This window comes from Brachyistius frenatus, unplaced genomic scaffold, assembly GCF_029030835.1.
Source record: "Brachyistius frenatus isolate BFR_SWC_R1_liver_20210118 unplaced genomic scaffold, ASM2903083v1 Contig_3, whole genome shotgun sequence".
In the NCBI taxonomy this organism is placed as follows: Eukaryota; Metazoa; Chordata; class Actinopteri; family Embiotocidae; genus Brachyistius; species Brachyistius frenatus.
Window position 1 is genome coordinate 2108246 of NW_027210602.1, and position 137681 is coordinate 2245926.

The 137681-nt window shown below is 41.3% G+C and overlaps 15 protein-coding genes across 24 annotated transcripts in view; 9 read left to right on the forward strand and 6 right to left on the reverse strand.

The window, feature by feature from the left end:
* Positions 1-1746: 1746 nt before the first annotated feature.
* On the forward strand, positions 1747-11052 carry mat2aa (methionine adenosyltransferase 2Aa). Of its 2 annotated transcripts, none has more exons than XM_069702622.1 (9): positions 1747-2115; positions 5120-5197; positions 5766-5888; positions 6344-6456; positions 6586-6724; positions 7229-7452; positions 7724-7906; positions 8378-8511; positions 8601-11052. In XM_069702622.1, exons 1-9 carry the CDS (start codon positions 2022-2024, stop codon positions 8701-8703), a joined length of 1191 nt encoding a protein of 396 aa, XP_069558723.1. In that variant the 5' UTR covers positions 1747-2021; the 3' UTR covers positions 8704-11052. The 2 variants fall into 2 exon arrangements, with proteins under 2 accessions (XP_069558723.1, XP_069558733.1); XM_069702632.1 differs by having other exon boundaries at positions 8378-8506; positions 8601-8692.
* Positions 11053-11731: 679 nt separating this feature from the next.
* LOC138623242 (prosaposin-like) lies at positions 11732-16667 on the reverse strand. Its single transcript, XM_069702644.1, has 10 exons — positions 16557-16667; positions 16392-16447; positions 15611-15685; positions 13690-13818; positions 13483-13596; positions 13299-13379; positions 12968-13151; positions 12434-12492; positions 12286-12351; positions 11732-12188 (listed from the first exon to the last, which is right to left on the reverse strand). The coding sequence occupies exons 1-9, from the start codon at positions 16606-16608 to the stop codon at positions 12295-12297; spliced, it is 807 nt and encodes a 268-aa protein (XP_069558745.1). The 5' UTR covers positions 16609-16667; the 3' UTR covers positions 11732-12188; positions 12286-12294.
* An 8847-nt stretch (positions 16668-25514) lies between these two features.
* Positions 25515-31242, forward strand: mpx (myeloid-specific peroxidase). Of its 2 annotated transcripts, none has more exons than XM_069702658.1 (16): positions 25515-25561; positions 25688-25753; positions 25859-25949; positions 26127-26302; positions 26474-26606; positions 27040-27169; positions 27265-27471; positions 27563-27926; positions 28660-28820; positions 28907-29165; positions 29255-29425; positions 29524-29761; positions 29965-30173; positions 30327-30364; positions 30567-30626; positions 31153-31242. In XM_069702658.1, exons 2-16 carry the CDS (start codon positions 25690-25692, stop codon positions 31159-31161), a joined length of 2310 nt encoding a protein of 769 aa, XP_069558759.1. In that variant the 5' UTR covers positions 25515-25561; positions 25688-25689; the 3' UTR covers positions 31162-31242. The 2 variants fall into 2 exon arrangements, with proteins under 2 accessions (XP_069558759.1, XP_069558767.1); XM_069702666.1 differs by having other exon boundaries at positions 25862-25949.
* LOC138625557 (protein HP-25 homolog 1-like) lies at positions 31215-31598 on the forward strand. The gene has a single exon (XM_069706558.1). It carries the CDS (start codon positions 31215-31217, stop codon positions 31596-31598), a length of 384 nt encoding a protein of 127 aa, XP_069562659.1.
* An 8889-nt stretch (positions 31599-40487) lies between these two features.
* loxa (lysyl oxidase a) lies at positions 40488-46595 on the forward strand. The gene is made up of 7 exons (XM_069702681.1): positions 40488-41302; positions 41594-41702; positions 42163-42300; positions 43908-44064; positions 45550-45645; positions 45874-45989; positions 46081-46595. The coding sequence occupies exons 1-7, from the start codon at positions 40642-40644 to the stop codon at positions 46085-46087; spliced, it is 1284 nt and encodes a 427-aa protein (XP_069558782.1). The 5' UTR covers positions 40488-40641; the 3' UTR covers positions 46088-46595.
* A 729-nt stretch (positions 46596-47324) lies between these two features.
* On the forward strand, positions 47325-52720 carry snx24 (sorting nexin 24). The gene is made up of 7 exons (XM_069702707.1): positions 47325-47497; positions 48763-48846; positions 49705-49809; positions 50055-50149; positions 50284-50313; positions 50491-50555; positions 50736-52720. Exons 1-7 carry the CDS (start codon positions 47429-47431, stop codon positions 50804-50806), a joined length of 519 nt encoding a protein of 172 aa, XP_069558808.1. The 5' UTR covers positions 47325-47428; the 3' UTR covers positions 50807-52720.
* An 86-nt stretch (positions 52721-52806) lies between these two features.
* ggcx (gamma-glutamyl carboxylase) lies at positions 52807-60087 on the reverse strand. The gene is made up of 15 exons (XM_069702694.1): positions 59919-60087; positions 59432-59632; positions 59168-59326; positions 57776-57941; positions 57614-57692; positions 57390-57496; positions 57140-57303; positions 56745-57040; positions 56218-56349; positions 55343-55494; positions 55060-55229; positions 54820-54950; positions 54583-54730; positions 53778-53982; positions 52807-53681 (listed from the first exon to the last, which is right to left on the reverse strand). The coding sequence occupies exons 1-15, from the start codon at positions 59941-59943 to the stop codon at positions 53522-53524; spliced, it is 2295 nt and encodes a 764-aa protein (XP_069558795.1). The 5' UTR covers positions 59944-60087; the 3' UTR covers positions 52807-53521.
* A 2017-nt stretch (positions 60088-62104) lies between these two features.
* gmcl1 (germ cell-less, spermatogenesis associated) lies at positions 62105-69831 on the forward strand. Of its 3 annotated transcripts, XM_069702733.1 has the most exons (15): positions 62105-62419; positions 63453-63635; positions 63752-63875; positions 64013-64109; positions 64200-64297; positions 64403-64515; positions 64597-64662; positions 65351-65435; positions 65531-65621; positions 65703-65843; positions 65993-66062; positions 66165-66240; positions 66351-66496; positions 67124-67211; positions 67309-69831. In XM_069702733.1, the coding sequence occupies exons 2-15, from the start codon at positions 63460-63462 to the stop codon at positions 67447-67449; spliced, it is 1512 nt and encodes a 503-aa protein (XP_069558834.1). In that variant the 5' UTR covers positions 62105-62419; positions 63453-63459; the 3' UTR covers positions 67450-69831. The 3 variants fall into 3 exon arrangements, with proteins under 3 accessions (XP_069558834.1, XP_069558819.1, XP_069558826.1); XM_069702718.1 differs by having other exon boundaries at positions 65531-65843; XM_069702725.1 differs by having other exon boundaries at positions 63458-63635; positions 65531-65843.
* Positions 69832-69935: 104 nt separating this feature from the next.
* Positions 69936-72101, reverse strand: fam136a (family with sequence similarity 136 member A). Its single transcript, XM_069702743.1, has 3 exons — positions 71816-72101; positions 71559-71699; positions 69936-70598 (listed from the first exon to the last, which is right to left on the reverse strand). The coding sequence occupies exons 1-3, from the start codon at positions 71900-71902 to the stop codon at positions 70410-70412; spliced, it is 417 nt and encodes a 138-aa protein (XP_069558844.1). The 5' UTR covers positions 71903-72101; the 3' UTR covers positions 69936-70409.
* A 782-nt stretch (positions 72102-72883) lies between these two features.
* On the forward strand, positions 72884-77208 carry pcyox1 (prenylcysteine oxidase 1). 2 transcript variants are annotated; one of them, XM_069702766.1, is made up of 7 exons: positions 72884-72991; positions 73114-73258; positions 74658-74864; positions 75020-75194; positions 75298-75509; positions 75595-75747; positions 75893-77208. In XM_069702766.1, the coding sequence occupies exons 2-7, from the start codon at positions 73138-73140 to the stop codon at positions 76561-76563; spliced, it is 1539 nt and encodes a 512-aa protein (XP_069558867.1). In that variant the 5' UTR covers positions 72884-72991; positions 73114-73137; the 3' UTR covers positions 76564-77208. The 2 variants fall into 2 exon arrangements, with proteins under 2 accessions (XP_069558867.1, XP_069558857.1); XM_069702756.1 differs by having other exon boundaries at positions 72884-73258.
* Positions 77209-79690: 2482 nt separating this feature from the next.
* LOC138623340 (uncharacterized) lies at positions 79691-82915 on the forward strand. 3 transcript variants are annotated; one of them, XM_069702823.1, is made up of 13 exons: positions 79691-79815; positions 80038-80091; positions 80198-80224; positions 80445-80495; positions 80647-80682; positions 80780-80800; positions 80885-80923; positions 81055-81084; positions 81217-81249; positions 81366-81380; positions 81591-81629; positions 81718-81750; positions 82797-82915. In XM_069702823.1, exons 1-13 carry the CDS (start codon positions 79761-79763, stop codon positions 82808-82810), a joined length of 447 nt encoding a protein of 148 aa, XP_069558924.1. In that variant the 5' UTR covers positions 79691-79760; the 3' UTR covers positions 82811-82915. The 3 variants fall into 3 exon arrangements, with proteins under 3 accessions (XP_069558924.1, XP_069558932.1, XP_069558915.1); XM_069702814.1 differs by having other exon boundaries at positions 79692-79815; positions 81052-81084; XM_069702831.1 differs by lacking the exon at positions 81055-81084.
* Positions 82916-83007: 92 nt separating this feature from the next.
* On the reverse strand, positions 83008-95647 carry slc20a1b (solute carrier family 20 member 1b). Of its 2 annotated transcripts, none has more exons than XM_069702777.1 (11): positions 95263-95647; positions 93357-94081; positions 92845-92985; positions 91801-91886; positions 91414-91510; positions 87662-87781; positions 86137-86418; positions 85320-85953; positions 85016-85201; positions 84786-84870; positions 83008-84607 (listed from the first exon to the last, which is right to left on the reverse strand). In XM_069702777.1, exons 2-11 carry the CDS (start codon positions 93697-93699, stop codon positions 84452-84454), a joined length of 2130 nt encoding a protein of 709 aa, XP_069558878.1. In that variant the 5' UTR covers positions 93700-94081; positions 95263-95647; the 3' UTR covers positions 83008-84451. The 2 variants fall into 2 exon arrangements, with proteins under 2 accessions (XP_069558878.1, XP_069558887.1); XM_069702786.1 differs by having other exon boundaries at positions 94567-95647.
* A 4450-nt stretch (positions 95648-100097) lies between these two features.
* Positions 100098-105175, forward strand: stard7 (StAR related lipid transfer domain containing 7). The gene is made up of 8 exons (XM_069702801.1): positions 100098-100759; positions 101061-101224; positions 101344-101393; positions 101747-101857; positions 102072-102154; positions 102259-102358; positions 102456-102540; positions 102837-105175. Exons 1-8 carry the CDS (start codon positions 100311-100313, stop codon positions 103013-103015), a joined length of 1221 nt encoding a protein of 406 aa, XP_069558902.1. The 5' UTR covers positions 100098-100310; the 3' UTR covers positions 103016-105175.
* Positions 105176-110491: 5316 nt separating this feature from the next.
* drg1 (developmentally regulated GTP binding protein 1) lies at positions 110492-115855 on the reverse strand. Its single transcript, XM_069702842.1, has 9 exons — positions 115719-115855; positions 114381-114504; positions 114056-114231; positions 113888-113957; positions 113161-113330; positions 112883-113013; positions 111897-112064; positions 111690-111812; positions 110492-110848 (listed from the first exon to the last, which is right to left on the reverse strand). The coding sequence occupies exons 1-9, from the start codon at positions 115755-115757 to the stop codon at positions 110749-110751; spliced, it is 1101 nt and encodes a 366-aa protein (XP_069558943.1). The 5' UTR covers positions 115758-115855; the 3' UTR covers positions 110492-110748.
* A 3825-nt stretch (positions 115856-119680) lies between these two features.
* The window catches only part of kcnn2 (potassium calcium-activated channel subfamily N member 2), a 21930-nt gene continuing 3929 nt past the window's right edge, over positions 119681-137681 (reverse strand). The window contains exons 3-7 of one of the 2 annotated variants that reach the window (XM_069702851.1): positions 128746-129164; positions 128298-128439; positions 127982-128092; positions 127745-127872; positions 119681-119813 (exon numbers count right to left, since the gene is read on the reverse strand). In XM_069702851.1, coding sequence (XP_069558952.1) covers positions 119777-119813; positions 127745-127872; positions 127982-128092; positions 128298-128439; positions 128746-129164 — 837 coding nt within the window. In that variant the 3' untranslated portion in view covers positions 119681-119776. Of the gene's footprint in view, positions 119814-122812; positions 125850-127744; positions 127873-127981; positions 128093-128297; positions 128440-128745; positions 129165-137681 lie in introns of those variants that run through there. The other variant, XM_069702860.1, reaches the window with a different exon arrangement.

The following is a 137681-nucleotide window of genomic DNA, read 5'->3' on the forward strand; positions in this document are numbered from 1 at the left end:
TGGAGGAAGTATTCAGATTCTTTTTTTTTTTAAGCAAAAGGGTCAACACAGCACCGTAAACATACAACAGTCCTACATGAAAAGTCCTACTGAAGTAAAATCAGAAACATAAGCAACAAAATTTTGTTTCAGTATTAAAGTAAAAGTCATGGTTTGGTCCCTCTGACTTATGTTATTACACACCTATGACACCTTTAGATTATTAATACTGAAGCATCAGTGTTTGGCAGCGTGTTACTGTTGTAGCTTCTGCAGGTGGAGCTAGTTTGTATGACTTTTTATCCAATTTTATGCCAGCAGATAAACCTGTGGGGACGACAGATGATTACTGGGAGAGGAAAGAAGAAAAAACTAAGTTCTGATCAACAAATCTGTTTTCAGTTTTTGCACTTTTTCTTCTTATCTTTGATTTTTGATGAGATATTGGACTATTTAAATATTTATTGAGATGAAATCACTGATTTAATCTTCAACAATGAGTTGTATTTGACAAGGTTGTTATATTATCTGAAAAGAACGCTGTTAGATAAATGTAGTGGAGTAGAAACTACAATATTTCCCTCTGAGATGTAGTAAAGTGGAAGTATAAAGTAGCATCAAATTAAATTCTCAAGTACATGTAGTCTGCATTAAAGTTGTTCTGAAGTACAGTATTTTAGTAAATGTACTGTGTTACTTTCTACTTGATCGTAGATTTGTAGTTTTGAGGATGAATTCAGTAAAATGTGAATAATGCTTCAAACAGACATCATAGATATCTAACAAATGAAAACAACAAAATACATGGAAATCTCTTCAAACATTCATTGTTAGTTTAAACAAAGAAGATCTTGAGGTCTCTACAGAGGCATGGATAAGTGTACACAGCTTATGGCTTGTCCCGATGTTTATAATCAAGATAATGACTCTTTGGATTACAAACAGATCTAAAACCAGAGACAGGCGAGACAGAGACGCGAGGCAAAACAAGCTGAGAGGAGTCATCCCCTGAGTGATACATTTCATCTGACGCACAAGTAGCTGGTTGCAGAAAGTTAAGGGGTCAACCTCCAATCATCATCAAAATAAATGAAATACTTTGACCTTTTTTTTTTTTCTAAAAACACTTAAAATTTGTGAAATAGGCCTACTTGACCTCTTTTTCTGTTTAGGTCTTTTTAAAATCTATCAGAGGAACCTTGAATACCTTCACTTCTTTGGCACTTGACAAGCCCTTAATAAAGTACAGACACTTTATAATTATTCTGGAATTCCATCAGTAAATGATACTCGAACCCTTTCAGCCCTCTAAAATAATAATAATAATAATAAAAATATGACATACTTAATATTTTCACCTCTTTGGGCCTCTAAAAATTAATAAATTCCTTAATAAATGACTAAAATACTCTTTTGCAAGCACAAAGCCTCTAAAAAAAAAAAAAAAAAAAAATCTCTCAAGTAAGTGAAATACTTTCATAACAAGCCTTTAATTTGATGAAATACTGAATGCTTCACCTCAAGGAAGGAAATATTTCTGCCCTCTCGGGCCATAACAAGCACGTGCTTCATTTTAAGATGAAAGATGCCAAAGATGCAGCGCCTGTCGAAGTAAGTCCCCTGAGGTGGTTTTAATCTTTTTACACGCTAATAAATCCCCTTCAGGAGGGAGAGAGGGAGAGGGGGGAAGAGAGTTTGTGTTTTTTCCTGCACGCCCACCAAGCACCACGTGGTCTGAGCTCCAACAACAACATTGGCTGTCGAGAAAAGACTTGAAGGAGTCTGGGAGTAAGTTGTCGAGACAAATAAATACAGCCGTCTGGTCCTCAGAGGGACTTTCTCCCCAAGCTGAAAAACGGTGCGGTCGCTTTCGTGTCTAGAGTGAGCCGGAGTCCCAGGTGAAGGCTGTAAAGACCCTGCACACACACACACACACACACACACACACACACACACACCTGTCTGAGCTGAAGAGAGCAGCTAACCGCCTTGTTGTCGGCTAACAGCGCGCGCGTGTGCTGGTTTAAAAATTAAAAAAAAAAATGAACGGCCATCTGAATGGTTTCCATAACAACTCGCTCCATGATGAAGACTGCTTCCTCTTCACTTCGGAGTCGGTCGGAGAAGGACATCCCGGTAAGTTTGACTTTGTCATCGCCTGTTTGTTAATTAGACCCTCTCTCTCTCTCTCTCTCTCTCTCTCTCTCTCTCTCCACTGACCAAAGTAATTAGCCTAGCATCTTGTTAGCCTCTCAAAACAAGGTCATGTGACTTTGTTACTGCTTCACTCCGCGGTCACGTTCATTCATCTGTAACTCAGAGAAGTTATTGCGTCATTTCGCTTGATAAAACAGGGACATTAATTATCAAGCAAAACGGACATAGTCGAAGCATACGAGTCACGATGCGTGAATAAAGTTTTTAACATTAAAAACAGGTAAAAAAACAACAACAACAAATAACTAAAAGTCAGACTTTGACCAGTGCTGAACTGTTTTCACTCAAGATGTCTGATGGGAGCAGCCTGCTCTGGATAACCAGATCATGTGCAATGTTGCATCATGTCAGGAGTTCATGTTTACAAAGGAGTTAATGTTAGTGACGTTGTACTTAACCATAAGACCACAAACACCTCTCTGAAGCAGCTGAAACTAAAACGGAAGATTATCATCCAGACTAAGAGTTAGACTTGTTAGGTTAGGTAGTTACTTTATTAATCCCCGAGGGGACTTTTTTTTTTTTTTTCCGCCACAGCAGCATACAGGAAGCAATAAGATAATAATAGAATAATAAAAAGCAATAAAATAGCAGTAAAAAAAAAATATTAAATGTAAAATGCACTATATACAGTACAGTATATATCTATATATATTATATACAAACAACCAAGAAACACAGACAACAGTGAAATTGTTGTGTGATGGGTTTTGCCAGAGGTGAGTTATTGTACAGTCTTATTGCGGTCGGCAGGAATGATCTCCTGTATCAGGAACGATCTCCTGTATCAGGAACGATCTCCTGTATCTGGAACGATCTCCTGTATCAGGAACGATCTCCTGTATCAGGAACGATCTCCTGTATCAGGAACGATCTCCTGTATCTGGAACGATCTCCTGTATCAGGAACGATCTCCTGTATCTGGAACGATCTCCTGTATCTGGAACGATCTCCTGTATCAGGAACGATCTCCTGTATCTGGAACGATCTCCTGTATCTGGAACGATCTCCTGTATCAGGAACGATCTCCTGTATCAGGAACGATCTCCTGTATCTGGAACGATCTCCTGTATCTGGAACGATCTCCTGTATCTGGAACGATCTCCTGTATCAGGAACGATCTCCTGTATCTGGAACGATCTCCTGTATCAGGAACGATCTCCTGTATCTGGAACGATCTCCTGTATCTGGAACGATCTCCTGTATCAGGAACGATCTCCTGTATCAGGAACGATCTCCTGTATCTGGAACGATCTCCTGTATCTGGAACGATCTCCTGTATCTGGAACGATCTCCTGTATCTGGAACGATCTCCTGTATCTGGAACGATCTCCTGTATCTGGAACGATCTCCTGTATCTGGAACGATCTCCTGTATCAGGAACGATCTCCTGTATCAGGAACGATCTCCTGTATCTGGAACCATCTCCTGTATCAGGAACGATCTCCTGTATCAGGAACGATCTCCTGTATCAGGAACGATCTCCTGTATCTGGAACGATCTCCTGTATCAGGAACGATCTCCTGTATCTGGAACGATCTCCTGTATCTGGAACGATCTCCTGTATCTGGAACGATCTCCTGTATCTGGAACGATCTCCTGTATCAGGAACGATCTCCTGTATCTGGAACGATCTCCTGTATCAGGAACGATCTCCTGTATCTGGAACGATCTCCTGTATCTGGAACGATCTCCTGTATCAGGAACGATCTCCTGTATCTGGAACGATCTCCTGTATCTGGAACGATCTCCTGTATCTGGAACGATCTCCTGTATCAGGAACGATCTCCTGTATCAGGAACGATCTCCTGTATCTGGAACGATCTCCTGTATCAGGAACGATCTCCTGTATCTGGAACGATCTCCTGCATCTGTCCTTGTGACAGCGGAGCTGGACGAGTCTTTTGGAGAAAGTGCTCCGCTGTCCCTGCAGCAGGTGGTGGAGAGGCTGGTCAGGATTATCCAATATGGATGCTAGTTTGGTGAATCTACTTGAGCTGCCGACTCAGGGTATACCATGTTCAGCTCAATTCAGTTTTATTTATTTATGTCAGTTTTCTGAAGGCACTTAACACAATAAAGTCCTAACAAAGGAACATTTCAGTCATTATATAGAGGAACTCAACAATTCAATAATTCCTACGTGAGGGACAGCTGGAAGGAAAACCGGTCTTTTAATAGGTTCGAAACCTTAGACAGAACCGGACTCGCAGCCGTCTGCCTCAATTGGTTGCGGTGAAAGGAGAGCGGAGATAGAAAAGACCAGCATAGAGATACGAGAGGCAATCGACTTTTGCTGAGGCCAGTAATTGCGGACCAGAAACTTGCCGCTCCAGGTCCGGGCGTACCTGCCAATAATAATGATAAAGTATGGCTCTTAAAGCCGAAGGTTCTGCCTCCCATTTTACTTTTGGAAACTCTCGAAACCACAAGCAGGCCAGCACTCCCGAGATAGGCACTCTAGTACCATGATATGGTAATATACGATCATAAATATATGTAACATACAACCTTTTACCTGCAGAACTATTCAGCAGCTTTTCATTGCAATATAGTTCAGTTTTAAACATTAGCGGGTCCATTTAGTAAAACAAGTATTTTCCCCAAAAAAATTCTTGAAACAAATGTCACTTGTAATAATTGTTTTATCTGTCTCTTCACCAACCTAACACCCCAATAACCCAGACAAAAAAAGTGCCAACCAATTCTAAATGCCTTTATTATAGTTTTCAGTGTGGTGAAGCTTCGTTTGGTTGATCGTGTATTTATTTTAATAAATAATTAATAAATGCACATTTCATTTTATTCTTTCACATCACGCAAGTCTTCCAACAGTGTGTGTATATTTGACCATGTAGCAAAGCAAAGGGAGTTGCAATGCATTGTTCTGACGTGTTCTGAAACTGTTCATGTTGCCTCACAGATAAAATTTGTGACCAAATCAGTGACGCGGTGTTGGACGCACATGTCGTACAAGACCCTGATGCCAAAGTAGCATGTGGTAAGTCTCTGTGCAGCAAATCAAGGCTTCTACTGCCTGAACCTCTGAGGTTTAGTTGTGAATGAAATATTAAAATGTAAACTGAGCTATGATGTACAGTAGGGGTGATGTCCAACCCTGTGTCACTCATGTTACTTATTGCATCTTTGGTTCTTCTTTTGAGAGATAATAATTCTGTCAAATATAACCCCAGAAACTAAGGAGCGACTGTAACTAAACTTTAACAAGAGCCAAAAAGTCCGCTTTATATGTTTTTAATTTTCTCTGGTTCCATTAAATGACCATACTGTTTATACCTGAAAACAGATGCTGTTGTCGCAAAGCTTTAAAAAAAAAAAAAAAAAAAAACTGTCAGGTTTTAGAAAGTTATTCTTCAATGCACTCGATGTGTATGTTGCAAATTATATATATCATTTGCATATTGTAAGTACTTGTAACTAAACATGAATTATATTTTCTTCATGTTCTCCAAGTAAAATGACTTAAAACATAAATTTAGGGAGGATCAGCTGGATATTACTCTGGGTCTTACTCCTGTCGCTGACACTGCACATTATTTTGTCCACAGAGACCGTCGCTAAGACGGGGATGATCCTGCTGGCGGGTGAGATCACCTCCAGGGCCAACGTCGACTACCAGAAGATTGTCCGAGACACAATCAAGCACATCGGCTATGACGATTCCTCCAAAGGTACAGTGATGACAGCAGGTGGTTGCGAGTTCAGTTCAGGTCCAATTTCATGCAGTTAAAGCCTCTCTTTCTGTCTATTAATTGTGGAAAGTCCATCACAATTTCTAAAAGTAATAGCAGTACTTTCCGAATGTCTGCTGAAGATTATACCACATATTGGATTTCAATTATTCCACCATGGATCGCAAAATGTAGTGAGTGATAATGGGACTGAGGCACGTTGGAGGTGCTGAAAGTTATGCTCCTTTACTACTTGAATCAGGCCGACTGTCGCTGCTATAATGAAGCCACCGTGGCTGACTGAGGAAACGTCTTAAACTCTTCACCAGTCAAGTTGATGATTTTAAAATTTTCCCTCCAAATTTAGTTGAGCTGCAAAGCAAATAGTTTGTCGATCAAAGTGCCCCGTTAAGTTGTGAACCGTGTGTCTGAGGCTCCGTTGACGTGTTTCACAGGCTTTGACTATAAGACCTGCAATGTGCTGGTGGCGTTGGAGCAGCAGTCCCCCGACATCGCTCAGGGTGTTCACCTGGATCGCAAAGAAGAGGACGTGGGAGCTGGTGACCAGGTCAGACGGGTCATAGATGTCTTTATCGTTTAGGTTTGGTGTCCAGCTGAGTGGCTGGAGCCCGACACGTGGTAGTAACGTGGTTCCTGGTGTTATTTTGACATTTATTCATGCTGTGATGCGTGACAGGGCCTGATGTTTGGATACGCCACCGATGAGACCGAGGAGTGTATGCCCCTCACCATCGTCCTGGCTCACAAGCTCAATGCCAAGTTGGCTGAATTACGCCGAAATGGGACGCTGCCGTGGCTCCGACCCGATTCCAAAACTCAGGTTAGGAAACAGCTTCTCCACTTCGACACAATCCAATCCATGAAAACGATGTACTGCAGGTTGTTGTTGTTGTTTTCTTTACCTCCTGGAATATGTGGTTTGAATGTTTCTTTCCACATGTACATTTTTAAAGACCAAGACATATTGCTGCTGCTGCAGATGAGCGCTACACTAGCGGTTATAATCACTATCAATTGATCTGTTGGTATTTTTTTGTGACATAAAATAAGTGACACGGCAGAGAAGGCAATATATGAAATTACATATGAAATAAATTACGAATTCCGGGCAGGTTAAAATGCCTTTATGATGAATGTCATTCACGATGACATATTTACATGACTTAAGGCAAGGAAATGTTTCTACAAGCTGTTTTGCATGTATTAGAAAGAAACATGTACATACTACCTGGAGGGAAAACAAATCTAAAGAGGGATAAATAGATTTAGTACTGTTTACTTTGTCAATATTTAGGCCTCTTTGCTTGTTTGTTTCCCACCTCAGGTGACGGTTCAATACAGGCAGGATCGAGGCGCCATGGTGCCGCTGCGTGTCCACACAATTGTCATCTCGGTGCAGCACGACGAGGGTGTGAGTTTGGATGCGATGCGTCATTGTCTGAAGGAGCAGGTGGCAAAAGCTGTGGTTCCCAGCGGGTACCTTGATGATGACACCATCTACCACCTGCAGCCCAGTGGCCGCTTTGTCATCGGAGGCCCGCAGGTGAGACAAGAACGTCTTTAAAACCCACACTGGTCACACCAAGGTCACTGAAATGTCGAGTCGCATGTAAACTGATCAGTTTGAAGTATTTCTATTTCAGTCAGCACGTTGTTACGCGCCGTATTTCCACTCTTCAAATATTTTGATGTGGTACATTTCTTTCAGAAAATACTGAAATATCTGCTTTCGTTGAAAAGAACAAAATACATGTATATTTGTCCCAAAAGTACATGAACCTCAGTTGTGTGTGTGTGTGTGTTCCTTCCCACAGGGTGACGCTGGTCTGACTGGGCGTAAGATCATCGTCGATACTTACGGGGGCTGGGGAGCCCACGGAGGCGGAGCTTTTTCTGGCAAGGACTACACGAAGGTGGACCGCTCCGCAGCCTACGCTGCCCGCTGGGTGGCCAAATCTCTCGTGAAAGCTCAGCTCTGCAAGCGTGTCTTGGTTCAGGTGAGCATGCGGTGTGTCACTGTTCCTCCATCCAGAATCCGCACGCGAGACTCGTCCCGTAGGCCTAAAGGCGGTCGTTACCAGTCGGTAGTTTCGTTGTTCAGCAGAAGCAGAGACTTGTGGTCGACTCGTGCACCAGCCCCGGCACCTGTCACATTGTGCTGGTTGGCTTGAGAGGTTTCTTTTTTAGATGTTTTGATTCGTTTTCCTGTGAGAACTTGTTCCCGTTGAATGCATTTTAACACCCGTCTGCAGGCGACTCGTCGGATTCTACAAAGACATTCATCAGTGTCAGTATCATGTTGTTTGATTGGTTCCTTATGTCTTATTAACAATGAGACAAATATTCTTTGTAGTCCTGTCTGTCCTACAAGTGACAGCTTGTGAATGCAGTACATGTTGAGTACTTGTTTGAAATTGTGTCTGCTTTGCAAGTTTTGAGCGTGTTTATGGTCTTTGATCATTGTTTAGGTGGCCTACGCTATTGGAGTTGCCCATCCGCTCTCTGTCTCCATCTTCCACTATGGGACCTCCCCGAAGAGTGAAAAGGAGCTGCTGGACATTGTGAAGAAGAACTTTGACCTCCGTCCAGGAGTTATTGTGAGGTATCCTGTCACGCGTATTTTCATGTAGTTAAAATCTCCGTCACACACATTTCAGGTTTTATTAAATAACATTTGTATTTGTGTCTCAGGGATCTTGACCTGAAGAAGCCCATCTACCAGCGCACGGCAGCTTATGGTCACTTTGGTCGTGAAATCTTTTCATGGGAGGTCCCCAAGAAGCTGAAATACTGAATCCCTCTTCTCTCTTAGCAGGCCTTAGGTGTACTGCAGCTAACTCTGTGTGTTTGTTGACCTTCCTCCTCCTCCTCCTCCCTCCTCCTCCGTGTCCTTCTCGTCCTCCTCCCTCTTTCGCTTCACACACACACACACACACACACACACACACACACACACACACACACACACACACACACACACACACACACACACACACACACACACACACACACACACACACACACACACACACACACAGCCACATCAAGACAGCCTCTGCCACATTAAATGATGCTGCTTGTCCACCTGTTGCTACTGATCCTTAAAGAGATGACAACTGCTTTTTCAGTTGCCAACATGCACAGATTTGAGCTGCCAGCTGTTCTTCTATTTTCTGATGGCTCTCTGCACGGTTGATGATCATCTAGTTTTCCTGACACTGCCAGTAAAGAGTGGACCAAATTGTATGCCAGCAAATCTGATTAGTATTATTGACAGTTTATATTAAAACTACATATATGACAGGATAATGTGCATGTTAACCAGTCATGAAAACATTTCTAGAAGTTAACAGCCTTTAAATTCAGAGTCTCACTGCAGTTTAGTTGTAGAGCTGATCAGTGGTTGGCATCCTCTGTTCCATTGTCTTTCAATGGCTACACTTTATTTCCCATTTTACCCAACTTTGTTGTGTTATTGGCATTTTAACATGGCAAAAACATCTTCTCTGTTCCCGTCACACTCCTCTCCTTCTCTGTTTAAGGAATTTTGAAGGCACAAATAGGGTCAAACTCGACATTGTTTTATTTGTGCTGTCCCTTCAGGCCATTATTTTTTCTGACGTTTTACAAAGAAGTCAGAAGCTGCTAATGACCTTACGGTTATGTTGGGCTGCACCATGAAATCACTCCATTTTTGTAATTTTTTTGTTTTGTTTTTTTTTTTTTGTAGGTTTAAATGTCTTATGAATGTTTTATGTGTCAATGTTCTGCTGACCAAGATAAAGGCACCCTCGCCCTCTCTGAGACTGACTCTGGGTGTAGAAACAGAGAAATCCAGGCTCCGTCACACCCTCAGAGCAGAGGCTGCCTTTATCCCATGGCAACACTGTACTTGAAATACTTGTATAAATGCGGTTGACCGATTGTGGGACCTAACAGTTTGACCAGCAAGGAAGTAAATAACACGTGACACAAGTTTTTGTATCTAAGAACTGTTTTTCACTCATTTGCACACGTTGAGTGTCGTGACACCTTCAGTCTCACCTGGACACAATGTCAAAGTGGACTGGAAGGAACATGGAGAGCAGAGAGATAAGAAGCAGCGCACAGTCAGCATAGTGATTGTAAGACATGGTATTACTGCACGCCTCTTCTCAACAGAGTTGGTCCGATCCAAAAAGGAAAGCGGCTTCTGTTTTGAATGTTTCATGTACAGTAGTTACCAAATGGATGTTGAGCTTACGCCTGAAGCTTTCCTTTTTAAACTATTTATTTATTTGTTTAAAGAAAAACTCTTGACCTCATAACCCGTGGGTTATGTATGGCACAAGTTAAATGTTTCCTGACAATTTACACATGGAACAGCCCAGGTCTGCCAATATTGCCCCTCTTCTTTTTCTTTTTCATAGTGATGTTTACTTGCAGGAAAGTGTGGAGAGATCTGCACCAGAGACGCTGGCTAGATTTAAACCCAAGACATTTATGAATAGACAATATATGCCTTTGAATGCTTCCCCAGTTGCCCCTCTCCTTTGCTTTAGACAGGACAGCTGTAAGCCTGAGTGAGATTAGAATTTACCTTTTTAAAGCCAGCAAAGTTGGTCCCTGGTCAGAACTGTGTGTAATAAGTGAGCTTGAATATATCTGCATCCTGTATCTAGATGGCACTGTGTCCCCGTGAATAACACTGAAAGAGTTTGACTTTTTTTTTTCTGCCTGAACACGTTTTTATTTGGGCTCCTCTGGTGCCACCTGGTGGTTTCTGGCGTGTCCTACAGAATCACCTCAAGAGTGTTTTCGACTAATCTGTGTGATTATCTGGTTAAATTTCTTAACCTCACAGAGACCTTTCCACAGTATGTTTGCATCTTCTATCTCTCCTGCAGACAGGATCAATGATTGGTTGGTGTTGTACAGAGAAACCAGCCTGTTTACATGGTCTCCTGTGGGACGGGTTGAAGAGAAGAGCGGTTTGTTTCTGTTGAATTATTGTTGTTGTTGTTTTTTTTAAATCATCGAGAGCGAGTCTGTCAGTGTGGTTACTAAATGTGTAAAAGTGCCTTTTCTCATTCCCTGCAAATGCCCCCATCTCCTTCCCGCTCAAATACATGACTTCTTGCATATTGCACACACACACGCACGCACGCACGCACGCACGCACGCACACACACACACACACACACACACACACACACCACCACTTCTTCTACCCTTAGGTCACAAAGATCCCTTTTCTCTCACGGATGAGTTTGTTGTTGAATTTCTCTTTTAAACCGTTGAAATAAACTGCAAACCTGCTTTGTGCTTATAGGTGGTACTTTTGGTTGTCTTTAATGTGAAGGACATACTGTGGATTGAATATAACCTTAATTATTTAATACTATTTATGTGGAGGATCTTGCAAAACATATAACGCACGAAAGCAGAAGTAGGCCTCAGTCGAATGAGCACTTCCTCAGGCAGAATGTGAAGTTGTTGTCACAAACCGAAACGGTTTCTACTCTGGTTTTCACAATTACTTCTGCTATGTATCTTGTAAAAAAAAGTGATGGTTGACAGCAGTCACAGTTTAATGTTCACTGTCACACCCAGTAACTTTTTTTTTTTCACTTTATTTTTACATTTGGGTTCAGAAGCCATAACCTTTCAATTTGGGGTTGAACTATCATCAGAATTAGGATTTAGATCGATTAGAGCCGACAAAACAAAGAGCTGATATGAAACGGTAAATGACATGTGCTAGCGTCCAACACATTTTCACTGAAAAGAGTTAGAAATTGTTGGAAATGCTTCCATCATGAAAAAAAGAGGAGTCATTTCACCGCCGTATCACATTTTTATTTCAAATCATTATGTGAAAGATGACAAGAACACACTTTATTAAGCCAGGAAACGTGATATAATAGAGGTTTGGGTAGTACAAAAATCTAAAAAAAAAAACACAACAACACCATGTATATAGAATCATTGTAAAACATTAATCATGTAACATTTTGATCCAGTACAGCTTTCATATCTTTGCAACATTCTTTACAACTGAAGTCCAGATAAGCCTTTTGTGACCAATATTTTGTCAAGCTGAGTTCTGGATTTCTTCACTCAGTGCAAACAGTGTATGTAATGCAAAATCACAAAAACGCAGGAAGATATCAAACCGGGATCTGAAAGATATACAATCGGGCATAATACAACAACTGTTGAGCAGGTGCAGAAATATTTGAAGCCTGATGTTAAAGGTTCAGGGGCAGCTGCGAGGTCGACTCCTATTATCGGTCCCACCTTGAAGGAAAAGAGGAATTTGCAGATAATCGTGTGATACTTTTTCTTTTTTTCCTTTTTTTAATACAGATTCAAGTTCTGATGAAGTTTCACCAACCATAACGTTTTAGATTGTGTTGTAGCTCAGAGGCTTCCAGGCAAACTTCTGGCAGTAGAACACCGTCTGCACAGAGTAGACACGCATCAAATGTAACCAGCATCCACAAGGTAAACGGGTAGTTTCATTTTGACAGCTGTTAACTTACTCCACATTTGAGGGCAGTCTGCATGTCTCTGCACCTGTACGCTGCCAAAGTGCATGGATCTGAAAGAAGATACCGGAATTAAAATTGATATGGTTAAAACGCCCCGCCCCCCCCCCCAAACAGTATTCATTTAAATGGACCCTTTAACGAGAAAAAATGTGCAGGTTCCATCATTTAAAACGTGACAAAATGCGTTCAGTTTAATATTATTGTAAAGATCTTGCTCACAGTGGCCACTTCAACTTGCCAAGCCAATGACCTTGACAATAGCTGCATTCAGTTTAGGTGTAAAAGCTCCAGAGCTTTGCTGGGATAAGTAAGTGGAACAGAGGAATTGTAGATATTGAGTTACACCTCTGCTATTCCTAGTATGACATGTTAAAATCTACTAAGTACTTAAGCCCGCAGTGGTAATGTATGGAAAAAAAAAACAAGACGATGACACTCGTCATCTCAGACATTGTGTTCGTCAAAGCTGCAGGTAAGTCATCACTTAGAAATCTCTGTTATGAAAACGAGGAGCGGCAGACTGACCTAGAAGAGGCGCTTCCTGTCCTTTGCACAAGTGGATGAGGCCACAGATGCTCTGAGGGGTGGCGAAGGCGAGGAATGCCTCCAGCACCGTCTTGCTAAACTTGCTGATGATGGCCTCACACTGGTTACGGTAGGAGGAGGGAAGAATATGGCAAATCTCCTCCAGCAGGTTGATCACAGCCGTCTGTAGAAGGGAAGCAGGATGTAAAAAAAACAAAAACAAACACTGTCAGCAACTTGTCTGGTGGCATTTAGGTGTCTACGGCCAGTACAAAGACATATTGTTTTTTTTCACAAGAGTGTCTCTCGTTACTGTACAAACATGACTCACCTCAGTCCTTTCTTTAGGCAGCATATTTTCCAAAGTCTTGATGAGAAAAATGCAGAAGGTGCATTGTGGTGTGGGCTGCACCTGATTGACACACAAAAGGGAGTAAAGTACCAGGAGATTACACTGTGACCTTTTCATGTGTTATATTTTCAATTGTGTCTCTCCAGGTTTGTACATCACTGACATTTTCACTTGTCGCAGCAGCCTGCAGGGCCTCCTTGGCAAAATAGCTCAGCATTTTCTCCTGTTTCTCACAGGAGCTGCAGAGCCCAAGGATTTTGCAGACCTCCGCGGGTTGCTACAGAGAAGGGGAGAACAATATGTTTTGAGAGTAGACCGCTCGGTATCCTCGGAAACTTAACATCTGTCAAATTTTAACTGTACAACTTACTACAATTCCAGTAATAAAGTTGATGGCCAGTGGGAGCATCTTCTCCACCTCTTCTTTGCAGAGTTTGGCGGTAGAAGCTGGCCCAGGGATGTGGTCACACAGGGTCTCAATGCCATTCATGATCTTTTTCTATAATACAGTGGTGACTACAATTATCAACTCAAGGACAGGTGTAACATTTCCTCCTCTGCTAAACACAATGAAAGGTCAAACTAAAAGAATTATTGCATTGTTTCCTTAATTAAACCTGTCGTGCAGACCTTCTGTCTCCACTGTTTTGTCAGTGACAATGATTACATAACGCTGTGCGCATGGTTACGTAAGAGGAGTACTCTCCATCATTGTGGCTGTTAAATGGTGCATTAATTGTGTTTCTAAGAGCGACATGATTGAATTCTTTTATCTCCATTCAAATTAGCATTGGTGCTAAATGAGAAGTTTCTGGTGAGGATGCCCCGGGTGTTTTCATCCGGCTTGCGTGTGAATGTCTCACCAGACACCATATTTTAAGAAAAGATTTACCTGGAAATGATTGGCCTAATTAGCAGTGTGTGAACTTGTTTATGAAAGGCTTGAACGCACGCTCTAAATCCTTGTTCTCTTTTTCTTTAATCTTTTGATTTGGATCCTGTATTTACCGTAAATTCAGAGTGAGCGAACAATACCATGTTATCTTAACGCAACAGGTAGGTTATCTGCAGACGAAAACAGAAAGGCTAAAAAAAAACTAAACATAGGCTACATCAATGAAATTGATCAGTCATTAGATATTTTACCGAAATTAAAACATTTTCCTGTGTGTTTAAGAGTTTTATCGTTTGTAAAATTTCACGTCACTTAATCTTTGTGTTCACAACAACAGGGCAACCTGTAGTTCTCGCTGCTGTCGCCTTTCAGCCAATCACAAGCCTCCTAACAGGGACATCAGCTGACTGTTAGTTAGCCCGGCAAGCTACTGAGAAACCGCGCATAATTATTTATGTCATAATAAGTTATCTGTTTATTTATTTATGTGTTAATGTTGGAGGACCATTATTGTGTGAGAGATCCAGTTTTATGTGTCCAGGACTCAAGATATCTGATTCTTGCTGCCAGCCATGAACACTATTTACAGATTAATCTGCACAGTGTTGGCACCGTTTCATTTGTCAATGGTTTCGAGCTGTTAATCTTGAATATAATTCATGCAAGAATACTGATGTATTCATGAAATTACAACAAACCTTTATCCACACGAGATAACAGGTCTCATGTCATACCCTTTTTGTAATTTTTGAAAGTAATTGCTTTCTTCACAGCAAGATATCCAGTCGCAGCACACACTTTTCGCTAAAATAAAGGTGAGTGGTAAATTGTTATTCTGTACAGATGTGTGGCTCACAATAGTTAATGAAGGAAATGAAAATGAACTGGTTTATGCTTTCCGTCTTTGGACTCGGATGGGACTCACCACAAAGCAGATAAGGATCAGAAAATGAGGATTTTCAAGACTGGGTGAGAATTTCATTTCAACTTTTGTTAAACAGAAAACAGGTAGTGAGTGACTTTGCACAAATAAGAAAAAGAGCCCTTTCCTTTATTGTGTGTGTGTGTGTGTGTGTGTGTGTGTGTGTGTGTGTGTGTGTGTGTGTGTGTGTGTGTGTGTGTGTGTGTGTGTGTGTGTGTGTGTGCGTGCGTGCGTGTGTGTGTGTCACTGCAAGCATAACTGATTACAGATTATTTGCATCTCTGGATTTGAAGAATGCTTCAATTGATAAGGAAGTCTTTTTTTTTATTATTATTATTTTGACTTCAGTTCTTAGCAGACACTTGAGGATGTTGACTTATGAATACAGATATTACACAGTATTCACAATATTATCAGTGAGCAAATATGAATACTCAGGAATGTGTCCGCTGTTCAGTCGACTATTGTACTCACCTGGAGGTCTGCATTGGAAAGCATGTCAGCGAGAAGTTCAAATATTTGGGTGCAGTCCTTGCAGACATCCCCAGTCTAAATATGAAGTCAAAACCACATAATGAAAGTACATCAACACCCATGCACACCAGGTGTCTACTTCTTAGTTGTTACATGCATGAGAGAACTTGGACTTCAACGCTGCTTCTCGTGGTAAAAAAAATTGTTTATTGTTCACCTAAAGTGTATCTCAGCAGTAAGAATCTCATTTGAAGCTGCATCAGTTTCACTTTTCATGACAGAAACATGATAAAAACTTGTGAAAGTTTTCTACTTGAAATCTTCTTGAAGTGGAAGTATGCCAAGAGACTTCCTGCTTTTGAAGAAAATGCAAATCACAGTTCTGTCTCAAAGAAGTTTTCACTATCTCCTGTCATTTGTCACATTACTTTCTATTTTCATTGCGAATGGAACAATAATGTGAAAGTACCATCCTATCCTGAAGTGTCACCTTCAGGCCTTCAAAATAAGGTGATAAATGCTTTATAACATACAATTTGATCACACAATTCACAGAATCTATTCATAAATCCTGAGTTCCTTCATAATTACATCTCTTGAATTAACATTTGTTGTTAGTTGGTGCTACTTCAGTTCAAGTTAATACTAATATTATATATACAGGATGTATAATAGACACATATTATAAAACCATCGCATCATAATCAAAATGTTTTTTTTTTATTATTTATGTTTGCATGCAAAACATATTTCTTTTGTAATAAATGAAAAAGCATCTTACCTTCAGGACATCAGGAACACCTTGTACGCCATAGACGTTATTGGTTGAAGTCAGAGCTGAAGGGGCAAAAGTTCATCACTAACAATCCCCAGAGTAGTTTATACTTTACACGTCAGAAATAAATTCATTATCTTATTACTATTGCTGATATTTGAATTGTCTTACCATAACCTTGGAGGCCAGCGGAAATAAGCAAAGCAAATGTAAGCAAGGCCATCTTCTGTTAATTTCAGGCTTGTAGCTGAAAGTCCTCTCCTCACATGTGTGATGGATCTGCAACTACAGCTTATATCTGACATGGCCCATCTGCCAGCTGCAGCCCCCACCGACCAGGTTTTTGCAAAAAAACAACCTCGTGCTAGTTTGATAAGATGTATGCAGAACCGTTTTTTTTTTCTCTTCCTCTCAGTACACTAACATTAGCCAAGTTTCATATTCAGTTCCTCACACAGATTTAAAAAATGTCCCCTCGGGGATTAATAAAGTAACTACCTAACCTAACCTAAAAAACACATCTCATTTGAAGAAGATGTGTTCACAGTTGTGCTGTAGTTATTTAAAACACCATCATATCCGGCCTGCAGGTCTCAGTGGAAGAGGTCCTAAAAATGATCACATTTTTGGCCTGAAAACCATGAGAATTGTTCCTATTGTGGCTTTCACTTGTACTTTCAATGTGTTTGTATTATAAAGAGTGACAGACCATAGCTGTTCCTGTACACACGTTTACATAGTTGGTAATGAATATTTTTGGTTTTTATGATTTTCACCTGAATTTTTACCCTAATGATAAAATAACGGTCTGAGACACACTTATTTTACACACAATGCAGAGTAATTGATTAAAAAAAAAAAAAAAAAAAAATTATTCCTGTCAGTGCTGATTCCAGTATATTCTTTTTTTTGTCATTCGTTTAATTTTAAGTGTAGGTACTAATTTGATCCTTTTTATATTATTTTTAAGTGCAGGCTAATGCACACTATGTCATCGATGCTAAATTGTAAATTGCGTCAAGATACCAAATCTGTATTAGAATCACATTTGAGAAATATTTGTAGTTTGATCTTGAGAGACCAGGACGCGGTCATCAAGGTTGACAAAGATTCTTTAGTCCATACATACCATACTAAGAAATCTGGAGATATTTAACATAGTGTTTCATAAATGATCTTGTTTTCTTAAGTTGCCATAAAATTCAACAAACAACTGAATGAAAGATATTTTTACAAAACATATGGGGTACAAGTCATGTTGATAGACGATGAATCAGGAAACTCATTCAAAGAAAAAAAAAAGAACAAATTTTGAACACACATTTCAAAAAATGCAACTCTTTTACATCGTCGTACTGGACATTAAATACTTCTTGGGTTTTGGACTGTTATGGACACAGTCGGATAGCAAAGCATTTGACAGGAGGTGCAGCGTTGTCCAGGAGAATGTCCACCAACTGCTTAAAAGTGCTTTTCAATTATTTGCTGACACCTTTGTTCAGTGCCGGGGCGAAAAGACGGCAAACCGTCTCCGGGGACTTCGTTACCACATCCTACAGAAGAAGACAGAATAGAGGTTAAAGCTTATTGGGGCGACCTAACAGCCGAGTGGTTGGGGGGGAATATTTTAAGAGCGCAAATGCCGACAGCAGTGAGTCCGCAGGTCGTTTCATGGCCTGTCGGACCTACACTGCTAACCACTGTAGAAACCATTATGGGCTTTTCTTTGTTTGTCTGGATATGTTTAAATATTATTTCAGAGACTTTATTTCCCGAGAGTGAATGTTTATAATTAAGAAAATGTTTTATGAGTATTTGTCATGTCTTTATTAAATCAGCACACTTTTTTTCAGAGTGGAGGAAAGAGGATCTTTGAGGTCAGGTGTGAAACAGAAACTGCTTGTTAACTTTAATTTCTACCTGTGCTCACAGGCTTTGCATGAACAAGAGGAAGGGACTTTGCTGTGATTGTGTGTATGTGTGCGCACATGTACCTTCAGGCGTGTCCACAGTTAGAGCTACATTATGCATTTACCTATAAACGTGATGGGAACAGGTGTAAAGAGTTTCCAAATAATGAAAACCTTCCAAGCACAGAGCTTAGCAAGTGCTTTGTCCTTCAATTGCGACTTATTAAAAAAAAAATAACGTACACTGGTTAAATACAATATTTTTTAAAAGATAATTGTAAATAAATAGTGATCCTCTGAAATAGTAAGCGATGGCACTCACATGGATGTCTCTGTTCAAAAGCAGGTCAGCAAGGTGTTCCAAGGCGGTGCAGTCTTTTTATCCAAGTTAATGGCTTGCCCATACACATGCCTAATTATCAGTTAGTTCCTGGTTTATTATTAATATTACAGCAATCAATCATTTTTCTCTTGTATTGACAGTTGATTTATATCATGTGTCAAAAGGTCCTAATCAGGTTATTTGAAATAATACATATCACACTCATAATTTCTTATATTTCAAAATTTGGTTTCCAATTAAAAACACAGTTTTGTTGGAGAAGAAAAATTCACGTACTTTTTTTCAGAGCGTCCTGATACTTTTTGAAGTCACCTGTTTTAACAGCTGAAGTCACAGCTGCAGGGAAAAACATCAGCGTTAGTAATCAGAATTATCCACGGAAGGTTTTCTCATCAAATATATTTTTTGGAGACCAATAACGTGAAGCAACAAAACTTTGAATGAGGCCATTATCTCCTGTTATGAGGATTTGAGTTCATTACTCTCCTTCCTCAGATCTGTGGATGTAACATTGGGTGCAGCTCATATTTCAGAGCGTCCATTCCCCACCTAACGTTCCCAAACAAGCAAGATTTTGAAGGGGAAAAAAAATCTGTGGCCAGTAAGTTACAGTAAGTATTTGTTTACTCGTCTTTTATCTCTCCATCTCGGGGTTTCATTCAAACGGGATGTTAATATGTGCTGTTCTAAATTGGCCTCGTTACAGAGTAGAAATATTTATGTGTAACAATATAGGTATAATATTTTGCAGTGTGCCTTCTCTGGTGCCCCTGACAGGCTGAACCTGACAGGCTGAACCTCAGCTTTACATGGTAAAAAAAAAATATATAAAAACCATCTTCGCACAACTGTTTTCTTGTTTGTTTAGCCTCGGGAGGTCGCAGCCTGGACATTTGCTAATCATGTTGTAAATCATGATTTATAATATTTTTTGGTTAGATATTTCTTTCTGGAACTGTCTGTAACACCAGCTGAGAAAGATACCGTTCAACTTCTTTTTATTGTGCTGTCCGTTCATATCATACAGATTATTATTATGGTTTCCATATCTAACATTTCATCTCGTGACCTAGAATATCAGTATAAGATCACGATAAGCCCTTTTCTTCACAGTCAAGTCCAGTAGTCCTGCCGTGAGTTCTGGCAGGATTGATGAGAATATCTGTTGTGCAATGCTCAATCACTTGATCAAAAAGATTAACTCTTGATTTGAAAAGTCAACGTGCAGGAAGAGAAATGTTTGCCCTAAATTAGCACTGTAGACTAATCGGTACCTCCGGACTTATCTTTCTGAGAAGTAGTTTATGGCAGAGGATGTGGGTCATTCTACTAAAATAAAAACTGGCAGCAGGTTTCAGATGAGTGTCGGCCTGTTGGATTTGTGTATTATAAACTTATATTGAGGTTGAAAGTTGTTCATATGACATAAAATGATGCTTCTTGTGGAGCGACTAGTAAAGCAAGTAGGCTGTAACATGTAACGGGAAGTAAAAACAGGCTGGAGTTGCTGGTAGACAATAGTAAAATAGTAAAAAAAAAAAAAAATCCCCTTGGGGATTAATAAAGTAAATACCTACCTACCTACCAAGTAAAACGTTTTAGCATTGTCTTCACATACTTCACTGCTGAGTGATTTGAGGTATTTCGTGTCACAAAGTAGGCGGGATACTCTGACATTACAACACTTTTCTTTTGCTGTCTTTGTCTCTTCCTTCTAACTATCTAAATTGGGGCTTTTTCTTTGTATTTGCTCGGCATATGAAATCACCTTGACATTTTGCACATCTGCTGCCCTTTGTGACATAATCTGTTTATCTTGTCATGCTGAATTCAAAGGTGGGTATCTCTTTGCTAGATGTAGCTCACCCTCAACAGGGGATACTGAAGACTTCTTGTCTGCTGATGCCTTTAGACTGAGCTGAGGACCGTAATCACCACAAAATTAAAGCTGCCAAGAAATTACTGTTTATGCTCAACATAATCGTACACTGCATGTTTACCCACATAATCCCCACGTGTTTCTGAGATACGACCAAACTCCTTCTCCGAGTGTCTGAATGGATGTTTTAAGGCAACATCCACATGTTAAAACAATTAGGACATAGGGTTTAGTTTCAGTTGTTGAATGTGTGGACAAGCTTAATGAAGCTTCTGCTCTGTCACTAAGTTTAATATAGCATAGAGGCCTTGGATGAACCGCGCCGCATCTTAAAAACCAAACCAAAAAAATGTGGTGTGACAACACACACTTGCAAACTGTTTTTGTATTACATAAAAAGTCAAACGGATAGACTGCTTCACTATGCTTTAAATGGCCAAGTGCAATACATAATAATCCACATTTCTTAACATCATTAAATGCATATAAAACAGCTTTACTACTATTGTAAACTAATACTGATTACAAAGTAGCTTTAAACGTGTTTGGGTCGGCCATTACCAGAAGCATAACCAGGATCTGGTATAGAAGGGTGAAAAAGGGACACAATGGTAAAGTGAGGCTGAAATGTGTTCTTTTCTTCTGTAATTGTCAGATTTATAGTGTTTTTAATTAAGTATTTCAAAGTGTAAGTGCTCTACATATACTATGTCTTTACATGAAGCATTTTCCACTCTGAACTACATTTTCTCTGTTAAAAAAAAAAAAGAGGAAATAAATATGAAAGAAACTTGAGTTTGTTCCTCAAAATGTTTTTTAGTTTAGCACAATGGAGCAACACTTAAATTTCTATAAACATGACAGGAGGATGGTTGCACAAAGACCTGCCATGTCTTTGATTTTACACACTTTATTAATCCCCGAGGGGAAATTTCTTCACTACAGCAAGGGGGCTCTCAGGGGGGAGCTGCTGCAGCAGGCTGCCACTAGCGCGGCGCCAGGTAACCTGACCTGAGGTGCATGTTTTTGGATGATGGGAGGAAGCCGGAGAACCCGGAGAGAACCCACGCAAGCACAGGGAGAACATGCAAACTCCGCACAGAAAGGCCCAGGACCGGATTTGAACCCGGAACTTTTTTGCTGTGAGGTGACAGTGCTAACCACTGCACCACCGTGCCAAGAACACCAAACAGAAGCGTGTTTATGGTGAAACTGACACAACTACATGTCTGGCAGCTTGTACTCATATTTTCCAACTTCAATCATTGTTGCTGTACAAACTCAGAAAGGATGTCCATCAAATGAGAAACCTGCCTTTTCCCCTCTCAAGTCTGTCGAGTTGTTGTTGGTTTTTTATCCATGGAAGTTTTCTGCAGAACTGATGTTATTTTAGACACGTTTCATATTTTCTTCATTTGCTTTATGTAAATTTCATGACGTTCATATAGCCCTCACTTTTCTTTATAGATAGACACAAACTCCTGTGCTTGTTTTCCAGTTTTTATTTGCTTTTATAAATGGAGTTAATGTGGTTTAAACATTTGCATGAAACTGATAAAGGCCACTTTAATGATGGGTAAGACGTCGTGCGTGATTTGAATTTATTGTCTCAAGTAGTGCTCTGCTTCCTTATTGTGTTCACAGAAAAGGTGAGGACTGACTTTGTGCAGTAAATTATTCAACTAAATGACTCATCACTTTCCAGAATATCTATACTTCCTGGACCAGGGGATTTACACAAATGAGCAAAAAAAACTACAGTGCATTGTTGAATCTCATGCAATGATTCCACTGAACAATGAATCACACCGTAACTCCTTTTTTGTCGCACAAACTAAAATAGGTGGCCCTTTATTGTAGACAGAGTTTACATTACTTATTCATAAATGTATGCTGTTTTTAGTCAAATATGTACAAACTTACTTCTAAAATGTACACATGTATGATTTTCCTCCTTAGTGTCCAGCAACAGGCACAACTGAGAAGCTTCACTTCCCTTATTTCAGCTTTTCTGTGTCCATGTAAATTTATTGGAACAAAAAAAACGAACCTGAAACTGGAAAACATATTGACCAGGACATGGTCAAACCTTACATCCCAGCCCGCTCCCTCCGCTCTGCTTCTACCAATCGGCTTGTCGCTCCCTCGCTGCGAGCTAAACATTCTACTAAATCACGACTGTTTGCTGTCCTGGCTCCTAAATGGTGGAATGAGCTCCCCAACGACATCAGGACAGCGGAAACTCTGTACATCTTCGGCCGCAAACTAAAAACACACCTCTTCCGACTTTACCTTGAATAGTAGAACTTTAGTAGCATTTAAAATGGCACTTACTGATAGCACTTTGTAGTTTGGCTTTCTTGAAGAAATTCTATTTTCTTGATTGCTGTTGTTCTGGGTTTTGTACCCTCATGGTTGAAATGCACTTATTGTAAGTCGCTTTGGATAAAAGCGTCAGCTAAATGAAATGTAATGTAATATGGATTCAAAAACACATACCAAACAGGTATTCTTCTGCACAGGACAAAATCTTTGTGAACTAGTTTTATGTAAAAAATTTGCTATTTTTCCAATTGAGTCTAGTTTTAATTCTGCACGTTCTTCTGATTGTGCAGTCTTGATGCCTGATTGTAAAAACAGTCCAGCTTCGTGCTCACTAGCTGACCCAGTGGTGAAATGGGATTTCTTGCTAAACACTAAGGTTGACTAACGATACTTCAGTTATTGCTGATAAATTCACGATTTAAAAAAAAAAGAGAGATTTGGACACGACAAGTGCAACTCTTTGGTAAATGTTGTGAAACCATGACCTTAAAGAAAAGAGAACTCAGACAAACGGAACTCTCATTAAATTGGTTAATTTCAGGTTGTTGTACATGTGAAGGGCCCAGAGAATCCCACACAGCGTCAATCACCTCTACGAAATTAACATTTTCATGGCGCCTGTTAATAAAATGTGAAAAAAAATGTCCTACTTTTGCTTTCCATTTTTTACACAGAAGTTAATGCAGAATTCTATGTGCAACCTATACACAACATTTTCAAGTGACCCCTGCTGGGGGAAAAGCCATACCGGTTAGAGGTGTGACTTTTTGTGACAGAACAGGTGGTTAGTTTGTAGGTCCAACCTCACTCGGGTAAAGGTGCAGGACACAAACAGCAAGGTTGTTGTCTACACTGTAAAATTTTAAATGTTTACCTGATGAAGACCATGTTGGGTAAAATGTTGCATGGGTCTGAAAACATAATGCCTGCGGCTGCAGTTGAAGCCATTGCAGAGGCATTATGCTTTTGGGTTGTTCATGCGTATGTCCCATTATCGTCAACGCAATATCTCAGGAATTCTTCAAATTCAGCAAAAGCTTGAATACAACTTTGCATTCTGTCAGAATCAGCTTTATTGTCCAAAATCCTCAAAAGTCTTCACTAAATATGTTCATACATCCACATCGAATTGTGGACGTGAACTGCAACTTGACTGTTTGGCGAAGGGCGACAACAGCAATATGGAAATACTTTTTTTTTACCCCACTCCTCACTTTCTTAAAATGACCTTCAAGGTATTTTTTTTGATTGGTTGTTGGGATGAGTAATGGATCTGCAGGGAGTTTAGGAGTAAAATTTCTCGCCACTAGATTCAAAACATGCAGTCAGAGGAGTCATAACTGGACCACCTTGTAAATATATCTTGGAGTCAGAGCTGGTTAACAACCGAAATATGAACTCCGTGTGTTAGTCCATAGCTACAATCTCCCATTAAATAATAATGTTTTCATAGACAGTCTTCAGTTGTGTTTTGAGTATGATGATGTCACGACATGTTGAGCTTGTTACTCATATCATTGGTGGCAATCAGCTTGTTATTGTTTTCAAGGCTTTCAACCTGTCTCACTTGTTGTGTCAAAAGGTTTCAACCGTTTCAAAGTGAAATGATTGTTTGACCACGTGTCCATTCGTTTCCTCATGATGCAGCCATGTCTCTCAACCTCAGCCTACTGTTGCTTTCTGGAAGCACCATTAGTTAATACAGCACTTGTTTTAACTTCATACATCAACCTGTCAAAATAGAAAACAGGTGATATAATGAATTATTGTTCATTTTAATGATGAATAAGCTCTACTTTTAATTTTAGTGTTGATTAATATTTTGATTTCTTCCTATTAGTAATTGCTTACTCTTTTCAAAGCCTTTCTCAAGTTCATCAGTTGTAGTGTTGTAGTGTCATCAGTGCTGTAACACTGTAGACCATCAGCCACAGCATGGCAATATAGTGAAATGGTAAAACACTTGAAAATGGTCCCAATCTGCTTTATAAATACTGAATTAATGAGGCAACACTAGAATCTCTTCCAATGCTATCTCCTCTGGCGAAGTACCAGAACCTGCTGTGCCAATTCAAATGAAAAAATATATATATATATATATATATGTATTCATGAAAACAAACCAAAAACAATGCAAAATTTCTGAAACTGAGAGGTTCCCTTGTGGCTGAGGTGACAGCCATTAACCACAAGGTCCAGGTGGGGGTCCTTTGTCATCCTCCCATTTACTGTCAACAAACTATACAATATCAAAATAGTGTGTATGATTTACACACTCCATGTGTTGAAGAACATAAAAAATTTTTGGACAAAATGCTCCCTAAACACGTTGACATTGAAGTTATAATAAATAAGGAAATGTAGTTTTTATACTAAAACACCTAAAAGAAACTACTGACAATGTTGGCTGTGACCATGATGACCGCCTCCACAAGAAGCATGTGTAAAGGTATTCATTATATCATTTACTAAATAAAGTCATTTGTGTTATCGGTTGTCCAGAAGTGGTTACTGATTAGGAAAAAACATTTCTTTCAACACGGAGACAAGGAAGAAGGAAGTGTTCTTTACTGACAGTAACTTCACCTGCTTAACCCCGGGGGCGAGGCTGCGGTCCCTCAACCTCAATATAAACAGGCTGATGAGGCTGAACACCACATCGTTAACTCCAGGTCGCAAAGAGCATCTGAAACCTTCACAAGCCTCTTCACAGACGCAGGTAACAAGAATATTTTTTTGTTTTCATATATAGATATATTTCATGTTAAACAGAGCTTGAGAAATCATTTTTGTGCATGCCTTTTGACAAATGAAAAACTGACTTTGGTTTAATTATTTGTTTCAGAAATGCTTTTGTCTGTCCTTGTTGTGCTGGGCGTTTGCCTGGTGCCCGCTCACTCCAATCCACCAGGTAAACTACATCCTTCTGGGGACATTTTTCCGCAGTAAATCCCATTTTCGGGCCCCATTTCTTTTCTGCTACATCACTAGATTATCAAAACTCTTTATTTCTTAGCAGGTGAACCTCTTGGCAGTCCTCTCCTTCAACAATGTTTTGAGGAGGCAAAGAAAATCGTGGATGATGCGTACAAGTACTCCCGAGAAGAGTGAGTTCTTCTTTCAAATTAATCCTGCATTCATGTGCAGTGAAAAGCTATTTCTTTGCTATTCAAGCCATTCATCACCGTAACTTCATAGCTCGGTATTTGTTGAAAGAAGTCATCAAATGTAGAAATTAATCTTATCAAATTTGTTATTCAACTGTGTGGCTTTGTGTCCTCCAGGAGTCTGAGGCGGGTTCGCAAGGACGTGGTGAGGCCTCACGATGCTCTTCGTCTCCTGAAGCAGCCTCGTGGTGACACCCGCTCAGCCGTGAGATCCGCAGACTACATGGCACAAACCCTGCGTCTGCTGCACGACAGGATGCATCATGTGCACAAACGCTCACTTAACGCAACAGGTCAAACATGCACCACCCGCACAAAGACGACACAAACACTGCTCATATTGTCTTTTTGTGAAGGTTTGGGGTTTCATGATATGGCACAGCGGAGCACTTCAAAGCTGTAATTAACTACTAGACAGACATGCACACACTGAATCCATGAAATGTGTCTGTCATATTTTGCAGATTTGCTCTCTAGAGAAGACCTTTTGAAACTTTCTGAAATAACTGGATGTTCAGCTCGAGTCAGTCTTCCAGAATGCCGCACCACACCAAACCTTGAACAGTATCGCACAATCACCAGCGTCTGCAACAACCTGTAAGAAAGACTTTAAAGTGTGATTAAACGCAGTCTAAAATGCTCATTTAAAAAAATTTCTTGACACATTTTTCACTATATTAAACCTAAAGTTTACTTGTCCTTTTCTTACAAATAGGGGCAACCGAGCTCATGCATTATTAGCCTATTTTGATTTCTTGCCCTCCAATTACTTTACAAACAAATATGTAGGACAAAAACAACTGTATGGTTACTTTGCAAAAAAGGATTTTGTATTGAATTGAAAGAAACTTGTCCGAAATTTGTTGATTTTGTGACAGAGTGCCTTTGAGTCTGAGTAGCGGTTGAAAACAGAGGAAATACTTGTGAAATGCACCTAAATCTTAAGCAACTTACCACACAAGATGTGAACACTTCTGTGGGATTTCTCAAGGCGTGTGTCCCAACATTGACACCTCTCGCCTGCTTTTAGGAACAACCCTCGTCTCGGAGGTAGCAACACTCCCTTCGCCCGCTGGCTGCCTGCCGAGTATGACGACGGCATCTCCCTGCCGAAAGGATGGGACAGAAACCGAACATTCAACAACTTCTTGCTCCCACTGGTACGACCTCGATATCCCAGATAGTCGTCTTGAATAATAAACATACATAAGTGCATGTTTAACATTTTATTCATCCAATTCTCCTCCGTGCTCAGGTGCGACAAGTGTCCAACAACATCCTAAGCACGACGGATGCAGGCGTGGTCAGCGACAGAGAGCTCACTCACATGGTGACCTTGTTCGGCCAGTGGAATGACCACGATCTCACCTTCACACCCTTCTCACCCAGCATCCGCTCCTTCAGCAACGGGATCAACTGTGAAGAGAGCTGTGAGCAAACTGAGCCGTGCATCCCCATCCCGGTGGGTATCACACACCCGAACACTCACATGTTGTTGCGAGTCTCTCCGTAACCGTCGGCGCTCTCATTCACATCCTCTTTTCTACCTACAGATTCCTCGTGGTGACCCCCGCCTGCCCTCCGGCCCCGACAGCTGCATCCCTTCGTTCAGATCCGCCCCCGTTTGTGGAACAGGATTCTCGGCCTACAATTTCGGCGGAGAGCCCAACAAAAGGGAGCAGATCAACGCGTTGACGGCCTTCCTGGATCTCAGCCAGGTGTACGGCTCTGAGGAGAAGCTCGCCCTGTATCTTCGCAACCTCACCAATGACAATGGCCTGCTGCGTGTGAACACAGAGTTCAGAGACAACGGGCGGGAGTTGCTGCCTTTCCACCCTCTCAAGGTGCAAATGTGCGCAACACGCAGTAGAACCACCAACGTTACAAACGCCAAGGAGGTCCCGTGTTTCATTGCAGGTTGGTCATCTTTGAACTTAATTTTTAAATAATAGCTTTATAAATGTTATAACACTTATAAGCAGCATACAAACTTCATTATTGTTTAATAAGACAGTATGATGAAGGAGGAAGCAGCCATTTAAGGACCATTTCTCAACATCTATAACTCCTATTAAGCAGCTATAACGGGTTTCTGTTGCATATATAATGAATAATACAAAAATAATAATAATGTCAAATATGTCTTAATACACAAAACCACATTTTGGTTTGTTTAAAGTAAACATTTTCATTGTTTTTCTAGTTATAAATGGTACTTCTGACTCCCACTTACTTATAGATAGTAAAAAGAGGGGAAGAGTGAGGCGTTACCAATAACTTGATTTGCATTTATAACTGTGAGCTAAGCTGTGAAACAGAGGGTGATATTTCTTTCTCTTTATTATAAAGTATATTCATATATATGAGAAAATTTTAAAAATCATAAAAATGGTTTTCATTCTCTTTATTTCAGGGCATTGCAATATATTAAGTAATTTAAAAGAGAAAGCAAGTTACACTAGAATAAATATAGCAATTCAAATGTTCTTGTTAACGGCTTATTACTGATCTATAAAGCGTTGATAAATATTATTGAAGGTCCTATTTGCAGCAGCCCCAAATAGAAAGTGGTTCCAATCATATGAATCCAAACAGGAAAATGAGCGCTTTGGTCCGTCTGCTTGATGGCTGCTTCATTTCTCCCCGTAAGGTGATGTCCGCGTGGACGAGAACATCGCTCTGACATCCCTCCACACACTCTTCATGCGTGAGCATAACCGCCTGGCTCGTCAGCTGAAGAGACTGAACCCGCAGTGGGACAGTGAGAGGCTCTACCAGGAGGCCCGCAAGATCATGGGTGCCTACACACAGGTAGATAAACCTGACAGTCGGTCATCTTTCATATTTCTACAAAGCAAGCGTCATTCACTCACATTACCTGCCCCTGTCTCTCTCAGATGTTTGTGTTCAGAGACTATCTGCCACACATTGTGGGCAACGCCGCAATGCGCAGGCAACTCGGCCGTTACCCCGGCTACGATCCCAACGTCGACCCCAGCATCTCCAACGTCTTTGCGACAGCAGCTTACCGCTTCGCCCACTTGGCGATCCAGCCGTTTTTATCCCGTCTGAATGCAAACTACAGGGAGCAAAGTCAGTTCCCCAATGTGCCCTTGCACAAGGCCTTCTTCACCCCCTGGAGAGTCGTCTTCGAGGGTGAGTTGCTCAAAGAAAACCGCTGCAATCTTTCTATTTCTATTTTTTTCTTCAACTATTGCCCTAACTTTTCTTTTCTCCCTCATCAGGCGGCATTGACCCTCTGCTGCGTGGTTTGATCGGCCGCCCTGCTAAGCTCAACACCCAGGACCACATGATGGTGGATTCTTTGAGGGAGAGGCTGTTCCAGTTTGTGCAGGATCTGGCCTTGGACCTGGGCGCTCTCAACATGCAGAGGGGACGTGAACATGCCCTTCCTGGTACACCCCTCTCTCACTTTCAGCTTTTTCCTTCCAATGCTTCATCCCTTTCCTGATTGTCCTCACCTTTCTTGTCTTCATGTCGTTTGCTTGTCCAGGCTACAACGCCTGGCGCCGGTTCTGTGGCCTGTCTCAGCCCAGGAACCAGGCAGAGCTGGGCCGAGTTATGAACAATCCTAACCTGGCCCGCCGGCTGCTGCAGCTCTACGGTACACCCGACAACATTGATGTGTGGCTTGGTGGCGTGGCAGAGCCGTTTGTCCAGGGCGGCCGCGTGGGGGCTCTGTTTTCTTGCCTCATCGCAAACCAGTTCCAGAAGATCCGCCAAGGTGACAGGTCAGTATATGAGTGGATATAAACACTAATGTATGTAGAATTCATAATGTAAATGTGGGATTCTTTTAGAAAAAAATTATAATCATAGTGAAAACAGTTGCAATCTGTGCTCTTCAAAGGTCTTTCTGACATATCAAACGGCAGCTGCAGACTCGACTGACTACCATAAATACAAATGTGTGTTTCTTTCCCTTCTTTCTCAGACTGTGGTACGAGAAACCGGGTGTCTTCACCCGGAGGCAGAGGAATGCTCTGTCCTCTGTTACGCTGTCCAGCATCATCTGTGACAACACCGGCATCATGTCTATCCCCACCAATACATTCGACGTAATCTCAAACAGGAACCGGCTCGTCCGGTGCGCCAGCATCCAAAAACTCAACCTGTCGGCCTGGCGGGAAAGACCCTGCTCAGGTGAGACAACACCGGAACAAACTTATTAACCACAGGGAATAATCTCAATCATCTCATTTAATCCGCTGAATTTTTCTTCCTCAGTAGTTTTAAATCCTTCTCCTAACCACTGGTGTGAAAATACTTCTTCATATGAGGTGTTTAATCTTGCAGGTGGTGGTGATATCTGTGTGGATTTCAGTGAAGATGAGGTTGGTTTTAAGCACAAACAAGTGAAGATCAATTTGTAAATTAAAATCATGCAAGTCTTGGTGATCCTAACATTTATCATTTTGGTGATGGTGTTCCTTGGTCTAATAGAAAATCATCCATTATTAACTGATATCAGCACATTTTGAAAAATTATGTAAATTATGAGGCTTAATTTAACACACACATTCTCTTGATATACAGAATGTGAACCAACTGGACCAGCAGGACCAGCAGGACCTCCCGGACCTCCAGGGGAACGAGGTAGTCTATTCACCTAATTTATTACCACACTGTCTGTTCATCGTTTTCTACATTATTTATAGTTCTGAGTGTTTCCTAAATTGTTGAAAATGTTTGATATGACCTCCAAACATGTACAACATGATAATAGTGCTGAATTCAATAATTATTTATTGTAAAGGCCTAATTACATGGTAGTTATTAACAGCAGCAGGATTCTGTAAGTGAGTTATTCAGCTTAGGTAGTTTTAGTCAGTGTAGTGAGAGAAATAGATAAATAGTGCCATATTTAATTGAATGAAATGTAGTGTCAGTAATTAAATTAGATTTGTGGCCTCATTGAAAACAACTGTAAGCTGAAGCAGAAGTGAAGTTCTTTTCTAACTGAGATGTTAAGAAACTGAATATATACAATTCAGTGTTGAGTTTTGACCCTGAAGAGGGTCAGAAAACTAATCTGAGAGCTCATAAATGTATTTTATGTGAATAAATACAAGCCTCCAATAGCTTTTCTCAGCCCTTTGAAGTAACTGTTGTTTGTCTGCAGGTCCAGTAGGATCCCCCGGCCCCATAGGCCCTCCTGGACCACCAGCATTCAACATCAGCATCATGCAGCCTCAGTCTGCTTTCTCAGTCCGCCTGGGAAAGTACAACCCATCTTCAGATAAAATCATTCATTTCCGTCACATTGTTTACAACGAGCAGAACCATTACAGCCCTCAGACAGGCCTGTTCACATGCGTCATCCCCGGTGTCTATCAGTTCAGCTTCCTCTGCAGCGCCTTCGTTGACGTAGGAAGTGCAGAGCTGTTGCATAACAACGAGCTGGTACAGCACAGTTTCAAGGTCTCTGAGGGAGGTCGCTACTTGTCATCAGGGGACGCGGTGCTCCGGCTGCAGACGGGGGACAAAGTGTGGCTGGAGGCCACTGACGGAATCACCGGGCTGACCACCACAAGCTTCTTCTCAGGATACCTGCTCTTCGCTGTGTGACATGAACACTTCCTTTCCTGACTGAGCTGCCACCTTTTACACCAGTAATCTGTTGGCTTCAGGATCTGTTTTCATTTCTCAGCCTCTGTACTGAACTTCACTTTACTGTAATCAGGTCATATCCATTGTTAGTAAATTCCTTTGTTTCCTTTTGTCTAATGTTTTATGTTTTACTGAAAAATTATCAAATTTAAATTTCACCTAAAAAAACATGAAGTGCGATTGCTGCGACTTTATTGAGTTTTGTTACAACATGCAATCTATTGGACTGAAAATTGGTCATTTGTCAACTTTGATTGTAGGATTTTCCAGTATTATTATGAATATTTTATGCACAGATGAATTGTGAGTGCGCCTTGAAAATGTTGTGTGGTGCTTTTTGTGCAGGCCTCGTTTCACTGCAACTGTCTTATCTTGTGTTGCATTTTGAATTCAATAAATAAAGTGAGTCACACCAAACCTTGTGTTCAACTCTTTTATTGGTGAGCCATAGCGAGTAATTTATTGTGTGAATTGCAAGAAAAGAGAAATATAGCCAAAAATGAAATTGTTTGTGTCAGTGTCTTCTTGGCTCCATTTGTGCCAAGAAGAAACTGAAAGAAGTTGGAAACTATTTAAAATAGGAAAGTTGTGTTTGTTAAAATTATCCTCGGCTACAGGATTCCTTTAAAGAAACTTTGCTTTAACTGCAGGAAGAAATTTACCACAAACCCGGTGGTCTTTTTTTCTTACCTGCCGTTCCTCTCTTTTTCTCCTAATGGTTTTCTCTTTGTACTTCATGTTCAGTCCTCATAAGTGGCGATACAGTATTCATTTTACTATTGAAGGAACATCGAGCTTTGCTTCATAATTCTTCTTTCAAGCAGTGGCATTAAACTACAGATCATCATAAGAAAAGAGCTCAGGTCAGTGATCAGTGAGAATGATTTAACTGTATGTCTCCTGTAGATGGAGCCATTTTAAACAGAATAAATGTACGATAGGTGAAGTGAAATAAGTGGTTCATATAAAAGCACTGCATCTAATATTTCTATCAAAGTCATTGTTTCACTGTTTTTAACTCTTTCATTCTTAAAGGAGCAGTTCACAGATTTCAAGGTCAAGACTCAAGGTCAATTTACTCATTAAGCAGAGTAATAATAAGCCTTTGAAAACTTGTAAAATGTCTTTAATTTTTTAGGGGTTTTCTCAGAGCTTGACTCTAAAGTCCTTGTGCTGCATCAAATTTACGATTTCTGTCTCTGCAATTCGTTCCCCTCTCTGAAAGTAAATTGTTGTTGTTCTGTACATTTTGAAGCATTTCCTACAAGCAAAAACCCAACATTGAAAATTTCAAACTACATCAAGCAACTTTTTGGAAAAACATAAAAGTTCTCTCTCAGTCTGTTTCTGTCGCTGGGGTGAAAATCTGACCTACATCTTCTAAAGTTCAATTTCTAAGATGAAGCTCAGTTTACTTTCTGATGCACTTGAACATTCATCAGTGTCTTAACTGTTTTCAGCATTTTCATAATGATGAAGGTATGAAGGAGCTTTGAACCTGCCCACAATGAGCTGGATGTGGGGGGTGACCAATAGACAAACTAACACACTAACATCTACACCTGTGGTTATCTGCTGTATGTTCTCCAGCCCACCTGGGCTCCATGTGTTCACACTGTGGAAGGACCATAGAGTGAAACCGTGTCCAGTTCAAATTTTTCAACAGTGTTTTTCAAGCACATGACAAGCATACCAAATATAGTCTACTCACTCGTGTTATTCTGACATTTCCCAGAGAAACAGTACGTGGTGTGATGGATGGCAAATGAATGCCGGTTGTCTCTTCTCTGATTACAAAGTTGAAGCTGCTTTCCATATTCTGTATTTATATGTTAACGATGGATTACATGACTACTTGTCACTTGTCATAGAGACCCAACACTGCCCTGCTCTTCGCTTTACAGATTTTAACAGCGTCTTTGAGCTTTTTGTTTTTGTTTTCCTGCCCACAAATTTACTGTCTTGGTTCACTCACACTGCTTTCATAGTTTTGTTTTTAGCCACAGTGGGCAGCTGTTTCAAGGAAAAAGCTATAAAAACTCACCGTACACCACCTGTTTAGCCCCCAAACCAGCAGCCAGACGTAGTTAGTGATCAGCTGGTGGATACGGTAGAGCATTTAGCAGCTAAAGAGACAGATATTTTCCTCATTAACTGGTGGACACCAAAAACAGAGCGACAAGAACATTTATTTTGGACTTAGATTTGCCAGGTCACCAGAGAAAAGGTGGTAATATGTCACTGCCTCCAAAAGGGCAAACAAAAACAAAAAATTGTCTTAAACTCACAATTTTGCATGGTTATGTCTACAATGCAACAGGCAAATCACAATCTGAGTTCCAGACAGAACATTGAAATCATCTGAAGTGGAGTTTCAATGTTGCTTATTTTGTTACTGTCTTGGTGAATAAAGAGATTATTGGAGTAACTGGAATCTCTCCCTGTATCTCTTCGGTTGTGGGATAAGAAGGGAGACAGGGAGTGTGAGAAAATGTGGTAAATCCTCATGATTCACTGCACAATGTAAAGTTTACTGGGCTCTGTCGTGATAAAGTGCTCCTCCTCCTGGTTGCAGAAACTACAGTGCATGTGCAGATTGCCACGTAGTCCACCAGACTGTATGTGTGTGTGTGTGTGTGTGTGTGTGTGTGTGTGTGTGTGTGTGTGTGTGTGTGTGTGTGTGTGTGTGTGTGTGTGTGTGTGTGTGTGTGTGTGTGTGTGTGTGTGTGTGTGTGTGTGTGTGTGTGTGTGTGGTGCAAGCTTCAGCTTGGGTGCTTCAAGAGTAATGGAAACCCAGTATTTATGAAAGAGGAGAAAATATTTGAATTGTCTGTTTCTGTTATAGAGGTTTGAGCTGAGCTGAACCTTGTTGGAATAGGCGGCGTTATGAAAGCGAGTTGAGGGAAAATGTGCTACTAAAAGGAAACGTCAGCGTGTAAATCTGATCTATTCAGATCTATAAAGGATTGGGGTTAAGGTTTGGGGATGCAATGTGAAAGTCCTGGGAATAGATCAGAGGAAGAAGGTTTCGCCACAGATGTTTTCAAAGATGTGTGTGGTCCTGTTTTAATGTGATGAGATCATAATGTTGACATTGAAATAATAATCGACTGCAAATGGAAAAAACTGGAAAAAAATAATACTAATTGTTCTCACAGTAAAGCTGGATTTCGAACAGGAGCCATTCAAACCACCAAATTTGTGGCAGTGTGGGTTTTATATCATAGCAATACTCACCTATAAAAGTATATTTATTAAAATGTTTATAGCTGCCTTCAATCAAGACATAGGGCGTTGTAAATGCTTAATTATACGCTTAACGTCCCCAGCAAAGTGGCAAATGTTTGCCAGATGTTGACTCGATAATGGCACAAAAAATTGGTGTTGGTTTTATGGTAAATTTAGCACTATGAAAGGATGGCTATCTTTTTTTTTTTTTTTTTTACTCTTTACTCAATGACGTGTCTCATGCAGGAGACCTTGTCACTGTTTTCTCTCCTTTTCTGCATCTCAGACGTTGATTTATTCAAATTCTTTTTGCTCAATCGAGTGCCCAAAAACTCAGGAACTGGGGTGAATTCCAGCAACGTGGACAAAAGAACTCGGCTAATTCATTGCAGATGTGTCTCCGAGCTGTGTGAAGGAACACTGTGCTGCCCTCGCTGGAGACAGAGGGCTCCGCATGGCAAAGGTTCAATGAATTACGAGCAAAATACATCAGTGACCCAGTACAGCTGGTTCTGACTGTCTGTCTGGTGTTCCAGTGAAGAGAGAGGAGGCAAACCAAGATACACATGCACATAGTTTTCACTCTCTGGAGGAACCGTTGGTATGCAGAATCCCAGTCGCCTGCATTAGTCAGCCTCAAAGCAAAAACAGAATCATGCTGTGGCCAAAAAAGAGGCGTCCATAGCTGTTTTATACTGGTAAAAGTAGTTCAAAATAAAAGTGCTCTACGGCATCACTGAAGACAAAACAGGAAACACTTGCAAAAGAGTCGTGGTTTTCATTGCTGATGATTGCCGTAACTCGGTTTGGAAAGAGTTTTGAATTTTTATTCATTTATTTTCATCTTGTTTGATCCTCAGGAAATGATTATTGCCAAACCAAGTCTCGGTTTTACAAATGCATCATTTAAGTCTGTCTGGATTAACAGGCTTTTGGCATCCAGTGTTTGTATGAAACATCATATCTTTGCCTCTCGTGTAAATCTACAGGGAGGATCTGCTGTATTTTCTGGAGCTGAAAAAAGTCCACTTGGCTCTGATTCGCCCTCACAGTTTACACAAGCATCAATGTGACCTCACGTGACTGTGAGATGATGTGTGCCCTCCGCTGTCCAAGAACAATACAACTGGCTCAACTGTAACTTACAGTATGGTTTAATCAGTTTACTCTACCATTAAAAAGAACTCATTCTCACGTTATAAAATATGCTTTCTTTTTCTTGATGTCTTTTTCAGCTACTGTTGAGGCAGACTCGATTTTCACTGGAACAATATGTAAATGTTTCTTTCACAGGGTCCACAGGGCAAAACTTACAAGTTTCACAGTAATAAGTGTAAAATTGTGAGATCCCTGAGTTTGAAACAATTTTTTTTTTTTAATGATGGATGTTACCTGATAGAGCAATGAGAACGGTCGGACAGTCATGTGACGTGGACACACGCCGACAAAAAAGATTAGACCAAGACAAACATGGGCTTCTCAAAATTTCAGCACCATTATTGTGAATTGTTTGTTTTTTGTGCTGTGGACCAAAGTAACTATTACATATTTTTGTAAGAGTTGATTGCCTGGTGTTTCCAGACCAATACCAATTCACTACGTGAGTATGTGGGTCTGAGTACTCTCGATGGTAAATTGTTTCCAGTTGCGTCCTGATGGTTGTAGATCTCAGTTTAATTTTGAAACTATTGCAGCAGGAGAATGTACATTGTACATGTAAACCGAAACTTTGCGTACAGTAAACCTCGAGAGTGCACCCAAGGGGCAACCTACAGTGACATCACCCATTGGTTTGTGTGCTGCTGTGATGAAGCCTCAAGTTCAGGTTTTGTCCGTCACCATGTTGTTGTTCTGGAGCCAGACGTGACCATATTTGGACGATCTGGGGAAGAGCGAGCGGTGGCTCTGACTTGATCTGACTGGGAACCTGAGGACACTATGCCCTGTCCACGTACACCGGAAACCTGACTGCACTATAGGCCTGTCATTCAAACAGGACTCTCAGCCAAAAACACACGTTTTTTAAGGCTTAATTTCTAATGGGATTACTTGCAGATGATCCGCCAGAAAAACAAATAAGAAGAAGGGACTTTAGCTCACAACACCAATATAACTCATGGAAAAAATGATCGGCACTGTATTTCATAAAAGAAGTTTGGGAGTCTATGGAGCCAGAGGCTCTTTGGATCCAACCTCCAGCAGCCCTCGGTGGTATTGCAGTTTTTGGCACTTCCACATCGGCCTAATTTTTCAGACCCAGAAGCTACGTCCACGTTTATATACAGTCTACGAGTGCAATCTTTTAAAGTTTGGGGGTTGGTTGATGTTGGTTGTTATGGAGAATGGGGGCACACGATAATCATTAAAATGGGGATGGCACTATAGGACAATCTTTCTCTGAAAAATGTTTGACTCCTTTTCATGTGACAAGTGACATGAATGATTGTGGGACGAAAGAATACAAATCTTCAGAGAGAGAGAGATTTAAATACACTTTCTCACACAGCAGTGTTAGAAGGAGGTTTAAGATCAAGTTTGATTATCTGAAAAGGTCAAGTATGAAGCATACTAACGCCTAAACCACAGCACTAATTGGGTAAAATTTTGAGTAGTGAAAGTAAAAGAGCAGCGCTTGCCCCTCCCTCATTATCATTGAGCTCAGTTGCAAATAGATCAGACCACTGCAGTTTATAAATGTGGCTAAATATATGTCTCTGATCACAGCCTTCCTGAAGTAAAAAATAAAATAATGCTTTAAATGGGGCTATTACCATTGTTTCATATTTCTAGATAATGAGAGCCACTTAACTTCATACGGTTGAAGTCAATTTTGGCTTCAGGATGAATGTTGGTTTCTCAGGATCTTATTCTGGACTCATTCATTCACAGAAAAATCCAAAGAAATAAATAAGAGCATGGAGTTTGTCTGAGGTGAGGCCATAATCACCTGCTTTCTAAATGACTCAACTGTTGAGGAAATGTCACACAGCACTCCAGTATTATTTGCAGTCATCTGCCTCCTAGTGTCAGAAGATAGGACACTGTCATAGATCTGGGATTATCACACAGGCGACCTCTATTTCATTAGGGCCCGAGCGAAAGCCCTATTGTTATTCAAGGAATTATTTTTCTCGTTCATTATTATTCTGACGTAAAGTGATTTGCCTTTTTGGAGGCTTTATCGTATTCAAAAATTCATGAAAGTTGACAGACACATGTCTCCCGGCGAAAGATTTCGTATTCTAGTGGAGTCGCGAGTGGGCGTGGCCAAATGGCTCGAGAGCGCCCCCTAAAGAGATGCCCCGACGGCCACATTTACCTAAATTCACGAAATCCGGTGGACGTGTATCACACCTAGAAGCACAAAAAAGTTACATTGCACCATTACGTCAACTCCACAGGAAGTCCGCCATTTTGAATTTAGTCGCCATTTTGGGCGATTTTCACATGTTGTACTTTGTCGAACTTGTCCGAGGGATTTTTTCAAAACGACTTGAAATTTGTTCTATGGATAGTTAACATGTTTGGGATTAAAATTTATCCAAATTATTCGTTTTCGTAGATATGTGTGCCCATTAAGTGGCGGCCATTTTGAGGGCCTCGCCATGAAATTACAAGTTACTTTAAATCTTATGTACATGGACCGACCTTCTCCAAACATTACAGGTATGATAACAGCTCCGCCCTGAAAACCCCTGTGGGGTAATATTCGCTCATAGTCATAGCGCCCCCTGGTGGACACTGGAAATGACACTTTCACATTCTGCGTCAAGCTGGTTGATCACGTGAACGTAAAGTCGGGTCACAATAACCTGAACATGTAGTTGATGATATATTGAGATATTCGTTCGACTTTGTCAATGGGCGTCGCCGTGACGATGCGGCAAAGTTTGATGTCTCGCCGTGACACAGGAAGTTGATGTTTAAGGTCAAAGGATGCTTGAAACCTCATGAAACGTGTGACATATGTCCGGCGTGGTGAGACCATCCATCTGATGTGTTTTGCGAGTGGGCGTGGCCAAACGGCTCGCCAGCGCCCCCTAAACTGCAGCTCCGGCACCTAGTTTCACCTACATGCACCAAATTCGTTGGACACGCGTATCACACTTAGATGTACCGAAAAGTGTCTCGGCATCATGAATTTGTTTTCGTCGATCAGTGTGACCGTGTCGTGGCGGCCATTTTGAGCATCTCGCCATGAACATGCAACTGACTGTAACTTTTATATACATATTCCGATCTTCCTCAAACATTAAATCTTTGATTGCAGTCCCGCCCTGAAGACACCTGATAGTAATATTCCGTCATAGTCATAGCGTCCCCTGCTGGAGACAGGAAATGAGACAAAAATAGCAACTTTAAGCGGGGACATGCGGTCCCTCGTGCGCTGCACGTTGGGGAGCCGGCTTCGGGGAGGCGGTGCAAAGAGTGCGAGGGCCCGTATATCCCTGCTTGCAGTTTTAATTTTCTCTTGTATTTATTATCCTACATCTGCCACGAGGTCATTTATCTGTCAGTAAATGCCTCGTTTAGATTTTTCTTTTCTCTTCAGTTCCATCTAAATTAATCAAGATGTGTTTTATAACCAATGAAGCTTACTATTTATTGTTCTATTTATTGATTTTGGTGCTTCCTATAAAATCCAATTTCTTTGCTTTGAAGTCGGTAGTTCTCACAAATCTTTGTGATTTGAGAATCAGTAAAAATCCTTGCTGCGGTTTAGCAGCCGTGCTGTGGTCAATTGTGTACATGCTAGAAAGAATTTCCTGGTTTGCCAGACAGATGAAAATGAAAACCTTGGATTAAGTTTCCCAAGCTATGTATTATACATGTGGTGGGAGCAGAAGAGCAGTGATTTGACTGGGCTGCAGCAAATGACTTTGATTTATCAGCAGAAGTTCTTGGGGTTGACCGTCTGCACCAGACGCAGCAAAGTAGATATCAAGTATCACCACAGCCTCATGTTGTTTTTTACTCAGAGTAATTATGACCTTATAGGAGAATACTGTGATGCATGTGATGAGCCTTTCACGTTTTCAGCAAAGCTCCAGTGCAGACGGCGCTTAGGTGGAGGTGGAAGGGGGGTTGTGGGAGAACGTTTCCCAGAAAAATCTGAAAATGTTGCAGTACCATCGGGGAGTTATGTTTAAGTTCTTGAGATCTTCCTCTGAAAAAGTTGATGAGTGCTGAGATTTCTGGCGAAGGGTGTTGCAATTTGGTTGGGAGTTCATCCAACAGTCAAGGGGAAAGCTATTTATCATGACATGTTGTTGATCTGGTAGAAAACGAAAAAATTAGGAAAGTATACAGACATTTATAAGAAATGGGCCATATTTGTAAACTTTGACAAAGTAAAGTAGGTTTCATAAGAAGTTTGCATCTGTTACTGTCTGTTTTGTTACTGATGAAGAAAAGAAGTTTCACTGTCTGTGTTACTAAAGCACATTTTAAAGGGCCAGACTGAGCAGTTATCAAACACAGTTGGCTGGACATCCCGTATCCACTGGTTATATGAACAACAGCAGCAGACTTGTATAACAGAATCAGAAACTACAAATGCTGAACTCCTCCTACTCCTCCTCATCATCTCACAGGGCGCATCTGCAGGCTGCAGGAGCACAGCCATATGAGTTTACAAGGATACACTCAAACTTAGCTTTTCTTCATTGTTCACTGGATATCCTTCAAACAGAGATGAAGGATATTTAAGTGGCACCCCTGCTTATTTTTGTATTCGTTCTGTCACATTCAGTCTTCTTTAATTGCGCTCATAATGGGATTACGCGTGTTTGGCACACCACGTTACGCATACGCGTGCGTCTATTTATTTATTTTTATCCTGCAAGGTGCCCACTCTCAGAGGACTCCGGGGACACAACAAGGAAACGAGCAAAGAGCGGCTCTCCGGCAGACGCTCCAGTGGTCACACAACGGCAAGATTTTTAGCATTTTAAGTCACGGCTCGGAGTATCAGCCGCCGAGGCGGAGGGGTGCTCAGCAGGAGCAAGTGCAGACGCGACCTGTCACCATCATTCGTGATGCGGACGTGAGGCATCCGGACACCCAGAGCCAGCCGGCGGCCGAGCAGCACCAACAGCAGCAGCAGCAGCAGCCTCCCCAACCCGCGTCCAACTCTCACGGCCTCCCGCCGCCACTCCAAAGGCTCGTGAGAGTGCACGAGAACCGCCAGCATCACAATGACCGTCCCGGTGAGCGCATGGGGATGCAGGCGACCCGCAGGGTCAATGAGACCGAGGAGAAGGTCACTGTCAGTCCACCTCTGCCCAGCAGGGAGGACATGATGGTCGGGGATGATCCATACGACCCCTACAAATCCAGCGACAGTGATAATCCATATTACAATTACCATGACGCTTACGAGAGACCGAGACCGAGATCGAGACCCGGATATGGCACAAGGTATCATCAGTACGGTAAGAGTGGAAAAAGTACTCAAGACAACATCTCATTCAGAATAAATAAATAGATATTCAGATAAAAGTTGTCTTTATGATGGTGGGAAAATGCTTCAAGTCAAACAAACAATAAATAAGTTGATCATTTAGTGTGTTTACTTAATCTATCTGTTAAATTAAGCTATGGGAAACATTAAGCCTTATATTTATTGATTTATTTATCAGTATTCATTTATTTTGTTTGTTTTATTTACCAGCTTCATGTATTGTCTTATTGATCTTTTTATTACTTTTATTATGTTGTTGTAGGTCTCCCTGATCTGGTCCCTGATCCATACTACATTCAGGCCTCTGCCTATGTCCAGAGAGTCCCGATGTATAACCTGAGATGTGCAGCTGAGGAAAACTGTTTGTCAAGGTAGACTTCTGTCAAGGCTAGAAAGAAAAAAAAAGTGGGTTTGCAGCCATGTCTGAGTGTGATTCAGAAAGCTTTGAATCATAACAACCATCCAAAGTGTTTGTGGGTGAGAGCTGTGCAGTGGAAGCCTAAGATGAGGTCAAATTAACCAGATCCTGCCACTGATGGTGGAGTGGGGTGGAGTGGTGGATTTCTGTAAAAGTTTAATCATAGTTTGCCCGGGGAGAGAAAGCCTGAATGGTAAACACATTATTGAAAACCAACCCAAACAACCACGTGTCTCCAGAGGATTTTTCCACCCACCATTTACACAGACTGGCCTCACTCAGACACTGACAGTCTGCTCCACTAAGAGGAGGGGATGTAGGAAGCAAAACAGCCTTAGTGGTGTCATTGTGTCCACATATGACCGTGTGGTTTTTCTGCAAACATGTCTTTTGTCTTTGCATCCTGCCTGCAGCTCAGCTTATAGATCAAACGTTAGGGACTACGACACTCGAATGCTGCTGAGGTTTCCTCAGAGAGTCAAGAACCAAGGGGCGGCCGACTTCCTCCCCAGCAGGCCACGTTACTCCTGGGAGTGGCACAGCTGTCACCAGTGAGTATAATAATGTCATGTCAGTGCTGTCCACCTCACCATCACACACAGAAAGAGGCTGTTGGACTTTTCGTGGCCTTAACCCTCCAGTGTCAGCTTTGATTTTGGTTCATTTTGGTAGACTGTATTCCCTCCTTCTCGTCTTTGTTAGTCACCTTTTGAACTGTCTTTACCCCACATGTGTGGTTTCCTTTGTGCGGCCTAAGTCTGACTTATCATTTACCAGTTAAATAAAATGTAAGGGAGCCCCAAATACAAGAAAAGGACATGAGGCCTCATAAAAATGTACAAATCTTGAGCGACAATCCCTCAAAATAATCATTATAGAACACTTCACTGTTATAAAAAGTTCTTTATTCTGCAGAAAAGTCAAACAACAATACTACATATTTAGATTTTAAGTGGTTTTCATCTTAACTCATTTTTGTGCCTTTCTAAAGCAGCAGTGTGAAATATTTAGTGGCATCCAGTGGTGAGGTTGCAAAATGCAACGAACTGAACACCCCTCAGCTTCCAGTCACAAAAAAGAAAATATGGTGGTCACAAAACTTGAAGAAAACTTAAAGTCTTTCCTTTGATCCAGTGTTTGGTTTGTCCCTTCTGGGCTACTGTAGAAACATGGTGGTGCAAGATGTTGTACTCCATAGAAGACAACCCTTCGCTATTATAGATGTGAAGGGCGCTTTCTAAGATGACAACAACACAATGATAAGATTATGAATTTATTCAGACTATAAACTTGAGACAGAGGTGTTTGTAATTCAGTTACAGTATGTACCAATAATTAATGAACAAATTTCCCAGACATTGCAATCATTATTTGCCATTTGCAGTCTGCTGTTGTGGTCTGGCACCAACTGGTGAACCAGAGATGTGTTAAGAGTTTACTTTGAATCTTTAGGCTTTTAAAGATGTAATTTTCTATTTTGACAATCTCATCGTTGATACTATAAAACTGTCTTCAGCCCTTCAAAAGATGTGAAGAAAATGACTGTACTTGAGTTTGAATGTAGTTCATTTACACCTGAAAATCCAGACATGCTGAAGTAAAGCTCTGTGATGATGATAATGAGCCCTAACCAAAACCTGCTGGTATTTTTGTCCCTCTTGAGCAAATGGAAAAGTGCCTACTCTTTTTTCTCAACTCCAAAGAAACTACCTCAGTCCATAGTTATGTCGTGAAACAGGCGGCCGCTGAACGATACTGCCCAAGATGGAGCACCTTTGGCAGAGATCCAGTGAACGGTTGATGTAGACTATAGATTGTTTGTCAGTGTGTTTTGAAAGTCAACTGATGGTAAAATCCAGACTGTTTTTGTCTCATTAAACAAACGCTTTCTTGTAGGAAGTGGAGCTAAACCAGAGATAGATTCACAGTAGGTCCACACAGCCATGACAAATTTAAAAAAACCTCCTGGGATGTTTTCAGTCAGTGACCTGCAGGGATTTGAATAAGATATTCTTAGGCTACATGTTAGTCAGTATTTATGTAATTGTATCTAGTGAACAAAAAAACTGTCTTTAAACTGTCTTTAAATTGATGTGGAGTTCTTTGAGCTTATTGAAATGTCTCCTGAGTCGTTAAACGCTGTGCTGCTGATCTGCAGGCACTACCACAGCATGGATGAGTTCAGCCACTACGACCTGCTGGATGCCACCTACCAGCACTCGGTAGCAGAGGGCCACAAGGCAAGCTTCTGCTTGGAGGACACTTCCTGTGACTACGGATACTACAGGCGGTTTGCCTGCACCGCACATACTCAGGTCTCAAAGCTGAAAACGACAGTGCATCACCATTACTGACTATTTTTACACTAACAGTGGGTCACAAACATCGCTAGTTGTATGTGGAAGGTGTCATTTGCAGTGATGAATCCACAGAGGAAAGGGAAAGGGGACTCTCCCCTCTGCACCACGGAGCGTTTTAGCTTCCTTCAGGTCATTGTTTTGGCTTTTGGCAAAGTGGAGCAGAAGCAGAGCTAAAAAATAGAGTGAATATTGGACTTTTGTTTGTCAGGTGGACAGGAACACAACGAATGCTAATTATTTTGCTAATTTTCTGGATGTGCAACTTCTTCCTGACAAATTCATCGTATCAACTTTATGAGGCAATAAAATGTGTTCTGTTTACAGCTTGTTTTGGCTGCCGCCAAGAGGCTAAATGCTTCTATAGCCAGTTAGCTCCTGTTAGCTAGAACAACAACAGTATCAGAGTATTTCTGAGTCCAACTATCTGCTGTTCTAAGTGACTACACAGACTCGATTTCTAACAAGCCAGAAAATAATTTACTGCACATTTAAAGCCTAAAAACATCACCGCTATCTGAAGAAACAGCAGTTATATCCTCTGATTTGTATTATACCTGGATTATTTTTTTACAACAAGACATCATTTTTGATAAATTACCAGCACGAGGCTAATCTGTTGACACATATTCATTGTTCTTCATATTTGTATTACTGGGCCCTTTTTACAGAACACATTTTGACTTTTTATAGTAGAAAAAGCACAGCCAGAAATGACATCTCCAGTAAATTCAAGTGTCCCCAGTCAGTGTGACCATGAGCCAGCATTTACAACACCAGGGCCTCAAATCAATTTAATCAATTTAACATTAATTTACTTTAATTAATGGTGCTTTTAGCACAGGAACATGTCAAGTCAGGTCACCTCGAGGAATCTAACTATAAAGATAGCCATAAACTCTTCAGACCATAGTGCGGGGAATAATTCTTACCAGATTTGTCAGATCAGATATTGGTTTCTAAATTTCTAAAAAGGAGAGTGGAGCTAACATAAACAAGTGTTCTTTTACTGAGGAAGCTGCATTTGAGTTTCAGTATTTCCTTTCTGCGTGAGCCAGTGGTGATGATAGTTTTATGATTTCCGTTTTCTCCTGAGATGATTTCACCTGCCCGAACTTTTCCACTCAGTTGTTTTGTACATGAATTCATTTTCCATCCATTTTTTTTTTCCAATATTTTGACCTGATGTTTTGTTGTTGTTTTCATTTTTTTCTCTTTTTGTTGACATTGAATCAAAAATAACCTCCAGGATTAAACCAAAAACATAGTTATTGCTCTGAATTTTATTTTTTTTATTATTCCTATCATCAGATGTCAGACTGTAATAACATTAAAATCTTTGTCAAGGTTACGGTTAGCTGCTGTTTTTACCTTAAAGAACCTTTTATAGTTTAATAAGAAGTTTAGTAGATTTTTTTTTAAAGGATGTTGTCCAATGTGCAGGGCCTGAGCCCGGGATGTTATGATACCTACAACGCAGACATCGACTGCCAGTGGATTGACATCACAGATGTGAAACCTGGCAACTATGTCCTGAAGGTTTGTTTGAAATACCAGATGTTGTCCCCACTTTAATCCCTTTAAAAGGAGTAACACTTAGTGGAATCACAATGTGTACAAAAACAAAACGTTTTGAGTCCATGCTCTTTACTTTGTAGACTGTAGACAAATGTGTACAAAAACAAAATGTTTTGAGTCCATGCTCTTTACTTTGTAGACTGTATTTTCCTAAATTCTTATTTTGTATTATACTTTTTTCCTCCACAGGTCAGTGTAAATCCATCCTATCAAGTCCCAGAATCAGACTACAGCAACAACATTGTGCGCTGTGATGTTCGGTACACGGGCAACTATGCCTACGTGTCAGGTTGTCACATGTCATCGTAAGTATCACGTTAGAGGTGACACATATATCTTTGGGATTTCTCATGTCCTCCAATAATTATTTAATGCTTTTCCATTTTCATTTTTCAGATATTAAGAAACGATGGTCACTTACAGCGACTCTACAGACATGCTGTGTAAATAACAATGAAGAGGACTGCATATGAAACTATATAGAAAAATATAAAATAAGATTTTGTAAGACATACATTAATTTTATAATTGAAATACTTCCTGATTTGAAAAACAAGTAGGAACCATCTGACATCATGGTGCGAATAATGTCGAATCCTTCTTTGCTTGCGTGGGAGAGCAGGTTTTTTTTCTCCTTATCTCAACTTTTCTTTAGAAAATGTCTTACTTCTGGTAGATTTCAGGCCACATGTAAAAAATGAAATCCATGACATGTAGGATCCTAGAAAAGTTAAGTAAAATCATAAACCAGCCTGCCCTTCTTGTTAAGTCAATATCAAATATATTACAATTTTAAAAAGAACCTGTTGTTTAAAGGAAAATGTCTTGTTATATTTATATGCAACCGATGAAATCTCTCTTTACTCAAAAGCTTTTGAAGAAACTTACTTGAATAAAACTTTGTGATATTGTATGGTTGCTTTAAGCTGATTATTTGGTGACGACTCTCTCCTTGTCTTGTCTTTGTTTCAAACATCTTATTGTCTTTACTCAACACAAACACCCACAAAAATACACATCATTTTAAAAAGGCCAATATCAAGTTGGGCTGCAAACGAATGATTGTTCTTTTCACTGGGGAATTAGCTGATTATTTTGGATGAATCCATTGATTGTTTAGTGGATAAAATATCTAAAAACAGTTCAAAATGCCCAGCACTTCATTTGTGATAGTGATATAAAACAAACAACAACAAAAAACAAAGTTCTCCAGCACTTTCACTGACAAATATTTTACATTGACAAACACTCTCAAATGTCTGTAGCTGCCAGTAACTACATTATAGTGTGTTTTAAACCATTTATCAAATGTGCATAAATCGCCTAGTATGTCTTTTAAATGTTAAATCTGTTTATCATCTCAGTCAATCTAAATCAATAGTTTAATAAAGAAGAGAAAGAAGATTTGCAATGTCTATAAAGTCAGATTTATAATAAATTATTGTATAATTTACCTGTCCATTAAAATAAACCATTAGTTCTGTTCATGGACTGGATAAAAAAAAAGTCCTACATTAAGGTCCTGTCCTTTCATAAAGTCTATAATCCTGTCCTGCGCGTGTGTCCTCCGCTCCCCCAGGTGGCGCCACTTACACTTTGTTCATCTAATTTAAACTGATTTTTATCATGCAGCTGTCAGACAGACAAACTGGAGTAAACTACCACCAGCAGTGAGTGTGAGTGTGTGTGTGTGTGTTTGTGTGTGTGAGCGCCACAGGATCGAGTAAAAACATTAAACGTGAAAATGCATCCTGTCCGAGTGTCGATCCCGTCGTTTCGTTCAGAAAATAATTCGGTGGAGAAAGGATACACGGTAAGCTGCTCACTAATAACCTTTGCCTGCATGCCTGCGTGCGTGTGTGTGTGTGTGTGTGTGTGTGTGTGTGTGTGTGTGTGTGTGTGTGTTTGCCTGCTCTATTGCTGTCATCAGTTTGTATCGTGAACTCACTGAGTTCACAGATCTGCCCTGAATTCACCTTGTTGTTTCACACTGACAACATTTCAGCCTTCAAATTCAAATCAAAGAAGCTAAAGAGCCGAAACTCACACTGACATTTGAATTTGTGTCTAAGTAAAGAGCCACCGGGCGTGTAAACAACCCAGCCAGCCCTGCAAGGCCCCCCAGCTGTCTGTCTGACACAATAGAAAAGAAAGTCTGACCTAAATATGACACAAATCCTTTTTTTTTTTTTCTTGGAAGGCTACACTGTGGCTTTCAGTTTGATTGAACTTCTATGTAACTGGGAGACTCGTGAGAGACAAATAAAATAAAATAAAGTCAAAATCAAAGGCTGTAATGTCCTGACTTTTAGTCCGTACAGTGCTTCAGGGAGGCAGAGAGTCCTGGGCGGCTGTTTGTAAACTACACTACTTGTTTTCTCTTGTAAAAGCTTAAAATATTGTCTGAACTCTCAGACGCTCTGGTGGCCCCTTTTTTTTTTTTGGTAATTTTTCTTTTTTTTTTTTTTATCTTGGGAACCCACCAAGGGGCCCTGACCTCCATTTTGGGAACCACTGCTTTAGACAATAGTTTGCGTCTAGCTTCGTGGCAGGATACTGAGGAAGGCTCTTTCCTGTTCCAACGTCACCATGCTCAGTGCACAAAGCTGTGAGGGCGTAAAGAAATGACAGCCTTCCTTAAAGAGTGCAGGTTACAATAGTTTAAAAAGGCCCATGGTTTTTAGATTAGATGTTTAATAATCACTCATGGATCCAGAAACGGAGACTTGAGATTTGAGGTGTTCAGGATGTGTTGATAATTATTACTTGTTGTTTTCCTTTGTGTTCATGTTCCCCGTAGAGAAATGCAATGACAGCACTGCCGTCATTTATGGTAAATTTCCTCGCTGGTGAGAACAGCGACGTGTGTGCAGTGACTGTGAATCTTTCACTGACGAAACCAACTGAGTGAGGGAAGTGGGAAACGGTCCATGGAGGGATGTTAAGATCAACCCTGACAGATGTTTCCTCTCGCTGACATCGACATTAACTGTCTGTACAGAGAGGGGACGTTTCTGACTGAGAGATTCCCTCAACAAGCAGCCCTGACATGGTTTTTTTATTTCTTCTGTCTTTCAGGTCTTTAAAATTGACGTGCTGATGAATGGCAGACAACATACTTTGGAGAAGCGCTACAGTGAGTTCCACGCTTTGCATAAAATGGTGAGATTTAATACAGATTTTTACCATGATTTATTGGCGTCCCTAACTTTTTCCCTTTTAAAATATGAAAACTACGATTTCTCTACGTTAATCACTGGGTTCGGTGCTGATATTTGAGTTGCAACATCATTTCGCCATCTGTGCAGGCGTATAAAGTACTAAATGGTTTAGTCTGTTAATCAAACTACTGAAAATCAGCTGACAATTATATTAATAAGCGAGTCATACTTCAGCCTCTTCACTGTGGGGATGTGAAGCTTGTCCTGCATCATTTTAACCTGAATCCAATTTGTTTGTGAAACAAAAAATGAGCTAAGCCTTTTTCTAACATTTTATTAACTAAACATTTAACTTTTTATTTATTTACATGGAATTCCTGTGTAAAACTAAGAAGTGTGTACAGGAAATCACAGCAGAGAATAGATATTCAATTTGCTTCATATTGGTTAACCATGTTGACCACGCTAGTTTGTTTCGGGTTGCAGTCTTACAGATGACTTCCTCTTCCTGCTCTGCTCATTAATGCACACTGTGTTTGACTGCGAGTGTGTAAAAAAATGAATTACAGCTGAAGTGTGTTTAACTGCTCCAGTTTCAAGGTCCTGGTATCGCACATGCCGCCTCACTCTCACACTGCCATGATTTACAGGGACACCTGAATACAACAGAGCCATTGTTAATGTTATTATAGGTCTAAATATCAGCTGGTTAAATCGGATTTTTTTTTTTAAATTTATTATTGATCAAGTACCAGTTGGTTTTATATTTGATTAAATATCTGTCTGAACCTTGTGGACATTTGCTGACAGTTTAACTGTCCAAATCATTTTTTTTTCTAACATTTTTCAATTCTTCCAGCTGAAGAAGAGCATAAAGCCGCCTGAGATCCCCTCAAAACATGTGAGAAACTGGGTTCCCAAAGTCCTGGAGCAGAGGAAGCACGGCCTGGAGCTCTACCTGCAGGTACTCTGACACTCCTTCACCCCACCTGCTCAGACTTTTTCCCCTTAAATGAACTAAAACATTTTAGACCATACATATTTCCCCATTTACCAAATACAATTTTTGTATAAACATTTAAAATGGAGTGCAGATGTGGGGAGATTAAACAGATTGTTCAGTGTTCCCTAAAAAAGAGGTCATCCAGAGCTCTTCGGTTCTGTGTCGCTGCTTCGTCCACACACTGAAACCTGCTTTTGTTTTGTCAGACTATAATTATGGAAAATGAGGTTCTTCCAAAGATATTCCTGGATTTCCTGAATATCCGCCATTTTCCTTCAGTGCCAAAAACAGAGAGCTGCGGGTAAGTTGAAACTGCAGGATTTTTTTTATTTTTTTTCACAAAATAAGACACAATTTGTGGTGTTGTTTTGTTTGTTGCAGATTTTGTTCCCAGGACAGTGGATGTGGCATAACTTTGAACTTTTCCTCTTTCAGGTCATTTGATACAGAATCGGAGGAGTCGAGGTGAGTCGTTTAGTTTCCTGTGTTTTGAAAACAGCAGGTTATGTGCTTGTTTTGCACTTTAACCAGTTAAACCTCCCGTGACTGTTTGCTCTGCGTTTGACCTTCACCCAGCGTGTCAGTGACGCCGCCTGTCTCTTCTTTTACATGCTGCCCATGAACCTACTTGACTCTGTTCAGTAAACTGTCCCATCAGCCGGTCCTGCTGTTCCTGAGAGACCCCTACCTGCTGCCCCCTGCACACGGTGCGTTCAGGCTAAAATCCCCTTTTGTTCCACCTTTAAAACAATCATTCAAACTGCACAGTTAAAAAAAAATGATTACATATTTGTAAGTTTGCTGTAAATCTACTGCACAGATATTTTTCAGGCTTATTTATCTTACCTCTTATAACAAAAACAAATAAATGTCTTCTTTACTTTCAGATGCGTTTTCTAATGTCGTGATTGAAGGTGTGGTACACGGAGTTTTCTACCCAGATCTTCAGCCGAGGTAGAGCTGCAGACTGCACGTCACTACAAACGGATGCTTCATATCCTTACACCATTTTAGGTGTGCAGCAGGAAGAACATAACATGCAAAGATCAACTGAGCCTCATTTAAAAAAACATATAACAAAAACCCATTATTGAGAAGAAAGAAAGGACACCTGAAACCACATTTTAAAGCATAAACACTAAATCATGTTTTGTCCCTATGATCTCAAACTGTTACATGATAGTATGAGCTATGAACTTCTGTCAGCTATAAAATGAAACGGATTTAAAGGTTAACTTTGATGTTTTGGGGTAGAGCAGCTAAAATAATCACATAAGGATTAAGAAGATTATTTTCAGGAAAAATAGAGCTCAATACATTGCATTGAATGAAATTATATTTTCTTTCTTTTTTAGGAAGGTTATGAGTTGAATAAAGATAAAGGGTCAATTGGAAATAGAACTGAGAGGCTCATCAAAAAGGGAATTTTTTTATTTCTTATTTTAGTGGGTGTGTAGTAGAAGACGGTGAATGACCTTCTCACTCTGGGACACTATAGAGGAAATGCTGATGGCGGCTGGACCTGAGGGTTAGTTTTCCAGAGGCAGAGGCGCATTTTTGGCCTGCAAGGACACAGCACAGAGGGCAGGGAGTTTGGCGCTGGATGAATCACGGGCTGCAGATGGGAAGGTGCCCCTCCCTTTATACCACCAATGATGTGGGTTTTTCTTTTCATTTTTTTTTTTTTTTTGAGCTGCCAACTGGAGCCGGCTGAGGGACTGAGTGGCACAGCGGATCGTTCCAGGGGTTGAAGAGGGTGTTTGTGCATTCTGGTGGCACTGATAGCTCTGTGCTGCATTGAAGGGTGGAAGTGATTTGAGCTTCATAAATAGATGGTGGCAGCGATGTAGACGTTTGTGGAGAAGGGCTGTTGCATTTGACGGTGGTGCTCGAGAGAGCTGCTGGAGGAGCAGCTGAATAAAAAGAAGTGGGTGTCATCGGAGTTTTAGAAAACATGCCGACAAAGAGAAGATTAGTGGAAATTTAGGCTGATTCTTCATTTCTTATTTATAGTTTTTTTTACTTCCTTCACTTGCAGCTCCGCCTCTCTACAGACACAGTGAGGTATGAGCCTTCATTGGAATTAATCACAGGGTTAGGCTTGCCGCTCCCAAAAATCTAAAATATCTGAATCCATTTCAAATCTGGGCAAAACAATGTAAAAATAAAATATTATTGATCTGTCGATCAAAACCTGACTAGAAAAAAAAAAAACCTGAATAGAAACCTGCCTGTCCCTATTAAATCTCACAAAATTTTTCATCAGACTCTGCACACACACTGACCAGTGACAGCAAGCTGCAGGTGAAGTAGATTTTCACATCAAAAGCTTTAGTTCTGATAACACTTAAAGTAAATGCCAGTATCTCACACTAACACCAGTCATATTACACTTAATGTTGAAGTCACACATCATGTACAGACACAGTTGAGGTGATCATGTACAGAGAATCTTTTTAAAAGAGAGATTTAAAAGACTGAAAGCCAGTAAGATACTGTGCAATATGAAATAAAATACAAACACTCTTTGTTGTTTTTTTTGTAGATGAATTTCATCTGTAAAACTACAAAAGTTGTCAACACTCCAAATTACTTGTAGCCTACGTGAAACATTACGTCGCTGCGTGTCACTTTGTGGACAGTAATTGTTGACCCAGCAGTTTTGTGATATGCCTTTTAGAGCTTTCTTATGTGACTGGACCTCCACGACACAACACTGATAACTACACGTCTGTGCTGAATGAAATGAAAACAGTAGAGATCATGATTCTATGTTTTAACAAAGTAAATAATTTCCTAGGAATCCATCTAGTAGATTTATATGTATTTATATGGTGTAATATTGTGTGTGTAATTTCTGTGCCATAACCTACAGGGAACACTGAACTTCTACTGTAGCACTTTAAGACGGGCGGTGTGTGAAATACTGACACCAATAAAATTCATTATTTCCACAAACCTTGTTGGTCCAACTCAGAAGTTCAAGTTTATTTTAATTAAAAAAAAAAATAATAAAAAAACTTCACATTTATAGACACCATGGGCTCTTTATTAGAAAAATGATTAGAAAAGGCTGCTTGATAGATGAGCCAACATCATTTTTTCACATAAAAGATCAGAACCGTAAACTCAATGAAATCTCCACATATCCTGTAAATCTGTAATAATGGCATCTCAAACTTGTTCTGATTAGAGCTGCTTTAAAAACTGAATGTGTACCAAAAAGACGAGTCATTAATAAAAAATCCCGTTCATGTCAGCAGGGTCACTGAAATCTGTTCCCTTTAAACATAAAGCCTAAGTTCAGTCACATGCTTTCACCTCGGTTCTTCATCTTCATCCAACACAAAGCAGCATCAACACTTTAGCATATATTTATAACATAATCTTCGGCAGATTGCATAATGCCTTGAAGTCATAGGGAAAGATACTAATGTGCAGCTGTAACAGAAACTCATCCTCTGCAATAAATTCAGATTCATAAACAAATTGTAAAACAAAATGCTGACTTCACATTTGGAAATTATCTGGAAACCCAAATATTTCAGGGGCATAAAAAAATTAAAAAATCTTTGATCGCTGGGCGCCGATGTCCTGGTGTAGTAACAGTCCAGTTGTAAGAGCACACACGTTTCATGAAAATGTGTGATTCAGCAACGAAAATCTTTTGGCTTTAAAGTTCTCCGTGACCAACTTCATCTTTGAGCCGCTCGTCTTGGTTGGCCTCTGACTGAGGTTCTCTCATGTTGGCGAAGGCGACTTCCCTCGTCAGCTGCTCCATCGGAGGAAGACCCACCGCCAGGTTTCGCATTGCGATGGCGGTCATCAAGACTCTAGGAGACAAAGGGCCGGAGTTACGGATTTAAAAAAAAAAAAAAAGTTTTTGGTTGCAAAACCTGGAATTTTGCTGTGTTTTCGGACAAACTCACCCTCTCCGTATCGTGTAATATTTCTTCACAGTGAAGCGCTCCAGTCGTTCCAGAGCACCAGCCTCCCTGCGTTTCTTCACCTCCTTCATCCGCCGCTGCCTCTTCAGGAACAGACGCACGATGGGGTCGGTGGCGTTGACCTCCGACCCTTCATCGCCTTCTGCAGCCATAAGAGGCTGCAGCTCAGGTGGAAGAGGCTCAGTTTCTGTGGGTGAAACGGACAAGTCAACGTCTGATGAATCTTTTTCGAGTTATCAAGCCAGGTTAATGTATTGTCATGGATCTAGCCCGTTCTTGTTTCCAGGGCGTCAGATACTGCCGTTTCGTCAAAGCATTTGGTGTCAGGGATACGCACAAAGGGCCCTTTCTTCTATTCTGCCATTATCAAACGCTTATCTGACCAACCGGGTCAGATAACAAAGTCATGTGACCAAATAGAGTGATAAAATCTGCATAGGATGGAGGTCAGGGGTGGTTGAGTAAAACAAACAGCACTTTTACCCAAGAGACCGATGTTCAATTCTGTTAGAAAAGTCAACGAGAACATTTTAGGAAACGAAAGTAAATTACTTGCATAACTATTTAAAATACAAAATGTATGTTAAGGATGGTGTGGCCCCTCCGCAGCCCTGAACTCACCATGGAGTCAGTCTGGGATTACATGAAGAAGAACTGAGGTCCCAGATGTTCAGAACAACCTCACCTGCCGAGTACCTTGAAAAGCTGCATGAGTGTACCAGTAGAGCTGAGCCTGTCTTAAAGGAAGTCAGCTGAAGTCAGTTTTGAACTGCTGCTGTGTTTTCACCTGTTCCGTTGCGAACACGCTCCTGGAGGTCCAACAGCTTGGTGAAGTTCTCCTGCAGCGCCGCCTCTGTGGTGTTGACGTAGATGTACATGTAGCAGGAGGGGCCCTCAGACACCGTGTACACCTTATGATAGGCCCCCGCAGGCACCTACACACATTCACATCGTGTTACCAACACTTCAGTGGGTCCAGGTTGAACAGCAGCTCATCAACAGTGATAGTGGTGTGTGACTGTACCTTCATCTGCTCACCAGGCTGCAGAGTGTGGTTCTTTTTCTCCTCCACTATCTCCACGTTCACCTGGCCCTGCAGCACGTGGACGCTGGTGTTGCCCAGATCTTCGCTCACAAAGTTTTCTAAGTGGAGGCCTAAAAAGTAACACATTCAGTTAACACAAAGGCAGCCTGTGTAGCAGCAATTATTCACAGCTACACTTTTCCATCCGCAAGAGAGAAATAACAAGGAGAGGTTTGTAACCTGGGAAATCGGCAATAAAGACAATCTCAGTCTGATTGTCCAAACTGCCCTCGATCTCCTGGAACTTGGTTCTCCAAGGTGAGAGGTCCACCAGCAGAGGCATGAGCCACGGGTTTGGTTGGAAAGGGGACCAATCGGCCTTCACGATGTCCACTCGAGGATCAAAGATCCTTCGAGAAGAGTCCAGAGCAAATTCAAAGACTAACACTCATCAATACCATCATCATGATGGATAGAACATAACATTAACGGCTTTTTCGTCTCAAGCAAAAGGCTCTCGTACCTTTGCTGGAAGCGTTCATTGATGGACACCCAGATGTCAAAGTAGAGTTCTGGATCAGAGATGTTATAGCGAGGCAGGAAGTGATTGAGGCACGTAGAATACTGCTTCAGCATGTCTCCGTGGTCTTTCCAGCGACGGCTCTGAGTGAACACCTGCAGTACACAGACGAGATTATTCCCAATTTATTTGTAAATTGTCTTAGCTAAAATTAAGAGGCAATTACAATCCCAAAGGTCAAGTCAGAAAGAGGAGACAGCAGTGATAAGAACTGTGTTAAAAAAGCAAAGTGATTTAAGGATGTTTTCACACCTGAAAGTTTAGACTGAAATTTGAACCAGGGTTCATGTTTTTGTTACGTTGTGTTCATGTGATTTCTTCACAGACCAAACTACAATTAAATATGTTGTTTCCTCCTTTCCCAATGTGCTACCACAAGAAGTTTGCCTTCGTGGCTCTCTAACAGAATACAACTCCTTTCCACTTTCACCAACCGCAACACTCTTAGGCGGAAAACCCTGAAGACCCACTTCTTCCAAAAACCTGTTGTACTGCGACCCCTTTTCACTTCTCTTCCAGTTCTATTTATTCTTATATACTGTTTAATGGATGTCAATAGCCTGCCTCAACTTCCTGTAATTGGTCCAAAGAGTGTTTTCACAGGTCCGAGGCACCTTTCAGACCTGCTACTTTGGTTACGACCAAACTGAAAAGTCTGAAGGTCCAAACCAAACAACATTACTTTGCCACAAAAGCAAAACCTATCATTTATGTCGAACATATGTCAGATATACTTTATATACATCGTTAAGATAAGCCGAATATATGTAGTTCATGTGTCATTCTTATACCGTGTCAGTGTTTTCCGTGTAACTCACCCCGGGGTTCAGATATCCGATTTCACCAGTTTTTCCATCCTTGTAGGTGATCTTAACATGCTGATGGCTGCGGGAGTGAACCATCATGTCCCATGAGTAGCCGTAAAGGCCATTGGTCCAGTTGTTGTAACCCTGGAGGCAAACAACATGTCAGGATCATTTCATCACCATCTTTACTCTTTTCCCACTTTAAATTCACCATGAGTCAGGAGAAGAAAAAAACACGTTTGGAGACTAAATGATGGAGTCTCTACTTTTTTTTTTTTAGAGCTTCTGCTGACAATACTAGCCTGAGCTGCTGTTTGCTGTGAACCAATGACTGTTAACTCTGATTAAGAAACTATCCGTGTGTTAACTCAGAGAGGGTTTAAAAGGCTGTTCTGAGGATCACTGTGCAAAAAAGTAGTGAAAGAAATGTGTGAAAATAGTTTGGGTTTTTTTCATTGTCTATTCAATCTATAGAAGCATTTTTTTTTTTTTTTTTTTTTTTTTTTTTTTACTGATAAAGACATGCGAGAACGACGTACCTGTGTGATGAAGTGGGAGTAAGGCAGGAATAACTGTTCAATTATATAGAGAATTGTAAAAATGGCTCCCAGCTTCTGCTTTAGTCTCAGTTTGGGAGCTGTGGGAACAGCTGGGGTTTCCTGCCGCTCAGCACTGCGGATCTCCTGGTAAACACAGGACGTGCTGTGCTGGGGCTCCGGTGAGGTGAACGGCAGGACAGCTCTGAGGAACGATGGGAAACGGGCGAAGAATCGTCTTGGCCAATCAGGGTGGCAGAAGAGAGGACTAGTGGCCAGCATTGTGTAGGAGAACATCCCTGCGGACGATACGTACAAGTTAAAATGGCGCAGCATAAATTAACGGTAGAATTAAAAGCGCTCCTTATGTTTTGAATGAAACACGGCTGCAGACTCACCGATGCTGAAGAGCTGAGAGTTCATACAGTGGAAGTAGGACACAAAGAAGAACGCATAGGGCCGCGTGGCATCAAAAAAGAGCAGATAGCCGGCAGTCATATCCAGAACCAGACCGCCTCCGTGCACCACCAGTAGATTTATTAACTCCACAGGAAGAATCAATCTGGAAAAAATGTGGGTGCACCTTAATCAGAGCGTAAGTGCTGAGATACAACCATCAGTGGCTAAAGGCGGCTAAATAATACCTACTTGAAAGGATCAAAAAGCCAGTGGTGTGCCAGGTATGACATCGAGTATCCCTCCACCCAGTCCGCATCCAACTTTTTTACTCCAGCGATGAAGTATACTATAAATATCTTTTAGGAACACAAAATGTAGACGTGGTTAGATCGCAGGTGTCCGTTAATAATTCACAAGTTGAAAAATAGACTTTATGTTTGACCGGAAACCAGGAAAGTCAGTTATGTGCACACCTGTGACCTCAGCACCGTGTAATTCCATAGAGGCACATGAGCATTTCTTATGGAGGGCCTCCGCAATCCATCGATGGACCTACAGATACACACGGATATAAATGACGGAAACGATCGAGCGCGCACACACACAGGCAGGCAGATCAGTAAGCATCGCCTCACCAGTATCTGTTTCCTTCCATGAGTGTGAGCTGGAACCCAATGAGGCCATAGAGGTATGAGTGGTTGTTCCAGGCTGTTTTGTCCAGAAAGAAGATGTACCAGTACGTCGAGATGAACATGAGGCAGGAGAGGCGGTAGAAACAGCCGAGCATGATGCCCAAGGCGCCTTTGATTAAACACATAACGTTGGTTAACAATAATAATAGTAAGTTGTTACTGTATAATACTTTTTTTAAGTGACGACAAAGAAGATAAATAAAACTGGGGGCCTGGAGTTGGTAACGTAGGATCCATCGTTTTTGGAGTTTTGCTGTTATGAGGGGTTAAAAGTGAGGATATCTCAGCCTTTACTGGTTTTAAAGATGTCTTAGATTTCCTCCCACATTATGGAGCTGCAACACTTAGTTTAAATGTGGGGAAAATTAAGACGTACTTTTTGCAAATTAAAGCTGCAGTAGGCAACAGTATCGTGTTATAATATTAGTTGAAATAACTAATTTTGACCACTGCATGTCACTAACAATATTTAATGGAAGGGTTCCTTTAAATACGCGTGTCTGTGAGCACCCGTCCATCTGAATTTCAGTGTTTAAAAAAGTGGAACTGATCTGAATAAAAACAAATCAATCAGGGTTGGCCAGCAAGTAACTACCAATCACAGCGACTCTCTACAAACAAGGGTCATCCAGTCTGCACGTACGAGGTGGAAGGAATGTGCATGTTCAACTTGCCAACTAACGCTTTACCGTTGACGTTGAAGAACGTAAAATGTTTTTTCGGACATAATTTAGTCTGGCATTGTAATGTACACTGTTGTACGCAAATAGAAATATAATAAAGTTAAAAGTTGCATGTGACATATATAGAGGGATTTATATATATATATATATATATATATATATATATATATATATATATATATATATATATATAAAACAAACAGTACTATTTACAACATAGTTAGCTTTACTTTAATTTTCTGTTAGAAAGAAAGTGGAATATTTAGAGAAAGATATTGGCTAAATACTGGAAATGCTAAGAATATAAGTAGAACATGGATTTGTACTCTGGCTGGTGCGTTAGCTTAGTAAAGTACTAGCTTTGTAGTCTGAATGATTTTTTTTTTCATCAGTACTGATTTACTTGTGGTGTCATTGTGTTCTGCTGTCTGTTTGCTTTGTGTGTGTGTGGGGGGGGGGGGGTAAGTGGAAAATTGCAGGACTGGCCTTAATCTTTACTAGTCAAGTGTTCCCAGGGAGAGTGTTTCCTATAAAATAACTGCTCAAAAAAACACTCCGGGGTCCGTCTCCTCTCCTGTGTAGCCTCTGTAATCAGTGAGGTGGGAACGTTTCACTCTGTAATCTCTGCCATGAGACAAGAAGTGTGACCCACCGAGGAACATTACCACGTAGACGAGGTACATCCAGTCCAGCGGCAATGGCTGTAAGAAATTGAAGAGGGGAAAGCGACACACAGGGGCCCCGTCTAGGTACTTGTAGTCCAGGTGACTGAGGCCTCGCTCCTGTGTTACGTCAATAGCCATCAGCAACCCTGCGTGAAAGACATGTGATGAAATGGGGCACTATTTTGCAACGGATTGGAGAAAAGCTGCATTCCCAGTAGCCAGGCTGAAGAAATGATTTATTTATTTTTTACCAAACAAGCAGCGGAAGATGCCCAGAGATGCAGGGTCAGTGGGGCGGTTCAGGAGGGAAACCAGGCTTTCCCAGGAGTTCAGGTCCTCCTTTTTGAACCCAAAGATCTGCTCCATCTTGCTTTTGGTCTGCGGTTTATCAGCTTTCGGAGTTGCATCCTTCTTTGCAGTTTGTTCCTCTCCATCGCTGCTCACAAGAGCACCTAGGGATCACAAACACGATATAAAGTAGTGTTTATGACTAAAAGCAACATATGGTGTACCAAGTTGTGGACGAAGTCTTTGTGCTCTATTTAAAAAAAATAAAATTAAAAAAAATAAAAAAATTTAAAAAGCGATTTACAAAACGTTCAGCTCTTATTTACACCATAAATACGGCGATGATTTCGATAACAGCTTATCCAGTTACACGTTGGTTTAAATGCTTATTGCTTTGAATAAACAACAACACGGCGTCATACTGCCTGTCGCTGCTAACAACAACCTCACCTCCAATAGCGTCTCTCGCCTCCATGATTTAAAAAAAAAAAAAAAACGCAGGATTTTGCTTCGGGACAGGGGCTCTCTCTGCTAGCCCTGCCCCAGACGGAGGTGTCCTGCCTGGTCAAGTCAATGAACCGGACAAGGTTTACGTGTCACAGTCCCACACAGAGGTCCGGAGGAGGAGGATGGTTTGGGAGGGATTGGAATGTTGTGAAAGAGGTGCTCGTCGTCTATTGGCTGGTTCCGACGACGGTCCCACCTAACAGAAGTCACTTCTCCTACGTCATATCCTGGTTGAGTCGTCGCAAATCAAATATTTTCCACCTGTATGGGAAATAATCAAAGCATCAGCAGAAAAGTAAATATAATGTACTGGGTTTCTGTTTTATTTATTTAGCTATGACAGAATCTTGTTTTCCTTTTGAAAAAAAAACAACCAAAAACGTAAATTAATCAAATTTGGTTGTAATGTTTAATCATAATTTATATGTACTTAGATATTATAGAAGTGCTCGGTATTTCAACAGTAACATTATTTAATAACAGTGCTTGTGCACCCTTTGATCTGATTGGTTGTTGTTGTTTTTTTTTGAAAAATTGCACTTCATATTTTCACAGAAAAATGACATGACCAACAAAGAAGTTATACCTCATCTTCCAAAAACCTATGATAGTATACGGCAAGAGGCTGCTTAGTTATTTTTCTTTGACAGACAGGGTCACAGGATCTTACGCTTCAGTCTGGTAGTGACTTCTGGCAACAAAATTTCCTGCAATTATGAAAGAATTGTGAAACACTAAATTTACAATGGTACTAACTCTGATGTCTTTTGTGACAGCTTTTTTTTTTTTTTTTTGCAGTATTTTAAGCCTGTCTTGATTCGAACACCGCAGAATTTCACTGGAGAGTTGTCAGCAATATATTTAGGCTATTTCCTTATTTTGAATATAACAAGATAATATACTATTTTATGAATAAAATAATTCACACATCCTTTGCAAAATCCTGTTATATATAGAACTGCCTTTAAAGCCGTGTAGATACGTCTTTTAATGTTTGTTTGTTTTGTTTCATAATGCTATATCCCTTACAGTTTGGGATTATTTCTTTAAGGGTTGAAAGGTGACAATCTCTTTTGGTCTCTGTTGGCTGTAGAAACAGTTTTGGCCATTGTAGATGACTTTAGACTAAACACTTTATCTGACTCAGAAGTTAAATTAGCCTCCATTCATTGAGGTTTCAGTCTACCTGGGTTATTCAGAGTAAGTGGATGTAAGAGGCTTTGAAGTGGTCTGAAACAGAAAGGACTTGTGGACTTGTGACCTCTTAGACAGACATCTGGGTGTAGGCTGTTTAGGGTTTTTTCGCATCACGGAAACATGTTGCTTCTTCTTTTTTTTATTTGGCATGAAGTTAAAATGTGACAACACACACCTAACTTATAGGCAATGTAACACATTTAAGTTGCATGGTGTTTTGCTTTTTTCGTGCAGGCTGTGTTTAAACATACTGTGTTACTAGTTTTCACTTGCCTGTCCATTTCACCACCCACGTGTTGGAAAGAAAATACATGTACTTTTGTGTACCAAATTATGTCGTTAACGAAAGTTTAAATTGTTACAAAAATGCTCAAAGCATGCTTGCTGTTGTGTTTTGTATACGGAACTGTTGGTCCTCTTTCGCTTTAAGTATTGAGTTGAAAATTATACATTTTAACGAAATATTTTTGCACAATTTTACAGGATAAAATGTCGAGGTAAACATTTTCAGTGATAGTTGTGAGTCTTGGCTGTTTGAATACAATCCAGATTTTTTATTTTTTAAGTTTGCGTCCAGAGTGAACCCGTAGCTTATTGATTTGGTATTGCCCATTGGACTCACACAGATAAACCAATCAACAGGGTCCAGCTGCTTAATTGTGCAGAATTGGAGGACAGGTTTTAATATTTACAAGTCTCATGGGATGACTAGTATCTGACTAAAGGCTTGTGATAAATCCAAGGTATGGAAGGTACCACTATCACACTGAACACAATTAGACGCGTGTTAACAAAACAGGTTGATTTGTCATATATTTGACCGACTTTCTCCAGGTTGGTGTAGTTCTTCCGTCTAGCGGTAGGGGGCGCCGTTGAGCACAGCTGCCGCTTGTGTGACGTAGAACTGTTGCTAGTAACCACCGGGAGAAGAAGAATAACAAAAGCAGCCGCAGATTTTCAGGGTAAAACATCATCTCCCGCCTCCGCCTTTACTTTCGCTCCAATTGTGAAAGATGTGACTGGAACCAGAGCGAGTTTTGCACTCCGGGGGCTTTGCGTGGAGTAGCGGCCGGTGAAAAGAGACGCTGTTACTGGTTTCAGACGTGCTTTTGTTTGGGAATCTGGCAGCTAAGCTAGCTCCGGTGGTTAGCTGGCTCGTCACCGTCCGACCGGATCAAATCAGCCGGTGTTCACCGTTTCAAGGGAGCCGACGCTTTCCCCTCAGCTCGTCCGGCGATAATCAACAGGTGAGTTATCCGAGTCGTCGCTTTTGGTCATAATGCGGTGGGTCTGGTTGGTTTGGTTTGTTTGTTTGTTTGTGTTTGTTTGTTTGTGACCTTTCATCAGACTCTGTTGTGGACGCATAAACGTCACTCAGGTATTTACTTGTTATTTCATCAGTTTCTAAATAAAATACAAGCACACGTAAATCTCAAAGCCTTGCCAGGCCTTTCTTACAAAGACCAGGAAAAACTCACAAGTTCAATCTAATGCCATTTGCCTGCTTCTAAACTGGAGTTCATCCCTATTTGATGAAGACTGTCGTGGTTGTACAGGGACACCTGCTGTTCTTATGTTGGTGATGTTTAGTGGTGATTTCAAAAATATCCCAATATAATTTTAAGAAATGTATCCCAACATGTGGTGAGTGATGTCCAAGGCTTTTATTCCTTTCATGAACAGTCAAAACAGGGTTGTTTTTTGTAAACTGTATATGGGCTGCAAATAACAATTATCTCTTTTTTTAAATTATTTTTATTGATTACTCTGTTGATTATTTTCTTAATTCATTGATTTGCTGTTAGGCCTTAAAAATGTTAGAGAATGGTGACCCAATATTGTCCCGTGTTTCCCGAAGCCCGAGATGTAGCTTAAAGGTCTTGTTTTGTCCCAACCAGCAGTCCACAGCCCAAATGTGTACAGTTTATCATCATGAAGGACTACAGGAACCAGAAAATATTCACATTGTAGCGCTGCTTTTCTAGAAAATAATCATCCGTGATCAAAATAGCCGGTGATTAATTCTCTGTTGATCAACTAATCGATTAAACTTTGGATGTTGGATTGTTGAACAAAACAAATGATTTGTCTCGACTAATTTGGCAATAAATGTACTGTTATTTGGACCCCTAAAGGAAAGTAACTGAACAACCGCAACACCAGCTATAAAACAATATTACACACACACACAACCTGTTCTGATGATTTTGACTTCTACAGCTCTTTTGCAATGTTACGATACGTTAGAGCTGTTCTGTTTGTGTCACGTCTCTTTGAAAGGGTAGAGATGGGAAGTCTGGGCAGCAGGTTCCAGTCTCCCTCTCTGGGACCAGAGGAGGCTGCAGAGGGTGCAAGCACCAGCCGCAAACACAGCTGTGAGTGTAAGAAGAGGAAACGAAATGCTCAGTGTGACTGTGACAGTGAACAAGAGGAGGACGATGCCATACTAGATACACCTCGCAGGCAAGGACCAAGTAATAAGTTCCGTATCGTGTGTCTTCAGGGTGGCAGGATTTAGTCTTACTCTTGCTTTTGTTTCTTCTTTCTGCTTTTGTTTTGCGGTTTCCAACCTTGAGCAGGAAGAAACTGAAAAGCACATCAAAGTACATTTATCAAACGTTGTTCCTGAATGGGGAAAACAGTGACATTCGCATCTGTGCTCTGGGACAGGAGTGGGACCTCCACAAAGTGTACCTGTGTCAGGTAAAACCAAGAAACCTCAGCATCTTAATAGAGTAGGTGATGCAGTCTTTCATGTGTGTAATTGTTGTTCATCATTTAATATTCTTCCTTCCTCTGTTTCTCCTTGTTGTCCCTTTTTCTTTGCTTGCATCTTTCAGTCAGGGTATTTCTCCAGTATGTTCAGCGGCTCTTGGAAGGAGTCCAACATGATGGAGATCAACTTGGAGATCCCTGACCAGAACATCGATACTGAAGGTAAGAATCACAGAAAAAAAAAAGATGTTAACTGGGTTGCTTTTTGTCTTTGTTTTGCCGCTGGCTCTTTACTGCTCTGCGTCCTTGTAGGTCTACAAGTCGTATTTGGATCTCTGTACCGCGACGATGTTCTGATCAAGCCCAGCAGAGTCGTCAGTATCCTCGCTGCGGCTTGTATGCTACAGCTGGTCAGTACATTTTAAAGGAAGTCAGCTGAAATGAGTGATGTGAAAAATATGCTGCAGTCGTATGATTAGTAACCTAATTAATTCTCGTTCTGTTAATTATGACAGGATGGCTTGATCCAGCAGTGCGGAGAAACCATGAAGGAAAACATCAGTGCGAAGACTGTGTGTGGCTATTACGCTTGTGCGAGCATCTATGGCCTGGATTCAGTCATGAAAAAGTCCGATTTGAGATATATTTGAATTACTCTTATCGTTTTGATTATATATACACATGTATTGATGTGCATCTCTGTCTGCAGGTGTCTTGAGTGGCTTCTTAACAACCTGATGACCCACCAAAATGTTGAGCTGATGAAAGAACTTGGGTACGTCTGTGAGGGTCTTCAGTTTCGAGGTGGACAGACACTTTATTTGTCCCCGTGGTGAAACTGGTTTGCAGTCTAATCACAAGGCATTTCATCACAACATCACTGAGCCACTGTCACACAATGACCAATGGCATCCTCATGAATTCTGGATCTGTTATTGGTCAGTAGAGGGGGACAATATCGTCGCCCAGATGGAAACGGTGTAAATGAAGGGTTCCTTTTGTTTGCTACAATGTTGTTTGCCTTATTAATCTGGTTGTCCGTGTAAACTATCTGTTTTCCATACTTGGTAACGTGATTCCTAACGGTTTACCGACTGTTTTCGCTGTTTTTCTGACTTTTGCCGTGACTTGGTGAAATTGCCAAACCAGCGGATGATGTAGAAGACTGACACAATCAAAGCACAAACATTTGGAGCATTTTGTTGAAAATGTGGAAAAAGTAACAGATTCTTAAACAAGTAGATTCATTGTTATGTCTTCGTGGTCATGAGGTCAGTCCACAGCTCTTTCTAACATTATTCTGCGTTGATTCGTTACTGTTATATATTTAGCACACAAATTCATGTTGTTGTTGCGACCAGTTTCAGTGAGGTGACTGGTTTTTTTTTTGTTTTTTTTTGTTTTGTTTTAAGGTAACAGTTTAATAATCATGCTCTCCGTTTGTCACCGAACCGCGTTCACAGGAGCGAAGTGATGGAGCTGCTCATCCAGTCCTCGGACCTGTTCGTGATGCAGGTGGAGATGGACGTGTACACCGCTCTGAAAAAGGTAGGAAATCACTCACGCGTCATCCTGCTCCGATACAGTCACTGTACTGTCAGCTCTGTTGTAATCAGACTCCCCGTCATTTCGTCTCCCCGCAGTGGATGTTTCTGCAGCTCAATCCGTCGTGGGACGGCCCCATCAAGCAGCTTCTGGCTGACGCCGACGCCTGGCTTTGCAAGCGCAGGACAGGTGCTGTGAAGCATCCGGATTGTACCTTCACCTTGTGTTTGACTGCTGCTACTCCTACACGTGTTTGTCTCTCACCTACAGACCTGTGTGAGAAAGAGCCCTTCTTGAACACCGAGGAGGGCGAACCGTTTTGTCCCGTGTTCAAGCTTGTGCGACTCCAGTACATCATCAATGACCTCGCGTCCGCTCGCATCCTGGAGAGAGACAACATTTTGCCTCCTGGTAATACGTGGCTCTGTCTGACACAGTTTTGTAATGAATGTGCTTCCGCATCCTCTTCTTTTGCAGTATATTGTTTTATGTATCGTAACATCCCTGTATTATCTTTTATGCACTGTTAAAGTTTTTTCTCTTCACACTTTATATTCTAGATTGGCTAACGTCTGTTTACAAAAAACAGTGGTTTGCGATGCTCCGGACAGAATTTGAGAATGACAACGGGTGAGAACCTGAAACTAAAACATTGTAATTAGTCTGTGGATTAATATTATAGGCAGTGAACGTTTAATGCTCTTTTAATGACATTACCGTCTTTGTCATTAGTCCTCAGGAGCCTAACAAAGAGGAGTTTGAGCGTAGCAGCATGAGATGTGGCAGAAAACTGACGAAAGATGGAGATGTGAGTTGGACAGCCTTGCAGTTGCAGTGATGTTTGTTTCCACACAGTTTGTGTATTTTGATTCATTTCTGCAGAAAAAAAAAAAAAAGGTGATGTTTTCCTTTTCTCAGTACTGCTGGCGGTGGACGGGCTTTAACTTTGGCTTCGACCTGCTGGTGACCTACACAAACCGCTTCATCGTATTTAAAAGGAATACTTTGAGTCAGCCATGTGGGGGCGCTGTGAGCCTACAACCTCGGAGGCATCTGGCCTACAGGTCAGTGGTGCATTCACACAGGAACATGTAGCTTCAAATCAATTTCCTTATCTATAGATATCGTTTAGTACGATCAATATGATAAATAAGCCTACAAGCTGACTCTGAAACAAAACAAATATTTTGTGTCATCACATTTGTTAAAGTTGCTGAGAACTGACTGTAGAAAGTTCAGGATGCATGTTGGACTTCAGCAGCTACATTGGAATTAAAAGTGATGTGTTGTTGTTATAATAATAATAATAATAAAGCAATGATCAGCAGTCTGTTATCTTGTCTACTGAAATTAAAATAGAAACCGTGAGGCATTTGAGATCATAGTTGAATTGTGCACCTGAGCTTATTTGGTTGTTGTAAATAAATATAATGAACTGAACTTGGAATAGTTTGACATTTTGAGAAATATGTTTATGAGCCGAGTTAATACGATTAGATTAGGTGTTACCATTGTTTCCTTCTGTTTTCAGGCTTCATTTACCTCTCAGGGATGTAAAACATCTCAACTCCCGGCAAGAAAAGCAAATATGCATAATTCCCCAGAAGGACCATTTATTTCTCTAGAAGCCATGTGTCCTTCTGAGTACCTCTATTCCTCTAAATGACCTCCGTCTGTTTTTATTTGTCAAGGTTACGTCTTGCCTCCTTTGACAGCCGTGGGAAGCTGGTCTGCAGCCGCTCAACGGGCTACCAGCTTCTCATCCTTGAGAAAGACCAGGTCAGTGAGAACCTGCGGACGTAGATCGCTGTATTGTCTCTCCATTATCCTTCATAAACTCCCTAATAACTCCTCTGCTCTCCCTTCAACCCCTCAGGAGTGTGTGGTGATGAACCTGGACAGCCGGTTGTTATCATTCCCCCTCTACGTGTGCTGTAACTTCCTCTATACACAGCCCCAGTCAGACCACCGTCCAGACTCCTCAGAACCAGACAGCAGTCCTCGCAGTGTGTCTTGATGCCTGGCGAGCAGCCGTTCGGTGCTCCCGTTCCTCTGGTAACGCAGAGACACTGACCCAAACTTGTACGTACAATCCACCGCCACATTTACACCATTGAACATATCGTCAACACCATTGTGACACCGGACACATCGTCTGCATGCGCTTCAACTCAGCGAGGTGTTCGGGGGAAAATGTTTGTCCACTCAGCATTATGCGTTATAACTATTTATACATGGAGTTCATAGTCGGGATGCTGGATCATTCTTAAAGATGGAAAACCTCCAGATGTTTGGAGAGGGTTGAGATCTGCTCTTGACTCTGCGCCTATAAACTTTTAAAGAATGGCTGCATGGTGTTGGGATCAGTGACTGAGAAGCCCACAACAAGTGTCTGACTTTACATTCATGTCAATGAAAGCACCCTGGATTTGGTTGTCGGTGTGTATGGGGGGCGTTATCCTCTTGGAATACGGGAGCATCTTGGGAGAGGAGCACCGCAGAGTGAAACCGAATAGTCTCATCACATTTCAGAGTGCTTCCACGACGTTGACCCACTCTTGGCAACAGGAACTGTGTGTTAACGTGGACGTCCGTTGGATTCTTCAGTAAATACATCTATATTTGTCTGGTTGAACGTAAACTCCGCATCCGTCCTTCTTCTTCGTCGCTGCTCTGTAAAAAGCGTCAAAAGGAGCGCAGCCGATGACAATACCAGACAGACGTCACTGACAGGTGCAGTAAAAGCAGGTGTGCTTTTTATCACACTGTGACAGTCTCACTTAGTCATGTCTCCATGTTATTCTCCTCAGGAGCAGCTTCTGTTAAGGCCTTCTGTCCACCACCTCATTTAAACTACAAAAATTCAACTTGTAAAACCTGAAAAACATCACGATCAAATGATACATCTCAGCGAACCAAAACTACGAGGTCAATGAACCGTTTTACTTCGTGGAGACTCACAGAAATATGAATACACCTCAGATTTCCTGATGTTTTCTGCAGTATTTACCAGCTCCACTGTCAAATTTCCATTCACTGGTGTTCAGCCAGCGACCTGCTCTTCTTTGGCAGTGGAGTCGGTTCCGGTTTGGCACACGTGGCCCGAACTGTTTAGACTGCTTCCATCAACACTTGAACTACCTTTTGTGTTATTAGTTTTGGTCAATATTTGTTTGCGGATATTGTAAATCTGTTGTTACCTCATATTATTTTGAAAATGAATAAATCTTGGGATTTCTCTGTTGTAAAGCAGACACGTACTGCTGGCTCACTCTGGTTGGTATGACTCGCTTGTAAAGCTGCAACTGTCATTGAGTTCAAAGTTAAGGGGGATTTTATTTGGCCATTTAAAAAAATTTTTTTTTTTACTTTATTTGTGTTTGTCTGGAGGTATTTTTGCAGAAGAAAATATAAAATTCTCCACTGCCAATAAAACTGCCCTTTCACGTGGGCAGTTACTATCTGCCCACTATATTACCATCACACGATCCCATCTCCTCCGATCGAGGTCTCCACTGCAGCTGCACTCTCACTGATGTGTTTATCTATCTGTAGCGGCATCTCCCAAAATATCATTTTCCATAATTTGAACAGAATATGGAGTTTTTGTTGCGGCGCTGAAGTCCTACTTTGTGACATTTCCTGCCACATATCGCTTCGATATATAGACGACTGTTGTACCGATTACTCCGTTATTGATTATATCCATCAGTCACTGAGGAAGTTTAACAAACATTCCTGTACAACATATTAACTTCAGAATCATTTGATCTCTGTTGAAAACAGCTGATGCTTGTTAGAGATAAAAACAGTTTGATCAAAACTGACTTATCTTTGGAGTAAATATTAAAGGACGTCTCAAAGATCAGTGTGTCGGTCTCAGACATAAAGTCTGAATATTAATTATAAATGTCCAAAGTCTAAAAATAATCTTGGTCACCAAAGAGCTTCTATCTAATTAAGTTTAGAGTGAACCATTTTATCACAACTGTACCCTTCATCTCTTGTTATTCTACATTTATACGATGTAAAGGACCAAAAGACGCTAAGCTGTGAGCTTACCACGCAGTTGTTTCATATCGCAATTATCACTCTCAACAGTTGGCTTTATTATTAGTATCGCTATTAGTCATTACTGCAAACTTGAATTTATTCTCACTTCACCACACTGGCTGCGTAGTTAAACCGCTTTCAGCATCTGTGCTAAATGAGCGCTGACAATATCGTAGATTTGGACCTCCAACGTTGATTGTGGGATTCACATCCGGTCTGCAGCGTGTTTACTTTTCCTTGTACATTTTTATACCATTTACTCAGGCCGCCACCTGAGTGTTGCCTTTCTTGTACCGTCATTTGTATATAACTGAGAAAATTCCTGTCATCATTAAAATACATGTAAAAAAAAAAAAAAAGTGTTAGTATTTGTCGTCACCCTGTGTCACCATGTGCATGCAGAGCTTCTGTTCATAGTATTACTAGAGTACTGCAGTAAAAAAGACAAAAACTGTTTGCATTCTTTTAATTCAGACACTGACCCTCAGAGGTAAGACGGTCACAGAAAATACTCGACAGCTCACAATTAAATGACAAAAAAAGAAGGAGGGACGCGAGGGCTCATGACGGTGAAGGTTTTCCACGATTAAATATGGCTGAGAAAAGGTAATGGCACCACAATGAATCAATTTACCATTTAAATAAAAAAAAAAATCCACACCAGCAGGTCTTCAAACTGGCTGCATTGCTGAATTTGTTTTACGTTGCAGATAAACCAAGACCTAACAGGCCAAAACCTTTCAGCTCCAATAGCAAATATCACAGTGGGCTGTTTTACATCTCCACAACATGAACATTCAGAGTGACGGATGTCTCTCTCCTCACTTGTTACGGTGTTCCAGCCCTCTTATTCGTCAGGCAACTATTCCTGCGCATGATGCGTTTAATGAGCCCAGGACGGAGCACAGCCACCCGTCCTGCTCCTCACTGCTCTATAGAGTCCAGATTCTCTTTGAGTCTTCGGGTCATGCTGGGGATCAGGTTGACGTGGTCGTCCACGCAACTTCCCACGCAGCGGTCCATCAGCGACCGAACAGCTGTATCCTTTGCGCCGGAGTCAAAAAGATCCTTGGCCTTATCGTTGCAGTGCATCGTGCATCTGGTCAGACGGTCCTGGGAGGGGGGAGAGTGGAGGAGGCTTTAGACTTGCTAACAACAGACGGAGGTAAGTCTCGGTTGACATGTTTGGAGATTTAGAGAGGCGAGAAGGTGACTTGAAAGTAAAATTTTTTTTTTTTTTTTAATGTCTAAAGGATCGAGCCAGTCAAGAAAATGTAACGATTTTAGGCACATTACATGTTTAGATGCGCATTACAAAATCTAGGGAGGCATCTAGTTGATCTTAAATTCACTCTGCAGCAAAACAACGACCCCAAACGTACAGCAAGAGTCATAACAAAATGGCTTCAGCCACAGGAAGAAGAAGGGAGTCCTGAAACAGATGGCGTGGCACCCACAGAGCTCTGATCTCAACATCACGGAGTCGGTCTGGGATTACATGAAGAGACAGGCAACTGAGACACAGCCTAAATCCACAGGACTTTAACTTTGCTGCCTTCATGGCCAGGTCACCAGTGGGAAAGAGATTTTATCTCAACTGTTTTTTTTTTACCTGGTTAAATATAGGTTAAATTTAAAAAATAAATAAATAAAAAATTGAGTTAAGTTCTCCAGGATGTTTGGTACAATTTACATGCCAAGTACTTTCAAAATCTTGAGCCTTGGGAATCAATTAATGTATAATTAGGTGCTCGTTCTTAACTTGTAGTTTTAACAGCATTTCAGTTACTTCTGTGAAGAGAAAGTATACTATGGGCTCAGTGACCCCTGAGAATCAGGCCCCCAAAAACCCACCAACTTTTTTTTCTTTTAATACTCTACAGATTTGTACACATTATTAAATTACAATGTGAACTAATATCAAAATGACAACAGGTCCTGCATTATTACTTAACTTGGGAGACCTACCTCGACAAAGTACAAATTTGAATACCGTCGCTGCATATATCCCTGTGGAAAAGCTGTCGTTACTTTTACTCTCGGGTGTCGACAGGTGCTGCAGGAGTCCCTCACCTGAAACTTCTCCAGCTCCGCGGTCACCAGGCTCTGAGCTTTGGCCAGGGGAGTGTGACACCTCTCGATGCAGTGATGCACCTGAGACATGGAGTCTGTGGAGCGATGGCAGCAGTCTGCGCTGCACTTGAACATGTGACCCTGCAAGCGGCAACACAGCGACCGTTAAGCGTCCAGACAGGAACACGTGCCGATTGTGCAGCGGTCATTGCTGGTGCACGTGTGCAAAACACTTTACCGCAGATGTGACAACCTACCTGCATCTTGCGGATGTTCTCCCTCTCCAGGCTTTGGACCATGCCTTCGATCACAACCTGCACGCGTGTCTGATGTGCGTCTGCCATCCCTGCTCGCGCTGCTCCCTCAAAGCGTCTTCACAAATGTTCAGGACGAGTGTATCATGTAAACCGGACCGGACTGTCGGGGGGATGTGCCAGCGGAGTCCACGGCCGAGCTGTTTCTTTACTTTAACGATTTTCTAATAATTAAGGTCACCTCCATTTAAGCATGGTTCAAGATGACAGATGATTGCGTCACTTCCGATTTTCTTCCGCAACCGACTTTACAAAAAAAAAAAAAAAAAAAAAGGATTTCCGGTTCACGGATTATAAATAAACTTCCGGCATAAACAGGGTTGAAAAGAGTCCACAATATGAAATATATACTGTAGTAGAACACTGCTTTTTAACTAAACTATTCTCGATATACATTTATGTTTTTGTAAAAAAAATATATATATCAATAGAAAAATTGAAGGGCCTGCTGCACTATTAATTCTCCTTTCGAAATAAAACATAATTAAAAAAAGTACATCTTGGAAATTGGTAAGATAGCAGTCGCACTCTTTAACCTGAGACATAAACCAAAAACAACAAACAGGAAAACCACAGTAAAATTGACACCGTATCTTAACTCTTGAGATCTTGACTGAATGTGTGTTTAAAGGTTTTAATGAAGCCTTTGCTCTGCGCGTTTTTTTCTTTTGCAGACGTTTCTCAGTTGCATTTGAAATGAACTTTTTTGATGCTTTTATTGTGGAAGTCGATGTCGGCATCCGCGTGGTCGGAAGCGCGTCACAATATTTGGCGACGTTCACGGTGCGCCGACGTGATTCGACTGTTAAACGAGTTTAGTTGGTTGAGTTGGTTGAGTTGGTTTAGTTAGTTCCTCTTCTAGGTTTCAATCAGGCGTCTGTCAACGGTTCATTTTCTGTTTCAGCACTCAGGTGGAAGTTTTCGGAAGCTTTAAATTGATCCTGAAAGTGTGAAGGCTACTTCCGGGACAAGAGCAGCACTCCTGCAGTGATTTTTTTTTTTTTTTTTTTTGAAACAGTGAGTCCAACGCTGAAACCAAACACTTTCTCTCTGAAGCTTAAAACATGACGCGAGACGGACACGACGTTTCAAGTTTACGTTTCCTTTGCCCCTTTTTCGGTATTTATTTGAAACCTCGGTTGCGACCTTTGACCCAGACTTGATAAGAGACTTTTTGAGTTCTCGGTGAGTCACGTGTTTGTTTGTTTGTTTGTTTGTTTGTGCTTGCTCTTCCTGTGCAGATGCTTCTTGGTGAAGAGCTGTAGATGCCCACGATGAATTTCCACCGCCTGTCCCTGAGAGCGCTGCTGTTCCTGGGGATCTGGCACTCCGGCAGGAGAAGTCTCGCCTCGGCTCCACAGCTGCAGGAGCAGCCCAAGAAGATAGGTAAAGGCAGGTCCGGCAAGCCTTTGCATATCTGACAGACCCACACAGACGCCGAACAACTATAAACTACACATCCTGTCTATTTACGCTTGTTTGTTTTTTTTGTGGACCCAGGTTGGCCTTCGACCTTCTTCGTCTCTGCTCACCTTGGCATTTGGACAAGCTCGTTGATTATTCTCCTTATTCTTAACTGCTATAAAATCCTCACCGTAGATTTTGTGCAGCTAAAAAGTACATTAATGCGTTTTACGAACAATTTACAGCAACGGTGCTCTCAGGCTTCACTTTTAAATGTCGTAGGCCTGCGTGTCATCGAGAGAAAACAATGATTATATCCTCTTTCCTGCTAACGCCCATGTCCTTCGTCATTGAAAAAAAAATTTAGAAAAAAAATTAGCAGGACGACTTGAGATTAAAGATTAGTGTTTTAATTATTCTGAAGATTTTATTTTAGGTTTAGAACATTACCTTTCTGTAAAAATATATCGCATTTTAATGGAATGTAATTTCACATAACATGACCCTTTTATTTTGGCCTGTGACCGTCCAGATGAACTTTTGGCCCTTCATTTGGGCAGCTCTGATTTAAAGTGGGTTTTTTTTTCGCAATTCACGGTAATTTAATTTGTGATCGTCTCTAAAGTTCTTTAATGTCTTCAGTGAATTGGCATCTGAACACTAAATGTTGCATAATTGTGTCTCTTTGTTGTCCTTGTAATGTCTTTTTTTATGTTTTTTGGGGCCTTTTTTCATTATTTTATATCTTTTGTTGTTGTATATCTGTTTCTAGCTGTCTTTGGTTGTTCGACATCCTAACAAGTTGTTTTGCGTCATTGTGTTTCTACATTTTTAGAATCAGTTTCCAGTTGTTTTATGTCCGTTTCAATTGTTTTTTTTTATTATTATTCTTATTTTAGTCGTGAAATTGTTTTGCGTCTATTCGTGGGTATTTTTTTATTTCTCTTTCAACTACAGTTTATCTGAACAAAACAAAACAAAACAAAAAATCCAGAAAATGTGATGTGATATAATGATCCAAATAACATCATAAAATACTGTCATTTGTCTCAGACTTGTCAGTTCTTAGAGGATCTTGACGTGTTGGCCATATTTTTTTGTCCTATGGGGTACCGATGAAGAAATTCATCGCATGTGAATATTGACTCCTATTTTGTGAACTTTTGCCCCCGTTGTGCATTTGGGCTACGTCTGTAACGACGGGGCCGCTTTTTCCACCGCAGATTTTCCGGTGTTGATAATAACGCATCCGTCCCACGTCGCGGGTGGGAAAGAGGGAGGAATACAGCTTTCCTGACGCGAGGAGACATTGTGGGTCGGACATGCGTGCGAATTCTCGTTGGTTTACTCTGCTTTCCTCGCTACTTTTTTTTTTTTAAAGCTGTGGTCGGAGCGGGCATCGGTGGCACCGCCGCGGCGTATTACCTGAGGCAGGAGTTTGGAGCTGGGGTGAAGATCGACGTGTTCGAACCCGGCTCCGTTGGCGGGCGGCTGGGGACGGTGAAGATCGGAGATTTTGAGTACGAGACGGGAGGCTCGGTGATCCACTCTCTGAACCTGCACATGAAGCACTTCATTGAAAAATTAGGTAACATCAACACATCCCGAACCTCTTGCATTCAAACATATGAAATGCTCAAATACATTCAGTGGTTAAAACCATGATCAGCGTGTAGTTTAGTATATTTGAAACTCGAGTTCAGCTTATGTTCCCTGTTTTTTTTTTTTTTTTTTTTTTTTCAGGTATTCCTCCAAGGAAAGATGTCCCGTCAAAAATGGCGATCTTCGATGGGAAGGAGCTCGTGTTTGAAGAGAGTAATTGGTTCATAGTTAATTTCTTGCGCATGCTGTGGCGATACGGGTTCAACTTTCTTCGAATGCAGATGTGGGTGGAGAGTATTTTGGACAAATTCATGAGGTGAGGAGGAGAAGCAGTTTCCAGATCAAGGAATGTCAACGCGGACTCGCCGTTCCTCATGCCCGTTAATGCCTCTTCGTGACCGTGTGAATTTCATTCGCAGAATCTACCAGTATCAGCAGTTTGGCTACTCATTCTCCAGCGTGGAGAGGCTCTTGCACGCTATGGGGGGCGATGGTTTTCTGACCCTGATGAATCAGACTCTGGAGGAAACCATGATGGGAGAAGGATTCTCACAGGTCTTCCTCAACAACATCGTGGCACCCATCACTCGTGTCAACTACGGCCAGAGCGTCCGCATCAATGGCTTCGTGGGTATGTTTTACAACAGGAGAGTTCATCACGTAGCCATTTTTGTTGTTGTTGTTGCTGCCGAGCTAACGCGGGTCTTGTTGCGTAGGGGCGGTGTCGCTAGCGGGGGCAGATTCAACCCTGTGGGCAGTGGACGGAGGCAATAAGAGAGTGTGTTCGGGCCTGCTGTACCACAGCAAAAGCGAGCTCATCGCCGCCAGAGTTACCTCCATTTCAGTCAAGGTTCGACCATCCAAGACGGGTAACATTCTCATTTCTTCTTTTATCCACAGAACCACCCATTTTCTCTTTTTCTTTTGTTTCTCGTGTTTTTATTTCCGCACCTTTTTTTTTTTTTTTTTAAATGAACCACATTTCATTTCATCCCCGCTTCCGTTCAATTTCAGGCGACGCGGTCACTTTCTATGAGCTTAACTACGTTGGTGATTCCGGCTCGGCACACTCTCTGTACGACATCGTGGTAATAGCGACACCACTTCACCCGGGAAAATCTGACATCGCCTTCTCGGGCTTCTCCCCTCCGATGCCGTCTCACTACCCCGGTCGCTACCACCAGACGGTCTCCACTCTGGTCCACGGCCTGCTGAACGTGTCCTACCTGGGGACGGCCGAGCCGGCCTCCGACTTCTCCGTGTCCGATGTCCTCACCATGGACTCCAAAAACTCCGTCATCAACAGCCTGAGCTCCATCGACCCCGTGCACATCCCCGCCGGGTACGAGCGACCCGCGGCCGACCAGGCCAAAGTCTGGAAGGTGTTCTCCCCGCAGCCTCTGTCCCAGGCGCAGCTGGAGAACATGTTCCTCTCCTACGATTCGGTGTCCGAGACGCCGTGGCTGGCTTACCCGGCTTACCGGCCGCCGCACCGTAAGACCCCTCCTTTCATCCTGCACAACCGGCTGTACTACCTCAACGCCGTGGAGTGGGCAGCCAGCGCCATGGAGATGAGCGCCATCTCTGCCAGGAACGTGGCCCTGCTGGCGCACCACCGCTGGCACCAACAGGTCGGCAAGATCGACCAGGAAGACCTGCACACCCGGCTAAGAGGGGAACTCTGAGAAGTGAGAACTCGAAGAGAACCACCCGAAACGGGAATCAAAAGCAATAAAACCCCCACCAATCGAGCCGATCGTTTCCACCGGACTAATAACATTGTACTCGGCAAAGTAATTGTTCCGGGAACGTGACAACCGTAGAGCCGCAACGTTAGTCCGGTAATTTATCAAAAAGAAAATTCACCTGCAGTTGTTTTTATGAATGGATTCATCATTTAAAGGACCCGTACGTGGGATTTAGGAGGATCTTTTGGCAGAAATGGAGTATTTAGGATGTTTTCATTAGTTATAATAACCTGAAACTACGAATCGTTGTGTTTTTGTTACCTTGGAATGAGCGCTTCATGTCTGTAAGGGATTGACATTTCAAGCAAAAGTACTATTTGAAAATCACTACGACCTAATCGACTCTTGGTCAAGTGGTAACGGAGTCTGGTAGCAACGTGTTCTGGCAGACAGCTTGTGTGTGCATTACTGCCACCTTCTGACGGGAGTGACGCATTACGGCCAGGCATCGGTTAAAAACGGGGTAAATTGAGAGGGACGGCAGTTGCTTTATACTTATTGTTGGTTTTTTTTCTATATGCAATGACTATTTGAAAACCATGTCCCATCACTAATACCAATAGGGATCGGAGCACGCCATGTTGGACACATTTTTCATGCAATCCTCTTGCGCACGTGGAAGAGGACGGTTGGGGGAGGGGTGCTCAGTCTGTTGCATTCTATAACCTCACCACTAGATGCCGCTAAATCCTACACACTGCCCCGTTACAGCAACTGTGAAGCAGCAAAGATGCCAAATGTTTGATGGTTTCAGCTTCTAAAATGATTTTAGATTTTATTTTTTTATTTTTTTTGCGTCATAGTAAATTGAATATCATCGGGTTTCAACAAAACGTGACTTTAAAAAAAAAATTTTTTATATATATATATATCGTTGGGCTGTTTTATATACTGCCCATAAATGCAGATTAATGGATAATCTTTATTTGCGGGTGACGATGCGACACAGTCTGCCAGGGCAACAAACACGAGCAGTCGAACAGTCAGAAGAGTTTTCAAACAAGTCAGCGGTTTCACCAGCTTCTCCAAAGCAGCTTTATTTGGAGATCAAACCAAAAGTTAGAAGTGAGTGCTCCTGAAATGTTTATAATGATCCTCATTGCACAGAAAAACATTTAATGGAGACCCACGAATTTAAATAAGTCGTAGGCTTGCATCTCAATCTTGTTCCGTGCTCTGATGGATGTTTTTAACTGACAGTTTGGGCAGTACTTTTTCCGGTTTGATCTAACCTGTGGAGGTTTGTTTAAAAACCTGTTTGACTGCTACTTTTTGGTGAAGCGGCTGATCTCCCGGATCTCAGCAGCTACAATTGTTATTATTACTGACAGGTAAGCAAAGAAGAACGACCGAGCGCTACAGAAGCCACAGTTTGTTCTCCGTGTTGACACTGAATGCATCACCAGCAGCACGAACGACAGTACAAGTTGGAACAACATTGTACTTTGCTGAACTTTATAGTCACTGTGAACCAACGCTGCACTGCAGGGCAGACACACAATTGTCCCTCTGTCTATACGTGTCTTGAGCAAATTTTTGATTATTTTTTTTATTGTGTGTTGCTCCTCTACTGACCAACAGTGATACAACAGTGTATACATTTTTTTTTTTTTTTTTTTTTTTTAAATCAGCTCGTCTTACCCTTTAACCAGATTATTGCATAGTGTTCAATGATGTCCCTTTGCTGATTGGTGTCCTCTGATGACTTCCTGGTCTCTCTACCTCCTCAGCAGACTACTGCGTACGTTGTAAGTGAGGACATGCAGCTGTCAGCGAGAGAGTCCTGCTGCGGAGACATTCTCTTTGTAAACTGAACGATACCGACATCAGTTATGAAAAGTCCCTTTCTTGCTATTTAACTTCACTAATTGAACGGTGTAAGCACGCCACACACGAGGTAACAGATGGATAAATTCAGCTTCTTCAAACTATGATTGTGCCTTAAATACATCAAGAGTAATTGGCTCATGTGAAATGATAAAGAGTAATTTTTTTAAATTCTTTGTCTTTTGGTCTTCCCGTGTCATTTTTGAAGACAAAATGTCCTCTGCAGTCTGACCACCGGGACCAAACTGCAACCAGTGTGATGCATTTCTGGATTTTGTAGGGAGGAGAATTTAAATATTGTGTACCTGTGATGTATCAGATGTCATGTTGCTTAAAGAAACTGCACTCCTAATACCACTTTCTACTCTGGGATAAAAAAAAAAATTATATATATATATATATATATTTATATAGTTTACTAATGGTTCCTTAAGCACATTTAAAAGTGTGCTTTTTTTTAACATCAAACAAAAACTAAGAATATTAATTGTGCACTCTAATGGACAAAAAAACCAAAACAAATCCGGTGTACACATTGACGTCAGAATATATTTGATTTCAAACAATACTGAAACTTCCCAAACCGTACTGTTTACAATCACAATAAAGTGATGAAACCTTGAACTCCTTTTGTAATGTTATTATGCCTTCAGCGTTGGCCACTCTTGTGAATGCGACAACCCAGGATTTCCTCGGGGGATTTGAATGTTCTCTGGGAAAACATTCAATAAGAAATGTTCTTTATGGAATGCTCTGCGAATGTTCTCCAGGGAACATTGTGTGAACATTTTCAAGAGCGCAAACGCCTGTTCTGGAACATAGTGCTCGGTGGTTGTTGGTCGACGATGAATACTATAAGGTTGTTCGGGATCTCTTTGATCCGTGTGATTAACTGAGCAATTGTCTCGCCGAGCTGCGTTGTGACCCCGTCGTTCATCAGCCAAGTGTGCTCGGTGAAATCACCACTTCCAATTCCTAAAAGGAAGCGAACATTGTTTTCAGCTCAGACACATGGAGTCCCTTTTTTTTTTTTTTTTCATCAAACATCCCCAATAGAGGCCCATGTGACTGAGGAGTCAACAATGGGTGGCATTGAGGGGCTGAATAAGGATATGTCTGTGTGGTGATGTGTCACCCAGCTGTCCTCTCAGGTAGGGAGGGACAATGGTACCAGAGCCGCCTGTCCATGCAGAACATGTGATGTGACTGAAGATATAAGAGGCTGCAAAGTGACAAACAACACACCACACCGCTGTTTGGAGTGACACCCAAAATCATCCGCAAACCAAACCAGACCAGCGGCCAAGATGAGATTTCTTGTGCCTCTATTTGTATTCCTTGCTGTGGCAGCATTTCACACGGGTAAGAGCAATTCCTGATTTAAAAAAAAAAATAATAATTTAAATACAAAATATGCTTCTCTCCAATGATGGAGACTGAGAGGTCAAAATGTGTTTGTCTTTATACATGTCTGTTAGATAATACGTATGACTGTAAGTGCACAGAAACCAGCTGCTAATTGTTTACCGACTTCCGTCATGTAGTTATCTAAAGCCCGACTGATGTATTTGTGATGACTTCTAGTGCTGTCAGCATCTCTGGGATCTGCGGAGAAGGAGGAAAAGGTTGTTCTGTACGGTGAGGATTTTTAGTTTTTATATCAATATTAAATCAGTAATGCTGAATCTGTTAAAGCTGATGGTTGTTGCGCGCCTCAAACTTTTTTTCTTTTCTCTTCATGCAGATGGGCTAGCTGAACTGCAGAAAATCGGTACAGCACTCCAGTCCAGTCTTTTACCGTTTAGGAACCAGCTGTTTCAATTTTTAAGATTTAGTTCACCATTCATTTAATTCATTTTTTTTTTTTTTTTTTTTGCTGGTTTATTTATGAATATGTATATATCTGTATAATGTTTATTTTCCAGTATTCCAGGAACTGTCCACGTTATTGTATCTTGTTTTGTGTAACTTTATCACTTTTGTCTCTTCAGATCAGGTTGAGTTTGAGGCTGCTCAGAAGAACCAGGCAGCTCAGATGAATGGTAAGTTTGTAAAACAGTGACCAACGTTTAGCAACGAGCCTAAAAAAAAACACACACAAAATTTTTTTAAAAACGATGATTTGAAGAACACTTTTTTAAAATTCATTTTGTGAAGTGCAGAATTTAAAAATAATTTGACTTTCCCATCAAGTTACGGAGGAACCGAATGAAGATACCCGTTACCTCGGTGAGAAGATGCAGCAAAAAGTGACTTCATCCAAAATTAATAACGGCTGATCCGGGTTCACTGGGTAATGAAATCTCTCTAATCTTTCACATTACAGAGGCTGTTCAAGATGGATCTGGTAAGTTCTGGTTTCATCGTGTGATCAGCGCCTGAGCTGACTTGTCACCAACACCGGAATCACCTGTTCTAATGTTTTCCACAGTGGAGGAGGAGCATGCTGAAGCTGAGAAGAACAACACAGGTGTGTACAAAAAAAAAAAAAAAAAAAAAATAGAAAAGTAAAACATCCTGTTGGCCTTTACAGACAACACGTGATCTGTCAACCCTGAACTTCAATATTTACATAACTGTGAACTCCTCCTTCTCCAGCAGAGGGAGGCGGGAACGCTGCAGATCCTGAGGGTGAGCAGGTTTTACTAAAGCAGCCTGTAGATGGCAGCAAAGGACAGTTCAGGAAAAACTCTGCAGGACCAGACCTCAGTACAGTCACATGTGCAATATTATATCACTAAATGCATGCCTTTCTTTCACCAGAATCTGAGTCTGAATCCTCTGAGGAAATTGAAGGTGTGCTTTTTTCTTCTTTTTTTTTTCTTTAGGTGGCTCATTTTAGTACAATAAAGCTGTAAAATCAGCTTTTGTCCTGAAATCAATGTTAATCTCTGTTTTATTCACTCCGACAGGGAGACAGAGGCGGGGTAAGTGTTACTACAACACCTCGTAGTAAATCCAACACTACTTTATGAACTTTGAACTAAAGGGAAGTCTGATTGTTTTTTGGTTTTTTTTCAACCAAAATTTTCATGAACTCAATTCGCACTGTAGGCTTTTAGTTTTGTTGTTGGCTGTTTGTAAACAAATGTGTGAATTTAAGTCAAGACATAAAGGACATGTAAATGTCTTCCTAGAGCACGACCAGGCCGTGACCGAGACTGTGAGCAGTTTGGGTAAGATTCAATATTCCAAAAAAAAAAACACTACGCGTGAATTCAACAGTGCGACTGCCTGCTGTAATTTCTCATTTGTCCCTTGCAGATGAAGTCAGTCAGGATTCAACCAAGCAACAAGGTGAAAACCTCTAAATTATTCCATATGTCAATATTTACTACAAAAATATACACACAAGTCTGAATGTATCACCAGCTGTTACAGTTGATGAGCCCAGTTCAGATGATTCAGAGTTCTTGAGGCGGACTCGAAAGTACCTGCTGAGGCAAGATGTGGTGAACTGTTTTGAGGAAGAGGGAAATTTAAATTGTAGGTTATGCAATGAGTCGGGTTGTGTAAAACCAGAGCCAGTCAGAGCCGGTCTCGGCTCGCCTTAAACGGTGTCAAAACCCTTTATAGACTGTCTGCTCAATCAAGTCGGCAGTAAAATGCTTCAAGTCCAATTATAAAATTTACCACCAGTAAAAAGTCCTCGAAGTGATATTTTTATCACTTTAATTCATAGTCAAAACAATGTTGTTCTGAAGAGTTCACCGCAGAGAGGAGTTTTCAGCTTGACCTAAAAAAAACAACAGATTGTTTATTTGAACGTATGCGTGTAAAATGTAGGACAAAAAAAAAAAAAAAAAAAAATCCAGGGCACTCCGAGACGCCTGTCCCCAGGTGCTTATTGTGCTTGATTTATACTACATCATCTGCTGCTGGTTATTTTAGGACCAAGGATGCATTGTCCCTGTCCTAAAAGATGCTGAGAGAATTGTTTTCAAGTCATTTTGGTCCAGTGGGTATTGGTGCGCCAGAAAAGCTCATTTTTAACTGTGGTTAGAAAAGTCTAATTCTATGAATTCATTGAGTAAAAAAAAAAAAAAAAAAAAAAAGAGAAATTCAACCTGTGGTAGTAAATCCTGATCCTTTGGGGATGAAGTAGGCGGGGGGGGGGGGGGGGGAGTTGTGCTTTTGTGCTTTATGGCTGTAAAATTACACACCGGTGCGGCCATCATTCATCAGTACCTGCACAGGAGGAGTGAGTCATATCATTAACAAAAAAAAAAAAAAAAAAAAGACTCGGGAGATTCATCGAGAGCCCTGGAAAACTACTGCATTGTGTTGTGTTTGCAATGTAAAGCTAGCGTAAAGGAATCCTTCCCCGTGTCTCTGCATCACAGATGTACTGGAGTGAGAGAGCCCAGTAGCACTCGGACGCCGGCGCTCACTCATCACCCGGTGCCCTGAGCTGCTTACCAACAATAAAACAAAAAGGGAGCGATCCCCCCTGTCTGTATAACCTGTGTATCTCCTTTTGTTTCATGTCATTTGCTGCAACACAGTTGTACATTATTTTACCACCAAAAAAAAAAAAAACAGTTCAAAAACTAGTATTTTCCCATTTTTTTTATTTTCATTTTTCCATCCACAAATGTGGAGCAGATTATGTTGATGTGCATTTAAAAAAAAAAAAACCACTTCTTTGGTACCTAAAGGGAAAATAAAACAATTAAGGCAACTACAGCATCTATAGGTCTGAAATGCATTTAGTACTGCAGCCAAATGACCACACAATGGTGGCATGCAACTTATAGCTGCGCTCATTCGAAACGAGAGAACAGATCAGCTCAACATCAAACCACCCGGTTAGACAACTTCCAGTTTTAAAAAGGTCCCTGTTCCTCCTTAGTTAATGATATTCAGAGAAAGAGGAAAGGTAGCACGAGCCAACTGCCTCGGCAGGTGCAATCTACGGAAACAAACCAAAAAAAACAAAAACAAAAACAAAATACTGGAAGTAGCTGGTACATGGTGAACTAGAAAAGCATTTAACCATCAAGGATGATGCAATCAAGTTTTAACAGGAGACTTACGGTCTTGCTTGTGAGCACTTTTGTTTGCTCTGGTTGACTTTCTGCTGTTTCATTTCTCAAAACTGAAGTTCGGGCAGTTTACTTCTGCACCGACGAGTGTAAAGCCTCAGGAGATTTACACGAAGAACCGGATGTGTAGACGGATAATCCACCGACTAGGGACTAATTATACAGTATCTCTCGTAGTTAGTTCGACCGTAGTTAATGAAACCGCAACGCTTTGAGCATGGTGGAATCATTTCGCAGAATATGGTAGAAAACATGGTCACCAACCTCGGCTGAAAATCCATTTTGTTCTTTAGCAGAGTGGGGGGGAAAAAACAAAACGACATCCCAGTTTTGGTGATACAAAATCATCAATAACAAACTCTTGGAATTTCACGGGCAAACACATACACACCAATAACCTTGTTTTCACCTAAAAATACTGCTCGTGCGTCTACGTTACGTTCAGCGTGTTTTATGATGGGAGAGTTACATCTCTAAGAAGGCTAATACTGCATTTTAATTGTTCGTTTCTGTCTAATGTGTAAAACAAAATTAACAACAGCATGTTTGTATATACATAATTGTAAAGTAAAAAAAACATGGAAAATGAGTATTAGAAAAAAAAATCTGTCGATGTTTTTAGATTAAATCTTTACAGAATGATGTGATATGGAAAAAAAAAAAAAGCAAGTCAAGAACAAAGAAATACAAGATTCCAACTGGAAGTTATGTGAACCAAATGGAACAAACAGCAAATTCTAGGTTGAAAGTGATGCAGTCAAGAACCACAGGCCCATGTCACAAGTCCTTTCAAACCTTTTTTTTTTTTTTTTTTCCTCCTCCTTCCTTTTTCTTCCGAAGTTGTTGGCTTGAGGTAAGCGATATATTTTGGCCTTCCAACTTTACTCCTCTTCTCCTGGTGCGCACTGGAGCGGCTTCTTTCTCCTTCCCCTGCCTGGGGCGCGGCCGAACGCTCACAGGATGACGTAGATGAAGATGGCCATGATGGCGGCGCTGATCAGACCGGAGATGGGCACCGTCACAAACCACGCCATGAAGATATTTCTGAACAGACGCCAGTCCACGGCCTTCCTTGAGCGCAGCCATCCCACTGCCACCACGGAGCCCACCTGGGAAACACAGGGGTACACCGGTAAACCCCTTCGTCCTCCTCCAAATTATCTGCCTGCACATCTGAACTGGAAAGTTTTATTGAGGACAAACTTGCTCCACGTTTGGACTTCCTACTAGACTGTTTACTGGAGCCTATTAAAAAGTCTCTCCCCCCCCCCAGACCACAGTGCTTACCTTGCAGTGGGTGGTGGAGACAGGCAGGCCAATGTTTGATGCAACCACAACAGTCAAGGCGGAGGCCAGTTCAATGCTAAAACCACTGCAGGGGGGAAAAAAAAAACACAACAGTCTCAGGTTGATGTTTCTGAGCAGCCTGATAAATTCAAAGACTGGGTAGTGTCTGAGAAAGATGTGGTTTGAATGACCGGGACAAACGGATTGTGTGCCGTCTGTGGAGTCTGTACCTTGAGGGGGTGATGGGGGTAAGGTCTCTGCCCATAGTCTGGATCACCCGGCGACCCCACACCCAGAGTCCAGCGCAGATGCCCACACCACCGTAGAGCAGCAGCCAAATGGGTGTCTGCGCATCCGTCATCACGTTGCTCGTTTGGTAAACCAAGTACAAAGCCACCAATGGTCCAATGGCATTGCTGCAGGAGGTGAGAACGGGGTTACTTCAGTGGCCAAAAGCGTTGTGGCAAGTAAAAATGTCCCCAACAGCCTGAATACCGAAAACAAACGCGAGCCCCATTTAGGGAGAGCACGTACCTGACGTCATTGCCTCCGTGGGCAAAGGAGCCGAAGCAGGCGGTGAGAATTTGGAGGAACTGAAACAGGGTCGAGACCTCTGGTTTGTCGGCCTCGAGCCGGTCGTCATCCAGAGAGCTACGGCTGCTGCCGGCATCCTCCTTCCTAATTTCTAGCGTCACGTCACCCTCTCCCAGAGCCTCCGGGGTTGTGTGCTCTGCCACAGCGTTGCAGTAGCTGGTGTAGCTGTCCATGCGCACACGCTTCCGTTCCGGAACGCCCGACCCGGGGCCCTTGTCGCCGTCCTCGCTGGCGCGGAAATCCCCTTCTTTGTGCTTGAAGTCTCCGTGCATGCCGATGATGGCCATGGTGTAGGAGGTGTAGCTGTTGTTGCGCCGGATGGGTCGGTCGCCGCCCTCGCCCATGCAGTCACCGACCTTGGCCAGGTGGAGCTTGTGCAGCAGGTCCTTGTAGAGGCCCGAGTCCTTGTGGACCGTGTGGTACTGGCTGTAACCGTTACTTGGCAGCTGTGCCGGCCTGTTGTTGAACTGAGCATGGTTGTTGAACTGGACCTGATTGGTAGCGTTTGTGGAGCCATTGCTCTGCTGCACTTGTTGGTTGCTGACCTGACCGTCTGACTGAACCTGTTTGGGGGCTGCAGGAAGGACAAAGAAAAGACTGATTACAACTCGCAGTCAGTTGTAGCAGTTGGCAGCAGAGTTGCATTTGAAAAATGCTCTTCATTGTGGAATTTTACACCCCATAACCATTCAGCTGTCAGTACGTAATTTTAATTGCACATAAAAGTATTACCAGTGTTGTCTTTTGGCGTACTTACCATCACTTGCACTGCTGTAGTCCGTGTCGTCAGAATCTCCAATGTCAAATGCCACCTTCTGTTCCTTATTAATGTCGGCGTCGTCAGAATCCCCGATGTTAAACGCGACCCTGCGCTCCTCAGGGGCAGCCTGAGGCTGAGCAGGGGAGTCTTGATTGACAGCTGCATCGATAGGTGTAGACGTCTCCTTGGCCGTCGGCTTCAGAATTGGACACTGGGCCTCTCTGAGCTCTCTCTTTTCCATCAGGGGGCTCTCCGAGGGGCTGGAAGACTTGATATCTCCTAGTAGGGGAGGAGTTGGGAAGCGAGATATACCTTGGGTCATGTCCAAACGTTTACACAGTACAGCAGAGGAATCCTGGCACGGCACGCGTTTTTCCTCTCAACTACAGCTGCAGGGAGTCGTACGAATTGCATAACCAGACTCGGAAAACCTTTTGTTGTACAAATGTAACGTTACCGGTGTTCAGAAGTGAGCTGCTGCGTTCACAGGATCAGATAAATGGGATTACAAGGAACATATTTACACTACCGCCAGCAGCTTAAGTTATGGAAGACGTTAAGACTCCACACAACCGGAGGCTCACGTAACGTTTGTTTGTGGTTTTAAAGTGAAGCAGACACTCGGTGCCAATATTGTTAATTTGATAAATAAATCCTGGGAGTGCTCTGGCCGTTTAGCCGCATTGCATCATCACAACTGATCAAGGCCGGAGCTGAAGCAGACGGCCTTCTATCCAAATGCCATGTCAATGCCTTAAGTCAACCTGGGCTTATTTTAGTCAAGGAGGTAAAGACCAATTAGTGGATCCCTGTGACCCAATTAGTCAGCCGGTCTCCTGGACAGACGCTGAACTAGAAACATTGTGCTTGGTCAGAGAAACCTGCTGCTTTTAAAAAGACAATCGGAGTGAAAAGTAGGTCAGTGTCACTCAAACAATTTTAAAGTCCATCCCTGACAATACATTTTTTTAATCAAGTTTGGAATCCAAAGGTTGTGTCAAATTGAATAAAAAAAAAACTAATGGGAATTTGTAGGCCTGATTCCCTTCATAGGGTCAGACACAGCTATTCTGTAATCTGCCCTAACAGATTGTTAATGAAGTAACAGAATAAGTAGCGATACTAGAGCTGTCATGAGAATCTGTGAGCATAATAGCATTGTGCTACAACACACTCACAGAGGTTAAAACGAATGGTGATGCCCTTCAACAGACAATAACGCTATTGGTGCGTAAATCCAAATAAATCTTGGATTTCAACTTTAATCCAGGATTAAATAACAAAAACGGTATTTTTGGATGATTTTCATCATGATAAAATATCACTGAGCTCCATTTGCTGGATTAATATGATCCCTCTGTGTGAATCGGTAAAGAGGTTGCATGTGCAACACTACATCCCTCATTTGTCCAATGGTTTAAGGAGGGAAGCCATCTTTTTTTTTTTCTTTTTAAAAACAACTGGTGACGGAGATTTGAAAACCCGAGTCATTGTACGGTTTAAAAACATAAATAATACTTACGTTCAATCTTCTTCTTCAGGTAAGGGCAAACAATGAACCAGACCACGAGGCCGGTCAGCAGAGAGAAGCCCAGTGAGATGAGCAGGATGACCCACCAAGGGACCTTGTCAAGTCCCAGCACTGAAGGATCACCAGGTGCCACACACACACACAACACACAAAAGCAAATAGAGAGAGGCAGTTTTAAAACACAAGGCAGCAGGTGCTACCTTTCTTGACGGACGACACACACTGAATTTAGACTGGAATAACCCCAAATACAAGTGAAAAGTTGTATAAACTCGTAAAAACGTCGGCCAAAATAGTATTTACAAGTCCACATGAGGTCATATAAGGAGGAACAGGTTTCCTCATTGAAAAAAAAACCCCACATAAACGGCACCAATAAATGAAAGTTAATTACAGGGCAGTCATTTCAACGTGCCATCTTCCGACTCTGGTTGTTAACAACAAGCTCGACTGCGTCGCTTTCTTTGTGCCACGTAGTTAAAAAGAAAAAAGGAAAGCGAGTGTACCCCTAGTTGTAAACGGTTATGTAACACCTGATAGATGAAAAGAGCGCGAATGTCACCGTGACACCCCCCCCCCCCCCCCAGGTGTCCGGCAAACAACCGCAATGTGGACAATGAGCTCCGTATAAGGAGACATAACTTGGGTAGAAAAAGCAGGAGAAAAGGCGAGGGTGGGGGTGGGGGTGGGGGTTTGACCTAGCAATAATGGCACCCTCTTGCCAACACTGCAGCATAGCTAGTGCAGCAGAGGTGGCTGTAGCACAGTGCACGCTGGCTGAAAGTAACTATTCAAATTTCCCTGGGGAAGCGGTCGCCTTCGTATATTGACACAATTCAAGTCAACAGTGTGGTTAGATGAAAACAAAACAGCAGCTGCAGAAAACACCATCTCTGGCGGAGTGACCTTGACCATATAGCATTTTTTTTTTTTTTTTTTTTAAAGAAAAACAACAACATGTCCACTAGCTTGGGAGTGTTTCGGAAGTTGAAGATAAACAAATGGGAAATGAGAAGTCAAGGGTAGGCGATATGGGTAAGGTTGCCGTCTTCATTTGAGAGCAGAGTCCACAGTGCACTCTCTCCACTGAGTCACGCTGCAGCATGAGACTGCAGAGCACCTAACTGATGTTTATTTAGTTACGCAATGGAAGCCCAGTCCTTTGAGGACGGGAGAGGCATAAGAGGGGAAAAAACCCGGAGACGGCTCCGTAACAGCTGAGGCTCCCGGAGTGCACCGGTTCACGTGTGGCGAGACGTTCAGAGACAGGTGTGGTTCGGCTACACGTCACCAAGCAGCTACGCTCGCCACAATTCATCAAAATAAAAATAAATTAAAAAAATATATATATATAAAAACCCTCCCCGAAGCTGACCGAGGTTCCATGAGAACATCCACATGCGTGGCGACTTGTTTGCGAGAGACTTTCAAGTAAGAATGAAAAAAAAAAACCAAACTACTCTGGTCTGGAACTCTGATCAACACTCCCACACAAAGGGGTGAGTTTATACCACAACCATGCAGTGGGATGAGTGGGTCTGCACAGGAAATAAAATTCAACCGCAGCTGCGTTCCAAACCCCTCCCTGAAACCTGTGTATCCCCCGGACTACATTACACAGTAACATAGTTTGTCTCTCCCCCCCCCCCTCCTCCCATCCTCCCCCGCCTCCCCCAGTAGTGTCTGTGCAGCTCACCACCGACCTCCATCACCGTGACAGTTAAAAGTGTCCGTTTATGACTCAATTGGGGAGGAGCCCTCGGTTATTTGTCCTTACTTTAGTGTCGAGCTAAATCGCGCACCTACCAACAGTATTAGGATTAAGCGACAGCTGCATTAAGTACCGACGAGATCCGTGAGCTTAACATTCACTCCTGACAATTAATAAATATTCATGAAACTACAGTTGACGACAGCAGCCGCTGAAGACTTTGTTTCAGGTCCACGGCTCGGGTTAAAAACAAATCGTGTGTGAATGGGATGCTGCCGATTGTTTGGCATCGCCGGAGTAACCGACGCCACGGGGTGTTTGTTTTTCAGAGGGGTAACCCAGGCAGAAAATCTGTATCCAGCTAAACACATTGAAGTTTGTCCATTGAGGCTGTGAGTGAGGAGGCCAAAACGTACCGTCACTGTGACACTCAGCACTTTGAAACACACACACTCTACTATGCAACAAAAGAAATCAGTTTAGACCTGCATTCAAAGCAGGCGGTGGGACGTTTCTCTGATGGCAGCCACATGGATAGGCTTGACGGTAAACTCGGCTGAAGTAGGAAACATTTTCTAGTCTCTCTGACATGCCATGCTAGAGTTGACAGCAATTTGTCTACCGACTTGGAAAACCACCCGCCTTCATAGTCAGACGACCAACATTTAAAGACTGCGAAATCAAATGTTAAATGTGTTTCAGGGTAGGCTTTCATTATATAAATGAAAGGGGCTGCAGTGGCGTGGCAGCAGCCGAGTGATTTACGGGGTGTGAACATCCAAGTCACACTGAGCCTCATCTGCAAAGGTTCGCCAGCTGACACTCAAATTGCAATAATTTTTTGCACATGCTGACTTGAGGTCTCTGGCACTGGTGTGTGTGTGTGTATATATGTATATATATATATATATATATATATTGAGTATGGGAATGTGCTGCGGGACGCCTGGTGTCCAATCGCACCACTACGCTAGCATGTAGATCAGGGGAACGGCGAGTCCTATCACAGGAATCCAAACACACTGTACTCTGTTTGCAGTAGATACTGCTGCATTAGAGCGCATATATCAGCAGTAATGAGCTGCCGTGGCCCCGCCTGCCAGAGTAGCATAGTATCCAAAACAGAGCCTGAATTCACCACATGACTTTGAGGATTAAAAACAAAACCCTCATTTAAACTCGTTATCAAATGATGATCAGAGGACCCATTGAAGATTATCCAAAAGGTTAAACTGGCTGGAATGTATTGATGGTGTCAGTGTGAATACAAAAAAAAAAAAAAAAAAAAAAAAAAAAACACCAAGGTGTCTACAGAGTAATCTCGCACCTTTTTTTTTATGCGAGGCACCCAATTACAGGTCCTCCTGTACGTTTAGGCGTGAGGGACGTCACACCGCTCTACAGAATGCGCCTGACTAAGCAGGGTTACGGGCTATGCTGGAACTGCAAGTGATCTCCTCTCTGTGCTGTGTGCTGATGTGCATGCACACATCAGCGCACCATATCTGGTCAAACTCTGGCCTGTAGCCGCCATTTAAAGGCCCAGGCCAGCTAACATCTTGAACAGTTAGGCCCTGTAGAGAGAAGAAAGCAGAAGGAGCAAAAGTGGCTCGTTTAATAGGGAGTTTCTGGGAAAACCAACACGTATTCACAAATACTACGCAAATTCTGAGCAGCAATACAACAACTTAGCAACAGGCAATCATTTCAACAACATCCTCTTTACTTCTCTTTTCCTCCTCCATGTCTGAACGACAGACAGTGACGTCAGGAGTTAAGTGAATTCTTATTTCCATCTCCCTGTTGTGCTCCACTCTAAAAAAAAACTTCATTCCAGCTATGACCCACATAGAACCACAAGCAAGAGAGCCCAAAAAAAACATGTGAAAATAAACACGGCTTCTGTGAAAAACGGTAAACAGTCTGGTTCGGTCTGGAATATGTGCGGGCATCCGGCTGTCTGAGGGAGCAGTTTATTTTAAGCTGTGGCTGTGGGCAGGCATGCAGACCAGAATGAAACAATGATACTCACTCGGAGCGCCAGTGAACATGATGGAGAACAGGTTGATTCCCATCGTAATGGCGTAGAAGACGGGCAGGGCCTTCAGTCCATTAGGAACCGGGTCTTTCTACAGGGACCAAACAGAGTACCGATTCAGAAAGACAAATTCCACTGTACAAACGGAAGAGCCCCATTTCGCTGTCAGGTTACAGTTGGCGGCACAACAGGAGCATGGCGGTAATCTGAGCCACGCGTGGACAAGGAGCTGCTTCAGAGGACAGTAGCTGTTTATGGCCATGTATAAAAAATGTCTTCAATTTCACTTTGGGCGCGGACCGGGGCAGCATTGACACTACGCTAAACCCATTGCTCCAGAGAGTTCCTGTATTGTGTTCAATCTGATAACAGCAGGCTTACCTTGTGTAAGATGAATACGCGCACAAAGTAGAAAACAACGCCAGACATCATTCCAGACAAAAGGGGACTCAGGAACCAGGAACTAACTGCAAATGGAATAAATAGGAGCATTATTATTTAGTGGAACTGTAATATCAGACTTTTCTGTCACAAAAATTAAACAGAGAGCCATCTTGACGGAGGCATGCGACTCTTGAAATTATACACCTCATTCGAAGAAAAAACATTTTCCTTTTCACCTTTTTAATCTGAACTGTGATGACATAAAAAAAAACTGAAAGTGTCTTGTACTATTCCTTGATCCCTCCCCCACCTCCCTCCCCCATAGCACATGTTATTAACAATAATAATGTCAGGTCTAAACAGGAAATCTTGACTCAGTTTCCGTCACAGTCACTATTTTGTACTAAATAGTAGCTAGAATCATTTTCCTGATAAAGTGGACATTCATGGACAGTAAAGATGGATCATTTGACACTCAACTGATCAGTCAATATGGTTTCTCGTTGATATCTCCATGTCTCGTGCACAACCCTTTATAATTTGTGACTTCTTTTAGGTTGTTTTTTTCAAAAAGGCCAAAAACTGGCCTAAATCTTGTCAACCTAAAAAAAAAAAAAAAAAAAAAAAAAACAACACCATCAAGTGCAATAAATGGTGAAATTCTGTCTGCTTCTGTATATTCCCAAATTGTAAAACTGCTTCACATTTTCTGGGTAGTGTTGCAAGCTTGTCAAAGTCTTTTTCATCAGTGCAGCCCAACTCAAACTTCCACAACATTAGCGACTAAAAGAATCCCTCACAATTTATACAAGCCACATTTTTTTATGTTCTGAATGTAGCTTTGAACCTGCAAAGGCTGTTTATGAATTTTTTTTTTTTAAACACCGGTTTGCAAATCCACATATTGAAAGTCCTCACACAGACAAAACACTGGCTGCAGTGTTATTATAACGCTGTTTTACCAATCACAACCCGTCGTTACAGTAACACAGTCTTTGTTGCAAGGGCATTTCTAGGTCAGCTGATTTGTGTCTTCCTTACCAATTCTGAGGAGTTCCAACCACCTGACTCCCTGCTGGCCTTTGGCAACCAGCGAGAAGCCAATAGTAGCACCAACAATGCAGTGTGTTCCAGAAATGGGGAGCTTAAGGAATGAGGCGGCCAGCTGCCACACAGCAGAACCTAATTAGAACAAATGAATTGATGACATTAGTCAACACGCTGAAATCACCGCAGCTTTTTTTAAACGCCACAATAAATCAACAAATTGTGATCAGCGGTCAAAAAGTGGCGTAGAAACTGGTAAACGTTTTAAAGTGTTTAAAGCTCTTGTTTCAATAGGGGGAAGAAAAAGCAAAAAAAAAAAAAAAAAAAAAAGCAGAGTAAGTTGGGCAATTCTTCATGAAACGATAGGCAGAAGCCTAGGTCTAGGTGTCGGCTTGACATCTCAATTTTCTACTTCAAGTATACGAGACAAGCCCACGCCAAGATCCGTCTGCAGGGTTCAGTGACCGCAGGCGTAACTAAATGCGAGAGAAGCCGCAAATACTCACCAAACATGGCACTGACGGATCCAGCCATCAACACGTGCTCGGAGCCGTTGTACATGTTTACGTCGATGATACCTTTGCGGATGGTTTCGCTCACTTTGGCACCCAGGAGCACGGAGCCCAGCGTCTCAAACACCGTGGCCAGAACGCACGCCTGTCGCAAGGTGACCACTCCTGAGCCCACGGCTGTGCCAAACGAGTTCGCGACATCATTGGCACCCACTGAAAAGGCTAAGATGAAGGCAATGACGAAGCCCACAATGAGCAGCCACATGTACTCTGTGAGAGCAGTGGGGGCTGCCACCGTAGCGGCCAGTATTATTGCGGTCATAGTTGTCGAAACCATGATTGTAGACTATATAGGAATTGCTTCACAATCTTAAAGGGAATGAATGCCTTTTTTTTTTTTTTTTAAATAGCTTATTATATAATACTACTTCTAAACAGCAGCTAATAAAATAATAGAGGTACAAAATAAAAATAAATAATTAGCTATTCCTTAGGCCCACCTGTCTTAACAGGATTTCAGGAATTCAGCAGTGCAAATATTTAAAAAAAAAGGTTTATCTGGATATGACCAGAAAACAATTAAGGTAAACAAGAGGTATAGTGCAGATTTATTGCTATCCTGTAATTATACTAGATCTGTTGTTGTTCTTTGGGAGCTTCGCCTTCAAGCGGAGTGAACAGCCAGCCATTGTGCAACCGTGACTGCGGATGTGTACATCCTGGGAAGAAAACACAGAAAAGGCTCGTATTAATACTACTTTCTCCTCATTTCACCTTCACGTGGAGGTTCATTTAAAAATGAGGTTCATATAAATAAATAAAATAAGGACACGTCAACACAACACAAAGGAAAGGACGAAGAGGGTTTCACACGAGGACTGGCCGGCATTCACGTCAACAACAAAAGCGGAAAAGGAAGCGATGGAGATCAGTAGTGAACGCTTGAAACGGAAGGAGGACCTCTTGTTGCTGTCTTTCCCGAGATGTCAACGAGAGGCCATTTTTTTAGTAAATGGCGCACGAAGGACCGCGATTATTATTAAACCGGCGTCCTTTATGTTGACCCACACGCTTCGCTCCTTTCATCGGTTTACCGTCCTGGTGATTATTCGTGAACATAAAAAAATAAATAATAAATAAAAAAGGGCGCTGCGCGTGATAAGGAGTGCCGTCATCGGCACAAAACATCGTGACTTTTTCCTACGTCTGCACGTGTCGTCATCCATTCGGACCTGACCACGAGCGCCGCCTGCCCACTACGGCTCTCGCGCGCCTGTAGAGCAGAAGGACATGTTAAAGACCCGAGACGAAAGTCTTTTAAAATGTCTCGTCACCGTAACAGCGGCCGTGTTTTAAAGCTGTCGTACGTTTTAAGCGTTGTTTTCAATCGCGTGGGTTTTTTTTTTTTTTTTTTTTTCTCGTAAACGTCGACGCAACCGGATGTGACTCAGTTTAGGGAACCCACGCCACAGATGCGGTACCGCCGGGTGTCAATCGTCGTTTTCGCGTGGTCCCAATTTTAACGATGTCCCGAAGACACCGGGTAGGCATGTGGTCGGTACCGCTAAACAATTAGGGGAACACTAAAATGTAAAAGGACATCGTTTCCACGGGCCGTAAACATTACGTGAACTACGAGTCCTATTCACGGAAGCCCGTAATCAATGAGCGTAATCGGCCCTGAATTAATAAACACGTTTAAACTCCCCGTGTTTTGTATTTTCACCCAGTAAAAACACATCAGTCATAGTTTGAATTAAACGTAAATGCAATACTCTTTAGCCTTAGCTTTGCACGAACATTTACGATGCAAGCCTTTAATTACGGTGTTCATAAATAATAATTAAAAAAAAAACTTAGCTCTTTAATTAGATACAAAATCAAAATGGTTTAAACTTACCAGCCGTTGCAGTTGTCACTCCTGTAGAGAATAGATCTTGTTAGCCGGGAAGCTAATTTGCGCGCCCACACGACGTAACGGTACGGTAGCGCGCGCGGGATAATAATAATAATAAAAAAATAAAAAATAATAATAATAATAAAACTGATAATGAAATAGATCCCGGTCCCAAAAAAAAAAAAAAGAAGCTGCCTCGAGTAAACAACAAAGTGACTACGTCAAAGGCGGTATTTACGACTGTCTAATTCGATGTAAAGTAAGTCCGTGAAGGTCTCAGTTTGAATGAACGCGTCGGAGCCGCATGTGTGTAGAAGTCTCTGTTCCGGCTGAACGGAACTGGAGGAGTTTCTTTTTTTTTATTGGATACACCCTTCGATAAGCCCCGCCCCCCTCCCCCCTCCCTCCACCTCCCCAGCTGTTAGAAAAGCTCGTCATGTGATCAGTGCGTTGGTGCTCGTCGAAAAAACTCACTGAGGAGTCTTTTTTTTTTTTTTTTCTTTCATAGTATTTCTTTTCTCTTTATATACGTAAAGCTGACAACCTACAAACACTACAGAGTGTAATACAACACCACTAAAATAATGCTCACTGTTTCTTTAGAATTAGCACCACAGACATTACATTACATTTAGCTGACGCTTTTATCCAAAACGACTTACAATAAGTGCACAACAAGAATCAGACCTTATTGATTAAGCAGTAAATGATTTGGATGCCTGCATATTAAGAACATGCATTCTGTGGTGGAAAGCAATTCCGTACATTTACTTAAATACTCTACTTGAGTTCAGTTTTGAGGTACTTGCAGTTGAGTTTTACCATTTCATGCTACTTTAAACTTCCAGTCCACTACATCTCAGGAGACGTTGTGTGCTTTCTCCTCGACTACATTTAATTATTTCTCAGATACATATTTGACACAATTGATAATACCACCAAATTTCAAAATACAAAACATTGTTAAAGATTAAATCAGTAGTTTACAAAGCAGTGTTTAGTTGGGGTCACATTTCACATGTCTTGATTCCACATAAATGATCCCATATTTCACCAAAACTAAAAAGGATTAGAGAGAAGAAAAAAAAGTCCAACAACTGAAAAAAGACTTGTGGATCAGAATTTTTCTTTCCTCTTACATTAACCTCATCATCTGATGACAGCTCAGATTTATCTGCTGTCTTACTTTTACTTAGATCATGCAGGACTTTACTTGATATGGAATATTTTTACATTTCCATATTTGTACGTTTACTTTAGTAAAGAATATGTAGTTCTACTACCACTAGATACATGTCTGTACTTTAACATACCAGCATATGGATAGATACTTCTATTTACTGCTATTTTATTTTATTGCTTTTCTATTATATTATTCTATTCTATTATTATTTTATTCTATTGTTTCTATTATTGCTTCTGTATGTATGCTGCTGTGGCAAAAAAATTTCCCCTCGGGGATTAATAAAGTATATACCTACCTACCTACCATATACATGTCACAAAATAGGCTATTCAGAAACTGCACTTATAGGCCAATTTAAGTAGTATCTATCTATCTATCTATCTATCTATCTATCTATCTATCTATCTATCTATCTATCTATCTATCTATCTATCTATCTATCTATCTATCTATCTATCTATCTATCTATCTATCTATCTATCCATCCATCTATCCATCCATCCATCCATCCATCCATCCATCCATCCATCCATCCATCACCCACCCACCCACCCACCCACCCACCTATCTACCTACCTATCCTATCTATCCCTACTATCTATCTATCTATCTATCTATCTATCTATCTATCTATCTATCTATCTATCTATCTATCTATCTATCTCATGAGGTACATTTTTTTTAATCATTGCATAAATTATCACCAATTTAAACCTTGCAGAGAAACAGACACAAATGAGAGACTCAGCTTTCCTAACGATGGGAAACAATGTCGCGTCAAAACATTGCAGGAAAACAGCCGGTGGTGGTGATGTTAACTGCATTACAGACGACTTGTCACACATTGAAGTGCACCCGACCGGATAACAACATTCACCCTCGAACAAAAGTCGTTTTCTTTGGTCACCATTCTTTTATTATGTTAATCGAGAGATGTGATATGCTGAATGGAAGAAGTGCTCGATAAGCATAGCAAAGTATGTTGGGGTCCGATAAATAGTTTGGGACAAACGTGTTTTTGTGTTTGCACGTCAACCACGATGTAGAAAACAGCGAGGCTTCTCTAAACACATCACTTGCGTAGCTGACCGGGTGTTAATGACAATACTGCACAGACGCACAGACGCTACATTATTACCATTGGAGCCCACTCCCTTTATTGTCTCTGCCTGTTTGACGTCACCTCTTTGAAAGTCATGGAAAATTTCAGCGGTCCCCTGTGTATTGGGCAATTTTTAGGATCGGTCGTGGTCATTTTAATTATTGTTCTATAGCACCTGAAGGCAGCATTTCTTAAAGGCGGTTACATCAAAACTTAGCAGTCCAGGACTTTTAAACCAGATGTCCAACCGTAACCTCCAAAGATGTCATCTGCGTCTTCTTTTACTCCCACCTCAGCCAAACCCAGCAGTCATCCTTGTTTACTCCCTTAACACGATATCTATTACAGTAAGGTGACCAGTGGAGCCATCGATGTCAGGAAAGGACAAGGAGGTCATGTTACAGCTGTTTGTTTAACAGCCTCGACTCCTACGTATATCCGATAGGCTATTACACAGATCTAATTAGAAAAATATTCGAATTAATACTACGTGGGATTTTCTGTTCAATGATCAAATGTCAGACTCCCAGGACAGACATGTGATGGGATATAACCACTATTTGTGTAGGCTATGCAGTATGAAAACTAATGATTGTGTGGATTTGTTTGCTTTGGAGATAACTAAACTGATACAAAGCACATCATGTGTTTACATGAGGTTCTCCAAAAACATCTTGTCTCATGGTTTTATGATAAGCCTACTTAAATCCTTCACAGCTTTCACAAGTAAGACAGGATCTGTTTTTACCTAAATTAAGTATCTTCCCCAGTTACAGTTAGTACGTTGTCTATTGTATATTTTAAGTATGCTTATGCTTTTAAGTGTGCTTTGTATTTAAACATATTTACAAATCACATCACATTTTCATTATTTTACACTTTTGTAGCTTATGTTTTACATAGCACATATATATATATATTTTTTTCCTTATTTTTCTATATTGTTGCTGTATATCGTAATATAATGCGCCTACTTTTTATATATCTCTTTATCTCATTATTTTCTAATATGCTTATAATTTCTCTGCTGGTTTGCTATGTGAGCAATTGTAAAATGACCCAATCAAGAATTTCTGATTCTGATACAATTACTTCATCACTAGTAAATATAGCTTACTTGGGCCTATATTGAGGTTATATCATAGCCTCTGACTTATTTTAATACATATTTTTGATGTGACTTTGCACAATTTTTTTTTTTTTTTTTTTTTTTTAATGAATGGCTGAATGTGACAGCGTCAGACAAAGGGGACAATACATGTGCTGTTGGTTCCTTGGGGAGCACACAGGGCCTTTTCTTGGTTGAGTCCAGTGCTTACAATTTCTCTGCTCATTTAAGCAGCCAGATTATCGGGTGTAGCCTACATAAGCCTATTTTTCAGCTGTATTTCTAACTTTGAACAAAGAAGTCAGATGAATCAGGTATCCAGGCTTCTGGACTTATCTAACACTATCACGCTCTGCGTGGTTAAATAGCGTCATCTGGCGAACATTATTTTAATAACATCTTACATTTTAGGCTTTCTTTCCTACATCAAAGATAGAAGTCATCACTCCTTTTCATTAATTTATTAAGGCTTTATTCAGCTACCCGAGAGATCATTGAGGGCGACCCTCATTTACAATGACATCGGGTCGATTACAAAACAAAGAAAAGGAAAATTGAACAATAAGTCATAATAGGCAATAACGGTTTAGCTAATAAACAGCCATTTCATTTTCACATGAAGGAAGATTACCTAATAATAACTTTAGTCAATAGAAACCATGTTTATTACAGCAAATCGTTTCTTTTTACACCGCTGTCCTTCTGAAATCAAGCTTGCCTAAAGCATAGCCTCACGTATTTTAATACAGCCGAACATCCAATAATGCTGTGCTCATTCACATATTTTTGTTTCTGTTGACAAGACCACAGGATGAGTTTGATATAGTGACTGAAACGGGGCCCATTAAGACGACATTTGAACCCGCAGTCACTTCCAAGCCATTTCCAAAGTGCTGCTCTGCACTGCTTGAATTTTGTTTTTTATATTGTTCTGACAAGATCAACGTATACGAAATGTAAAGACAACGACTGCGGTGTGATTTCGTCTGTATCCGCGAGAGATGGCAGGTATGTTTATCTTAAATGTTTCCACCTCCGCCACCACGTGTCTCCGAGTTGGCACCACTAGAGGGCGACACCAACTTCCTGTCCTCGGTGAGTTTTGGTAGCGGCGTGAAGCTGTGCAACCGCACTTGCTGATGCCTGAGCTGCTGGATTAGACAGACTCCGGCTCGGACCAATGACAATGCCTCTGGGGGGAAAAACAACAACCAATGAACGTCCGAGTTATATTTTGTAAGGCGGGGTTTCAGGAGGGGGGCGTGTGTGTGAGAGGAAGTATGAAAAAGGAGGTCAAATGCGCTGCTGGAGTTTGAAAAGCGTAAGGGAGTCTCTGGGAAGGCTGTACAGGTCGACAGTTAAAGTAGAAAGATAGATAATATCGTGCAGTTATTCCAGTTTTGACTCGGTGATAAGAGCGGTCGGGTTTTTTTTTGTGAGCGCGCGAGCGGACAACGTTAGCTGATGCTAATGTCGCGTGTTTGGCAGAGAGCTAGCATTTATAACCCAAATAAAGTTATGACTTTCACCCTTTAAAAGTCAGCGTTATTATCCGCATCGAGGTAAATAACACTCAGTTCGTCAGCTGACCTCGCTGCGTTGCCGTTGGCATTTCGTTGCGTCTTTTGGAAACGTGCGTCGCGGTCACAGCTGCCATGCTCCACTCCGTGTCCCGTCGTCCGATTTGCGACATCGGCGTAAACGCAATGAGGCTCCGGAGCTGCAGGTCCCTCCGGACCGCGGCCGAGGAGGGCAGCGGAAAGCCGGAGAGGGTCCCGTGGCTGGGCAAGAGCGTGGGCCTGCTGCTGTCTTGGCTCCAGAGGGCAGGTGGCGGCGAGGCCGCGGGACCCGGGCGGAAGAGGAAAGGTTTGCTTTCCATATTTGCGGACCACTGCAGCTTTGTGACCGGTCAGAGGGTTCGGCGCGCCTGCCAGATCGGCGAGCTGTACTCCGACCTGTACTCCGAGAGAACCAGGAGGACCCTGGTTGTCAACATCTGGCGCAGGTTTCAGAGCAAGCACGCCCCCACTGGGAAACTCATCGCGGCCCTGGCTGGTGTCTTCATGTGGGAGAACGAAAAGATCCAAGATGAGGACATACGCAGGTGGGAAACAAATCTTTTTAAATGCACGTGTGGATGCGTTTGTGCTTTGACACGCACGTAACAAATACAGCTTTCATACATACCATCAATGATTTGACTGAGCGATGGGGCCTTACGTCTTTGTAAAGGATCATTTTCACACTTCTGGTCGCTGTACACGTTACTAAAACAGTTCATATCGTGTTTTTCCTTTAATTTGTCATGTATTCACTTACAGCGTTGCATTTTGTTACGACCGCTTTGTAGTATGAACTGTGCAGTCTGCTTAAACCTATATATATATATGTGCATTCCTTTGAAGGTGTGGACTTGAGCTGCAGGCTCTGGAGACTGTCAAACATCTGAGCACATCTTCAGGGTCTCAGGTTGCACAACAGGTACCCGGCTGGGAAGTTGTCCTGGAGAAGAAGGATTTCAGAGTGTGGAAGCGACCCATTCCCAACAGTCACCTCTATGAATACAGAGGTCGGCACACTCACAATCACACGCGTATTACTGGGGCTTCAAAAGGCAGATAATTGAACACTCAGTTGGTGTGATTTCTGATCAGTCAGCCTCCTCTTGTTTCTGTGTTTTACTTGCAGTGCTGGGCTCCTACAACGATGTCACACCAAGACAGTTCTTCAATGTACAGGTACACACTCCTTAAATCTTTTTTTTAATTTCAACTATTGAAGAGATTAAGTGAAAGCGACTTGGCTACCAGCATACAACACGAAGCCATGAGAAGGTTGGAGAGAGCTGCACTTGTAAGTCCTCATCAGGAATTTAGATGTGCAGCAATGTCTTTATTCCTGAAGTCTGAACTTCTGAACCAAGCAGCATCTTTGTTTTTGTGGCAGTCAGACTTTGTCATGTGATTTCATAGACTGTGTTTTTTTAGATTGTTTAGGATTTTCATAACCAAGCTGCACTTCCTGTCTGTGTGTTGCATAGCAGCAGCTGCAGCACTCTGTGCCATATTTATTTCCGTTTCCTTTTCCCCAGTTGGACACGGAGTACAGGAAGAAGTGGGATTCTCTGGTTATCAAGCTTGAAGTGGTGGACAGAGATGTCAACACGGGCTCTGAAGTTGTGCACTGGGCCACACACTTTCCTGTGAGTTTCTTGATTGTTATTAAACATCGAGGTAGGAGGCTATATGTGCTACTTAATGTGTGATCACTGGGCACTTTTTAATTTGTATTGTGCAAGCAAAAGTGTCACTGACCTTTACCTTTTGGTTAAGGGCAAGTAAGAGTTCCGTCATATTCATCAGTTTGTGTTTTAGACCGTCAACTGTTATGTAATCTTGTTCGATCTCCCTCCACAGTATCCCATGTATTCGAGGGACTATGTGTACGTGCGCCGTTATGATGTTGACTTCAACAACAACCTGATGATCTTGATATCCAGGTGGGACTTGATGTGTTTTTGGAGCCAGCTACGTTTGAGTGTTTGATACATTTAGTTGTATAAGGAAAACTAAAGACTTTATTGCGTATAATTCTGTTATGTAGAGCTGTGCAGCATCCCAGAGTCCCAGAGACTCAGGACTTTGTCAGAGTCCATTCATACCAGTCACAGATGGTCATTCGCCCTCACAAGTCCTTCGATGAGGTTTGTGCTGAATGTGATGCGACCCAAACGATTAAACTTTCATCCAGGGTTCTGTGTTTCGAAGATGCCGAGTTTGGTTTTGTGTTTTTCTTCACAGAATGGATTTGATTACCTGCTGACCTACAGCGACGACCCTCAAACTGTCTTTCCCCGATACTGTGTGAGCTGGATGGTGTCAAGTGGTGAGCTCTTCCCATTGGTTTAAACTGTTTGGGGCTGCATGTCATGTTTATTTTCATAATTATATTTAATTACGGATTAAATAATGCTTCTTTTTTTGTTGTTGTCTTAAACCTCAGATATATTCAATTTACAATTGCTATAAGCATCAAATCTTCACACTGGAAGCTGGAACCTGCAAATGTTCAGCATACATTTCCATTTCTGTGTATTTTTATACGGCCTTGTATACATTACACGTCTTTCGACTGCATATTTTAGCCTGATTATGACAAAGCTCTCCCTTAATACTCGTCAGGTATGCCAGACTTTCTGGAGAAGCTGCATGCTGCCGCCCTGCGGGCCAAGAATTTGGAAGTGGGGATTTACGACTACACAAGTGTCATCAAATCCAGCGACTCCAACCGGCAGCCGAGCCAGGAGCGCCTCACTGGAGAAAACACGCATACAGGTGGTCCTGGGCAGATCTACGCTTGAGATGGAGATTTTTATACACCGGGGCTCACTTTGGTGTGGTTTTTCACCTGTGCTCGAGTCCAAATCAAACCCTCCAACCCCGACTGTACGAGTACATTTATATGAACTGGAAATGAAGGTTGCAACCTGCATTTAAAGACACATGTCCATCCATAGATGTGGTGATACTGGTCAGAGATGAGATGTCAGAAGAACAATGGACCGTGTTGTTGACAGCGTTATTGTCCTTTGGTGAAAACATTGCTATGGAAATTATCATTTAGGTTTCTGGTCCTGACACTATTGCTACTCAGCCGATGCCACACTACATTTTTGCCCTCTTTGGCAAAGATGTAAATCTTGCAACCGTTAGTAAGATCAAGCCAAATTTCCTAACTGTAGAGATATTTTTGCCAAAGCACGATTTCTCTCATTTTACCGTTGTATGGCTGGTATTCTGTTGTTTGACCGCTCAACTTGAACCCCTGGCATCCGGTGGACAGTATCACTGAAATGTAAAGCAATGGCCATATTATGCACTGACAGAGGAAGAACTGAGGCCTCTGATGTGAACACTTTGTAACATGGTTCGTGGGTTCATAGATTTAATGCAAGTGGCATCCCGTTAACTTGCAGCATGAGCGATTCATATGACTGGAAAGCGGGCACTATTAAAAAAAAAAAATAATAATAATAATCACACCAGTTCTGGAGGAAATATCCACAGAATTAAAAAAAAAAAAAAAAGAAAGAAATATATATATATGTATATATATATACATGTTAAAAAAAAAAGGAATATATATATTTAAAAAAATGTAGGGCTTTTCTTTTATGCTTTGGTGATGCCATCGGTTTGCTGTCAGCGCAGTTGACGTCTCAGACCTTCCATGTCCATGCGAGTGTCGAAGCTGCGAGCCTTCTGAAGATAAACCAGTCCTTCAGCATTAGGGGCATAGTGTCTTACAACAACCACATAAATCCTCAGATACAATGGTACTAATGTGCTTCTAGCATGGCAATCACACCGAGACACGTTTTTTAATAAACCAATGCCCTTTTCACAGTAATGTAGAGCATTTGTGCCACATCATAAAACCGTTAGCATTTCATATGATTTAAAGAAGTGAAGTCGTCCCATTTCAGCTCCGTCTGTTTTGTTTTTCTGGCGTTCATCAACATGGATTGCACTCTTGGGCGTTATGGGTGTTTGTATTTTCTGTGTGTTACTGTAGATCTTGTACATTCATAGAACCACAACCTGAATACTGGAAATCTCTGTTTTTATGAATCCATCAACCTCTGAAATGTTTTTCTCCTGAATTGTGATTCTACAGTTTGCGTTCAAGTGAGTCCTACTGAAACTCCACAGACGCCATCCTTCCAATTCGCCCTTATTGCATTTGTAATTAACTGTACGCAGGGGGGGGGTGTTATGAATGTTCAAAAAGCACCACAAGATGTGGAATAAAACCGCCTAATAAACTAAACTGTTTACAGCCTGACAGACTGGCACAAATACCCTGAAATCCTTCGTGTTAAAAAAAAAAAAAAAAAAAAAAAAAAATCATCTACTAAATTTTAATGTCCTACTTTGCATGTATGGTACATCAGAGTGAACCAGCTGTCTCAAAACCAGTGTAGTCGGTTCCACTTTTATGACGTGAATATTAGTATATCCCCAGTGTGTCACAAATATATCTATCTATATCCTTTCGTGAAGAATTTCTTGACATTTCATTTAAAAAAAATTAAAAAAAAATGGCCGCGCAAGATGAGATAAACTTGTTGAAAATGTGACAGAGAAAGGATATGCTCGTTTTTGATGTTAATGGCCAAACAACTTACGAGAGCATTGTAACCCAATAAAACATTATGCGATATTCGCTAATGTTTCGCTTGTGTGTGAATGTAACGGTTTAATGCTGTCATTTGTAGCCACCTGCGTGCCATCTGCAGTAGTCCAAAAGCGTCGTCACTTAAACGACTTTGTTTTCCCTTTTTGCAGGCAGTATAACGTTTGTTGTGATTAGCTACCAGACGTGAAATACATCAGGAGCAGGTAAAGGGATTGTGTGGATACGAGCGTGTGCACATGTAACGCGTATGATTTAAAAAAGTGATCGAAATGGAAGAGCGACTAATCGGATCAAATAAACAAGATCTTCATGTGAATCTCAATTGTGTTCAGCTGTTGACTGCACGGAGCTCTTGGTTTTGATGCTTTACTGCTGGAGAGGAAGGTGATTAGCATTGTGTTTGTGCAAAATAGCCGCTGTGGTCCAGTCTAATGGGATAATCTGTACCTGTAGTCCCTGTCTGGGCTAAGGGTGAGTGACAGATTGCACAGAAAGGCTCCACAGTTTACTGAAAGCACCAACTGGTCATGTTGGGACAAAAACTACGCCGTCTCAAAACCATACTGGTGTACTACATGTTAATTGTCTTAGTACTTTTGAAGCAGTTAATATGAAAAAAAAAAAAAAAAGCTTTCTTCTATAAAAAAGGAAATCAGTCTTGACTTTTGAAAGCAGCTGCTAATCAAACTTCTCAAGATTCATTATTAATATTTGCCAGCTGATAGTCGGTCCTTCATATCCTTAATACCCTGCAAGTGTATGAAAACAGTGGGCATTAACAGCTCTGTCCATAATCAGCTGTATGTACAGTAGTGTGCTTCCTGCCTGATTTGACTATACTGTCACTTCTTGCGTGAACACAATCGTTTTAGTGTTGATCAACTCTTGCTTGTGGGTTTTGTTTGAGTGACTTACCTTGAAAGGTGTTACTGTGGCTTATGGCTGACAGAAGGGTGTGCCAGCAACTCTGGTTGCTATTGTCTTTTTGACTTTCAGTTTAGGATGCCCAGTCTGACCAGAGAAACTTCTAATGGCTTTTTCACTTATCGGACAACGAAAGCTGTAAGTAATGAATTCTTGTCTTACTTTAATTCCACGATGACTGAATTAGCTGCTTCAAGTAGCACCTGTGGTTTTCCTGACAAAAAAAAAAAAAGAAGCCTGCTATGCATTTCATTATCTGAATTTGACACGCAGGCTACAACCGAGGCATTATGAATAGCACGCCACCTCATCCATGGTGGGAAAGGCAGAAACAACCATGACAGTGTGGATCCTTTGAAGTCTGGCACATTCAAAGAAGGAAGAACTTTTCTTGAGATATGTTAGATATCACAAATGCATGGATAAATACTTCTCCAGGTTAGAGCCCACTTATTCAGTTTAGCGTTACAAGTCAAGGCTGTTGGTGTTCTTGATTGCTGTAATGGAATTTATGACATTTAACCGAATATATTATAGTGTATCATCACGTAAGACCCGCAGCACATGAAGTGTTGGAAAAAAAAAACAAACCCAGTATTGATTTAAGTAAGAGTCATAAAGAAAAGAGGAGTCTGGTTTTCACATTCCAAATTTATTGGTTCGATGCACTAGACGTGATTTGACTCATCGGAGAACACGAGCTGCATTTAAGATAGATAGCCCAGTTCTCTATATAGAACAGAGGTTTATAATTTGATCATCATTTCAAGAAAATAAACTGAGGCACTTCGGCTCCTGTGTTTCCGTCACTGTGCGGCGTCTCGAGGTTTGATTTACAGGTCTGCGATGTGTCCGCAGTCTTTACAGGCGACACAAAGCCACTGAGCACTTACTGTAATGGACCGTTTCCACAAATCTGCCATATTCTGACCATCCAGCTTGTGAAAAACGACAGCTTTATCCCTATAAATGGGATGAACCCTTTGAGCCCCAATCTCTTAATAATAAAAAAAATATATATATATATATTGCCAGTAAAACACGCAAGATGTTTCAATGATATTTATTGGTCACAGTCCTACATCATGAAATGAAACAACATTAGAATTTATTGATATTTTTCGTGTCTTTAACACACAGGACAGTTATTTTCTACTTGATCAACTTGATCAAGTTTTCTTGCCCTGTTTTACGGTCAGTTTTATTGATACTTTGTAATGTCAAAAAAATGCTATAACTTGAAAATAGAAAGCTGAGTTTACTAAAAGAACAAATGCTGGCAGTTGACAACAGAAGGCAGATAGTGCTCACAAGCCTCCAAGGTGCTTGGCACAACCATGGACAGAAGACGCACTGCATGGTTAGATCAAGCACAATGGGGTCCTGGGCAAAGACAAAAAAAAAACCCAACACAGTCAAAGGCATCCAAAGGACTTGAAAGCTTATTGGCTTGGTTTAAATGTTAATAAGTGAGCGGAGAAAACAAGTAAAACAGAAAATATCTTTTCATTTTTGTTTCGTCCTCAGTTGAGTGTTGTTAACTATCAAAACTCCCAAAAGAAAAGCAGCGTTGTTTTTTTCTGAGTTCTTGTTGAAGAACAGTCCCCGACCGTTCAGTAGCATCCGCAATGCAACGATCAAAAAAAGTCCAAAATCTGTGAGGGAAGGGATCCAGGTTTATGAGTAGGTTGTATTAAAACAATTACCACTGGCTATACGGGGGGGATTAGAAAAGATTTGTAACAAATTGCAATTAAAAACAGTCACAGAATAAAAAAAAGATTAGTCATAGGTCGTGCTCACTGCGGAAAAAAGGGCTACACCCTTCCTGCGCACAAACTGCGTCAAACCCCACCCTCTCGCCCTTCACGCCCGACTCTAACGGACACAATTGAACCAAAAATTAAGAATTTCACCTCTATTTTGAGCTTCGAACATTAAATATTCAACATGATCAAAAACAGATTTATCTCAGTCCTGAGAAGCGGTGATTTAATTCAATTTGTTTCCTAGTCAGTCCATTGGGCATTCTCAAAGTAATCAATGGAAACATAGTTTGGGTGATTGATCTGTGATCTTGTTAAGAGCTGCAGCATCTCATTGAGTCCCGTCCCTGAAATTTTGCTAGTAATTGACTAAATGCTTGCCTTGGTGGCTTGAGACACCAATTACCTCGAGAGTTAAGAGTTTGAGCAATATCGCTGTTGTCCATCTGGGGACCTTCGCTATCTCTTAAGAGCAAAGACACAACCGCTTCTGACGTTTTAGTCCTAACTGCGTTAACGGTCACAGAGTGCAATGTCAAGAGTCATGATACCATCAAGCTAAGAGAGCTGCTCCTCCAAAAGGTTTGACAATCTTGTTACCTTCTCTTGTGTCTCTGTGAGTTCCCCAGGGACATCTTACTAAAATGACAAAGCACGGGATGATAATCAACTTTGAGCTCAGGCAACTAAACCACTTTGTGTGATGAAATGGCACCGTGATGCATATTAATGCGCCAAAGAGAAACCCTGCGTTTGCAGTGACCAAATGGTACGGAAATGGGAGTACTTTGGGTGGAAATGGTGGGCGGTGGCAGTGAAACAGACTTCTGTTTTTCCAGAACAATGAAGATGTTTCAAAGGGATGCAATGTTGCTGATGGGATGGTGGGATGTTTTTTTTTTGTTCACAGATGATTATGATACAATACTATGTTTTCTTACCTTGTTTTTCTTCGAAGATCGCTTAGCTCACCTTCATTCGGGAGTTGCCGTTAAGTCATTTATAAATCTTGGGTACAATTCAAAATCTGTCTGAAGCATGATCTGATTTAAAGCAAAAAAAAAGAAAAAAAGACATCAAACGTTCCTCAGACCAAAGGTCACAGTGACCAACCGAACAAACTGTCCATAAAACACTACAAATATTAAAGTTACTTTTAACTTACTCTGTATTTTACTGACTTCCAGCATCTTTCTTTGGAAGGTCACTTCTACTCTTCTGGTCTTTCCAGGAAACTCACCTTTCCATCCGCTGGCTTGATGTAAGTTGCAGGCGGTTGTTGGGCGACGAAGCCGGCTGAGCGCTCGGAGCTGTGTCTTGGGGTCTTCCAGCTTGCTCGACTGGAGACAGACTGTCCTGACTGCGTCCTCGGAGCCCTTCAAGTCCCCATCTCCTGCCCCTCCTTCGTGCTAGGAGGGGTTGGTGATGTTCTCTTGGGATAGGTGCACTGGCAAGGAGGACTTGGTCAGGCTGGGATTGGACGTAGGTTGGGGAGCTTGGGGGGGCCGTTGGTTCCGCATTTCATAAATATTAATACAGAGTCCTCCCTCTCCAAATGGGTAGATTCTTTAATTTTGTTAGAGGGGGAAGTGCTTTATTCACTTAATGGCTTTTATTAGTGCCCAGTCTTCAACTGTTTCATTAGCTAAAGTGCTGCTATAATTTACAGGGTAAAAGGGGGTGGGGAAGAGGCGGTGTCTGAATAGGGTTGATCCTGCTGCTGCTGGACAGGCAGGCTTTACCCTCAACCACTGCAGCTTTTGCTAAAAAGCAGCTATTCATTTAGAAGAAACTGTAGTCTCCAACATCAAATACACTCTTTTTGCATCCTCATCGAACCATTATAGTGTTGTAAGTCTCGTGAGCATGTTGTCTCGATTGCACATTGCCGTTTTAGACAGTATATTCATTATTTAGAATTTTTCTGCAAATCTAAATTGTTGTCCAAGCAGTGTTCAGACTCACGGCATAGCCAATGATATATATTTGACGATTAAATGGCTTTTTACACGGAAAAAGATTTTGTGCTCGTGTAAAGTGACTTTCTCAATGACCACGGTGGATTTCTTACATTGGGGATCATAATCATGTGATTTTATATTCTTTTGGTAAATGCAGATAAAGGAGATCAAGTTGCAGTTCATAATATTTTGGATTGCTTGACGTTAAGTATATGTTAAAATCCCTATGTTTTCCTGTTCCTGACACATTTTCAATATCAGCTGGATTGCACGCAGCTTTGATGGTGTGTCGAGTCTTTATTCCTCGAGTTTCCAGTCTGTCCTGGCTCCATCCACAGGAATCGCTGAGCAGCATCAGGCGCTCAGGCACAAAATGGCCCCTTCACCGCATGCAGGTTGCAACATACTCACATTAGATAATGCTAGCTTCTGTGAGTGCACCCGACTCTGATAAAATGTGCTTTATTTTGCTCTGTGGAGTCTTGTTACTTGTGAACAGCTGGCATCTGATGACCCCCGACTGCAGCCGAGTGAACTGATTAACCTGAGTGGCCGTCCCCACCGGAGGGGGAGTGGACCACCAGCCTGAATAACTGCCCTCATCATCAATGTCACATAAATCACTTAGCTGGACTGCGGTTATAATGAGCCCTTTTTTTTTTTCTTCCCCTTTTTTCTTTGGTTGCTCTGAGCCAGACTGAAATGTTTCTGGTAACGCTGTTGCTTGGTGCCGGTGTGTGAGATGGATTCATTGATGCAACAATTCTGTGACACTTAAGTTGCAAACCAAATGTAGTGTATTAATCTTGATTTAAATTCAGGTAGAAAATGTGTGTGGCCACACTTTATACTAAAACTATTAACATCCGAATGAACGGATGAATCAAATAAATCCATCATTTATGATACATGTATTTGTTTTGGATAGAAAACAGCAACAATATTAGATTAAAAAGGAAACAGTTGCACAAGAATGAACACGGCAAGAGTTTTTATTGTACACTTTATTATATTTCAATGCAAGCCTTAACCAATATTCAATATGAACTATTCATGGTGTTAAGTACTGTAAGTTCTTTTAACGGTGACACTTCCATTTGTGTCATCGTTTTTGAATTTAAGCAAGAAAAGACTTGGAACCACTCAACAGATGCTGTGATGAAGATGTCTGGTGATTTACAGAGCAACTATACAGAACACTTTGTGCTACAGAGGCCATGCAGTTAATCAAGACCCTTTTTTTTTTACTTTTTCACCAGCTGGATAACATCTTCGTCCTCCATCACATGGTCCTTGCCCACCTTTTGAGGATTGTGCTTCACAGACGCGCCCCACACAAGTGCACTGGAAGAGGAGAGTTGAGAAATCATTACAATCGTCGTTCGTGGACGCGGTTCATTCATTCATCTTATAGAACACAAAATAATAGACGACAGAGCTCTTCGTGCAGTAGTCCTGCTATTCATTCTTTGTCATAAAAACAACGGCTCCACTATAAAGTATCATGCAGGCATAAATGACATCCTTCAAGTACAAAGGCTGTTCAATTGTTGTGTGTGTGTGTCACTGTTTAACCCATCCAGTCCCTTGAGGATGGATAAAGCTTAGCAGCACTAACATACTAAACTGATTGATGATCCTTGCTCACCCATTTGGAGATGGTGGTGCAACACATCATCTCGGATCCAAAACCAAACTATCCGAATTAATACTTTGTCTGGTGCAGATTCGCATGATGTTTTTTTATTTTTTATTTTTTTTAAACCATTTCGTGATCACTTTTCTTCCCTTTAAGGAAGAACAAATTAGGTGATCAATAACTGGAATAAATAGTGGAATGCTAATGTAGAATAAGTCAGATAAATAATATTTGCATAAGCTTTGAAGTAATATTTGAAGTAAATTGATCAATAAAATAAAACAAAAAACAATCGCTTTCTTTTAGAGCCTCGAGCATTATTAGGTGGATAAATTATCATCATAAGTAACCAACCTCTCTTCCCTCTCACATCTTTATCAATAATTTGCCTTCATTAACAATGTGAATGGCTAACGAACATTTCTTTTCTAAAATATGGGCGTACCAAATAACCTAAAATAAACTGTGTAGATGTGATTAAGACAAAAGTGATGAGAAAAGATGCACTTTTTTTTTTTTTTTTAGCTTTGCAGCTACAGTACTCACTACTTTAATTCCTTGATGAGGTTTTTGTGAATCTTCAAGCAGAAGTCCTCGACCGAAGTTCGTTCATCAGGGAGTACAACAGGAGATGTATAATCAGGGAGCTGGCCTTTGGGTTTGGTGTAGCTGCAAATGAAAACGTCATCTCAGTCAAATTTTCCAATCTGAACACACAAACACTTCATTTAACGCCCCCTAAAAATGCCTTACATGCGCACAAGCTGCAGGTAGTCCCACATCCTCTCCAGCAGGTCGTCAAAGTTCCAGCGGTGGTGGGCTGAGATGGGCACACAGTGGGGCACCTTGTAGATGATGTCGAGCTCCTCAATGGAGATCTGGTCAATTTTGTTGAGCACATAAATGCATGGGAGGTAGACCCTGTTGAGACAAGGACAGAGACTGTAAGTGGCAGGTGTCCATTAAACTGGTGTCTCCCCACAGAATATTTATTTTCACAAAGTATTTATTTTAGCAGGATAATGATCATTTCTGATGAAAGCCAGTACAGGTTCTTGGAGAACCTGTAAAGTGGAGCCTTTTATTTTGAAAGGTGCTCTTAGTCCTGTTTTTACTTTTTATTTTTATGTCTTAACAGGAATTTTAGCAGTATTTATTATATATATATGGTACATACAGTATGTCAAATAATTCTCTGAGAATTTCACGTCTTGACATTCTTACATTTGTTAAGATGTGTGTCACCAGATGGATATGTATGCAGGCACAGAGAAACACTGTGGTTGCTTTACTTTTGCAACATGTACATAACTATTTTACATTTTAGTTGTTTATTTTATGAAGTGTACACTATGTTCCTTTCTTTTCCTCCTGATATTTTGTCTGCAAAGAGGTGGAGCATTTATGCCACAGAGACCGTGCGAATGCTTTGTTTCTCTGCGTGGAGTTTACGCCATTGCCTCGTGCACTGCTTTGTAATAAAACGCCCACTCTTGGGGTGCATTTCACATTATCCATATCTTTGATTATGTATTTGTTGAGTTGTTATATTTTGATATATTGAGTTATTGTTAGTCAGGTGAAAATACAAGTGTGGCTTGACGCTGGCTGACACAGGCAGCATTTTTGAATGCATCTACATCGCTGTGGTGGGAATTAATATGAGACTTCTGATTCCAACAGGCCACACCCACTGGAAATGACTAAGGGAGGCCCAATCTGGCACTTCAGCAGCTTACCGATTTCCCTCCACCACATCAATGAGGTCATCAGCCGTGGAGTCACTGCGCAGAGTGATGTCGGCGTTGTGGATCTTGTACTCCGCCAGGATGCTCTTAACTGTTTCAGCATCGAGCTCAGTTTGTACACACTAAAGACAAAGAGCGAGGATGACAGGTATGATGTTGAGCAGCAAAAGTCACAGACCGAATGAAATTAAACATATCTAATATTATATTTTGCAACGGTGAGTTTGAATCTGTGTATTTAAAATCCTGCCGTGCGGTGTAAAACATACTGTAGCTGTAAAGTTGATGCCTCCTTTGTCCTTCCTCTTGAAACCGATGTTAGGTGGCTGCTTGTTTAGTCGGATGCCAAAGCCCTCGAGCTCGTGCTCTATTAGCTTCTTATGAAGAAGAGGCTTCAGCACATCGAGCACTATCAGGATTAGATTGCAGGTTCGAGCCACTAAGAAAGATAGAGAGGGAGGAGCGAGATAACATCAGTGGCTGGAGCAGTGGATGAAAGAATCCCATCACTTCTACAGCGGATGGAGTATGTATGCAGGACGAACCGTGCTTGGGATATTTTTGTACCAATTAAGCAACCAAAGAGTTTGACAAAGTGTTGCCCATTTGCCCAGAAACCTTAACTGGAAGCACACATATGAACATTGTCTTTCTCTGGCGTGGTTTCTTTCCCGGTAGTGGTAAAACAAAACCTCTCTGGGCATTTATTGTCTTTGCTGCCATCTGGAGGATGTAACAGCACACAGTAAAGAAGAGGAAAAGCTGCGATATGCAATTTATAACAGAATGCTTTAGGTCATCAATGCAACATTTTGTCTCTGCAAGATGATAATTAGTATTCTAGTATTTAGAAGTAGTTTCTCAGTGTGGCAAAAAAAAAAATGCTGAGTCAAACTGCTGCATTTACATCAACTAGGGGAAAACAAAAATATATTTGTATTGCTCTTTCAGTCTGTTCAGTTTCAGTCTTAATGGAAACCTTGGTCACATCTTTACCTGCGATGACCTGTCTGCCTCTGCCCTTGCCATCCTTGGCCCCCTCAATGATTCCTGGCAGATCCAGGAGCTAAGAAGGCAAGAAAAGAAAAATAATCAGCCCACTGAAACTTCACCACGCTGTTAAAATTTTTCTAAGACACTGAAAAAAAGAAGAAATTCTTGTACCTGAATTTTGGCACCTTTATACCGAATGACCCCAGGTACTGTCGTCAGAGTGGTGAACTCGTAGGCCGCGACCTCAGAGTACACACCTGCAAGGTTACTCAGCAGTGTGGACTTTCCAACTGACGGAAAACCAACAAAGCCAACGCGAGCATCTCCGGTTTTGGCCACATCGAAACCTAAAAGTGAGAAAAAAACAAAACAAAACGATAACGGAATGTCAAATCAAAAGCAAACATAAATTACGACGCTTTACAGGACATGAAACTTACTAGCGTGTTGGAAATAAAGCCTGGGTAAGAGCAGAGAGCGGCTCATGCAGTCTTACCTTCTCCTGTTCCACCACCACTGCCTCCTTTTGGTGTGATGAGCTCCCTCCTCAGTTTGGCAAGACGAGCTTTGAGCAGACCCAAGTGGTGAGCTGTGGCCTTGTTCCGCTGCGTCCTGGCCATCTGCAAGAAATAGAACGGTTTGCGTGACAATTTCCTAATAAACAGTAAACCAGCATCAAGTAGGTCGTTTTTACTGGTGGCACCTAAGATTGGAAAACCAGACAATAACAAGAAATCACTTAAAAAGCTTGATTGAGCTTCCCCTGCAGGGGTTTGCCTTTTACATTGTGGGATAGATCTAAAGCAGCCCTTACAACAGCGTTAAGTCAGAATACGTGGGCCTAAAAAAACACAGTGCAGTGTATTCATTGTAGATTACACATGGGTCAAGTTCAATTTTGTCATTGTGAGTTTTATTTCATCACAATACAGCTGATATTTCCTATAAATTAAACTTCCCCAACTCCCAAAACAGTGAACACTTAACACTACAGGCCTGCTTGACTACTATGGGCCCCCAGCTACCCAGCTTACATTTAATATCAACTTAATTGTTTATGTTAAAAAAAAAACAACAACAAACACATAAAACAAAAACATATTTGAACTCTTATGACCTGTTCTTAGCAGATCTAATAACAACAATAAAAACCTGCTCATGATTATGGCTCTTTCCATTGAAATACAGCGACAAGAAAAAGTCACCATCGAGGAAGTCGTAATATTTGTTTAATAAAGACACGAAGGACTTTTAATTGTTTATGAGATCGCAGCTCAGCACAAAAGTTGTGTTTGACTTACATGAAGATGAGATCACAACTAATGCAGCAATTTAACAAGCTTCGCACACTTTCCTGAAGAAAACCTTTGCAGGCATTTGATTCCAGCGATCAAATATCGGAGCTGATGCATAGCTATATCGTAGATATATCGTAATGACCATTAACCATGAATGTGACGCGAACAAGCCGATCCGTTGTTTGAACGTTTTTTTTTAAATGGCAGGTAAAAACAAGTTTCCCTTCACCCGGCCTCTCTCGCGTCGCCATTTCATTTCACGAACGGCAATACGGACTAAAACTCGTAAAGACGCACCCGTAACTCTAAAGTGCTCCGTTTTTCCTGTATTATCGCTTCAGTAAAGCCGCGTTTCGATGCACGCTGCGACCTGTGAGGAAAGCTGCGGCCCGGAGACGTGAAATAAATAAAACGAGGCCCAGCAGTTGGAGACTGTTGCTAATGTTAACAGCTAGCTTTCGCGGCGAGCTAAAAAAAACGTGTCCGATTCAACGTGTGTTAGCCAGTCATGTTGTTGTTGTTGTTGTTTACCTTACCTCATTTTCAATCTCGGCTATTTTGGCGAGTATACTCATGGTGACAGCGACTCCTGTGTGCGACACACGTTACCGAGAGACACCGAAAAGATTTTACATGGAAGTTGGCGAAGTTAGAGTCTTTTTTTTTTTTTTTTTTTTTTAGCACGCACACCACACCAATGCGGCTGCGCGCGTCTTCGCTGGAAGTCTCGCGAGATGTTAAAGTGGAAGCGGGAAAAACTTCGCCCGATGTTTGGACTCGCAGGACAATTTGTCAAGACAGACAGGAGAAATGGAGCATTAAACTTCGATTCAAGTTTACATCATCTGAAGTTTTCAGTCTAGGCTTCATTTATGATGTTTAGTTCACTAAGTGCAAATGACAAAAAGTCGTCTACAAATACGTAAGTACGAAAATTATACTCCAACTTTGATGTAGCTTGCTTGTATTTTACTTTAATATTTAGGCCTTTACATGTGGCAGCCGCTTTATACTGTCTAAATGTGGGCGGCAAAAGTCGTTTTACTACATCTATTTGATAGCTACAGTGACGAGTGCTTTTCAAGTAAAATTTTTTTTTACACAAAACAAATACGATAAGATTCTTTTGTTAAATGTAAAGCTGGTGGCTCCCAAACTTTTTTTGCCATGTGTCCCCTTTACAAATGAGTCCTGACTACCTGGAACAACTCGTTGCTGGTTTTAGATGTCTTTTGAGGAGTTGCTCGAAGGTTTAAGTAGTTTTATTTCAAAAACGGTTTGTGCCCCAAGAGGTCCAACTAATTATTGCGCAAACTGACCTTATAATAACCTTGATTAAAAAAAAAAGTATTTCTTTTCAGAGTAGTGTTTTGTTCCTTTAATTCAAGTGTGCCAATAAACTGTCAACGTGTCATCCGTCTGTCAAATTGTTTAATGTAGACTATAGTAAAACACGGTAAGCCTCTTATGGGCAACAGTAGAATGCCTACAAGGTGCTGTGTAGGGCACATCTTACCCTGACCAACACCTTCATTGCCTTATGTTCTTGGTGGCTGTTTGTTTGTCTCTCTTTCTCAGCAGTATCACAGAGAAATTATTGGTCAGATTTTTGTGAAACTTGCTGAAAGGGTGCAGCACATTTCAAGGGAGAACCTATTCAATTTTGGCTCACCAACACTAAATCATTCTGTACAAATGCTCGCTCCATTCAAGCACACGTGTTGCAAGCTTTCTTGCTAATTTTGTACTTATCGTGCTGTTCAGGTCTGCCAGCGGAGCGGTTAGTGTAGCTTTGCCTCTTTCCCTCTGCTGCTCTTTTTCTCTCCTGCTCAGTGTCAAATAGTTTGCAATTTTCTTTGCCTTCTTTAGCGATATAATTTGGGAATAGGGGGGTGGGGGGGGATTGTTGAGTGTCTGTCTCTAATCTTTAAAGGTCTTGACCTTAGACCATCATGTAAAGTGCCCTGAGGTGACTTGTGTTGTGATTTTGTGCTGTATAATTTCATTTAATTGTGAAGTCCAGTATATTGTAGTGAAGTTGAATAGTGACGACACACAGGCTAATCTAGAAATAGGATGACTCCATATCACAATCCACATTCACGGGTAGCAGTAATCTTCTGAGACACATGCACTCACTCAAACTTCATACAGCAGACAGTCGCTGTGGGGCACTCGGGGACAGCGCTTTCATAGAGGACAACAGGAACCGGTATGACAACGGAGATGTGAGACTTCGGTGAGGCACAGAGGGTGTCTTGACATCATTGTATAAAAATCTATCCAGACATAAACAGTGGTTGCAGTTGCAGATCTGCGTATCATAGAAGTGTGAACTATTGGCTTTAGAGGAGTTCTTCACTCTCCAAGTTCCTTGCTAGTTTGTCCATTATATTGTTTGATCAGTGAGAAAACAAGTCAAGTTGCCGCAACAATTTAAGGCATCCTTAATTGAACGGCGATTTGGACCTTGAATTATCCAGTTGTATGTCGATTGTGTTATTTGTTTCTGGTGGTACACCATAGAAACCCGGAGTTTAACTTGTCCTATTCAATACAAATTCTCACACAACAAAAGAATGCAGGACTGTCAAATTGTGTATTTTCATTGTTTAATTGTTTATCGTTTAAATCGCATACAGTATAATCTCTCATTGGTTTCTATGCTGCTAAAGTTTGTGGATTTATCATCTGTCATTTTGTCGACCTTCTGATTGATTTATTAGTTAATGGGTGAGCTGGTAGAACAAAATCAGTGCTGCTTTGATAAGTGACCACAGGATCTCTTCTGACCCACGCTATGCTCTGTGAACCTTGAACAGGTTGATTTATCAACTACGGTCGTATGAAGAATATTACAGTCTAACATCAGCCTCATTATGGTGTTTCACAGGAGACGGACATATAAATGGCCAAGGAGGATATTTGAATCAAATCAAAATATTTTAATTACATTTTGGACATTAAAACTTCAAACTCTAATAAATGCCAGATAGATTCACCAGCTCTGCTCTTCCAGCTCAGCCAACAGTGTCATCTAATGCATTCGCTGTAAAAAATAAATGCAGTCAGAAGATTAATGCAGTTGTTTAAATCACTCTGTAATTATGTTCAGGAAAGAACCTCAGACAACTTTATGTATCTTAACTCCAGTCCGGGATTTCTTAAACCATATGCTAGATATGCTTAATCTGCCACTTCACAAATCCTCGTTGTTGTTTGTTTAGTTGTAAGAGGTGTGCTTGTCCTCATCAAAATATATAAAAATAGGCATTTTCTTTTTAAAAGGTAGATACGGTTTACGGTTGCTGTTCAGCATTTGTTGTTGCCCAGCTCGGATGACAGCAAGCATAAATAGCACAGGGAAGAAGGACAAGAGGTGAGACACAGCAAGACAGGGGGTAATTACTGAATTAATGACCACTCAGTACATTTCGACCTCTGCAGGTCCATGTTAGTGCTTCTTTTTGAGAAACAGAAAAGGGGCTTTGACTTGATCAACACTAGCCACAAATTGAGAATTGACAGTAATAAACCCATGCCCAAACATCTCAAATGTTCTTCTTTTAATGAGCAACACATCTTTATATCATATGTCAGTCAGCATTGAAGTGCATTGATTAAAAAGTAAGTGCAAGTACAGATTTCGATGCATTCATTTTGACTAGAGGATTAAATTATTTCCAATGTCGCCCCAAAAATAGTCATTCTACAGGGGCCTTCTGCAAAAGAAAACCGCTATAGTTGATGCTGTTTCTAACCTAAAAGATATATGCTTTTTTTTCCTCATTTCAAGCTTTTTAAGTTATCTCTGAGTGACAGTGTGTAGGAGAGATTTTCATCTGCCTTCTGCTGTCGGTTAACTTCAGTCCATCAAACACAGTACTTTTCCTCAACGTCACTGACATGCTCCCTGACTGATTTCTCAGTGGTTTCTCAGTTTGCTTTGAGGAACACAGCAACTGAATCAAGCCAGCAGAAGCACAAAGTCTGTGAGAAGCACTATTTTAGTGCAATAGTTTCACACTTGGTAACCCTGCCACCTAAAACTGGCTACCTCTGCATAGAGATGGAGTAGAGTTCTCATCATTGCCCCATCGATAGGCCTTTTAGTTTTTACTGAGGGAAGCGCCATTATTTGTGGTCATGTCACCAGAGCAAGGATAACAACATCTTTTGAGGTAATAAAAAACAAATAACAGCGTGAAGTTATTCATTAAAATGCATTGTCCCCAGTATCTTGGATTCTGTCATCAGAATTTGGATAATACTTATTGAAACCATAAGGCTTTACGATAAATGCAACTTGGCCATATGATGGCAAAAGTCTTCAGTGGAGGCATTCCTCTTGGACTCTAGCTGCTCTCGGAGGAGGTGGGCGGTGCTGTGGAGGACGACCTCCGTCGGGACACTGACTGTGAGCGCTCAGGGCTGTGTTTGTCATAAGGCTGGAGCTGCACCTCCAGGAAGTCCCTGTGCTGCTGGCTGATGACCTGGCTGATGAGTCCGGGCAGAGCTTGCAAGTTACTCAGTAGAGTCTCCAGCTTTGTCTCCAGCAGGGCAATCCTCTTCTCCATGTCCTCTCCTCTTTCATTCAAGTCCGATACCATGTCATACATGATGTTCTGAGTCTGGAACAGGAGAGAGGAAGCACACTTAATGCGATCACTTTCCAAATTAGTGTTACTTTTGATGGACAACATCAAAAAATACCAATAAAAAGATTATAGATAAAAACAATCTTTTTTCTAACGCTTCAATAATTGTTCCGTTGAAAGTGCTCTGAGCTCACTCTGTAAAAGGAGAGGAAACATTCAACATTCAGCCTTCAGACAGATTCTAACTGACAAAAATTGACAAAGAAATACTTAAATAAATATTCACACCATACAAAATGAATATTGAAATAAAACTCACATTCCCATATGTACATTGAAAGCATTTTTAACTGTGCTTTCTATTTGGAAACACTGCCTGGAAAAAAAAAAGTCCCCACAATGTGCTGGCTCTTATATTAAAAGCAATGAAAGTTCAGATGAAGCTAATACGAAACTTCCATAGTCCAAGTTAGACAAATCAAGTGCAGGCTTTTTAAATTGCTATGTTTTTAGTACCAACATCCCTCTTTGTGGAGAGTATTTACTTGTTAAGGTACAAAGCAGAGGGACAGTAACGCACACAAAACAAAAACAGTTAGTGTCACTGTTGCTTTAAGAAGATATTTGTTTATGACCTGTATGAATAAGAGGAACCATTACACAAAGAAAAACATTTTCGGTGTACATATAGGCATGTGTGTATTGTTTAAAGCCAGAGTTGAAAACATGTGAAGCTGTCCTTTAATTTGAGCACCTGACATAAAATGCCAAATCTCACAGCTCACAAACAAAAACAAATAAAAGCTGAAAATGAAAATCCAGCCGTATTCAATCCGGCGCAAATGCTTTTATTGTGGTGCTGTCGTGTTATCCATTTTGTTAGCAGATATTTTCCAGCAACTGTCCCTTTTGAAAGCAGAAAATTAATTTCCACCACCCACCAAGAAAGGTCAGTTTAAGTTCTGTTCATGCTAAAAAAAAAAAAAAAAAGTTTCATCCTGGAGACGCAGCGCATTTTCTGTCAGAAACTGACCAAGAAGGACAGATTTTATACAGACGTTTTACCGGAGTTTGTGTTTCCACACAGACCAGAGTACAGAAGTGTATGACCTTAAGGGGACAAGAAAGGTGCCTGCTGACTTCGCATGATGCTTTCTGCTGTTGATGCCTCAGCCATCTGTTAACAGTATTTAAAGACACGCTGTAGCCGCTGTTTTCTTTAAATCCCCGACGTTTCAGTCTTCCAAAATAGTCAACAGCAGACGGAGAAATCCATGTCACATTCCTCATGAGGAGAGAGAGTGAATCTGCTCGAGGGCGCCTTCTGAGGTATTATTCAGCGTGAGACTAATAATCCCTGGCAGCCTAGAGGCGATGTCATCCATCACTTACCTTGTCCTCTTCTGATCTGAGGCAGTCTGAGGCAGGACTGATGGGATAGGTTGTTTATCTGAATCAGTGAGGACTAAAGAAGCATTGACGCCACTCAACCTGACAGTTATAGTATAGAGTTTCACGGTGTTGGGTTACTTACTTTAAATTAATCCTTAATTCCCTGTGATGTGGAGATTTTTCAGTGGATTGCCGAATACCTAAGCATGAGGAATTATTATCTTTTACAGATGTTCTTCTTTTTCCTTTCATGAAGAAATTAATTGCAACCAAGCACTGGCCTACATGTGGAGCTAAAATAACCCAAGTCAGCCTCATCTGTAAATCATGAAATGAAACAAGAACACATTAAAGAGTGATGGTATAAATTGTTAGAGAGCAAGAAGAGAGGCCCAGTAAACCACGAGGGAACAAACATCATAAATGGAGGAGAGAACTGATGGAGCAAGAATACAGGGGGGGGGGTTATTATAAATCCACTTCAACCGTAAAATAAAACGCTATCAAGCCATTTCGGGACAAGATAATGAGAGACGAAAAGAGAGGAGAGTGGCAGAGATAGTTTTAACCCGCAGTCTGAGTGAGCAATTTTTGCAATTTGAAGACATGTATTTCAGCGTAAATGGAGAGTGACACAAATTCTGTGGGAAAGAAGCGACACTCAACCAATGCTGCGTCACTTACGTCACAGTGAACAGAGACTACAAGAACCCGTAGAGGAGATAATGAATTAAGTGGATACATTGTGATTTGAGGAATTTCACAGTGCACTGCAGTGGCGATGCATTTCCCAAAGATATCTTCAGCTCCTTCGTTCCACTGAGAGCAGTAAAAGACTGGAGCTACACTGCCCTCCCGTGGCTGCAGACTCCTATAACAACAATTCATGAGCCAGCTGAGTGGCACTGGCCATACGCCACCTTTATCCAAAGTCATATCCCAACTCTCGCTGCTGTTTTACAGCACGAAGTGATTAGGCAATATTAACTAATACCTTTCACGACTTGCTGGCCTGAATCCAGTGGGATTGTAGCGTACTTTTGAATGTCAAAGCGCTCTGCCTTTCTCGCCTCTTTTTCTCTGCCTCTGTTTCTGCCTGAATCATCAGATCACACAGTGTGTCTCCCTTCCCAGGTTACTGTTTCTGCTGTGTCAGGCTGGCACACTGCCTGGTCTTTCCCTAAGGTTTGTCGACTTCAGTTTAGTGCATCTGGAGACAAACATCAGAGAATACACACAGTGAAAAACTGTGCAGGTTTTTTTTTTTGCATACCCAAATAACTTCCTTTACACTCTCATTCAGTAATTTTCAGGAGAACATGTCCTGGGGATAGTAATTTACCCCTGTAAAATAAAGAGACGTTATTATTTCATACCCGAGCACTCTGAGTGTGGGTGCAGTCAACCAGAATCATCACACAAATGTAAAAGCCTGTCTGTTTATTTGACACCTGTAGACTTTGATTATATTAGAAAACACATCTAATTCAGCGAGTGAACTAGCATGCATTGAGTTCAGTCACACAGAGGACAGAAACGAAAAACCCAATTGTACAATGCAGCAGTAGACTGTTAGTCTAGCTTACCTTAGCAAGGTCCACTAGTGAGTTTGCTTGGTCATTCAGCTTGCGTTGCTCCATTTTAACACTTCTCAATCTGAACACAAGACCATTCAGAACCCAATAAAATTAACGCTAATCAGAATCGATCATTTTTGAAAAAACAAAACAAAAAAAAAACATGTGCGCACACAAGGCATACACATGGAGAACACTCCTATAGGACATGCACAGGATGTGTGTAGAGAATGCAGGGATTGCAGGGGTCAATCTGTTTGGTTGAGCAGCATGCAAGTGGAAAGGAGACCACAGAGGAGGAGAGCTGAGCTGCCACGGAGGAGAATGAGATCAGCTCTGCGTTCTACTCAACCAATACATACAACCGTACTAAAGGAATGCGGGGGATCCGTGTCGGAGTACCTATGCTGTGTAAACAGCGTTTATCAAGTCCTATATCTACTTGAAATGTAAAACACCAAAAAGGGCCAGCGTTGTTTCTCTAAAGTTCCTCTTCTGGTTAAACCAACTTTCGCTCTGTTTAAGCTTTTGAATTATTTAGTCACTCACAAGCCAAAGATATCAACCGGTGTTTTTATGGCACTTGGTTGTTTAACCTTTAGATGGCAGCTTTTTCTAATATAAACGTAAAGAAATGTGACATTAGAAGTGAGACAAATTTTAAGATCAACACAGTTTGACGCTTAAAGGAATTCGTATAATCTTGCATCATTAAAAATTATACGTTACTTTTACCAGTGACGGTTAACTTGAGATAAACTAGCCTGCAAAACGGCCCATTTTTTTCCCCCAACCAAAAATCCTACGAGCTAGTCTGTAAAAAAAACAAAAAACTTCATACAACATGCTTAAATAATTCACATCTCCTGTTTAATTGGGCCTCCAAAGCCTGTTTTTATTCATCCTCTCAGGGGTTCAAAAACAGCAACTGTGCAGTTTTATGGAGTGATAACCACACGTGCTTTCAGGATATTAAAGAGTCTTTTTTTCCCCTCTGAATCACCCACGCCTGCTAAATTACAGTGAGAACACTAACGGAATCACGACGGCAAGTTTGCCCACATTTCATATTTCGATAATAATAATATTGATAAACCCCATAACTAACTGAGACATGAATGCAGTTTGAGTGTGAGGGGATCATTAGGATGTGTGCGGATCAAATGTAAACATCAGGGAAGATTGAGAGAAGGATTAAAGGGGCCTTTGGGGAGTCTGCTAATTAGCTGTGAAACACCCATGCAATGCAAGATCGGTTTCCTGTTTCCTGAACAAAGGCTAATGTGGAGGGAAGATGACAGGTTAGACCAACAGAGGGTGCCACAGGAGTCACTAAAGGAAACTACAGGCGAGGGAAAAATGTCCTGACAACTGAGGCCCGGAATGCATTGTACAGAGCAGACTCTAAAGACACGTACAGAATACTATCGCAGAAGAGCACGTTTATTATTCAAGTAAATAAATGAAACAAAACAAAAGGAGGTAGTCTGTCTAAAATTATGAAAGGTAATAGATATTCAGTGTTAAATGGTTTTGCAGTTCATGTACGACCTGTTAGAATTATACATTTCACAGTTGGATGACCAATAGCTGTCAGATGGGGTCGAAGCGCAGGGCAGATCGAGGTCAGGATGAGGCAGTCTACTTACCCTGTCTTTTATATTCTATATCTCTATTCCTCGGTCAATCACTCCTCGTGGGCAGTTCTCCTTTTGAACAGGCACTCTAAATCTGCTTGCTATTCATCAGGGGAAAACGGCTAGGCTAAGCTTTTCAATACCCCACCAAATCTGTGGAGCCAATCTCGGTTAGTGCGGCTCCATGTTTTTTACCCTCCCGACTTGCTTTGTTTGTCATGACCTCCGTTTATCTCATTGTGGAAAGAAATGCAAATTTTCCTTCAGCGTAATGAACAGGGTGAATGTTCTGCAGCCTCTATGTTTTTTTTCGTGTTTTTTTTTTCTGTCTCTGCTGACAGCTTCACGCTGTCGGTCACAGTTGCAGCCCCTACGGCACAAACGGGATCGCTCGGAGGCTTTGCCCTGACCTTCCTCACAGGTCACTTTCTTGTTTCCCCAATTTACTGATCTCTGAGCTAACAAGCACTCAGTGTGCTGCTCCTTGCTATGATTCCCACTTCAACCTTGTGGATGGAAAGGGACAGCGTTCCCAAAGGGGATTGTCTGACTGTACTGAGACTCTTGATTTCACAGCTGTTATGGCCAAAGACATTCTGTAAGGCATTTGGCTGCATGTGTGCGACATCATGTCCATGGTGTGGTAAAGTGTACCAACAAAGTGACCTCGGCAGTGTTTACGCTGCGTCTTTTGCCAATTTGTGCATGACAGCTCTTTGTTGTAATGCTTGTTTACCAGCCATAATTACACTGGATCAGCATCTCGGCTACTGTGTCATCCAACAGTGAAACGTAGAAAATGTGGCTGCAAATGTTGCAACAGGCGTAACAATGGTTCCACTCGCCGAAAGATGACCCTGAGCCCTGATCTGTACGAGCATGACTGCTCAGTTGCGTAGCATGACTTTTAGGCAGAGTATAAATTAAATACTTGTGCTAGTGCAGGTCTGTCTCCTGGTAGAGCTCTAGTCGTCATCCTTCGGTATGTGAAAACACAGTTGATTGGAGTTTAATCAGTGGCTTTCTGATTAAAGATCAAAGTCTCATCACATCCATGCAAAAATGGAAAGAAAAACACCCTCCATCACTGATAATTGAAATTCACTTAGTATGCATCTGTGGGTGTGTATACAATGTGGAGCACGTGTCCGTTCAGCAGTGAGGCGTAAAAAGGTGCTTGTTGGTTACATAGATCTGTTTGATGATTGTCTGAAAAACGTAAGACTAATGTCAGCTAATAAAAAACCTTTGTAGCGTCTTAAATAATGTAATATTCTGGCAACATCATGATATGTCTTGTGAAACAATCGGCCTGATTGCAAACTACAACATTTTGAGGCATGAATTTCACTTATCAAATGAGGGAGTGTAATTTTTTAGTAACATTATTGGGTTCAAGCTCTCGTTAGCATGCACACGACAGGTCTGTATCTACATGTGAGGCGAAGACTTACTTTCGAGCTCTATTGCATTGTGTCGACACAAACAGGAAAAAAAAAAGGAAACATGAAGTAGACAAATGAATTATTACAACATCAGTTAAACATATTCAGATGGCAAAATCTGTTTGCTCAAGTCTGGCTGCTGTAACCCTCATCGCTACTCTGTCACCGCACCTCTGAGCGGCAGCACTTTATTTTTTTTTTTTTTCTGATTTATTTTGTCCCATTGTGTCATTCCTCGGTGTTTAATCCTCATCCTGGTTATCAGAAGTACAGTAAATAAAAACAAGCCTTCCTCTCAGCATCAGTAAAACATTCACCGACAGAGACAGTGCCTCACAGCGTCTACGGCTCCATTTAACAGCAGTTTACACCTCACGTTCTTTACTGTGACCGATGAGCACATACGAGCACATTTTTCACGCTGCCCTGCAGCTTTGACCAGAAGAGACCGGCATGATGGGATCTGACTTGATGTTTACCATCTCCTCGTGACAGGTCAAGGACGCCTCGAGGCCTTTTACAACCCTCCACTTGTCAGGGCCCCTCTCTCGTCTATATTAATCTCAATTCAGAGTTTTATGTATCGCACCCTGCATGTAGGCTACAGGTCGCACTTACAACTCTCCCAGATAAGGCGCATAAAAACTCACAAACAAAACAAAAGCTTCATGAGACAAAGATGTGAAGGGAGGATGTTGACACCATGCTGAGTATTTGTCCTTGCACACAGAGCTGGACGTGCCTTTTTCCCACCGTATACTGGTTCTTTATAGATTTAGCCTTAGCTCTGAGCAATTTCCATTATTAGGCTGTCCTAGAGAATGGGAGGTGGACATGAGACATTGTCATCACTGCTGCAAATCGCCTGGATACAACAGCAAGGGCATAATGACTCAAACGATGAGAAAACACCATTAAATTGCACAAATCTGGATGCGGGTTGCAGCAGCAGCAGACAGTATGTGTGTATTGGTGTTCCCCTACCTTGTAATTAAACACCTTAATGTCTTTGAAACACAAATGTATGTCCAAAAGATTCATGAACAAATCAAAGTTGCACACAGGAGACCACTAAGACCCCTATACATGAATACAACCACAGAAAGCAAACAAACATACAAACGGATGACATTTTACTCAAGTATTAAGCTACATACTAACAAAATCAATGTATATCTTGTTATTTATTTAAATAAACCACTGAGCTGACTGCCAGTCACTGAAAGAAGCCACAGAGTAGATGTACTGGGGAGCACTGTAGGTTGAAGAAAAACAACAGAGAGGTGAGGCTAAAATCAATACTGTTTTGGAGTAAGATGGCACTTTGGGGGTCCGTGGGGACCCACTAAAAGACTAGCTGACAGGTAAATGTCTGACCAGCCGCTAGAGAAGTAGAAACCCAAATGTGTCAGCCCTGAGGTCATCCTGACATCTGAGTCACAGCGAACGAGACACACAAGAGTAAATCTGACAGCAAAAGGCGAGCGAGAGTGAAATCAATATCGTACTGCTGTTAATTCTGCAGTTTCACAATATTTCAAGGAAAAATTAGTTTTCCACAGATAAAATATGTCTCTTGCATAATGACAATTCATCCCGTGTTTTAATATAAGTGGTTTACAAGAATCTCTAGTGTAGCAGTGAATAATATTTGCATAAACTTAGTTCCCCTGCATATTTTACATGCAGAATCAGCAGACCAGCTCATTATCACATCTGTAAAGTTAGTCGAGTCAGGTGAAACATGGTAATGAAATACAAGATCCTTGAGCAGCACATAATTTTGCTACAGGTGTCAAACAATTCAGATTTCAGGTTTGCGTTGCACTGGTGGATCAAATGAACATACTGACGGACAAAAGGTTTTAGACCAACATGAGCGGCGAGGTCAGGGTTAAGAGCGCGGCACCTACTGGTGAATGGCTTGGAGAAATTTTCTCTGGTGCTTCCTGACTCTGGCGTGGTCCATTTTCCTCACCAGTTTGGTGTTCTTGTAGATGAGCCACGTCTCCCTGAGAACATTCGCAGCTGTGTTTTTCACCTAAAGTGCCAAAAACATAACCAAAAAAAAAGAAGAAGATATTTGGTTAAGTTTGCAGAGAGGTGAAACACGAGTGAAGTCAGCTTTACAGAGTAGAGGTTTTACTTACTCTTTTTGTTAGCTGGGTGTCCATCATAAAATTGTGGACATGTTTTTCAGCTTTGGTTAATTCCAGTTTCTTCGCCACCACAGCCACCACCAAGGCAGTGCAGCCAGCACCCTAAGAAATAACAAGAATGGACAGACAAAAATATACAACTGATTTTAATTTATTTCATTTAATTGGCAGCATTTCTCTCCATCAGGAAATATTAGCAGCATATCAGTTACTTCCTGTTAATAGTAAGGTCTTTCAGCACTTTCTCAAACTACCTAAAAGGAGATACAAAATAGTTAAACAAGTGAAGCTCCCAGTCTGTACTCACCATAATACCAGTCAGGAGGCAGACCCCTTTTCCACAATATGTGTGGGGGACCATATCCCCGTATCCAATGGTAAGAAACGTGATTGAGATCAACCACATGGCTCCAAGAAAGTTGCTGGTTATGTCCTGGTTGTCGTGGTACCTGTAATAAATAATAAATGTAACAGATTGACCAACCTTCATGCACCTGCAGAAACTGATGCCCCCCAGCTTTACCTTCTGACTAATTCTTATTTCATAAAAGAAAAAGAAAAAGATTTAATCCATTGCAGTACATAACGTCAGACGTTTTGACAGGATTCTGCAGCGATTTCTTACAGCATGTTTAAATCCGTCTTGATGCTCAGACACAGAGTGAGCTAAGAAATGTGTACACAAACTATTTTTAAGCCTTATCTATCTTTCATGCTGAGTAGCACAGCATAGCGTGAGAAACTGATCCAGGCACCTCTCGCAAGCTCTCACTGTCCATGCAGCGATGATCCATAGCGAGATGGTGAAGACCAGCAGCACAGTGCCGGGACAGATGGTCATGAGGGTCTTCATCACGAAGCGCGTGTTAAAGTTAATTTTGTTGAGTGCACCGATACTGCGGGACGAGGCATCAGTGAAGAGCTTGCTGTGCAGCAGCATGACACGAGCAATGAGGTACAGCCGCAGGAACATGGGGATGGACAAGATGATGTCCACGTCTGCATCCGTCTTGGATGGCACATAGGAGTAGGCCAGGCGTGCTGTCCAGGTGAAGGTGTAGTTCCCTGGGATGGGGTGTATGGCGCACACCAGGATCTCCAGGCAGATGAAGAAGATGCGCTCATATGTCATGGCTATCCTCCAGTCGTCAGCTGCGTTGTCCACCATAAATAGCTGCAAGGACAGGGCATGGTGAGGGCGATGAAGGGTAAAAGACAGCGAACATTTCCATCATGTTGACACAGCGAGCTACAGGAAATCATTAAACCCATTAAAGAATAAGTCACAAATGGCCGCAAGTCATTAAATCACATTCCTGCGCCAAATTTGCTAAAGACCTGAGCTGAGAGCAACATTTGGAGGAGGTGAAGTGCGGTAAAATGAAAAATAACTCGTATGACCAGGGGAGGATGCTACGCTCTTCCAAGGACAGAAGTGACCATCAATATATCCAAGGATATCTGATGAAGGCTAAAATATCGTGCCTTTGTTTTTCTGATTACATTCTCCAAACAATAGCAGTGGATTTTAAGTTTAAATGGGTTTTTACTGCTTTGTTGGAAATATTTGTATCTCAGGCTCCTTGCAAGTTTAACACAACAGCAAGTTTAAAAATGTTCATATTAAAGTGAAATGGATGGAGCACAATGGCTATCTGGAAGGTAGAAACAATTGTTTGATTAGATGATTAACATAAAACTAATCAACGGAAATAGAAAAGAAAAGGACCAACGCTTTTGTTCCTGCTGCTTTTCTTTGTCTTATTTTGTTGTAATCTGAATATTGTTTTCAGTCTTTAACTTTTGGTTGAACAAAACAAGACATTTGAAGACATTACAAAGCGTAAAGCATGAGACCAAACTTTCTTTTTCTTTACTACTTAAAGCAAAATTCTGCCACAAATTCCCCCTTTATTTCTCTCAAAATTCCTTTATAAAAATAAAACGTGTTAAATTAAGCGTTACATTAGCAGCATGCAGTAAGCTTTTTCGACTTCAAAGTGTTATTCTGATGAGAACATCTGCCGCCTCCACATTAGCATTAGGTTCTGATCGCCTGGCCACCCCGACCAGAAGGTGGGCCGTTTCACTGGGGACCCGTGAGTGGATTTCAACACCCCTCATCACTCTTCCCCACCCTGCCCTCTGTCATATACAGCAGCTTCCTCACATGGTCACCTCTGCTGCTGCTGCTGCTCCCTCCTCTCGTTCACCCACTCCCTCCGCTTCATCACTTTCAATCCAATCTGCGGCTATCTTCGGTCAGAAGATTCACTGCACACCGTTTTCACCCTGAACTAATGGACGAGCCCATGACCACCGTCACCGGCTCGTTCACGGTGATGTCAGACCACGCTCGTGACTGTAGATCTCAATCTCACTCCTCTTACGCAGTTTTAGATTTGCTGGTGTGGGCTGCAGATTAAATAATATCAAACCACATTAACTTCCCCTGCATTAGTTAAATAATTCCTCTCTCTGACACACCGCGCTGATACTCCTCCACAGCTGCTCCTGCTCTATCCATTTAATCATGTCAAGGTCCTCTGCCTGTTCAAGCCGTCACAAGTGGCAGTAGATATTTCACAAAATGTTGCTGTCAGCAGATACCAGCGAGGTTTCCCGGTGGCTGTTGTTGTCATGATGGCAGACACCTTTTTTTTTTTTTTTTTTTTTTTTTAAAGTGAAAAGAAAAACTGCACGTTTACATTTGATCGGAAACCTCCTTAATGTGCTTGGTAATGAATTATGAATAATTTAAAATTAAAATATGCAGAAATGTTTTTGCTTACAGCTTAACATATCACTGTGCACAGGTCAGCTCATCTGCCTGCTCAGCTCCTTCTCTACCTTTAGGGACTGCACAAAAAATAATTAGAGGGGGGAGGTGGGGTCAGTAAAGGGGGAAGGCTATGTATTTTCTCAAAACCAGGGCTGTTTGAAATTTAAGAGAGCATGAATTTCTTACAGGATTTACTTTAAAGAAAAGAGTGAATAGATGTCAGAAATTGTTTTGTGAAATCTGAAGTATCATTAGGATGAGCGATGGATGATAAAAGTATTTTTCCACATGAAGAAAAACATTATTTTGTTAGATTCTAGTTTATAGTAGACTTTTTAGGGATATAACTTAACCTCTCCAAAGACAAATGCAAATTTTCACTTGCCAACGGTCAGTGGCGCTAGCCGCTGTAATCCTGTACGCACTAATTCTTTTCTAAATGATTTGCTTCGTATTTTTTTAACATGCTCCCTTGAAAATCAAATTGTGACATCGGCAGAGTCTGCGTTGTTTTTTGTTTTTTTTAGCTGCGTGCTCTCCCTAACATTTTGATGCAAATAGGCTAATCGGAGTAGTATGGCGGTGTTGTGCCAGAGGCAACCCACCATGACGTTGAACACTGGTTTGCGAACTGTCGTTTAGAAGGTTTGAGTCTGGCATTTTGGCTGTTGTAATCTTATTTTTTGGACAAGCTGGGGAGGAGCAAGCGGTGGGACATGACATGATCTAATTAATCAATCGATCAATGATGGAATTATATTCAGAAGGGCCACCATAACATGGATCAGAAGGAGTGAATTTTGGAAAATGACATAATGATTTGTGGAAAAATGATGGACTTGGTATTTCATAAGGGAAGGTGATTCTTTGAATGGGGGTCTGTTGGTGTCAGTTTTTATTGCCGCCAGCCGCTACTGGTCCTCAATGATATTGCACTTTATGTCACTTTCACATTGCCTTCCCTAATCAGACCCAGAGACCTCGTCCATTTGTATTTACAGTCTATAGTGTTGTGTCTGTAACTTTGGTGCAAAAAAATATGAATCTCTGTTAGTCAACGTATGTCCATCTGTGGGAATGCAGAAGTTAACAGTAGCCTACAAATCTAATCTTGCTGCCACCACTGGTCACTTTCACTCTTTTTTTTTTACACCTTAACAGACCTCCGGTAAAGTCAGATATATCATATATGCAGGTAACCTGTAATATAACACATTTTAGCAGAACCCAATGTTCTATTTGGTGCATGGAATTTATTATGATGCTGAAGCCACAAAGCTTCGGACGTTTCAGAAGTTATCATTTATGGTTTAAAAAAAATAGAGCAGCTAGAAGGCTGTTAAACAAAATGAACCATTTTTTGTCTTTATTGTAATGTTGTCAGTTGATAAATCCACCCCTGATGGGCTATATTTAAACATTTTGCTGTCATGAAGATCAAAATTAGGGTGGCGCCAAAAAAAATTGTGTGTTGTGTGTGTGTGTTGCCATTTTTCCATGTCAAAGGGAGGGTCTGAACAAAGATCGACACTGAGCCCCCTTCCTCACCCTTTCGTACAGTCCCTGAAATCGAGTGGAGGCGTTAATCTAGCAGGCAAAACAGCCCTTTTACTACAATGATAAATAGAATGTGCACAAAATGCAGCACACATCACGACCCAGCATTTTGCCAACTACTCTCCATTTAGTTTAATTTGGAATTTCTCAATATTTAAGTAAAAAAACTGTCCCACTCCTGAAGGGCTAATGGGATCACTGACCTAGATTGTAAATTTAGCTCTGACAGGTTACATAAAATGGAATTGCTGAAAAAGTAATATTTCTCACATCCAAGAGAAATCTCCCATTCAACGTATTCGACTCAAGGACAAAGAAAGCAGAGAGAAATCAATAATACTGTGCTCTGCCACTTTTCTAACAGACATACATGAATGCTCCACATATTACAGTCTGACAGCTTCAAAGACCCTCCGATACTACAGCTTCAAACGCTTCACTTTAACACACAAACTTCACTGAGCACGGCACGCTCATTATAGCTTCTGATCCAATTACATGTCAAAGAGCGACTGCACAAGAAATATCAACTGTCAACAAGCCTGGCACCTCACACGCGCACACAAAAAACAGGCTACAACTAACACATGTCCCCGAACAAATGGTACACCTGCCCCACAATGCCTCTGCAGCTCATTTATATTTATTTAAAAGCTACAATCAAAGCTTCCCCCAAACACAGAAAACACACAAATTAAATTTTCAGAGGCAGTTGTTCATATCAAATGAGTGACACTGAGCTCCTTTAACAAACTGACATCTGTCAGAGAAGTGTGTAACTCTAACCACAGCTTGTCCTGTTTGGCTTTCCAAGTGAGTGTAATGTAGACACGGAAACACAAGCTGTGACTGCACTCCGCTACGGTTTCTTACTTACAGAATTACAGCTCTGAAAGCAGCTAAATCTATTGTTTGCGCACAGCGGGAACCACGTTTTATTTTACATTTCAAGCAACAAACCGGTCCTGTCAAAAGCCGTTTCAAAGTTTGTTACCTCAAAACAATGTAATTAAACATTTAAAAGCAGGTTGCATAAGGAAAGCCTACTTGGTGAGTAAAAGCAATTATGGTAATGGATGACCTGAAACACAATACTCAAGGGCCCTTTACCCCAGAGCATGAAATATTCCATGCTAGCAGCAGAACCAGCAGTTATGACAGAGACGTGGAGGAAACGACAGCTGCATCGGAAAAACATTAAACTCAGTGTGTTTTCAATTGAGTTAAGATACGGAGGAGGACGCGGAGAGTCGGCAATTAAAGCAGACAGTTGATGAGCCACAGACGTTTAAATTAGTTACCGCAGGTTGGCAAACAATTCAAATACTGCAAATCAAATGACTTAAAATTAGAACCAGCTTCATCTCATGTTTAGAAAAGGCTGAAAGCTACGTGGATGTCTGAGGTTTGGCAAAAGTGAGTTTTTAAAACGCGCAACTAATCGAGGTTCAAAAAGGTCAAATTATCGGCACCAGATCAAATCAACTTATCAAATTATTACACATAAATCACGAGTCCAGAAGCACAATTATTAATAATGATTCCAACATAACCTACAATTAATCATAGTCATCTGATTAAAAACACCACACCACTTATTTTTTTCAAATAGAGTAAAAAGTTCTAGACATACGTCACACAAACTGCGTCAACATGGGTTTCAGGATGAAACTTGCACAAATGTGATGGACATGCTGAATAAAGTGTAAAGGAAGTTGACGAATGCTGTAAATCTGAATGTTGACTTTGTTGCCTTAAAGGATCAGTTCACCCAAACTGCAACACACAGGTGGTCCCATCATGCAGAGATATTGAAATGTTGCGTCTAGTCAAGACTTGCCATGCTAGCATCTCCATGAAGCTGTATTTAGTGAGCTAAATACTAACTTTAGCATGCTTCCATGTTAAAAATGCCGATGTTCAACATGTACTATGTTTATCATGTTCATTGTCTTAGTTTAGCTGTTTAACATGCTTAACTTTTTCTAATTAGCAGCAGACACAAAGTACAGCTGAGGCTTTGGTTTGGCAAAAGGTCATAAAACAAAGTACTGGATCGATTAAATTGGTGGCTTTACATGAAAAATGAAAGGATGGTCCAAGTTATGATTAATCCTGAGGAGAACGTGAAGGTCTCCCAAATTCAACGACAATCTAGCCAATAGTTGTCCAGACAGTTCACTAAAACACACGTGTCAAGTCATTTATTTTAAGTTAGGGGATCACCAAAGTCATTGGGATTTATTTTCTGCAGACTATGAATGTCTGTGAAAAGTTGTTGTTGAAACAATGTTCTTGCTAATCTGGAAACCTCGCAGAACCAAAACACGTCCAATAGATAAATGATTAAATCAAAAACCAAACTAAAAACTATCACCATTGCAAGATACCTCTAAAAGTGAGAAACCACAAATTTTGTAATTTGTGTGAACTAGTCCTTGTCACCCTTTTTAATCACACTTGCACATGTTTGTATCTCATCTATACGTGACGATGTGTCCGAACCTTAACTCTAAGTCTCGAACAGGCCTTTAGAGAAGTCAAACCTGGCCAAAATGCCTCTGCTCTGCAAAAAAACATATCTGCACAGTGGCAGTAAAGTACAAGTGCACACACCTTAATCCCCTGCATAGTACAGCCGAGCTCAGAGAACAGACAAGCCAATACGGTGACTTTCTAATTGAGTACAAATCCAGGCATCACTGGCTTCGCTCAGCTTGTTTTCTGATGGACTCAAAATACAATCTAATCTCCTGAGAGTGCATGTTCCTTTCTCATCATTTGAAAGGTCTATTCATGTTAGGTTGAGAGACTATAAAGTCGAATATGTCCTAAGATCGTTCCCTGCCTGCCGCTGTGCTGCGTCTACACTGTACCGTCTCAGAGGAGCTCACCTGCGATGCTTGCTGGGTTGGTTACTGGTTTCACTACTCTCAATATAACTAATGGAGTGCAGCTCAATATTTAATCTGTGTAATGTGGAGATGGGAACATATATCTTGTCACTGAGAATAGAAATCGCTCAATCTCATTAGTGAATTAGGTTGAGGGGTTCAGTCCAATTAGACATTAATGTAATGCTTTATTTATGATATCAAAGTGAGCCACTAAGAGACCACTTTGCTGAGTAAATCTGGAGCTGTTGCAGAGTTGGTTTGCTTTTGTTTCTGAGATTAAGTCTAGCATTTGCGTACGCATTCTTCAATTCAAGCAAAGTAAAACAGTTCAGCCAAAGTAAAAGCCCAAATAAATCTCTTTTCTATAAAGTGCTGTGGCCGCAGCCAAGTCGCACACATTAATAATCTAAAATCATCTCCATGGTTAAAGACACATGCGGAGCACAATTTAGTAAATACCATCAATAAATCATCTTTAGGATTCTCAGCTCTTTGGGAGGCTCTGTCCTTGAACGCCTGTATGTTCAGTGAAAACATTGAGGTCACCAGCCAGTGGTGGTTATCTGACTCCAGTCTGGAGTCTCAGGTAGAGGACAGATTTCACTTTGAGAAATGCAGAGCGTCTCCTGCTGTTACACCATATCTCTGACACATACACAGCACCTAGGGGTGATCTGACAAGCGCAGCCAAGTTTAGGCTTCGGCATGATTTGCTGGCGGAGTTTGGACGATGTGTTGCTATTTTATCTTTTCTGTAGATTGTAAAATGTAATATTGTGCGGCTGTGAAACATCAGCACTGACTTTTATCACAAAAGTACACATCAAAGACAGAACGGGGCCCCAAAGCATTTTGCATTAGTTTAAGAAAACTCAGCAGAACTGTCATCACAAGGTACAGTGACACAGCAATGGCCTTAACACAAATGCCCCTCGGCAAAGAGTCTTTGATGTGAGAAGAAGAGAAAACTTTCAAATTGTCAGTTTCTGTCTGCTTGGGAAAAGACTGAACTCATCAACTACCTCAGCAGTGAGAGCAGGAAGAGGATCCAAGCTTGTAGCTGATATCAGGAAATGACAAATCAAAGTTAGGAAAGAGCTGCAGACTGTAACCTCTCTATTCCTACTCGTGCTGCACAGCAAGCCTGCCAACCCAGAAAACTCACATGAACTTAAAAGTCTAAAAATCGCCTGGGTGGATCGGCAACTGTCAACAAACGACATCACTGGAGCTGAATCGGGCCCAAAACAAGATTCCTGAACAAGCAAAAAGAGGAACCAAACATTCATATTATTTTTTTTCCTCCTTGTAGACATTGGGACAAATCTAAGGCCATTTAGCACAACATGGAAACACTGTCTCTCTCTGTTAATGCACTTGGCTCAGTAGGTCACCCATCACTGCCAATGTAGCACAGCAGATGTATCTCCAAACAATTTAAATGACAGCTGGTGTCCAACTTCTATCCTGTCTGACCTGACCTTTACAGTTTTCAGTCACTCTGAGGAGAAAACTTTGTGTTGTGTTACCCTATAAAAATCAGAGGGCACCGTCTTTTCGAGCCTGACAAGTAAATCAGATTTTAAAAGGCTAGAAAATGGCAGAGCAATATTTCATCCTCCTGACTTATGCCTCTACATCTGACAGGCATCTGTGAGTCCACATGGATGTGCATGCATAATCTATTTAACTGCAGGAGCAACATTTCCAACATGGAATGGCAAAATTAATTGGCAACAGATTCATTTTGAGGTTTAAACTGTTGGGTTAAATATGGTTTACACGTACACTATATGTAGTAGTATAACTCTTCGGGCCATTTCTCTGCAGTGTGTTCTTCTAAAAATTTTAGGTACATTTTTCGGATTGTACTTGGTCATGGAGTCCATGACAAAACAATGTAGATTAGTTCAATAAAATCCTTTCCCAACCCTTATCATGTTTTTGTACATGAACCTAACCACGTGATTTTTGTTACGCCGAGGCAAGGCAAAACTGTGACACTGCCACGCTGTCCTCTAGTGGACGGTTGAGTGTATTACACAATTTGGCATGATAGCGCATCGCTTATATCATCGTAAACAGATTATCTTTAGTTTTCTGACTGTTTATCTGATGAAAGGTTGGCACATGGCGCTGTGAAAGTTTGTGCTGAGCATTTCCAACATTTTATTTAACAAAACAATTAACAATTCTTCAAAAAAACCGGATTATTTTATTATGAAAATAACTCTTACCTACAGGCCCAGTAAACAATGTTACTGTACAAAAAGGCATAATAGGAGATGAAGGATCCAGTATTTTAACTAAACCTTTAGTCCTCTGACTTTATGGAAGTACGATGCTTAATCTGAAACACAATTTCGGGTACATAGAAAACTGATAATGTAAAATGATACTCACAAAATAAATTTTCTGTTAAAATTTAGATTGATAAACATTTGACAAGGCTAAA

Bases quoted from the DNA above. Each gene is read 5' to 3' on its own strand.
- gmcl1 (XM_069702718.1), top strand. From the start codon at position 63,460: ATGGGAAGTCTGGGCAGCAGGTTCCAGTCTCCCTCTCTGGGACCAGAG. The intron at 63,636-63,751 runs GCAAGGACCAAG...AACCTTGAGCAG, and splicing joins ATACTAGATACACCTCGCAG to GAAGAAACTGAAAAGCACAT. The intron at 64,298-64,402 runs GTCAGTACATTT...TAATTATGACAG, and splicing joins CGGCTTGTATGCTACAGCTG to GATGGCTTGATCCAGCAGTG.
- loxa (XM_069702681.1), top strand. From the start codon at position 40,642: ATGGGATTACGCGTGTTTGGCACACCACGTTACGCATACGCGTGCGTC. The intron at 41,303-41,593 runs GTAAGAGTGGAA...ATGTTGTTGTAG, and splicing joins CACAAGGTATCATCAGTACG to GTCTCCCTGATCTGGTCCCT. The intron at 45,646-45,873 runs GTTTGTTTGAAA...TTTCCTCCACAG, and splicing joins CTGGCAACTATGTCCTGAAG to GTCAGTGTAAATCCATCCTA.
- LOC138625557 (XM_069706558.1), top strand. From the start codon at position 31,215: ATGCAGCCTCAGTCTGCTTTCTCAGTCCGCCTGGGAAAGTACAACCCA.
- snx24 (XM_069702707.1), top strand. From the start codon at position 47,429: ATGCATCCTGTCCGAGTGTCGATCCCGTCGTTTCGTTCAGAAAATAAT. The intron at 48,847-49,704 runs GTGAGATTTAAT...CAATTCTTCCAG, and splicing joins TCCACGCTTTGCATAAAATG to CTGAAGAAGAGCATAAAGCC. The intron at 50,314-50,490 runs GTGAGTCGTTTA...GACTCTGTTCAG, and splicing joins ACAGAATCGGAGGAGTCGAG to TAAACTGTCCCATCAGCCGG.
- mat2aa (XM_069702622.1), top strand. From the start codon at position 2,022: ATGAACGGCCATCTGAATGGTTTCCATAACAACTCGCTCCATGATGAA. The intron at 6,457-6,585 runs GTCAGACGGGTC...GATGCGTGACAG, and splicing joins ACGTGGGAGCTGGTGACCAG to GGCCTGATGTTTGGATACGC. The intron at 7,453-7,723 runs GTGAGACAAGAA...TCCTTCCCACAG, and splicing joins TTGTCATCGGAGGCCCGCAG to GGTGACGCTGGTCTGACTGG.
- drg1 (XM_069702842.1), bottom strand. From the start codon at position 115,757: ATGAGTATACTCGCCAAAATAGCCGAGATTGAAAATGAG. The intron at 113,331-113,887 runs GTAAAGATGTGA...TATCTTTCTTAG, and splicing joins AGGCAGACAGGTCATCGCAG to TGGCTCGAACCTGCAATCTA. The intron at 113,014-113,160 runs GTATGTTTTACA...CTTTGTCTTTAG, and splicing joins GCATCAACTTTACAGCTACA to TGTGTACAAACTGAGCTCGA.
- slc20a1b (XM_069702777.1), bottom strand. From the start codon at position 93,699: ATGGTTTCGACAACTATGACCGCAATAATACTGGCCGCTACGGTGGCA. The intron at 87,782-91,413 runs GTGAGTATCATT...GTGATCCTTCAG, and splicing joins CATGTTCACTGGCGCTCCGA to TGCTGGGACTTGACAAGGTC. The intron at 86,419-87,661 runs GTAAGTATTATT...CTCCCCTACTAG, and splicing joins CCTGAAGAAGAAGATTGAAC to GAGATATCAAGTCTTCCAGC.
- LOC138623242 (XM_069702644.1), bottom strand. From the start codon at position 16,608: ATGGCCTTGCTTACATTTGCTTTGCTTATTTCCGCTGGCCTCCAAGGT. The intron at 13,597-13,689 runs GTAAGTTGTACA...CCTTCTCTGTAG, and splicing joins ACTTTATTACTGGAATTGTA to CAACCCGCGGAGGTCTGCAA. The intron at 12,493-12,967 runs GTCAGTCTGCCG...ATCTTCTTTCAG, and splicing joins ACAGGAAGCGCCTCTTCTAG to ATCCATGCACTTTGGCAGCG.
- mpx (XM_069702658.1), top strand. From the start codon at position 25,690: ATGCTTTTGTCTGTCCTTGTTGTGCTGGGCGTTTGCCTGGTGCCCGCT. The intron at 25,950-26,126 runs GTGAGTTCTTCT...TGTGTCCTCCAG, and splicing joins TACAAGTACTCCCGAGAAGA to GAGTCTGAGGCGGGTTCGCA. The intron at 27,472-27,562 runs GTGGGTATCACA...TTCTACCTACAG, and splicing joins AGCCGTGCATCCCCATCCCG to ATTCCTCGTGGTGACCCCCG.
- pcyox1 (XM_069702756.1), top strand. From the start codon at position 73,138: ATGCCCACGATGAATTTCCACCGCCTGTCCCTGAGAGCGCTGCTGTTC. The intron at 73,259-74,657 runs GTAAAGGCAGGT...TTTTTTTTAAAG, and splicing joins GGAGCAGCCCAAGAAGATAG to CTGTGGTCGGAGCGGGCATC. The intron at 75,510-75,594 runs GTATGTTTTACA...CTTGTTGCGTAG, and splicing joins CCGCATCAATGGCTTCGTGG to GGGCGGTGTCGCTAGCGGGG.
- stard7 (XM_069702801.1), top strand. From the start codon at position 100,311: ATGCTCCACTCCGTGTCCCGTCGTCCGATTTGCGACATCGGCGTAAAC. The intron at 101,394-101,746 runs GTACACACTCCT...CCTTTTCCCCAG, and splicing joins GACAGTTCTTCAATGTACAG to TTGGACACGGAGTACAGGAA. The intron at 102,359-102,455 runs GTTTGTGCTGAA...TTTTCTTCACAG, and splicing joins CTCACAAGTCCTTCGATGAG to AATGGATTTGATTACCTGCT.
- LOC138623340 (XM_069702814.1), top strand. From the start codon at position 79,761: ATGAGATTTCTTGTGCCTCTATTTGTATTCCTTGCTGTGGCAGCATTT. The intron at 80,092-80,197 runs GTGAGGATTTTT...CTCTTCATGCAG, and splicing joins GGAAAAGGTTGTTCTGTACG to ATGGGCTAGCTGAACTGCAG. The intron at 80,801-80,884 runs GTAAGTTCTGGT...TGTTTTCCACAG, and splicing joins GGCTGTTCAAGATGGATCTG to TGGAGGAGGAGCATGCTGAA.
- ggcx (XM_069702694.1), bottom strand. From the start codon at position 59,943: ATGGAGGCGAGAGACGCTATTGGAG. The intron at 57,693-57,775 runs GTGAGGCGATGC...GTGTATCTGTAG, and splicing joins ATGGAAGGAAACAGATACTG to GTCCATCGATGGATTGCGGA. The intron at 53,983-54,582 runs GTGAAAACACAG...TTTCACCCACAG, and splicing joins GCGTGTTCGCAACGGAACAG to AAACTGAGCCTCTTCCACCT.
- fam136a (XM_069702743.1), bottom strand. From the start codon at position 71,902: ATGGCAGACGCACATCAGACACGCGTGCAGGTTGTGATCGAAGGCATG. The intron at 71,700-71,815 runs GTAGGTTGTCAC...TGCCGCTTGCAG, and splicing joins AGAACATCCGCAAGATGCAG to GGTCACATGTTCAAGTGCAG. The intron at 70,599-71,558 runs GTGAGGGACTCC...CCCCCCTCCCAG, and splicing joins CGGAGCTGGAGAAGTTTCAG to GACCGTCTGACCAGATGCAC.